This window comes from Sus scrofa, chromosome X (genome assembly GCF_054392235.1).
Source record: "Sus scrofa isolate SSC_HxYL_T2T_F1_AM1 chromosome X, Sscrofa_HxYL_maternal_Yorkshire_Landrace_v2.0, whole genome shotgun sequence".
Lineage (NCBI taxonomy): Eukaryota > Metazoa > Chordata > Mammalia > Artiodactyla > Suidae > Sus > Sus scrofa.
This window is the reverse complement of record NC_139401.1, coordinates 76,950,001-77,075,330: the sequence shown is the minus strand read 5'-3', so window position 1 is coordinate 77,075,330 and position 125,330 is coordinate 76,950,001. Positions and strand designations below refer to the sequence as shown.

Sequence of the window (125,330 nt, the reverse complement as noted above, 5' to 3'; positions counted from 1 at the left end):
ATCATAATCAATTGGGATTTATTCCAGGGATACAAGATTCTTCAATATCCACAAATCAGTGTGATACACCACATAAACAAACTGAAGAATAAAAACCATATGATCCTCTCAATAGATGCAGAAAAAGCCTTTGACAAAATACAACACAAATTTCTGATAAAAACACTTCAGAAAGTGGGCATAGAGGGAACCTACCTCAACATAATAAAGGCCATATATGAAAAACCCACAGCAAACATATTCTTGATGTGGAAAACCTGAAAGAATTCCCACTGAGATCAGGAATAAGACATGGATGTCCACTCTCGCCACTATTATTCAATATAGATCTGGACGACCTAGCCATAGAAATCAGAGATGTAAAAGAGATAAAAGGAATAAAAATTGGAAAGGAAGAAGTAAAAATATCACTATTTGCAGATGACATGATACTATACCTAGAGAATCCTAAAGACTCTACCAGAAAACAGAGCACATCCATGAATTTGGCAACATTGCAGGATACAAAATTAATACACAGAAATCGATGGCATTTCTATACACCAACAATGAAAGAGCAGAAAGAGAAATTAGGGAAGCAATCCCTTTTACCATCACAGCCAAAAGAATGAAATGCCTAGGAGTAAACCTACCTAAAGAGACAAAAGGTCAGTATTCTGAAAGCTATAAGACACTGATGAAAGAAATCAAAGATGACACAAATAAATAGAAAGCTATACCATGCTCTTTCATTGGAAGAGTCAATATTATCAAAATGACTATACTACCCAAGGCAATCTATAGATTCAATGCAATCCTTATCAAATCACCAAGATCATTTTTCACAGAACTAGGACAAAATATTTTAAAGTTTCTTTGGAAACGCAAAAGGCCCAGAATAGCCAAAGACATCCTGAAAAAGAAAAATGGAACTGGTGGAATCAGGCTCCCTGACTTCAGACTACACTACAAAGCAACAATCATCAAAACCATATGGTACTGGCACAAAGACAGAAATATAGATCAGTGGAACAGGATAGAAAGCCCACAATTAAACCCACACACCTACAGCCAACTCATCTATGACAAAGGAGGCAAGAATATACAATGGAGAAAAGACAGCTTGTTCAATAAATGGTGTTGGGAAAACTGGAAAGCCACATGTAAAAGATTGAAATTAGAACACTCCCTAACACCATACACAAAAATAAACCTCAAAATGGATTAAAGACACTAATATAATACCAGATACTATAAACCTCTTAGAAGAAAACATTGGCCAAATACTCTCTGACATAAATAACAGCAACATCTTCTCAGATCCACCTCTTAGAGTAATAACAGTAAAAACAAAAATAAACAAATGGGACCTAATCAAACTTAAAAGTTTCTACCCATCAAAGGAAACCCTAACCAAAATGAAAAGATAACACTCAGAATGGGAGAAAATATTTGCCAATGAATCGACTGACAAGGGATTAATCTCCAAAATTTATAAACACCTAATACCACTCAATAGCAAAACAACAAACAACCCCATCGAAAAATGGGCAGAAGATCTAAACAGACAGTTCTCCAAAGAAGACATATGGATGGCCAAAAATCTCATGAAAAGATGATGAATATCACTCATTATTGGAGAAATGCAAATCATAACCACTATAAGGTACCACTTTACACCAGCCAGAATGGCCATCATCCAAAAGTCTACAAACAAGAAGTGCTGGAGAGGGTGTGGAGAAAAGGAACCCTATTACACCATTGGTGGTATTGCAAAGTGGTGCGATCCCTGTGGAAAATAGTGTCCTCAGAAAACTAAACATAGAACTCTCATTTGATCCAGCAATCCCACTCCTGGGCATCTATCCAGAGAAAACCATGACTTACACAGACACATGTACTCCAATGTTCATTGCAGCACTCTTTGCAATAGCCAAAACATGGAAACAATCTAAATGTCCATTGACAGAGGAGTGGATAAAGAATATGGGGTACATATACACAATGGAATATTAGCCATTAGAAGGAACAAAATACCTTCATTCTTAGCAACACGGATGGACCTACAAATTATCATGCTAAGTGAAGTTAGCCATACAGCGAGACACCAACATCAAATGCTATCACTGACATGTGGATTCTGAAAAAAGGACACTATGAACTTTGCAGTACAGATTTCCAAAGGAGACAGTTTGGGTCATGGGGGGATATGCTGGGGGTGTGGGATGGAAATCCTATAAAATTGGATTGTGATGATCATTGTACAACTATAAATGTAATAAATTCATTGAGTAATAAAAATAAAATAATATAAAATAAAAAGTGGGAGGGAGTTCCTATTGTAGCTCAGTGGCAACCAACCTGACTAGTGCCCATGAAGATGTGAATTTGATCCCTGGCCTTGTTCAGTGGGTTAAGTGTCTGATGTTGCTGTGAGATGCAGTATATGTCACAAATGCAGCTTGGATTCTTCATTGCTGTGGCTGTGGCATAGGCCAGAAGCTGCAGCTCCGATTCAACCCCTGGCCTGGGAACTTCCATATGCCCTGAATGCAGCTCTAAAAAACAAACAACAACAAGTGACAACATGTGTGGACCTTGAGCGTATTATGATAAATGAAGTAAGTCAGTGAAAAACACATACATATGATACCACTTTTATGTAGAATAAAAAAATGTAACTCAAATTCACTAGAATGATGGTTGCCAGGGGCTAGAGCTTGTGCAAAATGCAGATGTATTTTCAAACACTAGAAACTTCCAGTTAAAAAATGAATACATTCTGTAGATCTAATATTCAGCATGGTGACTATAGTTAATAATACTGCATTATATACTTGAAGGTTGTTAAGAGATGTTGTTAAATGTTCGCATTACCAAAAATATGTAATTATGTGAGATGATATATATATATATATATGTATATATATATATATATATATATATATGAGCCTGCTAACTTCACTTAGCATGATAATTTGTAGGTCCATCCGTGTTGCTAAGAATGAAGGTATTTTGTTCCTTAATATATATATATATATTATATATATATATATATATATAAGGTATTTTGTTCCATTATATATATATATATATTAACTAGTAACTATCATTTTGTAAACCTTAAACTTACACAGTCTTATATGCCAATTATATCTCAATAAACATGGGCTTGGGGAAGGAGAGGAGAGGACAGTTCCTGTGGCAAACTTTAATAAGACCACTTAAAAAGGATGCTGGTCATCTTTTTTTTGGGGGGGGGGTTTCCTTTGCTGTGCCAAAGCTTGCCAGTTAGATTAGGTCCCATTGGTTTATTTTTGCTTTTGTTTCTCTTGCTTTTGGAGACTGACCTGAGAAAACATTTGTAAGGTTGATGTCAGAAAATATTTTCTCTATGTTCTCTTCTAGGAATTTGATGGTGTCTTGTCTTACATTTAAGTCTTTTTTTTTTTTTTGTCTTTTGTCTTTTTAGGTCCATACCTGTGGCATATAGAGGTTCCCAGGCTAGGGGTCCGAGGGGAGCAACAGCTTCCATTCTATGCCACTGCCACAGAAACGCAGGTACTGAGCCATGTCTGTGACCTACACCACAGCTCATGGCAACACCAGATCCTTAACCCACTGAGTGAGGCCAGGGATCGAACCTGTGACCTCATGGTTATTAGGTGGGTTCGTTAACTACTGAGCCATGATGGGACCTCTTCATTTAAGTCTTTAAGCCATTTTGAATTTCTTTTTGTGCATGGTGTTAGGGTGTGTTTCAGTTTCATTGATTTACATGCAGCTATCCAGTTTTGCCAGCACCACTTGCTGAAAAGACTTTTTTTCCCATTTTGAATTGCATCCTTTGTCGAAGAAGAATTGACCATAGGTGTCTGGGCTTATTTTTGGGTTCTTTATTCTGTTCCATTGGTCTGTATGCCTGTTTTGGTACCAGTACCACACTGCCTTGATGACTGTGGCTTTGGAATTAATGCCTGAAGTCTGGGAGAGTTATGCCTCCTGCTTGGTTTTTGTTCCTCAGGATTGCTTTGGCAATTCTAGGTCTTTGTGGTTCCACATAAATTTTTGGATTGTTTGTTGTAGTTCTGTGAAAAATGTCATGGGTAATTTGATAGAGATTGCTTTGAATCTATCTATAGATTGCTTTGTGTATTATGGCCATTTTAATGGTGTTAATTTTTCCAGCTTAGGAGCATGGAATATCTTTCCATTTCTTTGAATCCTCTTTAATTTCTTTGATTAATTTTACAGTCCTCAAGGTATGTCTTCACTTCTTTGATCAGGTTTACTCTCAGGTATTTGATTTTTTGGGAAGCAATTTTATTTATTTATTTATTTACTGCTTTTTAGGGCCACTCACGTGGCATATGGAGGTTCCCAGACTAGATGTTGAATCACAGTGTAGCTGCCAGCCTGCACCAGATCCACAAAAAAGCCAGATCTGAGTTGTGTCTGTGACTTACACCACAGCTCACAGCAATGCTGGATCCTTAACCCACTGAGTGAGGCCAGGGATTGACCCACAGCCTCATGGTTCCTAGTCAGATTTGTTTCTGCTGATCCACAGTGGGAACTCCTTTTTTTTTTTTTTTTTGGAGGGGGTGCAATTTTAAAAGGTATTGTATTTTTGTATTACTTTTCTAATATTTCATTGTTAGTACAGAGAAATGTGACTGATTTCTGAATGTTAATCTTAAATCCTGCTAATATTCGCTGAATTTGTTGATCAGTTCAAATAGTTTTTGGGTTGAGTCCTTAAGGTTTTCTGTATGTAGTATCATGTCATCTGTATACAGTGACAATTTTACCTCTTCTCTTCCAATTTGGATACATTGTATTTCTTTTGTTTGTCCAATTGCTGTGGCTGGTACTGCCAATAGCATGTTGAATAAAAGTGGTGAGAATGGGCATCCTTGTCTAACAAAATACATTTGAAGAGGGTCACAACATTCAATTTTTATTTTTAAAAAATTTTATTATAATTGGTTTACAATGTTCTGCCAAATTCTGCTGTACAGCAAAATGATCCATATATATATATATTCTTTTTCTTACATTATCCTCTATCTTTATCCATCACAAGTGATTGTTTATACTTCCGTGTGCTATAGAGCAGGATCCCTTTGCCCATCCACTCCAAATGCAACAGTTTACATCTACTATCCCCAGACTACCAATCCATGCCCCCATACCCAAGGCAAACACATGTCTGTCCTCCACGTTCATGACCTGTTCGTGTTTTGTAGATAGAACATTGCGCCATATTTTAGACTCCACATATAAGTGATGTAATATGGTGTCTGTCTTTCTCTTTCTGACTTACTTCACTCAGTATGAGAGTATCTGTGTCCATCCATATTGCTACAAATAGCATTACATTGTCCTTTTTATGGATGAGTAGTATTCCATTATATATATGTGCTACGTCTTCCTAATCCATTCATACGCTGATGGGCATTTAGGTTGTTGCCATGTCTTGGCTATTGTGAATAGGGCTGCTATGTATATACTGATGTATGTATCTGTTTCAATGAAAATTTTGTCCTGATATATGCCCAGGAGCAGGATTGCTGGGCTATACAGTATTTTTATATTTAGTTCTCTGAGGTATTTCCATACTGTTTTCTATAATGGTTGTACCAATTTACATTCCCACCAACAGTATTAGAGGGTTCCCTTTTCTCCACACCCCCTCCAGCATTTGTTGTTTGTTGACTTTTTAATGATGGCCACACTAACTGGTATGAGGTGGTACCTCATTGCAGTTTTTATTTGCATTTCTCTAATAATTGGTGATGTTGACCATTTTTTCATGTGCCTGCTGGCCATCTGGATGTCTTCTTTGTTGAAATATCTATTTAGGTCCTCTGCCCATTTTTCAATTGGGTTGTTTGTTTTTTTGTTGTTTAGTTGTTTGTATATTTTGGGGATTAAACCTTTGTGGGTTGAGTCATTTGCAAAAAATTCCTCCCATCCTATAGGTTGTCTTTTCATTTTTAAAAATGGTTTCCTTCGCTATGCAGAGGCTTTTGATGACTGCAGCTTTGTGGTAGTGTCTGAAGTCAGGGAGCATGATTCCTCTAGTTCTGATTTTTATTTTCAGTATTGTTTTAGCTATTTGAGGTCTTTTATGTTTCCCTACAAATTTTAAAATATTTTGTTCTAGTTCTGTAAAGAATGTCATTGGTAATTTGATAGGGATTGCCTTGAATCTGTCGATTGCCTTAGGTAGTATTGTCATTTTGTCAATATTGATCCTTCCAATCCAAGAGCATGGTATATTTTCCCATCTATTTGTGTCTTCTTTGATTTCTTTCTTCAATGTCTTATAGTTTTCATGTCTTTTGTCTCTTTAGGTAGGTTTATTCCGAGGTATCTTATTCTTTTTGTTGCAATAGTAAATGAGATGGTTTCCCTAATTTCTCTTTCTAATCTTACATTGCTAGTATATAGAAATGCAATTGATTTCTGTGTATTAAATTTGTATCCTAAAACTTTACCAAATTCATTGATGAGCTCTAATACTTTAACACATCTAGTTTGTTGTTTTGATGATTAATATGGCAATTCATATATTAAATTACAGAAGGGTTGGCTTTATCATTAGCATTTTGGTTTGAAGCTTCATAAAAACCATGTTAAAGAGAAAATAACCAGGAATGGTAAAATATTCCATCAAAAGCAAACAAAAGAATGAGATATTAAAATATTTATACAATTAATGACACAATGAAATATAAGTTATTTGTTTTATGGTCAGGTTAAATGTTTCATCATGTAAAACAGACAATATTTCAATATGTGAAGGTATGAAATAGTTACTGAAATGGACTGAAAAGAGGCTGACCTTTTAATAACCACTTAGAACTCTGAAATTGAATACAAGTAAGATGTGTTCTCTGAATTGATTGGGGTTTCATGGTCAATCAGTTTTGAAAATAGGTTTCTCTGCACATATTGCTTAATCGAACATTTAATGACCTTGCCTGTGATTGCCAAGATTCATTGTGCAGTTTAAAACTGTGCACAGGGTAGTTGATACATCTGCGTATGAAATGGATTAGAGACCACAGCAGCATAAAAATCTTAGGGCTACTGTGACCCCTGGTGGAGGTAGAGAAGAATGCCATCAAATCTCCCAAATAAAGGAGTTTAGGTATAAGCCATATATCAAAAAGTACATAATACTGGAAAGAGTCCTCACAGATGTGTAATTGGGTTTTGCAAGAGCTAGTAAAAACACATTTTAGAAGTGGTTCAGTTGAGATCTAAATGTTTTAGGCATCCCAATACAAGAGTTTTCTAACAGGGGGCATTCCAAAAATCAAAAGTTTCATGAGACTCAATCATGCTACTTCAGAGCATCTCAATGAAGGAGCAACAGATCTCTCATTCTTTGGTTAATATCTGAAAATTCTAGGAAGATCAAGTTTTGAGAAATGACCTTAGGACAAAGTGGCATAACAAACTGAAAGAAGGCAATAATTATTCTCTCTCATAGTTTCCTATAAATACCAGTGAGGCCATGACAGACATTAGCCAGTTTCTCATAAAACTAAGTTAGTTTGCCAAAAAAGGGCAGGTAGGTTCACTTTGGCCTAGTTCATGGATCTATGCACTGACAACTGCAGAACATGTGAAAAGACACCACTAGAAAAGTGGTTTTATTTGAAGTGTTCTTAATGTAATACAGCTGTGGAGATTTAGACAAATTGACAAAATATTTAAAGGAGACATTCGTATCTGAAGACTTTATTTGTGATAGAGATATTCTTTGTCCATTAATGATACTTGGTCAATTGGATAACCATTAATAAAAAACATGAATATTTTATTTATTTATTTATTTATTTATTTATTTTTTATTTTCCCACTGTACAGCAAGGGGGTCAGGTTATCCTTACATGTACACATTGCAATTACAATTTTTCCCCCACCCTTTCTTCTGTTGCAACATGAGTATCTAGACATAGTTCTCAATGCTATTCAGCGGGATCTCCTTGTAAATCTATTCTAGATTGTGTCTGATAAGCCCAAGCTCCCGATCCCTCCCACTCCCTCCCCCTCCCATCAGGCAGCCACAAGTCTCTTCTCCAAGTCCATGATTTTCTTTTCTGAGGAGATGTTCATTTGTGCTGGATATTAGATTCCAGTTATAAGTGATATCATATGGTATTTGTCTTTGTCTTTCTGGCTCATTTCACTCAGGATGAGAGTCTCTAGTTCCATCCATGTTGCTGCAAATGGCATTATGTCATCCTTTTTTATGGCTGAGTAGTATTCCATTGTGTATATATACCACCTCTTCCGAATCCAATCATCTGTCGATGGACATTTGGATTGTTTCCATGTCCTGGCTATTGTGAATAGTGCTGCAATGAACATGCGGGTGCAAGTGTCTCTTTTAAGTAGAGCTTTGTCCGGATAGATGCCCAAGAGTGGGATTGCAGGGTCATATGGAAGTTCTATGTATAGATTTCTAAGGTATCTCCAAACTGTTCTCCATAGTGGCTGTACCAGTTTACATTCCCACCAACAGTGCAGGAGGGTTCCCTTTTCTCCACACCCCCTCCAGCACCTGTTATTTGTGGATTTATTAATGATGGCCATTCTGACTGGTGTGAGGTGATATCTCATGGTAGTTTTGATTTGCATTTCTCTTATAATCGGCGATGTTGAGCCTTTTTTCATGTGTTTGTTGGCCATCTGTATATCTTCTTTGGAGAAATGTCTATTCAGGTCTTTTGCCCATTTTTCCATTGATTGATTGGTTTTTTTGCTGTTGAGTTGTATAAGTTGCTTATATATTCTAGAGATTAAGCCCTTGTCAGTTGCATCATTTGAAACTATTTTCTCCCATTCTGTAAGTTGTCTTTTTGTTTTCTTTTGGGTTTCCTTTGCTGTGCAAAAGCTTTTCAGTTTGATGAGGTCCCATGGGTTTATTTTTGCTCTAGTTTCTATTGCTTTGGGAGACTGACCTGAGAAAATATTCATGATGTTGATGTCAGAGAGTGTTTTGCCTATGTTTTCTTCTAGGAGTTTGATTGTGTCCTGTCGTATATTTAAGTCTTTCAGCCATTTTGAGTTTATTTTTGTGCATGGTGTGTGGGTGTGTTCTAATTTCATTGCTTTGCATGCAGCTGTCCATGTTTCCCAGCAATGCTTGCTGAATAGACTTTCCTTTTCCCATTTTATGTTCTTGCCTCCCTTGTCAAAGATTAATGGACCATAGGTGTCAGGGTTTATTTCCGGATTCTCTATTCTGTTCCATTGGTCTGTCCGTCTGTTTTGATACCAGTACCACACTGTTTTGATGACTGTGGCTTTGTAGTATTTCTTGAAGTCTGGGAGAGTTATGCCTCCTGCTTGGTTTTTGTTTCTCAGGATTGCTTTGGCGATTCTGGGTCTTTTGTTGTTCCATATAAATGTTTGGATTGTTTGTTCTAGTTCTGTGAAAAATGTCCTGGGTAATTTGATAGGGATTGCATTGAATCTGTAGATTGCTTTGGGTAGTATGGCCATTTTTACAATATTGATTTTCCCAATCCAGGAACATGGAATATCTTTCCATTTCTTTACATCTTCTTTGATTTCTTTGATTAAGGTTTTATAGTTCTCGGCATATAGGTCCTTTACCTCTTTGGTCAGGTGTATTCCAAGGTATTTGATTTTGTGAGGTGCAATTTGAAAAGGTATCGTATTTTTGTATTCCTTTTCTAATGTTTCATTGCTGGTATACAGAAATGCAACTGACTTCTGAATGTTAATCTTATATCCTGCTACTTTGCTGAATTTATTAATCAGTTCAAGGAGTTTTGGGGTTGAGTCCTTAGGGTTTTCTAGGTATAGAATCATGTCATCTGCATACAGTGACAGTTTGATCTCTTCTCTTCCTATATGGATGCCTTTTATTTCTTTCGTTTGTCTAATTGCTGTGGCTAAGACTTCCAAAACTATGTTGAAGAGCAGTGGTGAGAGTGGGCATCCCTGTCTTGTTCCAGATTTGAGTGAGAAGGCTTTCAGTTTTTCCCCATTGAGGATTATATTTGCTGTGGGTTTATCATAAATGGCTTTGATTATATTCAGGAATGTTCCCTCTATACCGACTTTGGCGAGGGTCTTGATCATGAATGGATGTTGGACTTTGTCAAATGCTTTTTCTGCATCTATTGAGATGATCATATGATTTTTGACTTTTTTTTAAAAACATGAATCTTTACTTCTCTTTTGCATGTATAGAAAATTCAATTATAAGGGATTGAACATAAGAGAATATAATTATGACCTTGCAGGTAGGTTGTGAACAGGTAGATATGTTTACCAATATTTGTTTCAATATATATTATCTGTGTTATTTTGGGGACTGTTTCTATTGGTTGATTTCTCTCCTCATTATGGGTTGTTTTCCTGCTTCTTTGCGTGTCCGGTACTTCTTGATTTGATGCCAGAAATTGTGAATTTTACATTGCTGGATGCTGAAGTTTTTTCTTTTAAAAGCTTTATTCTCTGACACAACTAACATGTTTGGAAGCAGTTTGAACACTTGAAGTTTTGGTTTTAAGAGATTTTAAGTGATACCAGAGCTACAAAAATATTTTGATCTAAGACTAATTTGTCCTGTCTTTGTGGGCAATATACATCTGAATACTGTATCTGATATCCCACTCATTAAGAGATTGGGTCACTTAGGTATACAACAGTACTCAAAGAAACACTGTAAATCAACTATGTTTTAATAATAATAAAAGGAAGAGATTTTGCTGACTTTGGCTTTTTGGAATGTGAACTCTTTACATCCCTGTTTGAGCTCCAAGATTTTTCTGCCTAAACCTTTCTGATTGTCTGATGGTAGTTTCTTCACATACATGATCAGAACCCAGTGGAAGACTAGAAAGGGGAGGTCTTTGCACATCTCCAGAGGTCTCACTCTGTGCAGACTTTTCCTCTCTAGTGCTTTATAACACTTTGCCTTCCTCAAATCCTCAGCTCTGTCTCCTCTACTAAGTGAAAATACCAGACTCTTTTTGGATTCTTGCTTCCTACATTACCTCTTGGAACCTCCTTTCTCAGAGTAAGCTAGGGTGATTATAGGGTTTACAATTTTTTTTTCCTACTCTCAAGGATCCTGTGAGGCTTTGAGGTCCAGTGTTTAAAAATCACTGTTTCATATATTTTGTCTGTTTTTCTCCCAGTTTTATTGAGAAACAATTGCCATATATCATTTTATTAGGTGTATATCATGACAGTTTGATTTACATATATTGTTAATTGATTACGACAATAGATTCAGCTAACATCCATTTTCTCATACAGATACAATAAAAAAAAAGAAATAAAAAAGAAAAAATTTCCTTGTAATGAGAATTTATATGACTTACTTATTTAACAACTTTCTCATGTATCATGCAGTAGCATTAGCTAGTCATCATGTTGTATATTAAATATCTAATATCTATTTATCTTGTAGTTAAAAGTTTGTATCTTTTGAATTCCTCTCTCTAAAAAAATTCACCCTTTTCTCACTCTCCACCTCTGTCAATCACAGTATGATTTCAAATATCATAGGATACCACTTATATGTGGAATCTAATGATACAAAAGAACTTATTTATGAAACAGTAACAAACTCACAGATTTCAAAACCAATCTTATGGTTACCATAAGGGAAACAATGATGGGGAGGGAGGAATTAGGAGTCTACAAATAACATATACACACTACTGTATAAAACAGATAATTAACAAGAACAGGGATATAGCACAGGGAAATCTACTTAATAGTTTGTAATAATCTATATGGGAAAATAATGTGTGTATATATATATTATATATCTAATGTGTGTATATATATGTATCTGATTTAATTTGTAGTACACCTGAAACTAATATAGCTTTGTAAGTCAACTATATCCTAATAAAATTAATTTAAAAAGAAACAAATTATAAAAAAGAACTATCATATCATCCAGCAATTCCACTCTTGGGAACATATCTGAAGAAAATGGAAACACTAATATGAAAAGATAATTTCAGGTGTACAACAAAATACATCAGTTATACAAACACATATATCCATTCCTTTTCAGATTCTTTTCCCATAAAGGTCATTATGCAGTATGGAATTCATTACCCTGTGCTGTGCAGGAGGTCCTTGTTAACTATCTACTTTACATGGAGTAGAGGTAGTTTTTTCTTTTCCTTTGGATATATTAACAGAGGTGAAATTGCTGGATCATATACAGCAGCTCTAATTTTCAGAGTAGCATTATTTACAATAGCGGGATATGAAAGCAACCTAAATAGCCAACAACAAGTGAATGGATAAAACAGAGTATCCATCCACAAAAAAGAATGAAGTTTTGTCATTCTCAAAAACATGGATGGATCTGGAGGCTATTATGCTTATGGCGAATAGAAAAAGACAGATACTGCATATTATCAGTTATATGGGGACTCTAAAAAATGAAATGAATGAGTATAATGAAACTGAAACAGACACATGGACATAGAGAACAAACTAGTTTTTACCACTAGAAAGATGGCAGAGGAGAGGGGCAAGAAAAGGGTATGAGATTAAGAGGTACAAATAACTATGGATAAAATAGATGTTACAAGGATATATTATGCAGCACAGGGAGTATATCCAACATTTTATAATAAATGTTAAATAGAGTATAAACCATAAACATTTTGAATCACTATGTTTTACACCTGAAACTAATATAATATTGTAAATCCTATCGATTATCCTGAATGAGTATCCTATCCTGGTGATGATTTATTTTCATTTAAAAATTAAAAAAAAATGATTCTTATTTTAATCATCAGAATCTAAAATATTTATTCACGTGAGATTGCACATGAAAATTTTATCTTTCTTTTCATTTACCAGAATATCAGTATTCTGAGCCCAAAGCCTGAAAACCCAAAGCCTAAAATAAAGATAATTCTCCCAGGTAACAAATGTGATCTTTTGAAGGCCTGATGAACCAGTCTTCCCCAGGCCTCAACTATATGGCATATTGCAACTTTGTCCTTCTTCATGTTATGGAATTTTCTAGAAATTCTATAAATGAAATTTTCCTTATTTTGCTAACAGTATAGTTTTGAGAATTAAATTAGATTGTACACATAAAAACACCCTTTGAATTAACCATAAATAGTAATAAAAACATAAAGAATTGTGAAAAAATCACAACTCTGATCTTTTCTTCTTTGGGTTGTTTTTTTCAGATTTCACATTTAAGTGAGATCACTTACATCTTTCTTTGCCTGACTTATTTCACTTAGCATAATATCTGCCAGGTCCACCAATGATGTTGTAAATGGAAGAAATTCCATGACTTTATGTCTAAAAAATATTCCACTGTGAGATATATGTACGGAATATGGTATACCACAACTTCTTTATCCATTCATCCATAAATGAACATTTCAGATGTTTCCTACCATGGCTATAGCAAATAATGCTGCTCTGAACATGGGGAAGCATATATCTTTTTTCCTCATTCTGTAGCTTTTATTTTACTCATCTTTTTTAAAAATAAAGCTTATTGGAGTATGGTTGACTTACAAAGCTGTTTAATTTTCAGGACAACAAAATACATCAGTTATACAAACACATATATCCATTCCTTTTCAGATTCTTTTCCCATAAAGGTCATTACGCAGTATGGAATTCATTACCCTGTGCTGTGCAGGAGGTCCTTGTTAACTATCTACTTTACATGGAGTAGAGGTAGTTTTTTCTTTTCCTTTGGATATATTAACAGAGGTGAAATTACTGGATCGTATACAGTAGCTCTTTTGTTTTTTAATTATAATTTCCCCAATAAATTTTTTTTTCTACTGTACAGTATGGTGACCCAGTTACACATATATGTATACATTCTTTTTTCTCACATTATCATGCTCCAGCATAAGTAACTAGACATAGTTCCCAGTGCTACATAGCAGGATTTCATTGCTAATCAATTCCAAAGGCAATAGATTGCATCTATTAACCACAAGCTCCCAATCCACCACACTCCCTCTACCTCCCCCTTGGCAACCAAAAGAATATTCTCCAAGTTCAGGATTGTCTTTTCTGTGGAAAGATTCCTTTGTGCCATATATTAGATTCCAGATATAAGTGATATTATATACTATATGTCTTTCTCTTTCTGACTTACTTAACTCAGGCTGAGAGTCTCTAGTTCCATCCATGTTGCTGCAGATGACATTATTTTGTTCTTTTTTATGGCTGAGTAAGTAGTATTCCATTGGGTATATATACTACATCTTCCTAATCCAATCCTCTGTCAATGGACATTTGGGTTGTTTCCATGTTTTGGCTACTGTGAAGAGTGCTGCAATGAACATGTGGGTGCATATGTCCTTTTCAAGGAAAGTTTTGTCTGGATATATGCCCAAGAGTGGGATTGCTGTGTCACATGGTAATTCTATGTAGAGTTTTCTAAGATACCTCCATACTCTTCTCCATAGTGGTTGTACCAGCTTACATTCCCACCAACAGTGCAAGAGGGTTACCTTTTCTCCACACCCTCTCCAGCATTTTTTATTTGTGGACTTATTAATGACAGCCATTCTGACTGGTGTGAGGTGGTAACTCATGGTAGTTTTGCTTTGCATTTCTCTAATTATCACTGATATTGAGCATTTTTTCATGTGCTGTTGGCCATCTGTGTATCTTCCTTGGAGAACAGTCTATTCAGGTCTTTTGCCCATTTTTTCCACTGGGTTGTTGGCTATTTTGCTGTTGAGTTGTATAAGTTGTTTGTATATTTTGGAGATTAGGCCCGTATCAGTTGAATCATTTGAAACTATTTTCTTCCATTCTGTAATCTGTCTTTTGTTTTCTTTTTGGTTTCCTTTGCCATGCAAAAGCTTGTCAGTTTGATGAGGTCCCATTCATTTTTTTTTTTTTTGCTTTTATTTCTGTTGTTTTTGGAGACTGATCACAGAAAACATTTGTAGGTTTGATGTAAGAGAATGTATATAGACACAAAAATTCTCAACAAAATTTTGGCCAACCAAATCCAGCAACATATAAAAAGATTATACATTACGTCCAGGTGGGATTCATCCCAGGTTCTCAAGGATGGTTCAACATATGCAAATCAATAAACTTCATACACCACATCAAGGAAAGAAAATCAAAAACCACATGATCATCTCAATAGATGTAGAAAAAGCATTTGACAAAGTCCAACATCCATTCATGATCAAAACTCTTACCAAAGTGGGTATAGAGAGAATGTACCTTAACATAATCAAAGCCATTTATGACAAAGCCACAGCAAATATAATACTCAATGGAGAAAAGCTGAAAGCCTTCCCACAAAAATCTGGAAGAAGACAAGGATGCCCACTCTCACCACTCTTATTTAACATAGTACTGGAAGTCCTAGCCACAGAAATAAGACAAACAAAAGAAATAAAAGTCATCCAAATAGGAAGAGAAGAGAGACAAGATGGCAGAAGAGTAGGGGGACACGCTTGCCCCCTCCCACAAACACAACAACAACAACAAAACACATCTATAGGTGAAACAACTTGCACAGAACAGCAATAATCTCTGGCAGAAGAACCTAAACTCCAATAATGGTAAGACATAACTGAGTAAAACAAGAGAAAAGAGGAGAGTTGAGAGAAGGGGAATCTGGACTTGAAAGGCACTCCTGAAAGGGAACTGTGGAGGAGAAAGGGATCCCACACCCTGGAAACTCACCTACTCAATGGAAAGATCAACTGAATCAGAGGGATCTCTAGATGCAGAGAAGAGTGCAGTGATAAGTCTGAGATGTGAAGAGCAGAGAACTGAACAGATCATCCAAACTACTGGAACAGTCACCAAAAATGGAGATGCTTGGGTGGGGGCTGGGCACTGAGACCTCGGCTCTGGAGGTTAGTCCCTGGGAACGGGCTGGGGTGGGCGGTGTTGAGACTCCTTGGGAAACTAGAAACTGGTCAGTCGGGTTCACAGGGAAGAGACTACCCTGGGGGTCTAGGAAGTGGTCTATCAGATTGGTGGGGCAGAGACTGCCTGGGAGTCTAGAAAGCGGAGCATGGCGGGTGGAGGGAGCAATACGCTAAGGACTGGGGAGCGGAAAGCCACTTCAGAGGGAACCTGGTAGAAGAGACAAGGGGCCAGACATTTTTCAAAAGAAGACACATGGATGGCTAGTAGGCACATAAAACAATCCTCAACATCTAATTATAAAAGAAATGCAAATCACAACTATAATGAGGTACCATTTCACACCAGTCAGAATGGCCATCATTAACAATTCAATAACAAAAAAAAAAATGCTGGTAAGGATGTGAAGAAAAGGGTACATTCCTTCACTATTGGTGGGAGTGTAAATTGGTACAACCATTATGGAAAACAGTATGGAGGAGCCTCAGAAAACTAAATATAGAACTATCATTTTATGATCTAGAAATCTCACCCCTGGGGGACAAAATTTAATTCAAAAGGATATATATACCCTTGTGTTCATTGCAGCACTATTCACAATAGCCAAGACATGGAAGCAACCTAAATGTCCATCAATATATGAATAGATTAAGAACCTGTGGTACATATATACAATGGAATACTGTTCAGCCATTAGAAAGGACACATTTTGCCATTTGCCACAATATGTATGGAACTAAAGATTCTCATACTAAGTGAGGTAAGTCAGAAAAAGAAAGACAAATACCATATGATATCACTTCTATGTAGAATCTAACATATGACACAAATGATCTTATCTACAAAACAGAAACAGATTACAGACATGGAGAGCAGAGTTGTGATTGCCAGGGGGCAGAGGAGAAGGAATGGGATGGATGGGGAATTGGGGGTTGATAGATGCAAACCATTACATTTAGAATGGATAACAAATGGGGTCCTACTGTACAGCACAGGAACTGTGTACATTCCCTGGTATTAGAACATGAGAAGATAGCTTAAAAAAAAGAATGTGAGGGGATGGGTCACTTTTGCTCTACAGCAGAAATTAAAGAAGCATTGTAAATCAACTATAGTTTAATAAGAGTTTTTTTTAAAAATTGGCAGACTTGGAGTTCCCATCGTGGTGCAGTGGTTAACGAATCCGACTAGGAACCATAAGGTTGCGGGTTCGGTCCCTGCCCTTGGTCAGTGGGTTAATGATCCGGCGTTGCCGTGAGCTGTGGTGTAGGTTGCAGACGCGGTTCGGATCCTGCGTTGCTGTGGCTCGCAGCTCCGATTCGACCCCTAGCCTGGGAACCTCCATATGCCGCTAGAGCGGCCCAAAGAAATAGCAAAAAGACAAAAAAAAAAAAAAATGGCAGACTTAAATAGACATTTCTCCAAAGACATACAAATGACCAGTAGGCACATGAAAAAATGCTCAATACCACTAATTCTTAGAGAAATGCAAATCAAAACTGCAATGAGATATCACATCAGAGTGGTCAGAATTACCATCATTAAAAGTCCACAAATAAATGCTGGAGAGGGTGTGTAGAAAGAGGGAAGCTCTTTCACTGTTGGTGGGAATGTAAATTGGTACAACCACTATGTAAAACAGTATGTAGGTTCCTCAGAAAATTAATTATAGAACTACCATATGATCAAGCAATCCCATTCCTGGGCATATTTCCAGATAAAACCTTCATTCAAAAAGATACATATACCACTTAATTCATTGCAGCACTATTAAAAGTAGCCAAGACATGGAAACATCTTACATGTCCATCAAGATAAATTGATTAAGATGTGGAATAGTACTCAGCCATAAAAAAGAAAAAAAGCAATGTCATTTGCAGTAACACAGGTACAACTAGAGATTCTCATACTAAGTGAAGTACGTCAGAAAGAGAAAGACAAATACAATATGATATTACTTATATGTGGAATCTAAAATATGGTGTAAATGAATCTATCTACAAAACAGAAACAGACTCAGGTACATAAAGAGACTTATGGTTGCCATGGTGAGGGGGAGGAGGTAGCATAGAGAGGGAGTTTGAGGTTGGTAGATAAAAATTATTACATTTAGAATTGTTAAGCAATGAGGTCCTACTGTACATCGCAGGGAATGATATCAAATCCCTTGAGATAGAATATGTTGAGAAAAAATGTATATTTATGTATGATTGGGTTATTATGCTCTACAGTAGAAATTGACACAACACTGCAAATAACCGATACTCTAATAAAGATAAATAAATTAGAGAAAAAATTGTGATTGTCTATAAAATAGAGACCACAAATTCTGACATGTATGTGGAGATAAGGGAACTCATATGCAATGTTGGTAAGTTCGTAAAATGATACTGCCTGGCAAACAATATGGAAGATGCTGAAAAAATAAAAAAAATAGAACTACTGGAATTTGAAGGTGTCTTGTCTTATATTTAAGTCTTTAAGACATTTTGAGTTTATTTTGGTGCATGGTATGAGGGTGTGTTCTAGTTTCCTTGATATACATGCAGATGTCCAAGTTTCTCAGCAATACTTGTTGAAAAGACTTTTTCCCATTTTATGTTCTTGCCTCTTTTGTCAAAAATTAATTGACCATAGGTGCCTGGGTTTATTTCTGAGTTCTCTATTCTGTTCCAAAGTTCTGTATGTCTGTTTTGGTACCAGTACCACACTGTCTTGATGACGGTGGCTTTAGAATATTGCCTGAGGTCTGGGAGAGTTATGCCTTCTGCTTGGTTTTTGTTCCTCAGAATTGCTTTGGTGATTCTGGGTCTTTTGTGGTTCCATATAAATTTTTGGATTGTTTGTTCTCATTCTGTGAAAAATGTCATGGCAAATTTGATAGGAATTGCACTGAATCTGTAGATTTCTTTGGGTAGTACGGTGATTTTTACAATATTAATTTTTCCCACCCAGGAGCATGGAATATCTGTCCACTTCTTTACATCTTCTTTAATTTGCTTGATGAATGTATTATAGTTCTCAGCATATAAGTCCTTTACCTCCTTGGTTAAGTGTATTCCCAGGTATTTGATTTTTTGGGGTGTAATTTTAAAAGGTATTGTATTTTGTATTCATTTTCTGTTTCATTGTTAGTACACAGAAATGCGACTGATTTCTGAATGTTAATTTATAGCCTGCTACTTTGCTGAATTTATTAATCAGTTCAAGGAGTTTTTGGGTTGAGTCCTTAGGGTTTTCTATATATAGTATGATGTCATCTGTATACAGTGACAGTGTTACCTCTTCTCTTCCTATTTGAGTATTTCTTTTGTTTATTTATTTTATGTTATTTTCCCAATATGTTATTTTTTTCCACTGTACAGCATGGTGACCCAGTTACACATACATATATACATTTTTTTTTCTCACATTATCATGCTCCATCATAAATGACTAGACATAGTTCCCAGTGCTACACAGCAGGATCTCCTTGCTAATCCATTCCAAAGGCAATAATCTGCATCTATTAACCCCAAGCTCCCAATCCATCCCACTCCCTCCCCCTCCAATTTGGTAAACACAAGTCAATTCTCCATGTCCATGATTTTCTTTTCTGTAGAAAGTTTCATTTGTGCCATATATTAGATTCCAGATATAAGTGCTATCATATGGTATTTTTCTTTCTCCTTCTGACTAGTTTTGATTTTTAAAAATTTTATTATTTTTCCAGTGTGTGTATATATATATATATATATATATATATATATATATATATATATGTGTGTGTGTGTGTGTGTGTGTGTGTGTATTCACACACCACATTTTCCTTATCCATTCACTTACTGATGGACACTTAGATTATTTCCATATCTCCTCTTGTTTCATCTTAAATGATCTTGTCTTACCTGGGGAGAATGGCACCTGCTTCAAAACTTGGATGTGGTCTTACTGCTTTCTTTTTGATTGGGTTCCATCTTGCTCACTGAATCTTGCTTACACATTTTTTCTTTTCATTGCTGTCTTAGTTATTTATGAGTATGCGGCCTTTCCCTTCAAGAAGGAAATTCTCCTGCTACATGGTCAATTTTTCCAGTTTCTTCTCCAGTGCTGGGAGAAGCGTGCTCTGCTTTCCTCTGAAATAAAGCATTTCATGTGATTTGTGTCCAGGAAATTATTGTCCCTGACACTTGAGTTCATCTGACCTGACTATCTCATCACTGTTTCTGCAAGTGGATTCTCACAATTGGGATTTCTAGAGGCCTGCCCTATTTCTTTTTCTCCCTGATGTAGACACACTCTCTTCAGAACTTTGGTGACACAAGCATTAGATAAACTCCAAAACATTTAATCTGTCATTGAAGATTTTTGGCCTTGTAAGGGAGAGATCTCAGCCACAGCTCAAAATGATTTATCTCTGGTTATGAAGAGCATAAAATCTTTGAAGACTGAAAAAGATTCACCCACCTGGGCACATCACAGTGAGAGGAATCTATTTATGTTGGCACTAGGAACCATGGCCAAAAGTATTAAGCTCTTAATTCTTTTGAATGATTGTGGATCCATCTCACACATGCGAAAGTTTTGCAATGCACTGATGAGCCCACTCTCTTAGTTCCGTGTCTAATCTCACCAGGAGTTTCTCACCCAGGTATTCCAAAATGTCAGTGTTTGAAATTTCAACAGTGATCTCAAATCCAGAGAGACAACACTTAGCTGGGGAATTGATTGGAAGCTTTGAACAAGAAGTTCAGGTTGCTTAGAAATGAAACTTCCAAATACTCTTTTTCTCATTATTGCCTCTGCTGGGAAAAGTTTATTTGTTTAATTAATTTATTTATTTTCTTGCTTTATTATTTAATTTTTTCTGCTGTACAGCATGGGGACCAAGTTCCCCTTACATGTATACATTTTTCCCCCCACCCTTTGTTCTGTTGCAATGTAAGTATCAAGACATAGTTCTCAATGCTACTCGGCGGGATCTCCTTGTAAATCCATACCAAGTTGTATCCAATAACCCCAAGCTCTCGATCCCTCACACTTCCTCCCACTCCCCCTGGGTAGCCACAAGTCTATTCTCCAAGTCCATGATTTTCTTTTCTGTGGAAAGGTTCATTTGTGCTGGATATTAGATTCCAGTTATAAGTGATATCATATGGTATTTGTCTTTGTCTTTCTGGCTCATTTCACTCAGTATGAGAGTCTCTAGTTCCATCCATGTTGCTGCAAATGGCATTATGTCATTCTTTTTTATGGCTGAGTAGTATTCCATTGTGTATACATAACACTTCTTCCTAATCCAATCCTCTGTCAATGGACAACTGGGTTGTTTCCATGTCTTGGCTATTGTGAATAATGCTGCAATGAACATGAGGGTGCATGTGTTTCTTTTAAGTAGAGATTTGTCCAGATATATGCCAATGAGTGGGATTGTGGGGTCATATGGAAGTTCTATGTATAGCTTTCTAAGGTATCTCCAAACTGTTCTCCATAGTGGCTCTACCAGTTTACATTCCCACCAACAGTGCAGGAGGGTTCCCTTTTCTCCACAACCCTTCCAGCACTTGTTATTTGTGGACTTGATAATGATGGCCATTCTGACTGGTGTGAGGTGGAATCTCATGGTAGTTTTGACTTGCATGTCTCTTATAATCAGCGATGTTGAGCATTTTTTCATGTGCTTGCTGGCCATCTGTATATCTTTCTTGAAGAACAGTCTATTCATGTCTTTTGCCCATTTTTCCATTGGTTGATTGGCTATTTGCTGTTGGGTTGTATAAGTTGTTTATATATTCTAGAGATTAAGCCCTTGTCCGTTGCATCATTTGAAACTATTTTTACCCATTCTGTCAGTTGTCTTTTTGCTGTGGAAAAGCTTATCAGTTTGATTAGGTCCCATTGGTTTATTTTTGCTTTTATTTCTGTTGCTTTGGGAGAATGACCTGAGAAAACATTCATGAGGTTGATGTCAGAGAGTGTTTTGCCTATGTTTTCTTCTAGGAGTTTGATGGTGTCCTGTTGTATATTTAAGTCTTTCAGCCATTGTGAGTTTATTTTTGTGCATGGTGTGTGGGTGTGTTCTAATTTCATTGCTTTGCATGCAGCTGTCCATGTTTCCCAGCAATGCTTGCCGAATAGACTTTTCTTTTTCCCATTTTAAGTTCTTGCCTCCCTTGTCAAAGATTAATGGACCATAGGTGTCAGGGTTTATTCCCGGATTCTCTATTCTGTTCCATTGGTCTGTCCATCTGTTTTGATACCAGTACCACACTGTTTTGATGACTGTGGCTTTGTAGTATTTCTTGAAGTCTGGGAGAGTTATGCCTCCTGCTTGGTTTTTGTTTGTTGGAATTGCTTTAGTGATTCTGGGTTTTTTGTGGTTCCATATAAATATTTGGATTGTTTGTTCTAGTTCTGTGAAAAATGACCTGGGTAATTTGATAGGGATTGCATTGGATCTGTAGATTGCTTTGGGGAGTATGGCCATTTTTACAATATTGATTTTTCCAATCCAGGAACATGGAATATCTTTCCATGTCTTTGCATCTTCTTTAATTTCTTTGATTAAAGTTTTATAGTTCTCAGCATATAAGTCCTTTACCTCCTTGGTCAGGTGTATTCCGAGGTATTTGATTTTTTGAGGTGCAATTTTAAAAGGTCTTGTCTTTCTGTATTCCTTTTCTAATTTTTCATTGTTAGTAGACAGAATTGCAACTGATTTCTTTTTTTTTTTTGTCTTTTTTTTTTTGTTGTTCTTGTTGTTGTTGTTGTTGTTGCTATTTCTTGGGCTGCTCCTACGGCATATGGAGGTTCCCAGGCTAGGGGTTGAATCGGAACTGCAGCCACCGGCCTACACCAGAGCCACAGCAACGCGGGATCCGAGCCGTGTCTGCACCTACACCACAGCTCACGGCAACGCCGGATCGTTAACCCACTGAGCAAGGGCAGGGACCGAACCCGCAACCTCATGGTTCCTAGTCGGATTCGTTAACCACTGTGCCATGACAGGAACTCCGTGACTGATTTCTGAATGTTAATCTTATATCCTGCCACTTTGCTGAATTTATTAATCAGTTCAAGTAGCTTTTGGGTTGAGTCCTTAGGTTTTTCTATGTATAGTATCATGTCATCTGCATACAGTGACAGTTTTATCTCTTCTCTTCCTATATGGATGCCTTTTATTTCTTTTGTTTGTCTATTTGCTGTGGCAAGGACTTCCAAAACTATGTTGAATAGCAGTGCTGAGAGAGGGCATCCCTGTCTTATTCCAGATTTGAGTGAGAAGGCTTTCAGTTTTTCCCCATGGAGTATTATATTTGCTGTGGGTTTATCATAAACGGCTTTGATTATGTTCAGGAATGTTCCCTCTATACCCAGTTCGCCAAACTGGGGGGTCTTGATCATGAATGGATGTTGGACTTTGTCAAATGCTTTTTCTGCGTCTATTGAGATGACCATATGATTTTTGACTTTTCTTTTGTTAATGTGGTGTATGTTGTTGATTGATTTGCGTATGTTGAACCATTCTTGTGAACCTGGGATGAACCCGACCTGGTCATGTTGTATGATCTTTTTGATATGTTGTTGGATTCGGTTGGCTAAGATTTTGTTGAGAATTTTTGCATGTATATTCATCAAAGATATTGGCCGATAGTTTTCTTTTTTGGTGGTATCTCTGTCTGGTTTTGGAATGAGGGTGATGGTGGCCTCATAGAATGTCTTTGGGAGTGTTCCTTCTTCTTCAACCTTTTGAGTTTCAGGAGGATGGGCACCAATTCCTCTTTATATGTTTGATAAAATTCACCTGTGAAGCCATCTGGTCCTGGACTTTTATTTGTAGGAAGTGTTTTTATGATATCTTCAGTTTCATTTCTGGTGATTGGTCTGTTCAGTTGGTATGTTTCTACTTAATTCAGTTTTGGCAGGCTGTAAGATTCTAGAAAACTGTCCATTTCTTCCAGATTGTCAAACTTGTTGGCATATAGTTGTTCATAGTATTCTCTTATGTTTTTTTGTATTTCTGCTGTGTCCTTTGTGATTTCTCCTTTTTCATTTCTAATTTTGTTTATTTGGGTTCTTTCTCTCCTCTTCTTAGTGAGTGTAGACAGGGGTTTGTCAATTTTGTTTACCTTTTCAAAGAACCAGCTCTTAGTTTTATTAATTTTCTCTATTGTTTTTGGAATCTCTATTTTATTGATTTCTTCTTTGATCTTTATAATTTCCTTCCTTCTGCTGACTTTAGGTCTTTTTTGTTCTTTTTCTAGTTCGTTTAGGTGGAGGTTAAGTTGTCAATTTGGGATCTTTCTTCTTTTTTGAGGAAAGCCTCTATTGCTATGAATTTCCCTCTGAGCACTGCTTTTTGCAGAATCCCATAGATTTTGAGAGGTTGTGTCTTCATTATCCTTTTTCTCAAGGTATTTTTTAATTTCCTTCTTGGTTTCCTCATTGACCCATTGGTTCAATGTTGTTTAGTCTCCATGTAGCAGCTTTTTTCTCATTTCTTTTCCCATGGTTGATTTCTAGTTTAATGCCATCATGGTCAGAGAAGATCCTTGAAATAATTTCTATGCTCCTAAATTTGTTGAGGTTAGCTTTGTGTCCCAATATGTGGTCGATTCTTGAGAAGGTTCCATGAGCATTTGAGAAGAATGTGTATTCTGATTTTTTTGGATGTAGTATTCTGAAGATGTCAATTAAGTCTAACTTTTCTATTGTTTCCTTTAGGCTCTCTGTTGATTTATTGGTTTGCTGTCTAGAGGATCTGTCCTTTGGTGTGGGTGGGGTATTAAAGTCTCCTACTTTGATTGTAGTCCCTTCAATTTCTCCGTTTATGTCTGTTAGTATTTGTTGGAGGTATCTGGGTGTTCCTATATTTAGGGCATATATATTGACGATTGTAATATCCTATTCTTGAATGGATCCTTTAACCATTAAATAGTGTCCTTCTTTTATGGCCTTCACTTTAAAGTCTATTTTTTCTGATATGAGTATTGCAACTCCTGATTTCCTGTCATGTCTATTGGCATGAAATGTTTTTTCCCACCCTTTCACTTTCAATCTATATGTATCCTTTGTCCTAAGGTGTGTTTTTTGTAGGTAGCAGACTGAAGGTTTTTGCCTTTTTATCCACTCAGACACTCTGTGTCTTTTGGTTGGAGCATTCAGTCCATTGACATTTAAGGTGATAGTTGATAGATGATTATTTATTGCCATTTTAAACTTCATGTTCCAGTTGATTCTATGGTTCTCCATTCTTCCTTTAATTTTTTGGTTGGGTGGTCTCTGGTTATTATCTGCTTGAGTGTTGTTTTTTTTTTCCATTTTTTTTGCAAATGCAATGTTTGGTTTTGGCTTGTGGTTGCCCTGTTTTTTAAGTATGCTAACCCCTTCCTATAATTGTGTGTTTTGGCCTGATGGTCCTGTAGGTTCAAACACTTCATTACTATACTGAAATTAAGAAGAGAAACAAGCAAACAAAAAATGAGTCTATTAATTTCCTTACTTCCCTTGCCCACATTTTATGATTTTGATGTCTCTTTTTTTTCTTTTTAATTTTATTTTGTTTGAAACTTGTTCATTATTAAATCCGTATGCTGGCTTATTTGAGTGACTGCTCTCTGACTGTGGTTTCCTCAATCATCCTTTCTTTTTGGTTTAGAGAAGCCCTTTCAATATTTCTTTTAGCCTGGGTTTTGTATTGCTGTATTCTTTTAGTTTTTGTTTGTTGGAAAAAATTTTTATGTCCCCTTCTATTTTAAATGATACTCTTGCTAGATAGAGTATTCTAGGTTGCATATTTTTTCCTTTTAGCACTTTAAATATCTCTTGCCATTCCCTCCTGGCCTGTAGTGTTTCTGTAGAGAAATAAGCTGATAATGTTATGGGGGTTCCCTTGTAGGTAACATTCTGTTTTTCTCTTGCTGCCTTTAGGATCCTCTCTTTATCACTAACTTTTGCCATTGTTATTATGATGTGTCTTGGTGTGGGTCTGTTTGGGTTCAGTTTGTTTGAGGCCCTCTGTGCCTCCTGTATCTTGAACTCAGTATCCTTTAGATTTGGGAAGTTTCCAGTGATAATTTCTTCAAATATATTTTCCATCCCCTTATCTTTTTCTGCTCCTTCTGGAATTCCTATTATGCGTAGTTTGGCCTGTGTTATATTATCCCATAGGTCTCTTATATTGCTTTCCTGTTTTTAGATTTAGTTTTCTGTCTGCTGACCTGATTGGGTGATTTCCACTATTCTATCTTCCATATCACTGATTCGTTCTTCTGCATTATTCATTCTGGTTTTTACTGCCCTTCGTTCAGTTTGTATCTCTGCAAATGAATGTTCTAGTTTTTCTTGGCTCCTCCTTATATTTTCTAGTTCCTTTCTGAGGGTATCTGCATTACTGTTCCTATCTTCTCTTCATTCCTTCAGTATTTTCACTATTTCCCTTTTGAACTCAAAGTCTGTCAGGCTGCAGAATTCTTTTTCATTATTGACTGCTTTAGGTGAGTTCTCCTGTTGGTTTAATTGGGGGTGGTTTCTGAGCTTCTTCATCTTGCTTGTTGTTTTCTTTCCCTTGGTGGAGTTGTACTGTCCTTGGCCAGGCAAGGTTTGCGTTGGCACTGCTGTGGAATGTTTCCTGAGGGTTGGCTTTGTTGGTCAGTCTTCTTTGAGGCAGTGTGGCTTTTCTAGAGGGTGTGTGGGGCTGACAGAGTCTCTCTGAAGCAAGGAGGTCTTTCTGAGGGCAGACAGGACTGGGAGGTCCACACTGTGGTGGAAGAAGATTTCACTCGACCAGGCACAGCTTGCTCTTGTGTTTTTGTGCTGTGGGGCTCTTGCAGGGGGCTGGTGGTGCTGGTTCCATCGGAGTGCAGCACCCCCCATGGGCTTGAGCAGCTAGCTTGGCCACTGAGAACCCAATGGGCTCTTCCCCAGGGCAGCCGGACTCAGATGGACTGCCTGAAAATGGAGGCAGATTTTTCATGGCTCGGCTGCACTTTTTCTAGCTTTTCTGGGCTGTGGGGGCTTTTGCAGAGGTCTGGCAGTGCTGGACAGCTGTTATTCGGGAGTGAAGCACCCCCCAAGGGCTGCAGTGGCTACCTGGGCCGCTGAGAACCCATGGGGTTCTTCCCTAGGCCAGCCCGACTCAGAAGGACTGCCTAAGAATATAGGCAGATTTTTCACGGCCCAGCCAAGCTTTTTCTAGCTTTTCTAGGCTGCAGGCCTTTTACCAGGGGCTGGTGGTGTTTTTGGTGCTGTTCCACAGGGGTTTACCCCCTCCAGGGGGCAAGCAGGCCAGGGCAGGGAAAGCCCCTGCGGTGGTAGGCTTCGGGCAATTGTTGAGACCAGCCCTCTGGGATGGCAGTCAGCCTCAGGTCCAGCATGTGTGTGAGGGGTAATGCCCTGGGAAGCACAGCTTTCTGATAGCTGGTGGGCCAGTGAGCTCGCTGTGGGGTGGGGAGTATTCTATGGTGGTCCACTCCTTCTTCTCTCCCCTCCCCAACACTGGCACCTTGTCTCTCCTGCAAATCCAGCTCTTCTTCCAGGTTCCCTATGATGTGCCTTTCCACTTCCCAGCTCTTAGCGTCTTGCTCCCTCCCCCGTGATGCTCTGCTTTCTAGTCTCCCAGGCAGTCTCTGCCCTTTCAAACCTGACAGACTGGTTCCTAGACGCCCCCAAAGACTGCCCCCCTCCAATCAGTCTCCGCACCCCAGCCTGTTCCATTCCCAGGGACTAACCTCCAGAGCCGAGGTCTCAGTGCCCAGCCCCCGCCCAATCGTCTCAATTTTTGGTAGTTCAGATGATCTGTTTGGTTCTTGCTCTGCTTTTCAGACTCTGCACTCTTCTCTGCATCTGGAGATCCCTCTGATTTGGTTGATCTTTCCGTCGAGTAGGTGACTTTCCAGGGTGTGGGATCCCTTTCTCCTCCACAGTTCCCTTTCGGGAGAGCCTATCCAGCCCCGATTCCCCTTCTCTCACTCTTTTTCTCTTGTTTTACCCAGTTATGTCACGAGATTCTTGCCATTATTGGAGTTTAGGTTCTTCTGCCAGCGATTGATTGCTGATTTGTGTGAGTCATTTAAACTGTAGATATGTTTTTTGTTGTTGTTGTTGTGTTTGTGGGAGTGGGCAAGCATGTCCCCCTACTCTTCCACCATCTTGCCTCCCCTTATTGTGTTCTTTTTTATGGCTGAGTAAATAGTATTCTTTTGTGTATATATACTACATCTTCCTAATCCAATCATCTCTCAATGGACATTTGGGTAGTTTCCATGTCTTGGCTATTGTGAATAGTGCTGCAATAAACATGCAAGTGCATGTGTCCTTTTCAAGGAAAGTTTTGTCTGGATATATGCCCAAGAGTGGGATTGCTGGGTCATATGGTAGTTCTATATTTATTTTTCTGAGGTACCTCCATACTGTTCTCCATAGTGATTGTACAAATTTACATTCCTAACATTATTGGAGGGTTCCCTTTTCTCTACACCCCCTTCAGCATTTGTTATTTGTGGACTTATTAATGATGGCTATTCTGACTGGTGTGAGATGGTACCTCATAGCAGTTTTGGTGAATGTTTGATAGAATCCAGCTCTAAAGCCATTGGGTTATGGACTTTTGTTTTTTGGAAGTTTTTAAATCACATTTTTTGTTTAAGGGCTTGTGATTTGTCTATTTCTATTTTCTATTTCTTCCTGGTTTGGTCTTTGTAGATTGAAACTTTTTAAGGATCTGTTCATTTCTTCTAGATTGTCCATTATATTGACATATAATTTCTTATTGTGATCTCTTAGATTCTTTGTATTTCTTTGTGTCACTTGTAACTTCTGCTTTTTCATTTCTAATTTTATAGATTTGAACCCTCTCCTTTTTTTCTTGATGAGTCTGATAAAGTTTCATCAAATTTGTTGATCTCTGCAAAGAATGAAAATTTGCTATCATTGATCTTCTCTATTTTTTCTTTATATTTCACTTTTTTTCTACTCTGATTTGTATTATTTCTTTCCTTCTACTAATTTGGGCTTTGTTCTTATTTCTCGTGACATTTTTGGTATAAGGTTATTTGAGATATTTCTTCTTTCATGAGATAAGATTTTATTGCTATAGTCTTCTCTCTCAGAACCACTTTTTCTGTGTCCAATAAGATATGGATTGTCATATCTTAGTTGTCATTTGTCCCTAAGTATCTTTTGATTACATATTTTATTTCTTTAGCGATTCATAGGTTATTTAGTTGCATATGGTTTAGCTTCTAGGAGTTTGTTTTTTCTATTTTTTATTTTTTTTCCCATTGGTTGGTTTCTAGTTTCATAGAACTCTGATCAGGGAAAATGCTTGAAACAATTTCAGTTTTTTAAAATTTACCAAGCCTTGATCTCTTGAACAATATATGATCTATCCTGGAGAATGATCCATGTGTACTTGAGAAAAATGCATATTCTGCTGCTTTGTGATGGAAGGCTATGCAAATATCCGTTAAATCTATCTGGTCTAATGTGTTATTTAAAGTCTGTGCTTCCTTGCTAATTTTCTTTCTGGATGATCTGTCCATTGATGTAAGTGGGGTATTAAAATCCCCCACTATTATTGTGTTTCTGTCAATTTCTCCTTTTATTGTTGTTAGCAGTTGCCTTATATACTATGGTGCTCCTATGTTGGGCACATAGACCTTTAAATTATTAAACCTTCTTCATGAATTGATCATTTATTATTAAGCCGTGTCTTTCTTTGTCTTTAGTGACTTTCTTCACTTAAAAGTCTGTTTTTTTATGATATGAGTACTGCTACTCCTGTTTTTCTTTCATATCTATTTGCATGCAATGCCTTCTTCTATCACCCCACTTTCAGTCTGTATGTGTCCTTAGGGCTGAAGTGCATCTTTTCTAAACAGCATTTATATGAGTCATGCTTTTGTATCCATCTGACCAGTCTATGTCTTTTGGTTGGCACATTTAATCCATTTACATTCAAAGTAATTATGGATATATATGTATTTATTGCCATTTTCTTAATTATTTTGGACTGGTATTTTGGGTCTTTCCCTTCCCTGCCTCTTTTGTTGCCCTCTCTTGTGATTTGCTGACAATATTTAGTGTTCTGTTTGAATTACTTTTTCTTTTTTATGTGTAAGTCCATTATAGTTTTTGGTTTATGGTCCCCATTAGATTTTTATACAACTATTTTTATGTGTACAGAATTATTTCTGGTTGTAGGTCTCTTAATTTCAAATATTTTCAATGTTGTCTATTTGTCCTCTCCTCTTCTCAAGCTTGCTAGTTTTGATATCATAAATTGTCAATGGGTGATTTTCCCACTTTTATATTTTCTTTCCCTTTACCAGTGAGCTTTTTCATTATTAATATTCTTATTTTTAATTGTTGCTTTCCCTTTTCTACTTAGAAATTTTCCTTTAGTAGTTGTTGTAGAGCTGATTTGGAGGTGCTAAATTCTCTTAGCTTTTGCTTAACTGATGTGCTTTTGATTTCTGCATCAAATCTGAATGAGAGCCTTGTTGTGTAGATTATTTTTGATTCTAGTTTCCTTCCCTTTCTCTTAAATATATCTTACCATTCACTCCCTTCTATCTTTCAGAGTTCCTGCTAAAAATTAGCTGTTATTCTTATGAGGGTTCCCTTGTATATGATTTGTTGCTTTTCCCTTGTGGCTTTTAATATTTTTTCTTTGAATTTAACTTTTGTCATTTTGTTTAGCATGTTTATCACTTTGTTTTGCCTTGGGTTTATCCTGTATAGGCTTCTCTGTTCTTCCTCAACTTGAGTCAGTGTTTCCTTTCTCATATTATGTATTTTTTTTGGCTTTAATCACTTCAAATATTGTCTTGGCCCTTTCTCTCTCTTCTCCTTCTGGAATCCTATGATGTGAATATTGGTACATTTCAGAGAGGTCTCAAACTCTCCTCTGTTTTTTCTTTTTCTTTTCCCTGTGTCAATGATTTCCACTACTGTCTTCCACCTTACTTATTCATTCTTCTACATCAACTATCCTTATATTGATTCCTTCTAATGTATTTTTCATTTCATATATTGTAGTATTCATTTTAGATTGCTTGTTCTTTAAATCCTCCAGCTATTTGTTCAACATTTCTTGTAACTTCTAGATTTGGGTCTCCATTCTTTTTCTGATATCTTGAATAATCTTTGCTGTTATAACTCTGAATTATTTTCAAGGAAGATTGCTTATCTCCATTTCATTTTTTTTTCATTTGTGTTTGTCTTGTTAGTGTGTGTCTGAAAGCTATTTTTTTAGTCTTCTCATATTGTTTAACTATGTTTATATTCCCCTTGACAGCAGGTATGTAGACGTACCTGTTGGTGCCCAGCCCAGGAGTTCTCAGGGGTTGTAATGGCTCTTGTGTACCCAAAACATGTTATGGGAGCAGAGATATCAGGTTACCTCTTCTGGAGTTGGTGACTGCTAAGGATGGTGTCTGTGAGGGAGGTGACATTGATTTCCAGTTCACAGGGGTGACTTTGTAGTAGAGGGGATAGCATTGTCTCCTATAACCCCTCCCACTACCAGTCAGCTCTCAGAAACATTTCCTGTAGCTCTTGGTTCTCTTTGTCATAGATCAGGTGCTGCTAGTGTGAACTCTGCAGGAACATTTGGCAGAGCCACTGAGCTTGTGCTTTTCCTGATTTACAGATCCTGTGGTGAACAGGTGCTGGGAACCCTCCATAGGCTCTTTTGGAGCCATTGCCAATAGCACAAGTTCTGGCAGATCCATTCAGCAGAGACACAGATCTTGTGTTCCTCCTGGCTGTACAGTTTTTAGCTTTCATTCAGAATGGACTTTGATGGCAGCTCTTCTGGCATGGGTTGGGCACCACTAGATGGAGACCACTGGCAGGAGCTGGGAGCTCATGTTGATCCCCCGGTTACTCCACCTGCTCCAAGTACTCTGTAGCCCTTAGGGTAGGGCCATTTCCTAGCTGTAACTATGGAGTTTCAGAGGCTGAATGGGTCCAAGAGTAGAAGCTGACAGTGTCCTTCAGCCTGAGAGTGTGCTTGGGAAATAAAGCTGTCATGGTGGAGTCTGCTCCTTCCTTCCAGAAATCCCAAACAATGGCTCCTAACTTCTAAGCCTGAGTTGTCTTTGCTTATGCCCTCAATGGTGGTAGTCCTATACTCTAGTCCCTCCAGGCTGTTTACATGCAACCAACACTGTTTTTTTCCCCACATAGCCAGCCTAAGCTCTCCCTTTGAGTCTGATCTCTAAAGCCAGAGTTTTAGTTCCCAACACCCACTGGCACCTGTATAGTGTTGCCCCTAGCAATAACCATTTGTGGAAGATTGTTTCCATTTTAATTGTTTCACACCAGTTGTGTAGAGTTACCCCTCTGTCTTGGCTGATCTTCTCACTGGTGGGGGACTTTCCCAGGGTGCAGAAGCATTTCCTTTTCCAACTTCTTCCTAGGGGTGCAGATCCCTTCTCACTTCCTTTTGCTTCCTTTCCTTCTTTCTTTTTTTATTGTCTGGTTTTGTTAAAATTTTTCTTGCTCTTTCATAATACTGTGGTCTTTCGTCAGTTTTTAGGAAGTGTTCTGTGCAAGTAGTTACACATGTAGATAGATGTATTTTCAATGTATTTGTGGGAGTAGGTGAGCCTAACATCACACTACTCTGCCATCATTTTTGTCTCTTTGAGAATGACTTTTGACACTAATGCATATTACTTTTAAAAGGAAGTAGAAATGTATAAGAAAAGAAAGAAAGTTTAATTTTCTAACTAAAGTTAGAAATTTATTTTCTGAGATGAAGGCTTAGCTAATGGTATTGAACAGCAGAATGTATAATGCAGAAGAATGAAGTGACTTGGAAGAATAAATGAATTCACTCAATCAGAATAGCGGACAGAAAGTCAAATTAAAAAAAAGAAATCAATATAATTATATTGGGTAATATAAAGCCTGAAAACATATTCTTAATAGGGATCCCAGAAGGTGATGGATGAGAAAAGGGGATTGAAAATGTGTAGGAAATAATTATGGGTGAAAAGCTCCCGAATCAAAGAAACAGGTATTCAGATACTGGAGGCACAGAGGGTCACCAAAAAGATGAACACAAACAGACCTATAACCAAGACATATTATAACAAAATAACAAATGTTAAATATAAGTAGAGGATTCTAAATACAGCAAGAGAAAAAGAGTTAAATGCAAGGGAACTCCCTTAAACATATCAGTTGATTTCTCTACAGAAATGTCACAGGCCAGAATGGAGTGGAAAGATAACACACAAAGTCCTAAAAGGGAAAAATTTGCAACCTAGAATAAACTACACAGGAAGATTTTTTTTTTTTTTGATGGAATGAACTTATTTTACTTTTTTTACATTTTATTTTTATTTTTCCATTATTGTTTATTTACAGAGTTCTGTCAATTTCTACTCTACAGCAAAGTGATATATATATATATATATATATATATATATATATATATATATATGTATTTTTTTCATATTATCCTCCATAATGTTCCATCCAAAGTAAGTGATGGGATACAGTTCATTGCTTATTCACTCCAAACGCAATAGATTGCATCTATTAACTGCAAATTCCCAGTCCATCCCACTCCCTCCCCCTCCATCTTGGCAACAACAAGCCTGTTCTCCACGTCCATGATTTTATTTTCTGTGGAAAGGTTCATTTGTGCCATATATTAGATTCCAGATGTAAATGATATCATGTGGTATTTGTCTCTTTCTGTCTTACTTCACTCAGTATGAGAGCCTCTAGTTCCATCCATGTTGCTGCAAATGCCATTATTATTTTCTTTTTTTATGACTGAGTACTATTCCATTGTGTATATATACAACATCTTATGAGTCCATTCATCTATCAATGGACATTTATGTTGTTTCCTTTTCTTGGCTATTGTGAATAGTGCTTCAATGAACATGCTGGTTCATATATCTTTTTCAAGGAAAGATTTGTCCGGATATATGCCCAAGAGTGGGATTGCTGAGTCATATGGTAGTTCTATGTATAGCTATCTAAGGTATCTCCATACTGTTCTTCATAATGGTTGTACCAATTCACATTCCCATCAAGAGTGTAGGAGGGTACCCATTTCTCCACACCCTCTCCAGCATTTGTTATTTGTGGACTTTATTTTGATGGCCATTCTGAGTGTTGTGAGGTGGCACCTCAGTAATTTTGATTTTCATTTCTCTAATTATTATTGAGGTTGAGCATTTTTTCGTGTGCTTGTTGGCCATCTGCACATCATTTTGGAGAAATGTCTATTCATGTCTTTGGCCAGTTTTTCCATTTGGTTGTTTTTTTTTTTCTTCTGTTGAGTTGTGTAACAAGTTGTTTGTATATTTTAGAGATTATGCCCTTGCCAGTTGAATCATTCAAAATTATTTTTCTCCCATTCTTTAGGTTGCCTTTTTTTTTTAAGGTTTCCATTGCTATGCGAAAACTTGTCAGTTTGATTAGGTCTCATGGTTTTATACTTGCTTTTATTTATGTTGCCTTGGGAGTCTGGCCTAAGAAAACATTTGTACAGTTGACGTGAGATAAAGTTTTGCCTATGTTCTCTTCTAGGAGTTTTATGGTGTCTTGTCTTACATTTAAGTCTTTCAGCCATTTTGAGTTTATTTTTGTGCATGGTGTGAGGGTGTGTTCTAGTTTCATTGATTTACATGTGGCTGTCTAGTTTTCCCAGCACCACTTGCTTGAAAAGACTTTTTTTCCCATTTTGTATTCTTCCCTCCTTTGTCAAAGAAGAATTGACCATAGGTGTCTGGGTTTATTTCTGGGTGCTCTAATCTGTTCCATTGGTCTCTATGTCTGTTTTGGTACCAGTACCACACTGTCTTGAAGGCTACAGCTTTGTAACATTGCCTAAAGTCTGGGAGAGTTATGCCTCCTGCTTGGTTTTTGTTCCTCAGGATTGCTTTGGCAATTCTGGGTCTTTTGCATTTCCATATAGATTTTTGGATTGTTTCTTGTAGATCTGTGAAAAATGTCATGAGTCATTTGTTAGGGATTGCATTGAATCTGTAGATTCTTTTGGGTAGTATGGCCATTTTTACAATATTAATTTTTCCCACCTAGGAGCATGGAATATCTTTCCAATTCTTTGAATCTTCTTTAATTTCCTTGATTAATGTTTTATATTTCTCAGAATATAAATCTTTCACCTCCTTGGTCAGGTTTATTCCCAGGTATTTATTTTTTGGAGTGTGATTTTAAAAGGTTTTTTAGCTTTATATTCCTTTTCCAAAATTTAAGTTTTAGTATACAGAATTCCAAGTGATTTCTGATGGTTAATCTTATATCCTCCTACTTTGCTGAATTTGTTGATCAGTTTGAGTAGTTTTTGTGTGGAGTCCTTAGGTTTTTCTATATATAGTATCATGTCATCTGCACAGAGTGGCAGTTTTACCTATTTTCTTCCAATTTGGATACTTTTTGTTTCTTTTGTTTGTCTGATTGCTGTGGCTAGGACTTCCAATACTATGTTAAATAACAATGGTGAGAGTGGGCATCCATGTCTTGTTCCAGATTTTATTAGGAAGACTTTCAGCTTTTCTCCATAGAGTATTATATTTGAGGTGTGTTTGCCATAAATGCCTTGATTATGTTAAGGTATGCTCCATCTATACCCACTTTGGTAAGTGTTGTGAGACATGTTTTTATAATATTTTCTTAGCCTCTTTGCTGAAAACTCCATCTTGTCCTGCTTTACTTTATCCCATATTCCTGCTAGGAAAAACGGTCAGAGTGCTGGTAAATGACTTAAGCTTAAGAACAAAGACCTAAAGGCATAAGTTATTCATAGGGTCAGCTGAATGAGGACATAATACATTGGTCTAGGCACACCGGACTTGTGCAGATTGGCACACCATTTGCACAAGCATGATATGTCCTCTAAGGAATAAGAGAAAGAGGAACCTCATGGCCAAGTGGTTTATGAGCAGTCGTTAGCAGAATATGCATTAGCAAAGAGAACCAAAGTGCAAACCTAGGCACACTGGGTTGCTGCAAATAGACATGCCATTTGCAGAAGCACAGTGAGGATTCTCTGAAATGCTATGCAGAGATGGCTAACTCAAATGCTAATGATTGTTATGTGCCTAAAGGTCAGAGTAAAAGCTTAACCTTCTACTAGCTAAGTGACTTTTAAAATAATAAAAGAACTTATAAAATAAGAAACAAACCCTATATCCTCCACCCATAGCCCCTTCCTCACTTGACATAATCCTAAAGAGCACAATAAAAGCAGTGTGGTTTCTCGAGGTGGTGCTCATGGTCCCTGAGAACTTGAGTCCCCTGGTTCCCACCTTTACTTAAGATAAATGTCTCTTTGTCTTGTTTTATATTAACTTTTTTCCTTATGTTTCACATTACCTGTTCTTCAGCCTCATCCTGCTGAGCTGGTCTCAGCAGGTAAGAGTTTTGATCATGAATGGATGAATTTTGTCAAATGCTTTTTTGCATCCATTGACATAATTATGTGGTTTTTTACTTTTATTTTGTTAATGTGGTGTATGACTCTGAATGGTTAGTGTATGTTGAACCCTCCTTGTGAACCTGGGATGAATCAAACTTGGTCAGTTTCTATGATCTTTTTAATATATTTTTATAGTTTTTAAATATAAGGAGAAATAAAGGATTTCTTAGACAAGCAAAACTAAAAAATACAGCAATAGTAAACCTAACCTAAAAGAAATATTTAAAGTTCTTTTCTAAATAGAAAAGAAGTAAGAAGATATAAGATAGATGAAATCACAGTTGGAAAGCAATCACATAAACAACACATGTACAGTTCCAAAAGAAAAACAAAAACCCATTTGTGAAAGCAATGATAAACAGAAGGAACATGAAAAAGACAAAGATGATGATGAAAACATTTTATGATGCCAATCATAGAATGTTGGAAAGCAGAGTAAGAAAATCTACACTCTTGGAGTTCCCGTCGTGGCGCAGTGGTTAACGAATCCGACTAGGAACCATGAGGTTGCGGGTTCGGTCCCTGCCCTTGCTCAGTGGGTTAACGATCTGGCGTTGCCGTGAGCTGTGGTGTAGGTTGCAGACGCGGCTCGGATCCCGCGTTGCTGTGGCTCTGGCGTAGGCCGGTGGCTACAGCTCCGGTTCAATCCCTAGCCTGGGAACCTCCATATGCCGTGGGAGCGGCCCAAGAAATAGCAACAACAACAACAACAACAACAAAAGACAAAAAAAAGACAAAAAAAAAAAAAGAAAATCTACACTCTTTTTTAGATGTGTTTGAGTCTATATGACTATATTCTAAAGGATGCAGATATAGGAAGCATTTAACATATTTTCAAAATGCCAAACATATCAAAAACAAAAAATGATTCATCAAATCCCAAAAGACATGGACACAGGCATAAAATAAAAAGAATGTATCCTACCACATAAAGAAAAATAATGTAACAAAGAAGAAACACAGAATCAACTGGAAAACTTGGTTTTAAAATAGCAAGAGATACATAGGTATCAATAATTACCTTAAAAATCAAAGTACTGAATGGTTCAGTACAAAGATGTAGAGTTGCAGACTGTATAATAAAACCAGAGCTTAGTTTTTAAGCTAATATGCTGCCTAGAAGAGTCCTCTTTGCAAAGGACACACACAGATTGAATGTGAGTGCATGGGTAAAGATACTTCTTGCAAAGAAAGAAGGGTTTCAATACTCATACCTGACAAAATAGACTTTAAAACAAATGCCAAAAGAAAGATAAAGAAGAACATTATTTCATGATAAAAGGATCAATTCAGCAAGGGGATATTGCACTTGTAAACGTATATGCACATAATATAGGAGCAGCCAAATACATAAAACAAATACTAACATACCTAACAGGAGAAATTGATGGGATAAAATAACAATAGGGGACTTTAACAGCCCATTCACATCAGTAGACAGATATAGACAGAAACTCAAGACAGCAACAGAGATCCTAAATGACCCAATAGTACAGTTAGACTTAATTGATATTTTCAGACATTACTTCCCAAAATATACAATTTACATTCTTTTCAAGTATACATTCTTTAGGATTGACCACATACTGGGGCACAAATCTAACCACAACAATTTAAAAAATAAGTAAATCATTTTAAGCATCCTCTCTGACCACAATGATATGAAATTAGACAACCAAGGGGGAAAAATGAGAAAAACCTGGCTGCATGGAGACTAGACAACATGCTACTAAAAAGCCAATGGGTTGGCAAGAAAATATAAAATGAAATTTATAAACACCTTGAAACAACAATGAAAACAAAACCTTACAAAATCTATGGGATCCCAGAAAAACACTTCTTAGTGGGAATTTCATAATGCTGGAGGCCTCCCTCAGAAAAAAAAAATTGTAAATAAACAAACTACCTTATCACCTAAAAGAATAAGATAAAGAAGAACATAAAACCTAAATACACAAGAAGGAAGTAAATAATAAATATCAGAGATCAAGTTAATAAAATAGTGATTCAAACAACAAAAGAATCAATAAAACCAGGATCTGGTTCTTTGATATTGTAAACAAAATCAACAAATGTATGGTCAGGCTTACGAGGAAGAAAAAAGGAGAGAGAGAGAGAGCCCAAATAAACAAAATAAGAAAAGAAAAAGGAAAAATCTCAGTGGATACTGCAGAAATACAATAAAAGCAAAAAAAAATATTATAGACAATTGTATGCTAACAAATTTGAAAACCTAGAATAAATGGACAAATCTAGAAATATAAAGTTCACCAAAACCGAGTCAAGAAGAAATAGATAATTTGAACAGGCAGAATATTAGAAATAAAATTGTATATGTAATAAAAAATACTCCCTACAAACAAAAGTTCAGTACCAGAGGGCTTCAGAGGTGAATTCTTCCAAACATACAAAGAAGAACTTATACTGATTCTTCTTAAACTCGTCCAAAAAATTGAAAAAGAAGGCATATTCCCAAAGATATTCTATGAATCCACCATCACTGTAATACCAAAACCAAAGATACTAACAACAAAGAAATTTATAGGCCAATATCTTTGATGAATATAGTGCAAAAATTCTCAAAAAAATTAACAAACTAAATCCAAAAACTCATTAAAAAGATCACAAACCAAATGGGATTCATCCTAAGGTTAAAAGAAAAGGTCAACACACACACAAAAATGTAATAAAACAAAGTAAATAAAAGAAAAATCTAAACCCACAGGATCTTATCAATAGATGCAGAAAAGGCATGTGACAAAAATTCAACATCCATTCATGATTAAAAGGCTTAACAAAATGGTTATAGAGGGAACATATCTTAACATAATAAGAGCCATTTATGACAAAATTTTGTTCAATATAATACTCAATGGAGAAAAGCTGAAAGCCTTCCCACTATAAGCTGGAACAAGACCAGGATGCCCCCTCCCACCCCTTTTATTCAACATAGTATTAGAAATCCTAGCCACAGCAATGAAACAAAACCAGAAATAAAATATATCAAAATTGGAAGGGAAGATGTAGAACTGTCACTATGTGCAGATGACATGACACTATATGTAGAAAAGCCTAAGGATTCCACACAAAAACTACTTGAGCTGACCAATGGATTAAGCAAAGTAGCAGGCTACAAGCTTAACATTCAGAAATCTGTTGCACTTCTGTATACTAAAAATGAAATATTAGAAAGTTAATATAGAAAAAACAATACTTTTTAAAATTGCATCAAAACCTTTAGGAATAAATCTGACCAAGGAATGTGAAATACTTACATGCTGAGAAGTCTAAAACTTTAATAAAGGAAGCTAAAGAGGCTCCAAAGAAATGGAAAATTATCCCATGCTTCTCGATTGAAAGAGTTATTACTTTTAAAATGGCCATACTACCCAAAGCAATCTCCATGTTTAATGTGATCACTATCAAACTACCCATGACCTTTTTCACAGAGCTAGAACAAATAATCAAAAAATTATATAGAACCATAAAATGCACAGAATTGCCAAAGCAATTCTTAGGGGAAAAAACAGTAGGTGGCATAACTCCCAGGCTTCAGACAATATTAGAAAGCTACAGTAATCAAAACAGTGCAGTATTGGTACCAAAATGACATTCAGATAAATGGAACAGAATGGAGAACCCAGACACCTATCTATGGTCAATTCAACTTTGACAAAGGAGGCAAAAATATAAATATAAATGACAGTCTGTTTAGCAAGTGGTGCTGGGAAAACTGAACAGCTGCACATAAATTAATTAAATAGGACACACCCTCACACCTTACTTAAAAATAAACTCAAAATAGCTTAGAGCGTAAACATAAGACATGACACCTTAAAACTCCTAGAACAGAACATGGGGAAAACATCCTTTGAAATAAACTGTACCACCTGTTTTCTTAGGACAGTCTCCCAAGGCAGTAGAAATGAAAACAAAAATAAAGTTTTACATAGCAAAGAAAATCATAAAAACAAAAAGACAAGCTACAGAATACTAGAAAATATTTGAAAATGATGCAACCAAGGTCTTTATTTCCAAAATATACATACAACTCATAAACAAAAAAGCAAGCAAGCAAACAAATTGAAAAATGGGCCAAACACCTAAATAGACATTTCTCCAAAGAAGAATTAGGGATGGGCACTAGACACAGGAAAAGATGCTCCACATCACTGATTATTAGGAAATACAAATCAAAATTACAGTTAAGTACCACCTCACACTGGCCATAGTTTTAAAGTCTACAAATAACAAAAGCTGGAAAGAGTGTGGAGAAAAGGGAAATCTTCTACACTGTTGGTGGGGATGTAAATGGTACAACCACTATGGAAAACACTATGGAGATTCCTCAAAAAACTAAAAATAGAATTACCATTACCAGATATACCACTCCGTGGTATATATCTAGACAGAAATATAATTCAAAATGATACATTCACCCCTATGTTCAGAGCAAAATTATTTACAATAGTCAAGACATAGAAATCATCTACATGTCCATTGACAGAAGAATGGATTAAGATGTGGTGGACTACTACTCAGCCACTAGAAAAGAAGGAAATAATATGATTTGCAACAATGTGGATGCAACTGGAGATTATCATAAGTAAATTATGTCAGAAATAGAAGGACAAATACCTTATATAAGAAATCTAACATATGGTACAAATTAACCTGTCTACAAAACATAAACAGATTTATAGACATAGAGGACAGACTTGTGGTTGCCAAAGGGGGAGTTGGAATGGAGTGGAATGTATTGGAAGGTTGGGGTCAGTAGATGCAAATTCTTACATTCAGAATGGATAGAAAATAAGGTCCTACTTTATAGTACAGAGAATGAATATCCAATCTCTTGGGTGGACCATGGTGGAAAATAATATTAAAAAATAATGTAATTATATATATGACTGAGTCACTTTGCTATATAGCAGAAATTGGTGCAACATTATAAATCAACTATACTTTAATTAAAAAAATTAAAAACCTGCATTGCAAAGGAAGCAATCAACAGAATGAAAAGGCAACATAAGTAATAGGAAGAAATATTTCCATACCATAATTCTGATAAGAAGGTTTTTTCCACAACTCAATAAGAAAAAATAGCAATAAAATAATTAGAAAATTGGCAATGATCCTAATAAACATTTTTTTTTCAAAAGAAGATACACATAAGAAAAAAGGGTTCATAAAAAAGATTTTCAACATCACTAATCATCAGGGAAGGAAGATCAAAACCACAATGAGTTGTCACCTCACACCTCTCAGAATGGCTATTATAAAAATAAAAGAGATAATGTGTTGTTGAGGCTGTGGAGAAAAGGGAACACTTGTAAAATGTTGATGAAAATGTCATATGGTACAGATATTATGGAATATAATAGAGGTTCTTTAAAAAATTTAAGATAGAACTACCACACGATCCAACAATCCCACTTCTAGTTATATGTCTAGGGGAAATAAAATCATTCTTTTGAAGAATTATATGTACTTTTATATTTTTTGCACCATTATTTACAATAGCCAAGATATGTAATCAACATGTGTCTATCAATGTATGAATAAATAAAGAATATATAAGTATATAAGCAAATATTATTCTGCAATGTTAAGTATGAGATCTTGCTATTTGTGATAATCTGGATGAAACTATAGGATATTATGTTCAGTGATATTAGCCCATCAGAGGAAGACACTTACTGTATCATCTCACTTACAAGTGGACCCAAAAAATTCAAACTTTTCTTGTCTTTCTTTATATATATATATTTTTTCTACTGCACAGCATGATGACCCAGTTACACATACATGTGTACATTCTTTTTTCTCACGTTACATGTTCAAACATGATTGACTAGACAGAGTTCCCAGTGCTACACAGCAGGATCCTATTGCTAATCCATCCTGAAGGCAACATTCTGCATCTATTTACCCCAAGCTCCCAGGCTCTCCCACTCCCTCCTATTCCCCCTTGACAACCACAAGTCTATTCTCCAAGTCCATGATTTTCTTTTCTGTAGAAAGTTTCCTTTGTGCCATATATTAGATTCCAGATATAAGTGAAACTTTTAGAATCAGAAAGTTCAATGGTGGTTGCCAGAGTCTATTGGGTGGGGGAAAGGAGACATTGGTCAGAGCTAACAAGTTTTAGCTGTAAGATATACAAGTTCTGATGATCTAATGTGCAGCATGATGACTATTGTTAATATTACTGTATTGTATACTTTGTTTGCAAAGGGGGTAGATCTTAAAGCATTTTCACTAAAAACATGTATGTGACATGATAGAGATGAATGTGATAATTAATGTAATTGTAATTATTTCACTATATATATGTGAAACTCATCATTTTGTAAATGTAAATATATACAATCTTGTCCATTACATCTCATTGAAATTGGGGGAAAAAGATGCTGAAGTGAATGGACCTGCAGGAATAGCTATACTATGTAAAGCCAGAAGATACAGCAAAGTATAATATTCCACATGGGGAAACAGAGAACATCCCATTCACCATGGCCATGGGTAATCCACCATGAAAGAGGCACTGGCATCACTAAAGAATTTAGTATGCACGTGTGGCCATAAAAACAAAAATAAATTTAAAAAAATAAAGAAGAAACAAATTGAGATGAACAGCAGAATAACTGAAATGAAAAATTCACTAGATGGAATCAATAGTAGAATATAGGAGGCAGAAGAATGAATAAACAAGTTGGAAGATAGACTGGTGGAAATCACTGACGTGGAAAGAATAAAGAAAAAAAGAATGAAAAGAATTGAAGACAGTCTAAGAGAACTTTGGGACAACATTAAATGCACCAACATTCACATTATAGGGATGTTAGAATGAGAAGAGAGGAAGAAAGAGTTGGAGGAAATATGTGAAGAGATAGTAGCTGAACAAATCTGTAATGTGGGAAAGCATTCACTCACTGAATTCCAAGAATAACCAGTGGAGAAACCATATAAAATCAACCAATGGAGAAACACCCAAAAACTAATATTAATCAAACTGTCCAAAATTAAAGGCAAAGAGAAAATGTTGAAAGGATATAGGAAAAAGCAACAAATAACATACAAGGGAACCCCAATAAGGTTATCAGTTGATTTTTCAGTGGAAACTGCAGTCCAGAAGGGAGTGGCATACTTAAAGTGATGAAGGGGGAAAAAAAAAACTACAACCAAAAACACTCTACCAACCAAGGCTCTCATTCAGGCTTGACAGAGAAATCAAAAGCTTTACAAACAAGTAAAAGCTAAGAAAATTCAGTACTACCAAAGCAACTTTTCAAAAAAGGCTAAAGGAACTTCTCTAAGGGAAAAGAAGAAGTGACAACCTCAAACAAGATAAAGGCAAACATAGTAAAAGTAGGAAATCATCCGCACATAATTATGATATCAAAACCAGCAATCATGAGAAGAGGAGAGTACAAATGCAGGATATTGGAACCAGAAACGTAAAACAAACTTGTATATATATAGACTCCTATATTGAAATGCGGGGAGCCGAGAAAATGCAGGGACTCAAAAAAGGACCTTGCCTGATGGCAGAAAAACCTGAAGGCAGGTTCCTAACCAAGAAAAGGAGCTCACCTGAACAGTACAAGCCAAAGGTGGGCTTCTGGTCAAGATAAAAGCTCACCTGAATGGTGCATGCCGAAGGTGGGCCTCTGGTCAGGATAAAAGCCTGCCTGCACGGTACAAGCCAAGGGCAGGCCTCAGGTTACATAGCTCTCATTTTGATGTTGATGGGGAAGAATTGGGGCTTTCCTGGGAAAACAATTTCCGTGTTTGTGCCAGAGAACATGGATTGTTTCTCGGGTGACCTAGTCTTTCCTGTTGTTTTATTTGTTATTCGGTTTTCCTCAGTCTTTCCTGATTATTTACTTATTATTCTTATTTCCCATTCTTATTTTCCTGTGGTGATTTGTGATTTAACAAAATTACAACAATAATATAATAAGAATTTCATCCTGAAGGACTTTCCCCTATTTAAATCCAACTTAGTTAATACATAGTGTTTATCTACTAACTAGCTACAGTAAACGTTAGAGTTAGGATTTTAATGATGTTCATAGAAGTTAGACATATATTATTCTTGATCAAAAGAAACCCAGCTGTGAGTTTTGTCCTTGATTTTAGAAGCTTCTAAGCGGTAGCTAATTAAGTTGATTTATATTTTCTTATACTGTCTTCCTGCCATAACGCTTAAAGATATACATTGGTCTAAAAACAAGATTTGTAAATGCAAAATTCTTGTGTCCATGACCTCTTCAACTTGTGGAGACTTGATGGTCATGGGATGATTTGTACCGAGTCTCCTCCTTTCCACATGATGTATTGTACCTAATTGCCCTTAAATTGTACTCACTAAATGTAGTTAAAACAAAGATCTTAGAACATGATGTATAGCTGCTGTACCGTGTAAAAGTTAACCAATGTATCTTTAACACTATGATGTAATCTATAGTTAGAAACCGTCTATATAATCTACCACTTAATGCCAATAAAATTTGAGCAGTCCAGCGCCCTGAAAGAAGGGACAAAGAGGCTGTCTCCATATGTACATTCGCCGATGCCATGTCCCTCTCCTATCAGGAAAAAAGTGTACACTCCCTGGCCGCCAGAGCTGGCCTCTGGCATTGAAAGGTTATAGTAACTGCAAACCTAAAAATACAATAGACATATATACAAAGAAGACAGCAAGATGGACACAAAAGACATGAAAAGATGCTCAACAATGCTGATTATTAGAGAAATGCAAATCAAAACTACTATGAGCTATCACCTCATACCAGTCAGAATGGCCATCATCAACATGTTTACAAACCATAAATGCTGGATAGGGTGCAGAGAAAAGGGAATCTCCCCTATACTGCTGGTGAGATGTAAATTGGTACAACCTCTATGGAAAACAGTGTGGAGGCTCTTCAAAATATTAAAAAATAGAATTACCATATAATCCTGAAATCCCACACTTGGGCCTCCATCCAGAGAAAACCATAATTCTAAATGGCACATGCACCCCTAAGTTCATATTAGCACTATTCACAATCGCCAACATAAATAACACACCTAAAAGTCCTTTGACAGAGGAAAGGATAAAGAAGATGTGGCAAATACATACAATGGAATAGTACTCAGCCATAAAAATAATGAAATAACACCATTTGCATTAACATGGATTGACTTAGAAATTGTGATTCTAAATAAGTTAGAAAAAGATAAACGTCATATGATATCACTAAAGTATACAAATGATCTTCTTTGAAGAAGAGAAACAGACTCACAAGACATTGAAAATAAACCTATGGTTACCAAAGAGGACATGTTGGGGGAGGGATGGATTGGGAGTTTGTATTGACATATGGATACTGAGGTATATGGAATAATTGGCCAATAGGGAAATGCTGTATATCACAGGAAACTCTAACCAATATGGTATGATAATCTATATGGGAAAATAATCTGAAAAAAGAATGTCTGTGAGTCTATTTCAGGTTTGTAAATAAGTTTGTTTCATTTTTTTAAAGATTCCATATACAAGTGATTTCATACAATATTTGTCTTTCTCTGACATATCACTTAGTATGATAATCTCTTTAATGCTGTAAATGGCATATATATATAGCACAAAGATTACATATATAGATATGATACACAATACAGATTAAAAAGAATATTCATCTTCCTTAATAGATTCTTAAAATCACTAAGGCCACTTTAACTGAGTCTTGATTTTGCCCTTATACCAGGTCATATTTGTGTTGAGCAGAAAAGAGGCTAAAATAGAGTCAACCCATCTTCCATTGATAAACCCTAAGTTGAGTAGAAATCTTTTTTTATTGTCTGCTGTTGTTTTTCACTTTGATTAGTTTTCCCATAGAAATAGAACAAGACATAATAAGCAATGTGCTTAATAAATATAGAAATAAACATATTGTCTAAGAAAAATGAAGTATATGCATTAAATCATAAACTTCTGTATGATATTTTGTCTTCAATAGGAAAAATACATATGCCCAGAAACCAAGGGATATACTCAAGAGTGGCCTCATTTACCATCACTTCCATGACTTACTGGGGGGCCTATTCTTGTTGTATTCACTCTGGTCACTGCACATTCATAGGTCCTGATCCCAAAAGATGGGCATATTCTTGCCAGGGAATATTTCAACAGTATCCATTGAAATACACATTATGGATGCTACCAGGGAACTTTGGATGAAATTGTTATGCCTAGATGCCAACTGTTATGAAGAAGAATTACTATCTTGACAAAGGTAATTTAACCTGATGAGCAGGAGGAGGTAGAACTACTTTTAACTCTAAGAGAACGAATGAATATCTGTGGAAGCCTCATGATCCACTTGGGAATCTCTGGATACTCCTTTGCCCAATTTTATTTGTGAATAGAATTTGAGGAGGGTATGGGTATGATACTAGAGGCTTATTGCCTTCAGGAATTAAGTTTGGGGTTATACTGTTATGTTAGGCAACAAAACCTCTCTGTAATAGCTGAGGATGAGTGTAATTTAGAATGAATAGTGTAGGAGGCCCACAAATTGTGGCACTAAGACACATCACACTGATGGAGGCTATAGTTTTTCCATTATCTCTTCTGTTTTATTTTATTTTTATAACAGTTTCAAAAAATAATTATAATTAATTTACTATGTTGTGTTAGTTTGAAGTGTACAGCACTTGATTATTTCCTTCTTATTAGAAGATATATGGTTCCCTGTGCTATAGAATTGGTTCTTGTTTGTTATTTATTTTCTACATAGTGGTGTGTATATGTTAATACCAAACTCCTAATTTATCTCTCCCTCTACCCTTGGTATCCACTTTGGTAACCATAAGTTTTTTTTTTTTTGTCTGTGAGTCTATTTCAGGTTTGTAAATAAGTTCATTTGTTTAATTTTTTAAAGATTCCATATACAAGTGATTTCATAAAATATTTGTCTTTCTCTGGTTTACATCACTTAGTATGATAATCTCTTTAATGCTGTAAATGGCATTAGTTCATTATTTTTTATGGCTAATATTCCATCATGTATAAATATTACATCTCCTTTATCTGGCTAATATTCCATCATGTATAAATATTACATCTCCTTTATCCACTAATCTGTCAGTGGGACATTTAGGTGGATTCCATGTCTTGACTATTGTAAATAATGCTGCTATGAATATTGAGGTGCATGTAATTTTTTGAATTAGAGTTTAGAGTTTTCTCTGGATATATGCTTAGGAGTGGGATTGCATGATAACATGGTAACTCTAGTTTCAGTTTTTTGAGGAATCCCTATACAGTTCTCCATAGTGGCTGTACCAATTTACATTCTCATTAACAGTGTAGGAAGGTTCCCCCTTTCTTTGCACCCTTTCTAGCATTTATTATTTGTAGAATGTTTGGTGATGGCCATTCTAATTGGTGTGAGGTGATAACTTATTTTAGTTTTGATTTGCATTTCTCTAATAATTAGTGATGCTGAACATTTTTCATGTGCCTATTAGCTATCTGTATGTCTTCTTTGTATATAAAATACATTATCGTTTCTCTTTTAAATTTTCCTGAGGAGAAGCAGTCCAGGGGAAATTTTGGCTATTGAATATGGATGGAGAAGTGGATCTTTATAGTGAGAGTCATGGGAATTTGTTGCTGAGATATCACTTGAAGAGAGATCAAGATGTGAGGCATGTAATCACCTGATGCTTTCTAGCTGCTGCAAATTTGAGATCCACCAATGTGCAAGCTGGGGTCAAACTCTCAGTAGTAATTGAGCACCATGTTGGTACTAAGGCCAGGATATTCCTGCTCAATGCAGAGGTCCATGCTCCACATTGGCCTGTTTGTGGCTTTCTTTGAGGTACAGAGGAAGGTGAGGCTCTTCCTATTCAGGTCTCCTTTCTTTCCTTTCTACTTTTACAGGAGTCAGAACTACATGTAGTCTGAAGATTCTCCCCAGCTATTTCTCTTCCCTTTTTCCTTTACGCCTCATCAGTATTTTTCTTAGTAATTCTTTTATACTTCTAATTACATTTTAGCTTTTGAATCCTGGAGGATACCTGGGACTTCAGGTGGAGAAAGCCAGAGTGACATTTAAGGTGGAGGGTGAGCAGAGTAGTTGCCATTTATTGACAATTTTAAAAGTATTTTATCAACCAGCATGGCTCTCTCCTTGCATATTATATGAAGAGCAGTATTGGGTCTAAACTTCATTCCTGTCCCTCATATATTTTTTTCCAAACAATATTCCTCCTTTATGAGTTATTATTACTTTATTTGGCATCCTTTCAGTGTTTCTTGATATTCATTCATTCACATATATTTATATATATTCATTCTCTCTCCCTCTTTTAGAAAAATACTATAGTTCATACGAAATATACTCTCCTCTGTACCTTGATATTTTTCACTTAAATTTATACTGGACATCTTTCCATCTTACTGCATAGAGCACTTCCTTATTCTTTTTCACATTCACATGATTTTTCACTGTGGAGAAGTAGTATTATATATTCAACCAACTGATTATTTACAGATGATTGGGCTGTTTCAAAACTTTGTATTTACAATGTTTCAATTAAAAACCTTTTATTCATCATTTAAGTCATGTGTAAGGCTATCAAACATGCTAAAATGATACTTCATTAAAAATTGTATCTGGAATACAGTAATTTTTAGAGTAAATGGAAGTCCATATTACAATAAAAAGGCAGAAAGCAGACTGGGTGATGCAAAAGAGGTGGCCAAATTTATATCTATCTATAATTCTATCTAGTTTGAATTGAGTATTTGTGTCCTCTCAAAATTTATATGTTAAAATCCTAATGCCCAATATTATGGTATTAGGGTGTGAGCCTAATACCTCAAAAGTAGGACCTTTGAGAGGTGCTTTTGGAGGATAGTGCCCCCATGGATGGGATTAGTACTTTTATAAAAATACCTCACAGAACTCCCTAGTCTACTTCCACTATGTTAGGACACAGTGAGCGAGGCCATCTATGAACAAGAAGGTGGGCTCTCACCATACACTGTATCTTCTTGTGCCTTTATCTTGGACTCTCCAGTTTCCAAAAGTGTGAGAAATAAATTTCAGTTGTTGACAAGCTACCCAGTTTTGATATTTTTGTTGTAGCAGCCTGAACTGGCTAAGAGCCTCTATCTCTATGTATGGATGTATGAATGTACATATGTATGTATGTATGTATCATCTATCTATCTATCTTCTTTCTTTCTACATTCCATTCCTCTCTCAAGAAAGAATACAACAAGCATATTTATGGAAATTTATAAAATGATTGATACATTTATACTATTCTTCTAGGGATACTTTCAGTTTATCATTAAATAAAGTAATAAACTAAATAAAAATGTCTAAAGTTTATGGTTGCATTTGGAACTCTGTATATATATGTGGGAAGTGGGTATTACTACCCACATATAGCCCCATATTTCTTTTAATAATGGGAACGATATGGTTCCATAAATTCTCTGTTTATTTTTGTAAAAAAGAAATTTAACAGAAAATGATAAAAGAATCCCAAAGGATATTGCTGAGTTTAACCTAAACATAAAATGACTTTCAAAGTGAAGTGGTGTAAAATCCTGCTGTATTTTGGTTTGAGCAGTTCAGGCTTTTAGTAAATAAAGCACACACCTCTATAAATCACCTTTATAAGTTACATGTAAAAAATAAGTTCATGGTACTCACGGAAGACTTGTTTTTATTTATTACAGTTCCACAGTACAAATGCTCATTTGAGAGTAGCTAGTGTTAACTGTGGTAAGGCCATTCTGTGGAATGAAGTGATCAGTTGTTCTCTAAAGCAGCTTGCGAATCCACTTTGCTTCAGGCTGAGGAATAAAGTAGAAAAAATTAAAATACAAAGTAAAAATGTATTTTCCTACTAATTATTGGGAGTTACAGCTGTGTAAAGACCACCATGAAACACAGAATGACATAGGCAGAAGGGAACTTGGATATTATTTTTATTTTTTATTAAAAAGGGAGCCCCCTGGACTCCATCTCAGATGTACCAAGTAAAAGCCTGAGATGGAGTCAACAATGTGCATGTTCAAACACCAATGTCCAGTGAAAGACGGAGTATTGAATCGTAGTCCAACTACAAGCATTTGTGTAGAAACTAAGTCCTAGGCAATGTTACATTAGGAATCTAAGATTTCATAACTATTTTAATGTACTAGAACTTCAAAAATTGATGCTGTAAAAATATAAAATACATTTAAAATATAGATAATATCTCCAAATTCTACCACACTAATATAAATATTTTCACATTTGCATATTTCTTTCTACTCATTGTCCACAAAAATGCATATTTTTGCTTAGCTGTAGTTACACCCAACTTCTTTCTCTTAGCATTATGGTATAAACTTTTCCCTCTAATTCTCAAATTTTCATAATGAGTATTTCAACTAATGCGTGCTATTCTTGCTTTATATTTTACTAAACTACCCTCATAATTTTATACATTAGGCTTAATTTCAAGGTTTTTTTCTTATAGACAATATTACAATCTTCTTTATGCCTAGACATTTTTCCTTCTGCTGATTTTTTACTGCAATATATTCCTATTAATGGGATTACTGAGTCAGAAAGTATTGTCCCATATGTGACTCTTCTTACATAATCAATATAGATCCAGAGGAAGTTTTATGCTGTCCCGCCTTTGTCATCAGAAGTGAATTAATGTAGCACTGTTCCTGAATCATCAACAGATTTCAGTAACATATATATAATCTCTATGTAAGATATCTTGCATACATAATACATATAAAATTTTTATTTATTTATATAATTTAGATACATATTTTTACTGCATTATTAGATGAGAAATTATCTCATAAGGTTGCTTTGATTACTAACCATGGTTAATATTTTTTCATGATTTTGTTTCTAATATTTATTTCTCCTGTATAAATTATTTGTTCCTAATTATTATAGGATCTTGATTTTATTCTTAGAAATGCGTGCCTTAAAACTAACACAGTTGATTCACCATTCAGCATTCTTTTCTACATCATGATGCTTCCCCAGTAATTGGGATGAAGTATTAACTGGATCTAGTCTTAAATACAGGTGGAACAACTTCTGTTTATATATTGTGATTTGAGAGAGGCACTAGAAATGCCATTTTATAAAGCATTCCACATTACCTTAAATCCAAACATTTGAAATGCATTCATTTATATTTTATATTTAAGATCTCTAAAAACCTAGATTAAACTATATTTAATACCAGAAGGATAACTGCTATGGACTCAATGTTTATGTCCCCTTAAAAATTCATATTTCAAAGCTCTAATCCCAAATATGATTATATTTGGAAGTAGGACCTTAAGGAGATTTTTTGGTTTAGGTGATGTAGTAAGGGTGGATCCCCAATGATGAGATTGGTGCCCTTATAGGGAAATGAAGAGAGCAGAGCTCTCTTTGCCATGTGAGGATACAGCAAGAAGGTGACATCTATAAGCCAGGAATACGTTCTTCACCAAAACCCAACCATATTTGCCTCCTGATCAAGGACTTCTAGCCTCCACGCCTGTGAGAAGTAAGTGTTGTTTAAGCCACCCAGTTTATAATATTTTCTATAATAGCCTGAATTAGGACAGTAATAAAAACAAAACTTGTAATACCTCAATAGGGAATTAACTTGACAATTCAAGGAATAGTAGTTTTTTCTATACAGAAAACAGTTTTGGGAACGTTCAGTAAATTGAACATTGCATAAGGAAGCAGATAGTGGAATTAGAGTTTATTCTTGACAGTCAGAGGTCAGCAAAAAGACATCTAAACTAAGGGTGAATGAGGGGAATGGGGGTAGACTAGTTGCATGCTTAGAGCACAGCAAAGCAACAGTATACCAAACAGTTATATAACTGGCAAAAATAAATCTTTTGAAGCTATCTGAGTTTTTAAAAAATCAAAGAAGACATCATGGAACAAATCAGTGCTTTGTTCATCTTTCTTCAATTTAGTTTATAGTTGAATATTTTTTTAAAAAAATTATAGTGGTATCATAGTTTTCTACTGCTGTTTTAATGCCTGTAAGACTTTTAATATGCTTACTATACCATTTGCCAACACTCTGTCCCTCCCATCATCTACTTTGTCTGGCTTCTGGTCTGGAAATTTTGTTTCATCCCTCAGTAATGTCATCTTTTAATGTAATATTCTTACAATCACAATGCAATTTCATTGCCTGGCTCTACTGTCAACTAGTTGGACATTTTGGATAGAAACTTCCCACACTCTCTCTACCTTTCAAAATCTTTCTTATCTTTCATGACCCAGATCAAATATCACTTTTGTTGACTGAGAAAATTTATTCATGAACTGGGCACACTAAAAATTCATACTACTTAGTGCTATATGGATTCTTAGAAGTGTCCAGCAATTCTTTCATTCATTTCTTGCTAATTCTCTAATAAATGATGTTAATTTACTTATAAAATAAATATTGGGGGCCAGCCACTCCCTTTGGCATATTAGTAAATAAAACAAAGTTTTGTTCTTGCAAATTCATGGAATAAAGTAGATAAGATGAGAATTAGCATTCAGGAATGTGTATTGTTGCAACTTTAAATAGTGTGGTTAGATTAACCTCATTGAAAAATTGGCATTTGAACAAATATTTGAAAGAGAGAATTAGCCACATGGAAGTCTGAGGAAATAGCATTCTAGGTAAATAAATGGACAAGTGCAAAAGACCTAGATAATATTCCTGGTATGTTTGGAAGGATGCCAATGTGGCTTCATCAGATTAATGAAAAAGAAAAAAAATGAGATCAGAGAGAATAAATAGCAAGCCAGATTAACTAATACTTATTGGCAATTGTAAGCATTTTGACATTCATTCTGTGTGAAATGGTGAAGTATTAGAGTTGTTGTTATTGTTTGTTGTTGTTTTCAAGTTTGTTTCTCTTAGGTTTAATTTAACGTTGGTAATTCTAAACATATATTTAAATCAACTTTATTGATTAAATTCATGTTCACTTAACTGTATCTATTTTAATTGTACAACTTACTAAATTATGAAAGATATATATATATATATATATATATATATATATATATATATATATATATATATTATGAAGACCTAAGATTCTAGTTTTCAAGAATAAGGTAGGTAAGGAAAAATATAAAGGTGGAATGGAATGTTTATATGATATTTTGAATGTTTCTATTCTCAGGGAGGACTAGTTTTTTTTCTTTTTTCTTTTTAAGGCTGCACCTTTGGCATATGGAAGTTCCAGGGCTGGGGTTGAATCAGAACTGCAGCTGAGGCTTACAGCCACAGCAACACCAGATTTGAGCCACATCTATGACCTAAGCTGCAGCTTGTGGCAATGCTCCATGAATATGCATAACACAATATCAGATGCTATACTTGTTATTCTATATACTTCATTTTCCTATAAAGAATGTCTTTTTAATGTCCTATTTTATACTTGAGGAAAATAATGTTCCAAGTGATTAAGAAAATTGCCCCCAAAGTGTCCTGCTACTAAGCAGTAGAGTAAGGATTCAAATCAAAGCTCTCTGACTCCCAAACTGTAGGTAATAGTCATTAAATTATCCAACATGCATGGCACTTCCTACTTTAAAACAACTTTAGATATTTGGGGGGAGCTTAAGAAATCTCCTTTTTTACACATTTCAGTGGGAGATAACCTCATTTATCAAAATGCTCAGAGTTTTGGAGTTGATGGCCATTTATTATTTAATGAGGAGTAGTTTGGGGGATTTTTTAGCTCTTGTTCAAAACTACCTTATGGAGAAGATAATTTTCACCAATATATAAAGGCAAAAATAAAATAAATTACTGATATATTTGACTATATAAAATATAACTTTTTGCACAGTGAAATAAACAATAAAAAATCAATAGACATATGAGAGTTGTGGGCAATCCAACAAAGGCAGATGAAGAATTAATTTCCGAATACATAAAGATTATTTCATAAATTGATAAAATAGCTATAAATAACTTAGAAAAATGAACAGAGGATACAAGGAAAAATTATGAAATGATTAAATTCAAGAGAACATAAATCATTCAAATGTTCAAAATCAATAGTAGTCAGTGAAATGCAAATTAAATTATCAATGAAGTATTTTTCTACTCATTAGAGTGGCAAAAGGAAGAAATGCAACATTTATTGCTCAATGGGATGCAGAGAAGTATATATTATTTTATTTCCTTTAAAGAGCAAAAAAATCTCAATCTCTCTCCTGTTCTGTGCACCACTCCTCACATTCACCTATCCCCTCACCCCATGTGGTGTGTGTGTGTGTGTGTGTGTGTGTGTGTGTGTGTGTGTCTGTTTATTTTTGTTTGAAGATTTGGCATTATAAACAGAATCTTGGAAAAAGTATGGGATGACACATAGTAGCTTGTTGATAAGTATTACCTAGGGAAGAGATTAGGAGGTAGCAATGGATGAAAGTAGATAAGTAGAGTGAGGAGAAAGCAAAATTAAATGATTGAAGTAAAACAAATCTAGAAAGTATAATACCCCACCATGTAAAATTATGTTTGTGTTTTCATAAATACACAGGAAATAAAAATAAAATAAAAATAATAGTATTAGATATATGTCTAATGACTTATAAGGATGCCTGGGATAACATAAACTGATAAAGTTATTAAGTACTGCATATGCATGATTTTATTTCATTCAAAACAATTTATCTATATATCAGGTTAGATGTGCTTGCAAGTAGGAGAGAATGATATAAATTTAAAAGTGACAACTAGTTGCAAACATTGGTTACAAAAGGATGCAAGTGTAAGGAAAGTTGAGTGGAGGAATGAGCATAAGGATTTAAATTATTTTCTTTACATATTTTGTATTTTTTCAGGTATAATAAGTTTGTGTTGCTTTTGTTACTAAAATATATATATATAAAGAAAAAAGTTAATAATACAGAAAGAAAATCTATAAGGAAATATTGGATTTATTTATTTATTTATTTGGCTGCATCCTCAGCATATGGAATTTCCCAGGCCAGGGATCAAACCTGTGCCACAACAGTGACCTGAGAGAAAGCTGGATCCTTAACACGCTGTGCCACAAGGGAACCCCAGGAAACATTGTCTTTAAATGACATTAAACAAGATGAACTTAACTGATCTATACAGAGCATTCCATGCAAAAGTAATGAAATACATATGATTCTCAAATGCACATGGAACACTTCCAAGGACAACTCACGTTAGGCCACAAAACAAGTCTTAATAAGTCTAAGAAGAATGGATTCATATCAAACATCTTTTCCAACCATGGTGACATGAAACTAAAAATAAATTACAAGAAACCTGGAAAATTCACAGATATGTGCAGATTAAACAACATGCTACTGAACAAGAAATGTTTCAAAGAAGAAATGAAAAAAGAAATAAAAATATACCTTGAGACAAGTAAAAATGGAATAACAACTTACCAAAACATATGGAATTCAGTAAAAGCAGTTCTAAGGAGAAAGTTAATAATGATAAATGCCTGCCTCAAGAAAAAATAAAACTTAAATAAACACCAACTCTGCACTGCAAGGAACAAGAAAAACAAGAACAAACTAAGCTCGAAGTTAAAATATTGGTAGTAATAACAAAGATCAGAAAAGAAATAAATGAAATAGAAATAAAAAGAACAGAAGAAATCAGTGAAACTATGTTGCCACAGCTCAAGGCAACACCAAATTCTTATCCCACTGAACAAGGCCAATTATCAAATCCACATCCTCATGGATTCTAGTCAGGTTTGCAACCTGCTGAGCTATAACAGGAACTCCAGAAAAGACAAATCTTTGCTAAACTCACTAAGAAGACAAGAGAGAGGATTCAAATAAATAAAATTAGAAAGAAAGAGGAGATGTTAACAACAGATACAATAGAAATGCAGGCAATCATAAATCTATAAATAATTACACAACAAATTGTACAACTTAGAAAAAATAGAGAACCCCCAAAACACATGACATACCAAGACTGAATCATGAAGAAATAGAATATCTGAACAGACAGTAAGCAAATTAAATCAGTAATAACAAAACCCTCAACAAATTTCAGGATTAGGTGGCTTCCCTGTTGACTTCAACCAAGTATTTAAAGAATAATTAATACCAATCCTCTCTAACTCTTCCCCCCCAAAAAAATAGAGGATGTAACACTGCCAAATTTATTTTATGAGGCCAGCATTACTTTGATATCAAAAAATCACATGATAATACCCAAGAAAAGTGACCAATATCCCTGAAGAACCTATATGAAAAATCTTCAATAAAATATTAGCAAACTGAATTCAACAATACATTTAAAGGACTGTATACCATGATCAAGTGTGATTTATCACTGGGATGGATGGATGGTTCAACATCTCCAAATCAATCAATATGATATATCACATTCACAAAATAAAAGATTAAAAACATGATCATTTCAAGAGATGCAGAAAAATCACTTGCAAAATTCAATAATTATTTATAACAAAAGCTCTCAATAAAATGATATATAAGGAATGTACATCAACATAATAAAAGCCATATATGAGAAACCCACAGCTAACATATTTTTGAATGATATAAAACTGAAAGGAATTCCTATGAGATCAGGGGAAAAAAGGTTGCTCACTCTCACCATTTTATTCAACATGGTATCAGATATCCTCGCCAGAGAAGTTATGAAAGAAAAGGAAAAGTCATTGGAATCAGAAAAGAAGTGAAACTGTCATTATCTGGAGATGACTTGATATTTTATATGGAAAACCTTAAAGAAAATGGTGACAACTAAAAAATAGTTTCAGTAAAGCTGCAGGATATAAAATACATATGCAAAAAACTGTTGTATTTTTTTCTACACTAATAATAAACTAATGGAAAGATAAGAAAATTCCATTTACAGTTGCAATAAAAAATATAGTACCTAGAAATAAAATTAACCAGGGAGTTGAAAGACTTGCTCACTGTAAACCATAAGACATTGACAACAGGAACTGAAAAAAAAAATAGAGAGCTATTTCATGCTCATGGATTTAAAGAATTAATTTTGTTGAAATAAATTTACTTTCCAAAGGAATCTGAAGATTCATGCACACTTTATCAAAATTCCAGTGATTTTTTAACTGAACAAAATTAAAAATCCTAAACTTTGTATAGACCATTTTAGACCCCAAATAAGAAGAACAGTTATGAGAGAGAAGAACAAAGCTGGATGCACCATGCTCCTTGATTTAAAACTATATTACTAAAATACAGCAATCAAAAGAGTGTGGTTTTTGACTACATGGATTACAGATGGAGTACTACATGGATTACTACATGGCAGAGTAGAACTATTTGAGGTCACCTCCTTTCATGAAAATAACAAATTCACAATTAAATGCTGCATAATCATTGACAAAAAAGGCTGGAACCTAGCAAAAAGACATTCACCTAAAGACAAAGAAGAAGCCACAATAAGATGGTAGAAGGGGAATATTTGTAATATAATCAAATCCCATAACCACTGGGTGAATCAATCACAAACTGGAAAATAATTATAAAACAGAGGTTTTCCCATATGAGTGAAAGTTCCAAAATTTATGACAGATTCCCCAGTCTGGATGCCTGGAATTGGGAGGAAGAGCCCCCTGAGCTTTTGGCATTGAAGGACAAAGAAGTTTGAGTTCAGGTGCTCCTCAGGGCTGGTAGAAACAGAGACTCTGCTCATGAAGGGCTCACAGAAGTTTTCACATGTGCTGAGTCCCAGGGAAAGGCAGGTTCTACATTAGACTCTGGGCCAGACTCACTTGCAAGTCTTGAAGGGTCTGCTGGGGAGGTAGGAGTTGGCTATGGCTCACTGTGGGGGAAGGAGGCAGGAGGAGCTGGCCCATGAATATCATCAGAGTGAGCTCCTCTAGAGGCTGCCATTTGGGAAAGTTACAGCCTCACCCAAAAGCCTGCAGACTTCAGTGCTGAGAAGCCCCTGGCCAAACTACCAACAAGGTGGGAACACGGACCCACCCATCATTAGAAAGGCTGCCTAAAGTCATACAAGTGATACCTCTAATCATACCACTAGACATGGCCCTGCCCACCACAGGGATGAGACCCAGTTCTATCCATGAGTGGACAGGCACAAGTGCCTCCTGCACAAGGCTATGAAACAACTTCACCCACCAGGGGGCAGACACTAGAAGCAAGAAGGACCACAGCCTGCAGCCTGCAGAAAGGAGACCGTAGACCAAAAAAAAAAAAAAAAAAAAAAAAAAATAGATAAAATGAAATGGCAGAGAAATGTATTACTGAAGAAGGTAAAAGACGAAATCCTAGAAGACCTAAGTGAAGTAGAGATAAGCAACCTATGTGAAAATAATTCAGAGATATGATATTATGGATGAACCAAGATAATAAAAAAATGAGGCACAGATCAAGAAATTACAAGAAAGAAATAACAAAGAAATAAGAGATTTAAAGGAAAAAACCCCAGAGATGAATGAAATGAAAAATACACTAGAAGGAATCAATAGTAGAAGAATGAATAAGTGACATGGAAGACAAATTTGTGGGAATCACTACTGTGGAACAGAATTTTAAAAAAGAATGAAAAGAAGGATGGTTTAATAGGCCTCTGGGACAACATTAAATGCATCAACATTCATGTTAGAAGGGTCCCAGAAGAAGAGTGAGAGAAAGGGTCAGAGAAAATATTTGAAGAGCTAATAATGAAAAACTTCTCTAACTTCAAAAGGGAAATCTTTACTAATATCCAGGAAGCACAGAAAGTCCCATAGAAGATAAACTCAGGGAGGAATCACCAAAACATATGTTAATCAAGTTCATCAAAATTAAAAATAAAATATTAAAGGCAACATGAAAAAGCAATAAACTACATGCCATGGAACCCACATAAGGTTATCAGCTAATATTTTTAGCAGAAACTCTGCATGCCACAAAGGACTTGTGTAATGTAGTTGAAGTAATGAAAGGGAAAAAAAAAAACTATAATCAAAAATACTTTACCCTGCAAGGCTCTTATTCAGATTCAATAAAAGTCAAAAAATTTACAGACAATCAAAGGCTAAGAGAATTCAGCACCACCAAAACAGCTTCACAACAACTGATAAAGACGTCTCCAGTTGGAAAAGAAAACACCACACCTAGAAACAAGAAAATTACTAATGGGAAATCTCACAGGTAAAGATAAACATATAGTAAAGACAGGAAATCAACTACAAATGACTTGATATCAAAACCAGAAATCACGAGGAGCATATGAATGCAGGATATTGGGAAAATATTTGAAATTAAGAGAGCAGCAACTAAACTTAAAACATATATATATATATACATACATACATTTCTATATCAAAGCCTCATGGGAACTGCAAACCTAAAATTCACAACAGATACAGAAATTTTGAAAAAGCAATCCAAGGGTGCAGGCAAGATGGTGGAAGAGTAAGAGGTCCTGATCACACTCTCCCACAAACACATTAAAAAAAACACATCTGCATGTAAAACAACTTGCACAGAACATCAGCTGAATGCTGGCAGAAGGACATAAACCTCCAAAAAGGGCAAGAAACTCTTGATATAACTGGGTAGAACAAAAAAAAAAAGAGAGAGAGGATGGGACTAGCATTCCCGAGAGGGAGCTGTGAAGGAGAAAAGGAACTCACACTCTGGCAAGCCACCTTACCAACAGAAAGATCAGCAGAGTTGGAGAAATCTCAAAGACAACAAGAAAAGCACAGCTTCAGGTCTGAGAATGGAAAAGCAGAGTGAGAGACTCACAGATCATCTGAACCACTGGCACAACAGACACCACAGCCTGAGATACTTGGGTGGTGGCTGGACACTGAGACTTAGGCTCCAGAGGTCAGTCCCTGGGAATGGGCTGGGATTGGCAGTTTGGAGACAGCCTAAGGGGCTAAAGAGCAGTGCACCATGAGTGGAGGGAGTGATACGCTAAGGGCTGAGGAGTGCTAGCCCGCTGTGGACTGGGTGTCTCCCGCAGCAAGAAGCTGCTTGCTAGCCCACAGCAGACTGTACCTGCAGGTGGCTGGAGCAAACCACCACAGTTATCCCTGACTCCAGAGGTGAGTGTGGCCCACTGGCACTTAGGGTATCTGAAAAAAAAATCACTTGTAGTCCCAATCACTTCAGAGGACATCACAGAGAAGGACACTACAACAGAATACAACCTGATGTTGCTCTTGCTCCCCCGGGAGCACACCAGCCCTGCAGCTGCCAATGCCAAACACACTGGGCAATGCCCAGACTCTTGATTACTGCCTCTTCCCAGGAACCTGCAACTAAGAGCACTTTGTGCAGCACATCTTGTGGGAGCTAAGCAGGTTGAGGTGCTTCTTGCATGATTTACAGGTGGCAGTGGCAAACAACTGCAGTTATCTCTGGCTGCAGAGGTGGCAGTGGCCCGACACCACTAGGGGTTGGTGAACAGGCACCCTTTGCAGCCCCAGTCACTTCAAGGGCATCACAGAGGAAGGCACTGTGACCGAGTACCACCTGTTGGTGCTCTTGCACCCTTGGAAACCAAACGGCCCTGCTCCTATCACTGCTGAATGTTCAGAGTCATACCCATACACCAGATCTCTGTCACTTCCCAGGACCCTGAAACTAGGAAAAGACTGTGCAGCACCCCCTATGTGGGCTAGGTGAAACAGATCACTTCATGCATGGTCTACAGGTAGTGGAGGCAAAACACTGCAGTTATCACTGATGCTAGAAATGGCCATGGCCTGCTCCCATTATGGGTCCCTGAATAGGCACCACCTGGGGTTCCAATAACCTCAGAGGAGGGCATTGCAATCAAACACAAGCTGTTGTTGTTCTCAATCCCCTGGGAACTCACATACCCTGCTCCTGCTACTGCCAAATACTCTGGTCACCTTGTAGATCCCACTAGAGGTCATTACCACTTCCAAGGCCCCTGAAACTAGGAGTAGCTTGTGCTTCTGTTGAGAGCCCAACAAAGAGGCACTGACTGCTGGCCCTACCCATTGCCTCCTCTCTGAAAACACACTGAGTATCCTGGGGATAGCAGCCTCCTTACACCAAAGAAACAGTAATGATTCAAACTCCCACACCAAAAATAAATAGTAACCCACTCCCAAAATACAAAGGGATATACTTGCATAGAAATAGCTTTACAAGACTACAGTTTGGCTTCCCCAAATTCACAGAAAAAGAAAAACACAAGCAAGATGAAGAAGCTCAGAAAACATTCCCACTTAAAGCAAGAGGATAATTCACCTTAAGCAGTCAAAAATGAAACAGAACTCTGCAGTTTCACAGACTGAGTTCAAAAGGGAGTAGTGAAAATACTGAAGGAATTAAGAGAAGATATGAACAGTAATGTAGATTCCCTCAGAAAGGAATAAGAAAACATAATGAGGAGCCAAGAAAAACTAGAAAATTAATTTGCAGTGATGCGAACTGAGCTAAGGGCAGTAAAAACCAGAATGAATAATGCAGAGGAATGAATTAGTGATGTGGATTATAGAATAATGGAAATCACCCAAAAAAGACAGTAGACAGAAAACCAAATGAAAAAAACATGAAAGCAATATAAGAGACCTACAGGATAATATAAAGCAGGACAATATACACAAAATTAGGAATTCCAGAAGGAGAGGAAAAATAAAAAGGAATTGAAAATATATTTGAATAAATTATGGCTGAAAACTGTCCAAATCTAAAGCATACTGATATCAAGATACAGGAAGCACAGAGGGCCCCAAACACTTTGAACCCACACAGGCCCACACCAAGGCATATTATGAAAAAAGTGGCAAAAGTTAAAAATAAAGAGAGGATTCTAAAGTAGCAAGAGAAAAGAAAAGCATTATAAGGGAATCCCCATTAGGCTATCAGCTGATTTCTCTACAGAAACACAACAGACCAGAAGGGAGTGGAAATATATATTTAAAGTGCTGAAAGGAAAAAATCTGCAACCTAGAATACTTTATCCAACCAGAATATGATTTAAAATAGAAGGAGGAATAAAGAATTTCTCCAACAAACAAAAGCTAAAAGAGTACAGCAATACAAAACCCATTCTAAAAGAAAAACTGAAAAGTCCTCTCTAAATTAAAAAAAAAAAAAAAAGAGAGGAAGAAATATGGTGGAGGAAACCACAATTGCAAAGCAGTCACTTAAATAAGCTAGCATACATATCTAAACATGAAGATATTTTTAAAAAGAGACATCAAAATCATACAATTTTGGCAAGGGAAGTAAAAAATATAGATTCTTTTTCTTTTTAATGATGTGTGTGAACCTATATGACTATCAGGCTAAAGAAAGCAGATACAGGAAGGGACTAACATCCTTAAAACAGGGCAATCACAAATCAAAATCAAACACTACATTCACGAAAAATGAAAAGTATTCAAGAATAAAATAAATGGAAACCATCCAACCAAGAAAAGAAATTAGAAACATAGAATCAACTGGAAAACAAGATTTAAAATAACAATAAATAAACAACTATCAATAATCACCTTAAATGTCAATGGACTAAATGCTTCAATCAAAAGACACAGAGTGTCTGAGTGGATAAAAAGGCAAAAACCTTCAATATGCTGCCTACAAGAAACTCACCTTAGGACAAAGGACACATATAGATTGAAAGTGAGGGGATGGTAAAAAATATTTCATGCCAATGGACAAAACAGGATAGCAGGAGGTGCAATACTCATATCAGACAAAATAGATTTTAAAATGAAGGCCATAAAGAAAGACGAAGAAGGACACTATTTAATGTTTAAAGGATCCATTCAAGAAGAGGATATTACAATCATCAATATATATGTCCCTAATATAGGAGCACCCAGATACCTCCAACAAATACTAACAGACATAAAAGGAGAAATTGATGGGATTACAATCATAGTAGGAGACTGTAATACCCCACTTGCAAAAATGGACAGATCCTCTAGACAGAAAACCAATAAGGCAAGAGAGATCCCAAAGGACACAATAGAAAAGTTAGATTTCATTGACATTTTCAGGACATTACATCCAAAAATATCAGAATACAAATTCTTCTCAAGTGTTCATGGAACATTCTCAAGAATGGATCACATATTGGGGCACAAAACTAATTTTAACAAATTTAAGAATATAGAAATTATATCAAGTATCTTCTCTGACCACGATGGCATGAAACTAGAAATCAAACACAGGAAGATAAATGAGAAAAAAACCTATTGCATGGAGACAAAATAACATGCTACTAAAAAACAAATGGGTCAATGAGGAAATCAATAAGGAAATTAAAAAATACCTGGAAACAAATGACAATGAAGAAACAACCACTCAAAATATATGGGATGCCACAAAAGCAGTGCTCAGAGGGAAGTTCATACCACTACAGGTCTTACTCAGGAAAAATCCACATGATCATCTCAAGTAGATGCAGAAAAAGCATTTGACAAAGTCCAACATCCATTTATGATAAAAATTTTCACCAAAGTGGGTATAGAGGGAATATTCATTAACATAATCAAAGCTATTTATGGCAAACCCACAGCAAATACAATACTCAATGGAGAAAAACTGAAGGCCTTCCCACTAAAATCTGGAACAAGGCAGGGATGCCCACTCTCATTAATGCTATTTAACATAGTTCTATAAGTCCTAGCCACAGCAATCAGACAAACAAAAGAAATAAAAGGCATCCAAATAGGAAGAGTATATGTAGATGATATGATACTATTTATAGAAAACCCTAAGGACTGAACCCAAAAACTACTTGAACTGATCAACAAATTCAGCAAAGTAGCAGGATATAAGATTAACATTCAGAAGTCAGTCGCATTTCTGTATACTGACAAGGAAATATTTGAAAAGGAATATGGAAATATAATGCCTTTTAAAATTGCACCCCTCAAAATCAAATACCTGGGAATACACCTCACCAAGGAGGCAAAGAACCTATATGCCAAGAAGTATAAAACAGTAATCAAGGAAATTAAGGAAGAGGTAAAGAAATGGAAAGATATTCCATGCTCCTGGGTTGGAACAATTAATATTGTAAAAATGGCCATACTACCCAAAACAATCTACAGATTCAATGCAATGCCTATCAAATTACCCATGACATGTTTCACAGAACTAGAACAAACAATCCAAAAATTTATATGGAATCACAAAAGACCCAGAATTGCCAAAGCAATCCTGAGGAACAAAAACTGGGCAGGAGACATCACTCTCCCAGACCTCAAGCAATATTCCAAAGCCACAGTCATCAAGACACTGTGGTACTGGTACCAAAACAGATGGACAGACCAATGGAACAGCATAAAAACCCAGAAATAAACCCTGACTCCTATGGTCAATCTTTTACAAAGGAGGCAAGAACATAAAATGGGAAAAAGTCTTTTCAGCAAGTGGTGCTGGGAATTCTAGACAGCCACATGTAAATCAATGAAATTTGAACACACTCTAACATCATGCACCAAAATAATCTCAAAATGGCTGAAAGACTTAAATATAAGACAAGATATCATCAAACTCCTGGAAGATAATATAGGAAAATAATTCTCTGACATCCACTTTACAAATGTTTTCTCAGGCCAGTTTCCCATAGCAACAGAAATAAAAGCAAAAACAAACCAATGGGACCTATTCAAACTGAAAGCTTTGGCACAGCATAGAAACCAAAAAGAAAAGAAAAAGACAACTGACAGAATGGGAGAAAATATTATCAAATGATGCAAATGACAAGAGCTTAATTCCGCATATTCATTGCAGCTCTATTCACAACAGCCAAGACACGGAAACAACCAAAATGTCCATCAATAGATGATTGGATTAGGAAGATGTGGTATGTATACACAATGGAATACTATTCAGTCATAAAAAAGAACAAAGTAATGTCATTTGCAGCAACATGGTTGGTACTAGAGGCTCTCATACTGAGTGAAGTAAGTCAGCAAGAGAAAGACAAATACCATATGATAGCACTTAAATCTGGAATCTAATATATGGCACAAAGGAACCTTTCTAAATAAAATAAATCATGGACTTGGAAAATAGACTTGTGGTTACCCGGGGGTAGGAGGAGGGATTGGGATGGACTGGGAGTTTGGGATTAATAGATGCACACTATTGCCTTCAGGATGCATTAATGATGAGATCCTGCTGTGTAGCACTGGGAACTATGTCTAGTCACTTATGATGGAACACCATAATGTGAGAAAAAAGAATGTATACATGTATGTGTAACTGAGTCACCATGCTGTACAGTAGAAAAAAATAAGAAAATAAAATAGAAAGCAATCCAAACACAACACTAAAACGAGGCATGAATTCACATGAGACGAGAACAAAGAGGAATGGAAGGACAAAACCTACAAAATACATATGAGTGAATTAAATGCTCTAACCAAAAGACATACCCTGGCTGAATAGATACCAAAACTAGAGCTCTATAAATGCTGTTTAAAAGAGGTCCACCTCAGATTTATGGACACATATAGAGTGAAAGTGAGAGGATGGAACGTATTCCAAGTAAATGGAAATCAAAATAAACCTGGAGTAGCAATACTCATATACACATATCAGATAAAATAGATTTTAACATAAATATGGTTACAACAGTCAAAGAAGGACACTACATAACGATCAAAGGATTTATCCAAGAAGAAGATGCAACAACTAGAAATATATTATGTACCCAACATATAAGCACAAAAATATATAAGGCAACTGCTAACATCTATAAAAGGAGAAATCAACAGTAGCACAATAATTGTGGGGGCATTTAAAACCTCACTTACATCAATGGCCAGATCATCTATACAGAAATTAAATAAGGAAACACAGGTATTAAATGATGCATTAGACTGGATCAACTTAATGGATTATTATAGAACATTCCATCAGAAAGTGACAGAAGACACTTTCTTCTCAAGTGCATATAGAACATTCTCCACAATAGATCATGGGCTGGGCCACAAATCAAGCCTTGGTAAATTTAAGAAAATTGATATCATTTACAGCATATTTCTGACTATAACGCTATAAGAAAAGAAATCAACTACAAGGAAAAAACCTACAAAATGCACAAAAAGTGGGTCTAAACGATGTGCTATTAAAGAACCAAAGGATGCCTGAAGAAATCAAAGAGGAAATGAAAAAAAAAATAGAGAGACAAATGGCAATGAAAACACAGTAATTCAAAACTTATGGGACACAGCAAAAACGAAATAAGACAGAATTATATAGGAATACAATAAGACCTCAGGAAACAAGAAAAATTTCAAATAAGCAACCTAAAACAACTAGAGAAAGAAGAACAAACAAAACACAAAATTAGTAGAGGGAAAGAAATCATAAAAATCAGAGCAAAAATAAGTAAGATAGAGAAAAAGGAAACAATAGAGAAGAAAAGATAGACTGCTGTGGCCTGGGTCACCTCAGAAGCATGGGTTTGATCTCCAGCTCAATGCAGTGGGTTAAGGATCCAGCATTGCTGAAGCTCTGGTGTAGGTTGCAGCAATGCATGGATTCAATTCCTGGCCCAGTAATTTCCATATGCCATGGAGGTGGCAAAAAAAGAAAGAGAAGGCTCAAATCAATAAAATTAGAGAAGGAAAAGGATAAATTACAACTGGCACCATAGAAATACAAATGGCCATAAAAGCCTACTACAAGGAACAAGAAGTCAATAAAAAGTACAACCTAGAAGAAATAGGCAAATTCTTAAAAAGGTACAACCTACAAAGCCTGAACCAGGAGGAAACAGAAAATATGAATAGAACAATCACAAGAACTGAAATGGAAACTGAGACTTAGAATAAACAAAAGTCCAGAACAGGATATTTTCACAGGTGAATTCTATCAAACATTTAGAGAATCCTTCTGAAACTATTCCCCAAAAATCAAAATGGAAACTCCCAAACTCATTCTATGAGGCCACCATTACCCTGATACAATAACTAGAAGAGGGTACCACAAAAAAAAGGAAATTACAGGCCAAATATACTAATGAACATAGATGTAAAATCTTCAACAAAATACTAGCAAATGGAATCCAACAAATCATTAAAAGGATCATACACCATGATTGAGTGGGTTTGTCCAAAGAATACAAGGATATTTCAACATCCGGAGGTCAATTTTTGTGATACACCACATTAACACACTTAAGAATAAAAATCATATGGTCATTTCAATAGACACAGAAAAAGCTTTTGACAAAATTTGACACCCATTTATGACAAAAAAACTCTCCAGGAAATTGGCATAAAGGGAAACTACCTCAACATAATAAAGGCCATACATGACACACCCACAGCTAAGGTAATACTCAGTGGTAAAAAGATAAATGCATCTCCTCTAAGATCAGGAAAAAGAAAAGGATATCCACTCTTGCCACTGTTATTCAGCATAGTTCTGGAAGTCTTAGTCATGGTAATCAGAAAAGAAAAATAAATAGAAAGAAACCAAATTGAAAAAAGAAAATTAAAATGGTCACTCTTTGCAGATAACATGATACTATACATAGAAAAACCTAAAAATGCTACAGAAAACTGTTAGAATTCATCAGTGAATTTAGCAAAGTTGTAGGATAAAAAATTAATTCACAGAAATCTCATATTCTCAAACTAACAATGAAAGTCAGAAAGAGAAATTTAAGGAAACAATCTCATTTACCATCACATCAAAAATAATAAAATACCTAGGAATAAACCTAAGGAGGCAAAAGGCCTGTACTCTGAAAACTATAACATGTTGATGAAAGAAATTGAAGATGACACAAATAGAAAGATATAACATGTTCTTGAGTTGGAAAAATCAGTGTTGTAAAATGTCTATACTAATCAAGGCAATCTACAGATTCAATGAAATCCCTATCAAATTCTCAATGACTTTTTTGATACAACTAGAAAAAAATTCTAAAATTTGTATGGAAACACAAAAAATCTCAAATATTCAAAGCAATCTTGGAGAGAAAAAAAGGAAGTGAACAAATAAGGATCCCTTATTTCATATTATACTACAAAGATACAGTCATCAAAACAATATAGCACTGGCACAAAAACAGAAGTGTAGCTCAATGGAGCAGGACAGAAATCCCAGAGACAAACCTGCAAGCCTATGGTAAGCTAATCTATGACAAAAGAGGCAAGAATATATGATGGGGAAAAAACAATCTCTTCAATTAATGGTGCAGGGAAAATTGTACAGCTACATGTACAAGAATGAAAATAGAACATTCTCTAACAGTATACATAAAATAAACTAAATATGGGTTAAAGACATAAATGTAAGACCAAATACTATAAAACTCCTTGAGAAGAACATAGGCAGAACTTTTTTGACTTTAATTCCAACACTATATTTTTTAAAATTATTATTATTTTTTAATAGTTATTTCCCCAATATTATTTTTTCTACTGTACAGCACGGTGACCCAGTTACACATACATGTACACATTCTATTTTTGCACATTATCATGCTACATCATAAGTGACTAGACATAGTTCCCAGTGCTTTAAAGGCACAAATGAACCTTTCCACAGAAAAAAAAAATCATGGATTTGCAGAGCAATATCTTTTTTGATCCACCTCCTAGAGCAATGAAAATAAAAACAAACAAATTGGACCTAATTAAACTTAAAAACTTTTTGCACAGCAAAGGTAACCATAAAAAATCCAAAAATATACACCGAGAAAATATTCAAAACAAAGTGACCAAAAGGGATTAATCTTAAAAATATGCAAATAGCACATGTCTCAATATCAATAAAACAAAAAGACCAATCAAAAAATGGGCAAAAGATCTAAATAGGACTATCTCCAAAGAGAGACATAGAGCCAAAAAGCACATAAGATGATGCTCAATATCACTACTTATTTGATAAATGCAGATCAAAAATAAAACAAAGTATCACCTCACACCAGTCTGAATGGCCATCATCAAAAAGTCTACAAACAGTAACTTCTAGAGAGGTTGTGAAGAAAATGGAGCCCTCCTACACTGTTGGTGGAAATATATTTTAGTGCAACCACTATGGAGATCAGTATGCAGGTTCCTGAAAAAACTGAAAACAGAACTACCATGTGATCCAGCGATCCCGCTCTTAGGGTTATATCTGGAGAAAAACATAATTTGAAAAGACACATGCACTATTCTAATATATTTGAATATATATATACTTTTTCAAATGGAAGCGACCATGTCAAATAGACATGGAAACAATCTAGATTTCTATCAACAGAGGAATGGACAAAGATGAAAATAATTTGAAAAAGAATGACTATGTATGGATATGTATAGCTGCTTCATTTTGCTGTACACCTGAAATTAACACATTGTAAATCACTAGATTCTAATAAAATTTATGTAAAAATTCCTAAAAAATAGATGTGGTACATGAATACAATGGAATATTATTTAGCCATAGAAAGAAGGAAATAATGCCTTTTTGCAGCAGCATGGGTGCACCTAGAGATTGTCATAATAAGTGAAGTAAGTCAGACAAAGATAAATATCATGATATCAAACATATGTGGAATCTAAAAAAATGAAACAAATGAACTTATTTACAGAAGGAAAACATACTCAGACTTTGAAGTTGATCTTAAGATTGCAAAGAGGAAACATGGGGAGAAAGGACAAATTGGGAATTTGTGATGGACATATACATACTACTACATATAGAATAGATAACATGATCTACTATAGAGCACAGGGAATTCTGGTCAATATTCTGTAATAACCTAGATGGGAAAAGAATTTGAAAAAGAGTGGATATATATACATGTATGGCTGATTCACCTTGTTGTACATTGAAACTAACATAACATTGTAAATCAACTATACTCTAAAAAATTGTTTTTTTCTTTTTATGGCTGCATCCATGGCATATGGAAGTTCTTGGGCCAGAGATTAAATCTGAGTAACAACTGCAATCTGAGCTGCAACTGCAGCAATAACAGATCCTTTAACCCACTGCAGCAGGTTGGAGATCGAATCTGCACCTGCACAGTGACTTGAACCACTGCAGTCAGATTCTTAACCCACTGTGCCACAGCAGGAACTCACAATAATTTTTTAAAAGAAATTTCTTCATAGAAAAGGAACCATTAACAAAATGAAAAGACAATACACACTACCGTATAAAATAAAAGATTAAGGATAAGCTACTGTTTAGCACAGGAAAATCTACTCAATAATTTGTAATAACATATATGGGAAAAAAGAATGGATATATTCATATGTATGATAGATTCACTTTGCTATACATCTGAATCTAATAAAACATTGTAAATCAACTATACTCCAATAAGATTAAATTAAAAATAAATAAATGTATGGAATGGATGAAAATACCTGCTAAGGGCTTAATGTTCAAAATATATAAATAATTCATATGACTCAATAGCAAAATAAACAATACAATTAATATATGTGTAGAGGATCTGAATAGACACTATTTTTTTCCAAAGAAGACATACTAATGATCGACAGGGACATGAATGGGTGCTCAACATCACTAATTATCAGGGAATTACAATTCCAAACCACAATGAGATATCACCTCACATCTGTTAGGATGGCTATTATAAAAAAAGGAAGGAAGGAAGTGTTGGTGAGGATGTGTTAGGAATGTAAATTTGTAGTCACTAGGGGAAACAGTATGGGTTTTTTTTTTTTAATTAAAATAGAACTTCCCTATGACCCACCAATCCCACTTCTGAGTATTTATAAGAAGAAAATTAAAACACTAACTCAAAAAGATATATGCACCCTCTTGTTCATTGCAAAATTATTTTCAATATCCAAAACATGGAAACAAGATAAGTATCCATCAATGGATGGATAAAATTAAAATCGTGGAATAAATATTCAACAATTTTAATGGCATATTAATCCTATAATGGAATATTATTTAATCCATAAAATAAGGGAATCTTGCTGTTTGCAGCAACATGGATGGAACTTGAGGGAATTAGCCTCAGTGAAATAAATCAGATAGAAAAAGATAAATACTGTATGATCTCACTTATATGCAGACAATATTTTAAACCCTAAAACAAAACAAAACAAAAAAACTGAATAAGAGAGAATTTATTGGCTGTTTTCAGATGTGAGGAGGGTGGAAGTGGACAAGAATGAGTGAAAGGGGTAAAAAGTACAAACTTCCAGCTATAAAACAAACAAATCATGTAGATATAATGCACATCATAGTGACTGTGGTTAATAATACTGCATGCATATTTTATGAAGCATTCCAAGAGAAGGGTAGAGTTAAACAAAGTCTTGGCAAGAAAATTATCTTGGTGTGTATGAGAAACAAAAAGAATGTGAGTTTGGCTAGACCATAAAATGGAAAATTGGTTCAAGATGATGATGGAAAATAGGTAGGGGCTGGATGATGTAGCATTGAAAGCCAGAGTAAGAAGCCTGAGTTTATTCGGAATGTAATGAGAAACAAACCATTAGACTCTTTTAAGCATTGGAGAGTAGAGGTAGTAAGACTGGTTAGGAACTTTTGCAGTATTACAGCAAAGATGATGATGATATTGATGATGACTGGAACAATTTAGGTAGTAGTGATTGAGATGGAAAGAAGTGGACTGATTCAGGATATATTTTGGAGGCAAGGTAGACAAATTTTACTGATTGATTACATGTGGGGAAGGAGGAAAAGAGCAAAATCATAGACAATATACATATTTTTAAAAATAAAATTTGTGGATGGTAGTGCCCTTTACTAAGATGGAGAATAGTTGGAAGGAAGAGGTTTTGGAACTGGTTAAGAATATTATTGAGCTTTTTAAAGTTTGAGATGCCTAGTAGATTCACAAGGTCAAGAGCAAAATTTCAAGTAGGTGATTAGACATAAGAATGTGGAACTCATTAGAAAGAATAAAGCTGTATATGTTCATTTTGGAGTATATATATATATATATATATATATATATATATATATATATATACACACACACACACTATATATAACAGTGTGTTATATATAAACAAATTTTTAAAATAAATAATAAACAATATTTATTAAATAAACAAATAAACAATATTTAAAACTATTGAATTGGATGAATTCCCAAGGGAGAATTTTAGATAGATAAATCCAGGACCAAGTCTTAGATCATTCCAACATCTAAGGTGAAAAAGTGTAAGCTATAATCAAAATAGTTAAAATCTACCAGTAAGTAGAAAGAAAAGCTGGATCACATAGAGTCAGTAAAGCGTTTTTAGAAAGAGGAAGAGGTTGGTTTAAATGATGCTGTATTGTAGAATAACATGAGGAGAGGAGATGGACCAGTATTTGTGGATACAAGAAAGTATTTGGCATTATTTTTTTCTTTTTTATGGCTGAGTAATATTCCATTCCGTATATATACCATATCTTCCTAATCCAATCTTCTACTGATGGACTTTTGTGTTGTTTCCATGTCTTGACTATTGTGAATAGTGCTGCAATGAACATGTGGGTGCATGTGTCTTTTTAAAGGAAAGTTTTGTCTGGATATATGCCCAAGAGTGGTATTGCTGGGTCATATGGTAGTTCTGTGACTGGAATCTAATATACAGCACAAGTGAACCTTTCCACAGAAAAGAAAATCATAGACTTGGAGAATAGACTTGTGATTGCCAAGGGTGAGGGGGAGGGAGTGGGATGGATTAGGAATTTGGGGTTAATAGATGCAGATTATTCCCTTTGGAATGGATTAGCAAGGAGATCCTGCTGTGTATCACTGGGAACTATGTCTAGTCACTTATGATGGAGCATGATAATGTGAGAAAAAAGAATGTATATATGTATGTGTAACTGGGTCACCATGCTGTAAAGCAGAAAAAAAAATGTATTGGGGAAATAAAAAAATTAAAAATAAAAAAAGTTTTCAGTAATCTAGAAAAGAGCAGTTTTAATGAAGTGGTAGGGATGGAAGAGCCTAACTAGATGGTACTTATGCATATGGAACTTCATTGAAGAGACTTCATGTGAATACACGCAAACCCAGAATATACCCTGAAGTTATTTTTTACAATTAAAATTAATCCAACTTGATTTCTTATATTTTACTTATTTTTCATAATATATGATTTGGGGGAAGAATTCAGCTTATTTTTACCTTTTATCATTATTTTTTCTTTTTATTATTAATTTTTCTTTTTATGGCTGCACCAGCAGCATATAGAAGTTCCAGGCTAGGGGACAAATTGGAGCTGCAGCTGCTGGCCTATACCACAGCCACAGCAATACCGGATTTGAGCTGTACATTTGACCCATACTGCAGCTTGTGACAATGGATCCTTAACTCACTGAGCAAGGCCAGGGATCAAGCCCACATCCTCATGGATACTATTTTGGGTTCTTAACCCACTGAGGCACAATGGGAACTCCAATAATTCAGCTTTGTGGGGGTCCATTTTTCTCATTTACGTTAAAAATTACCTTCCAATATATTTTCATTTCTTATAAATCTTGTTTCTTTAGTGGCTAATATGTTATTGACTCAACCTCTAAGACTGACCCCTAAATAAGGGAGTAATTAATCAGCTTTGAATCTCAAAGCTGACATTTGAAGAAAAGAGAAAAATGGACTTAAAATTAAGACTTTTTGAGAGACATAAAAGGAATTAAAAATAAAAGGAATTTATAAATCCCTCTCACCAAGTGGAAAATATGTGAAGAACAATACTTAAAGTTTTATTATAAACTAATGATCAAAAAAACTTGGAATACAAGATAAATGGAGAGCCCCACCAACGTAGAAAAGGAAATAGAAGCCCTTCGATAGGTGAAGAACAAGAATAGGAGAAGGAGGAAGTGGAGAAAGGATTGGAGAAAATAAAATATAAAGCTTAAGGTCAAGACCCAATCATATCTACAGATGTTCTCAATTTATCAGGACAGAGAGCACTGGACCTACTATGTTGATAACAGACAACTAACACTGTGTGAAAGCAGAGGAAACACAGACCGATGCCCATAAATCATGCGAATTGAAGTACAACAATGGGAAAGGGAGACCTTCCATTTAAAGTGAGATGTTTAAGATTCCCTTTACTGCCAGGTTTTGGAGGAAGAGTGATTGAAGGGGAGATCTTGTGGAAGATAAAACTTTAAATTTACAGGGTATTTACCTCCAAAGAAATTGAATTAACCTTGAAGAGACTGCTATAAACTAAAGAAAATCTAGTTACTTCCAGCAAGTTAATTTTTCCCAGATTATCAGTAAGAAAAACAGCTCCTAAAGTAGTTTAGTTAAGATATAGATTGAATAATCTTTTTTGCATATCTGAATCTTAGTCTGTTCTGTTTCTACCCTGCTATATCCGAATTTTGCTTGAGTTTTTACTATATTCAGCAACTTCCTAGGAAATGTCTTTAAATCACACCTAAATCTACACTTTAGAAATTTTAGTCAATTTTCATTTTTGTTCTTTCTTTTTAGGGCCACACCCATGGCAAGGGGTTGAAATGGAGCTGTATCCACTGGCCTACACTACAGCCACAGCAATGCCAGATCCGAGCTCTGTCTGTTACCTACACCACAGCTAATGGCAGTGCTCATAGCTTGACCCACTAAGCAAGGCCAGAGATCAAACCTGCATCCTCATGGACACTAGTCAGATTCATTTCCACTGAGCCATGATGGGAACTCCATTTCTGATCTTTCTTAAGTATAGAAGAGTTAACCACTTGTGTAATATGAGCCTCTGTTCCAGTCTAAATATTATTCTTTTTTGTTTTAGCTGTGCCTGTAACATGCGGAAATTCCTGGGCCAAGGATCAAACCCAACCACAGAAGTGGCTTGAACCTCTGCAGTGACGATGCCACATCCTTAACCCATTGTGCTACCAGGGAACTCCTAAATTTTATTCTTAATATTTTCACATTTTTTTTGGAATTTTTTTCAGTAGTTTAGAAGTACTGTTCATCTTCCTCATGAGTTCCAAACTTGTCATTATTCAAGTAAAAGAGAACTATTTTTTAGAGAAAATATAAATACAAACTTTTAAAATTTCTTTCATTTTAATCCAATATTCTTTAAAAATAAAATGTGAGTAAACATACCAAAGGAGCATATCTTGGTTTTGGATGTGGAGGAGGCATCTGGCACTGACAGAGACGTCTGACCCTAGGTGATGGAAGTAAAGGCTCACAAGGAGGTAGTGGTGGTCTTTCTCTTGATGGAGGAACTCTACCTGTACTTATTTTTTTTCCTTTTTCTTTGAAAGTAGTCCTTCTGGATGGCATTTTGAATACTTTCTTTGGTTCCAGTGTTTCCTTCTTTGAATCTGTAGATGTGGCATCTGATTCATCAACTCTCTTTTTAGGCCCAAGTTTATGTAGTGATTCTTCAGATTCAGCATCTGAACTTTTAAACATTGGAGGGTTCTTTAGGTCTTTCTTGGAAGATACATCAGATTCAACATCACTAGACTCTATACCCTTCTTGGCATCTTTCTTTGAATCTTGCCTAACCTTCTTTGAACCTTTCCTGCTCTTCTTTGACTCCCAATCAGACTCTGTTTCAGTAGATTCTTCAGACTTCACTGCAGATTTACTTTTGTCACCTTTCTTTGAATCTTTCTTATCCTTCTTTGATTCCTTTTTACCTTTTTTTGGATCTGCTTCAGATTCAGAATCAGCATCAGTAGACATGACATCCTTCTTAGCATCCTTTTTCTTGTCATCTTTCTTGGAATCTTTCTTACCTTTCTTTGAATCTTTCTTTGCATCCTTTGAGTCTACAGATTCTGCATCAGTAGACTCTGTGGCCTTCTTGGCATCCTTTTTCTTGTCATCTTTCTTGGAATCTTTCTTACCTTTCTTTGAATCTTTGTTTGCTTCCTTTGCGTCTACAGACTCTGCATCAGTAGACTCTGTGGCCTTCTTGGCATCCTTTTTCTTGTCATCTTTCTTTGAATCTTTCTTACCTTTCTTTGAATCTTTCTTTGCATCCTTTGAGTCTACAGATTCTGCATCAGTAGATGTCTCATCCTTCTTGGCATCTTTTTTCTTGTCATCTTTCTTTGAATCTTTCTTACTTTTCTTTGAATCTTTCTTTGCATCCTTTGACTCCCCAGATTCTGCATCAGTAGACTCTGCATCCTTCTTTGCATCCTTCTTGTCTTTCTTTGTATTTTTCTTATCTTTCTTTGCATCTTTTGAATCTACAGATTCAGCATCAGAGCTCTTCTTTGCATCTTTTTTTGTTTCCTTCTTTGGAGGCTTCTTTGAATTATTCTGTGAGTAATTCCTTAACCATATATCAAATTCCATGGATTCAGCACAAGACTCCTCTAAATACATCTTTAAATCCTTATTTGAATTATTTTTTGAGCAAGTCTCTGATTTGTCATCAGAATTGTTCTTTGAACTCTTAGAATACTTCTTTGCACATATGGATTCAATATTCATATCCCTGGAAAACTTTGAATTTCTCTTATCTTTTTTCTGATCTGTTATTGAGATGGACTTTGATTCTTTGGAATCTGGGTTTATTTCTGATTTGGACTTTGATTTCTTAGATAGTTCACTTTCATGTGATGATTTTAATGGAATTTTATCTGTTTTATTTCTTCTTTTAGGTTTCTCACAATTTAATATTTTATTTGATTCTAGAGTTGTTCCATGTGGGCTTATATCTTTCTTGAAAACTTTCTTTGAAGTTGTTCCTTTTTTTCCATTGGATTTTTTAGCTTCTGACATTTTAGGATGGGTTATAGGAGTATAAGGATGTCTGAATGAAACTTGTCTACTGATAGTTAAGTAAATAGATGGCCTTTGAAGTTTTTTTCTTAAAGAATGCCTTATCCATATATGAGGTGGCTTCTGAACTTCCTTTAAATTTCTTTTGTTATGTCTCTGAAAAGATCAGTTAAAATAATAAGCTCTTTTGAATAAGTTATATCTTTTTAAATAGAAATAAAAATTGTATGGCTTTTCAATAACTATTTTTTTTTCTTTTTCAACATTCTGTGGGCATTTGTGTGTGTATGTGAGACAACTTCACTTTGGAAATAAAAGGAATTTAAGAGAAACCTTAGAATTTCCTCAGTGATTCATATTAGGATCAGAGTAGAACCACAATAATCCAAGACATTTCATGTCCTATCTTCACAACAGAGAGTAGGTTCCTTTGGATTCCTATATGGGAGAGGTCTTTTGGAACATTTTTATTCCCTTTTGCCTCAAGTTAGGTAAAAAATAAGCTAATGCCCTTGAAGTTTGTCATGATAATTCTTGTGATAGGCTGCAATTCTGTAGGCTTCAAACCTAGTCTGTTTCCTAAGTCCTCCTTTTAAGGTCTCTGTTCAAATTGAGAGCCTTAGATACCTGCTGTGATGTACTGCCAAAAACAGAGATGTAAAATATGACACATGTTTTATCCATATTGATTTTTTTTTTACTCCTACCCAAACTCTTGCCAAATTTGGTTGTTGCAGTGGCCACATAGATAAATTTTACATTTACTTCATATGTTCCTTCTCTATCCAGTAGGGTTATCACCAGTCAGTGAAATGGTTATATGGAATTAAAGAAGACCATGAAGAGAAGTGTGAAACTTGGATATCTACAGATGTAATAGATGACTCTTGAATAAATGCATTTATTTTAACTCTGCTTTGGGTGATGTTTTAAAAACATATTTTGGTATCACTATGGGTGACTTCTGTAGGCTAGTTTTTACCTTTTCTAGTTGATAGAATAACTTCACTTTATAAAAGTAGTAGAAAACTGGCATCTCCAAGTATCCAGTATTTGAATGCCAAATTAAAGAAAATGGAGAGACATCAAATCTCAATATCACCTCCTGTTCTCAGATTCAAATTTTAGATGTATCTGCAGTTGGTAAACATTTCCTGAGGGATCCCACCATTTACAGCATTAGATCCTCCAGCTTGCCTAACATATGAGCTATATAGTCCCTTTGAAATGGGATAAAGTTTAATATGAAGCAGTTGGGGGCAATCTACTCTACATGGAATTATAAATTTAAAAATATCTGCCACCAAAAGTAGAAAATTCTAGATTACATATATTTTATTTATATTTATATATTTTTAATCATCTTAGATTTAGTTTAACAATAACCTTTTCAGTACTTACAGGAACTGTGATTTGTAATCCTGAAGTTCTTGATCTCCTTTTTCTACCTGGCTGAGGTGGATTGGGGAATGTTAAAGTGAAGTATTGTTGATTCCATAATTTTTTGCTTGATTCACTGACTGAAATGAGAGAGAATAATAAAGCATTTCCTCTACCTGATTGTTTCCTTTCTCATATTAGGGAAGTGTTCAGCTATATTCTCTTCAAATATTTTCTCAGACACTTTCTCTCTTTTTCTGGAACTTTTGTGATGTGGTGTAGGTGAATTTCAGCTCAATATATTAAAGTGATCTGTCCTAAAATTGTAGCTGTTCAACACATAAACTGTCCATTTTCATCTTTCTGACTATATTTTTTTATCCACTTTGAGATTTATAATTGTGTATTTTAAACACAATGAAATATTATACAATTAAGGTTGGCTTTTATAATAAGGAAAGACTAAACATTTCCTTTTAAAATAGCTAGGACAATCCCACATCAAGGCCAGAAATATTTTATATACCAATATACATACTTCTCTTAAATTTTAACAAAAATTTAGGTAGGGTATTTTAAACTTTACAAACATTGAATGGAAGAGACTAGTTATTTTCCCTAAAATTATTTTCAAATATGATCTAAATAATATTGAAATCCAAAGACTAAATTCTTACTTGGTACTGAATTATCATACGTTCTGATGTTTACTTCTTGTCTGTTAAAAATAAAATGCTTTAATTAAATTTGTAACAAGACTAATAATCAATATGCTTTCTACAGTAATGTTTTGATATATCTCAGGCATCTTCGGAGCTATATTATCTAATAATGTTTACCTATAATTCACATCACTCTTCCTTTCTCCTGAACAGAACTGTATAGATGAATAAGACTATATTTTCATCAGAAACTTGAACAAAAATAAACTATGGACCAAAGCTGAAATATAAACACTAATTTGAAAAAATCTAAAATATGTACATTATCATATTTAATTATATAGAATGGTAACTTAAACCAGTCTGTGCTGCAGTTCTCTATTGAAAACATCTAAAACCAATAATGAATCATATATTTTCTAAATTCACTAAATAAATTCTGAAGAAAACTCATAACTTTTTAATGTTCTTTGGACTTAAAGCACTAATGATGTGTGAGAGTAAGTATTGGTCTGTATTTTGAATTACTCCTACACACAGGTAAAAATTGGTCCATGATATTTTACATTTGTATAGTACCCATTTAATTTGGTAATAATTGTATTGTCTACTGAAGATACACATGGTATAGTTTATATTTTAACATTATTTCCTTATTAGTGAGCAGGAACAGTAGATTATGACAATTGCTAATTTTGAGATATACTTTTATACAGATATGACTGACCTAAGCCATGAAGTTTGTAAAAACAAACAAAAATAGATCAAAATGGTCAAGTGTATTTATATTTTAGTGAAATCTATTTTCATTTTCTAAGTACATCTTCGGTACCAACACAAAGCCTGGCCCATATTTATCATTGAAAAACTACTGACTAATTAGGAAAGATTTTGGAGACACTGACTAATAAAAATATCTGGTCCAGTGTTTCTCAAGTAGAGGTAAATAGCAGAGTTAATTTGAACACTTCAGAAATGTAAATATGTCTGAGAGCAACTCTTGACCCATGAAGCAGAATCTCTGTGTGTGACTCAAGTCTGTAATTAAAAACTATCCCAGTTTACTTGGACACTCAGTTCTGCTTAGGAATCACTGCTCTGAATGACCTTGAAAAAGGAAACTTCATAGATTTCTGTAATTGTCCAAGCTTGTGCTATTTGCTTTCACAGAAGGCAATTGATCAATTGTCTATTATTCTGTGTTAAAACCACATTCATTCTATAGAGCAGCTAGAAGATATGGCCTGAGCGTCTGGAAATTTAATAGTTTTGAAGTCTGACATGCTTCCTGGATCACTGATTTTACATTTTGGAGAAAATACTTTATATCTTCACTGATTTTGACTTCCTTCCTACAGTTTAAAGTAGTGTTTCTCAAACCTTCTTCTGAACAAAATTCTATATGTGTGATGTGTGTATAATTCATATTTTACTGTAATAATATACCTTATAAATCAATCATTAAGATGGAAATTTTGAAAGATGAACTAAAATATATAAATTTAAGTCCTAATATCTTATTACCACATTCCAATATCTTAAACAGGCACCTCAATTTGGAAAACATTAGAAAAGGCAATCAAGGAACAGTGAGAAATTGGAAAATTCAGCCAAATATCACAACACAACTGCGTTTTGTAGATGTGGCCTCAGTATCAGACTGTTGGAATTCAAACATAGTTAAACCTCTGAGAAATTTTCTTCATGTCTAAGCATTTTTATTTTTCTTTTTGGTCTTTTTAGGGCCTCACCCACAGCATACGGGAGTTCCCAGACTAGGGGTTTAATTGGAGCTGTAGCCACTGGCCTACGCAACAGCTATAGCAATAGCAATTCAGGATCATGAGCCACATCTGTGACCTGCACCAAAGCTCATGGCAACACTGGGTACTTAACCCACTGAGTGAGGCCAGGGACCAAACCTGCGTCTTGGATACTAGTCAGATTCATTTCTGCCGAGCCACAATGGGAATTCTGCTTTTTTTTCTTTAATGGTTGCACCTAGGGATTGAATCTGAGCTACAGCTGTGACCCACAATATAGCTGCAGTAATGCCAGATCCTTAACCCATTACACCAGGCTGAGGATCAAAGCAGCACCTCTGCAGTGACCTGAGCTTCTGAAGTCAGATTCTTAACCCACTGTGCCACAACTGGAACTCAGAAAACATTTTTTAATGTTACAAATGATTATGTGTATATTCCTTTGGTACATAGGTGATCTGAACCTTTATCTTTATATAAAGGGGAAAATTAATGATAGAAGCTAGAAGAGAATGCAATGATATATTTAAAGTTCTAAAAAAATGCCAATTTAGGATTTTTAGCACAGCAAACATATTTTTAAAAAATGAATATAAAATAAAGAAATTTTTAAAATAACAAAAACTATGAGAATTTCATTGCCAGCAGAAATAGCTAAAATAAGTACAAATAAGAATGTTTCAGGTATATGCAAATACATATGCATACCAAAGTAAATGGAATGATTGGGCAATGGGGACCTGCTGTATACCACAAAGAACTCTACCAATACTCTTTGATAATCTATGTGGGAAAAGAATCTGAAAGAGAATTTATGTGTGCACATGTATAACTGAATCACTTTATTGTACAGCAGAAATTATCATAACACTGTAAACAACTTAACTTCAATGAAACTTTAAAAAATAAAAAAAATTGAATGCTTCAGGTAGAAGGAAATGACCTAAGATGATGCACACCTAAATAAGATACAATTAAGAATGTAAAATATTTATGTGAAGAACATAAATATCATGTATTTACAAATAATAATGATAATCTACTGAGTTTAAAATAAAATAAAAAATTTTAAATATAAAATTTATTACAGTAATAGTGTATAAAGATGGGTGGAATATGTGAATTTAAAGTGTTATAAGAAAGAAGCTTGCATTTTTCTGAGGAGTGTGAAAAATACTAATTTTTTATAAAACATAAATAATTCAAAATAATTCAAAATGTTAGATTTAAATCCGAATAAAAATTAATTACATTAAAAGCTAATGACCAAGAAGAATAAGTCATAGAGATTTTCTCTATAACACAGTGCCTATAGTAAAAAATACTGCATTGTACACCTAAAAATTTGTTAAGAGGGTAGATCTCGGAGTTCCCATCATGGCTCAGCAGTCAATGAACCCAACTAGTATCCATGAGGATGTCCCTAGCCTTGTTCAGTTGGTTAAGGATCCAGCATTGCCTTGAGCTGTGGTGTAGGTCGCAGATGTGGCTCAGATTTGACCCCTGTCCTGGGAACGTTTCATATGCTGAGGGTGTGGCCCTAAAAAGACAAAAAAAAAAAAAAAAAAGAGGGTAGATCTCATGTTGTGTTCTTACCTCAAAAAAGTATGTGGACTAAGTACACTATTTTAAAAATGAAATTATCACAGTGAATTACAAGAGATAACACTTAAAATATGACATATAATGACAAAATTTTTTTTTAATGGAAAAGGGATGGAGTTCCCATTGTGGCGCAGTGGGTTAAAAATCTGAATGCAGCAGCTCAGGTTGCTGTGGTGGTGCATGTTTGACCCTTGGTTCAGCAAAATGGGTTAAAGGATCCAGCATTGCCATAGCTGTGGGGTAGGTCACAGCTGTAGCTCTTATTCAATCCCTGGCCCATGAACTTCCATATTCTGTAGGTGTGGCCACAAAAAAAAGAGAGAAATGATAAAAATGGAGAAGGAATACTCTGTGTACACTAATGGATAATAATATAATGGAGCTAAACTAATGTCAACTAACTTTAAGGTAAATAATAAATAGGGACTTTTTATAGTGATAAAATTTCAATCAATAGGAAGATGTAATAATTCTAAATTTGTATATATCCACTGGCATGGCTCTAAAATATGTAAATCTGAAGTTTATAAAGAAAAAGTCACAATATGCAATCTCACGATTATAGTTGGAGACTTTAGAATAGCTATTAGTAACTAATAGACCAAGAAGACAAAAATATGTCAACAGGGATACAGAATAATTGAATAACGTGATTAACAAAACTTGACATAAGGACGCTACATCAAACAACACCATATTCATTTTTTTTTAAGTTCACATGGAGCATTTAACAGAAGGGACTATAGACTATGTTGTAAACAAGTCCCAAAGTCTTAAAGTACTGAAAACATGTGGCATATTTTGCTGACCACAGTTGAATAAATCTAGAAATTAATAACAAAAACTAAAAAATACCTAGACACTTTGAAATTAAGAATACAATCTTTGAGTTAAAGAATAAAATACAGGAGTTCCTGTTATGGCTCAGTGGTTAACAAATCTGACTAGGAACCATGAGGTTGTAGGTTCAATCCCTGGCCTTGCTCAGTGGGTTAGGGATCCAGCATTGCCATGAGATGTGGTGTAGGTTGCAGATGCGGCTCAGACCCCTGCATTGCTGTGGCTGTGGCATAGGCCGGTGGCTACAGCTCCGATTCGACCCCTAGCCTTAGAACCTCCATATGCTGCAGGAGTGGCCCAAGAAATGGAAAAGAGACACACAAAAAAGAATATAATGAAACTAGAAAATATTTTGAACACTATTTTGAATAGCATAAAAAATAAAATTTTAGGAGTTCCCGTCGTGGCGCAGTGGTTAACGAATTCGACTAGGAACCATGAGGTTGCGGGTTCGGTCCCTGCCCCTTGCTCAGTGGGTTAACGATCCGGCGTTGCCGTGAGCTGTGGTGTAGGTTGCAGACGCGGCTCGGATCCCGTGTTGCTGTGGCTCTGGCGTAGGCTGGTGGCTACAGCTCCAATTCAACCCCTAGCCTGGGAACCTCCAGATGCCGCGGGAGCGGCCCAAGAAATAGCAACAACAACAAAAAGACAAAAGACAAAAAAAAATAAAATAAAATTTTAAAATATTTATGGGATTTAATAACCTATTTAAATATTTAAAACTTTGTACATTAGAAAAGAAAAGCTGAGAAATCAATGACTTAATTATTCATTTCAGGAAACAAGAAATACAACATCAAATTGAAGCCAGCATATTTAAGACGCAAAATGCTAAAGATACAAATAGTAAGGAATGAAAGAAAGAAAAAGTTTATGCTAATATTTTGAAAATTAAGTTGAAGTAAGCAAATTCCTCAAAAAATAACAATTATGAATTCTAAAATTAGGGGCAATAGAAAATATGAATTATTGTATGGATACAAAAGACATCTATTTGATAATTAAAAACTTACCGACATAGAGAATTCCAGGTGTGGGTGTCTTCATTGATTAATTTTCCCAAACACCTAAGGAAAAGACAATAACAATATTCAAAAACTCTTCCAAAGAATAGAAAAAGAGCAAAACATCAATTTGTTCAATGAAAAGAGCATAACTTTGATACCAAATCTGACAAGATCATTAATGGAAAACAAAATTAATCTCATAACATATATGTTTAAATCCTTAAACATTTAATCTAATTCAATACATAAAAGTACATTATATGACAATCGAGTGGAGTTTATTTCAGATTAGTTTAATATTTGAAATATACCACATTAACACATTACAGTAAAGAAGGGAAAGATTTATTTATTTTATTTTTGTCTTTTTGCCATTTCTTGGGCGGCTCCAGTGGCATATGGAGGTTCCCAGGCTAGGGGTCGAATCGGAGCTGTAGCCACCGGCCTATGCCACAGCCACAGCAATGCAAGATCCGAGCTGCGTCTGCAACCTACACCACAGCTCACGGCAATGCCGGATTGTTAACCCACTGAGCAAGGCCAGGGATCGAACCTGCAACCTCATGGTTCCTAGTCGGATTCGTTAACCACTGCGCCACGACGGGAACTCCAAAAGATTTAAATATGAATGTAAAATCTAGCACACTCATGGTTAAAAAAATAATTAGCAAAGAAGGGATAGGAGGAAATTTCCTTAGCCTGCTAAAGAATCTCTAAAGAAAACTAGAACAGATGTAATAATAAATGGAGAAGCTTTAGAAATATTCCCCCTGAGCTCAGGAGTAATAAAAAGGATGTCTGCTAATACAACATGAATGTAACGTTTTACTAGAGGTCCTAGCTAGTTCAGTAAGGCAAGAAAAAAATAAATTAAAAGTCAGAGTTCCCATTGTGGCTTAGCAGGTAAAGAACCTACACAGTGTCCCGTGAGGATGCTGGTATGATCCCTGGCCTCACTCAGTGGGTTAAGGATCCAGCATTGTGCAAGCTGTGGTGTAGTTTGCAGATGTGGCTTGGATACCATGTTGCTGTGACTATGATGTAGGCCGGTAGCTGAAGCTCCGACTTGACCCCTAGACTGGAACTTCCATATGCTGCAAGTGCAGCCTAAAAAGAAGAACAAACAAATCAAAACAAAATGTAAAAGTCTAAGAATAGAAAAAAAGATAAAACACTCAATACTTACAGGCACCATGTTTACATAGAAAATCCAGGAGTTCCCGTCATGGCTCAGCAGAGGTGAATCTAACTAGGATCCATGAGGATGCAGGTTCGATCCCTAGCCTTGCTTGGTATGTTGGGGATCCAGCGTTGCCATGAGCTGTGGTGTAGTTCACAGGTGTGGCTCAGATCTTTCATTGCTGTGGCTGAGGCGTAGTCCAGGGGCTACAGCTCCAATTCAACCCCTAGCCTGTGAACCTCCATATGCTGCAGTTTCAGCCCTAAAAAGACAAAAAAAAAATCTATAATATCTATAGGCACACAATTATAAATAATAAAAGAATTTAGTAAAACTGCTAGATACAAAGACTAAATGTGAAAATAAATTTTATTTATATGCAAAACAATTTAAAATAATTTAATATCATTTATTCAATAACATAAATACCAGTTAGAAATAAATCTAAAAAAAAATGTGCAATGCCTCTACACTGGAGTGTACAAATCGATATTAAGATAAATTAAAGAAAACATAGTAAATGGAGGTATATACCATGCTTAGGGTTTGGAAGATTCAATAATTTGTGTAGCAAATTTTAACAAATTGATACACTGATTCAATGTCATACCAATATAATTTGTTTTGACTTTTTGTGATAACTGACTGTATAATTCCAATTTTACATGGAAATAAAAGAGCCAAGTATATACAAGACAATTTGAAAAAAAAACAATTAATGTGAAAGAAATACATTACTGGTATTTTCAATAAATGATACTAGTCAATTTCATACCTTCAAGGGAAAACATGTGATTCTATCTCACATTAAACACTCAAGTCAATCCTGGATGTATCGCACATTTAGGGTGAAAGGTAAAACAATACAGTTTCCAGGAGATAACCTAAGTGAATATATCAATGCTGGAGTGAATATTTCTTAGCACACACAATCTGTAATCATAATGGAATAGAATGTACCATTCTTCCCTTTTCCAATAATGGCAATGTTAAAAAAAATAGAATACAATACAAGAAAAGATACATTGCTTCTTTGAACATCATAATGAGGGCTTTTAAGAGAAATGGTATAGTGATGAAAATAGTAATAACAATAATAATGAATATGCTTACTATGTTTTCATAGTGTTTTGCTATTTCAAAGGTACTTTCAAATATACTATATCATTTAATAATATTAAATGATAAATTTAATAAATAAATTTTTTATTTGCCTGATTTGTTCTGAAGTGAAATCTTGCTCTAAAAATTCCCTATTCATTCTCAATTAATGTATCCCTTGCATCAAATCTAATTTTTTATAATATGACTTCCCTCTTGTCTTATTTATTTTGTTCCATTTTATTTCATTCATTACCCTTGAAACTATGTTCTCTGGTAACTGAATTAGTCAATCATTCAAATTTGAATAATAAAATTTTAATGTGATTCAGTAATTTATTCATTTAGCTAATCAATACTGAGCACTCTGAAAGGCTGATAAATTATTCCTTAAAATATTTGTATCAGAATCCCTGGAATCTGTGAATGTTGCCTTATTTGGAAAAAGAGACTTGGCATATGTGATTAAATTAAGAACTTGGGATCAGAAAATTATTTTTTAAAAAACCCTCATTTTGGACTTTTGCTCTCCAAAACTGAACTATAAGATAATAAACTTAGGTCATTTATTATAATTTGTGCATTGGCATTTGGAAATGAATACACAGGGCAACAAGTTAGGAGGATTTAACAATTATCTAGATGTGAGATCAAAATTGTTTAGAGTTGGTGGTGCAAAATTGGTTATTAGAAGTGACCAAATTCTAGATATATTTTAAAGGTGCTCTCTATGGGATTTGCTGATATACTGGACCTTAGCAGCTAGAGAAAGGGTACAGTCAAGGATGACACCAAAAAGTGTTGGCGTGTATGTGTTTGTGTGTGTTTGCTTGAGTGACCCAATGAATAGTGGTGCCAATTTCTGAGATGGAGACCACTTATGGATGAGCGTGTTTAGAATGAAGAAAGAACTTTGTTTTCAGATTGAGTTTGAGATATTAGGCATTCAAGTGGAGAAGTCAATAAGGTAGTTGTATGTGAGTCTGTAAATTAGAGAAAAGTTCTGCATGGATTAGGATACAAATTTGGAATTCATGATCATATGGGTGGGATATAAAATGATGGTACTGATGATATTGTATATTAAATGGTTATAGATAAGAAAGAGAAGATGTCCAAGAACTGAGTTTTGGAGCTTTCCAACATTTAAAAAAGATGAGAAGAGAAAAAACAGCAATAAAGTTTGAAAAGGAATAACTTGTATGGTAGAAAGGAAAACAGGAGAGGATATTGACACAGTACTAAGAACAATTAAAGAGGATCAAATCTATCAAATATTGCTAGTGGATGTAAAAATGTGAAAGTCATTCTTTCCATGGAATGGTAAGAAAAAAAGTCTAGGATTGGAGATAACTAATATAATTTCTTCAAAGAGTTTTGCTACGTTATGGTGATAAAAAATGGACAGTATGTGTGGTCAAGGGAATTTTTTTTCTTTTTGGCCATGCCCACAGCATGTGGAAGTTCCTAAGCCAGGGCTGGAACCCACACCACATCAGTGACCAAAGCTGCTTCAGTGACAATGCCAGACCCTTAACCACAGAGGAACTCCGGGGAAATATTTTTTAATGATAGGGAAAAAAATCCTTTTTTTTCATACACTGATAGAAATGAGCCTACCAAGAATTAAGAAAAAAAATGATAGAGCGATGTCAGAAACATGACTGAATAAGACATCCCTCATCATATCACCCCTCCAAACAATAGCAATTTATTTATACACAGACAAAAGGGCCTTCAAGGAATTCGTGGGATTGAGCACAATATTTCAAGGGACATAGGGGGTGTCTTGTTCAGCTTTGTTTAACTTGGCCTTGGTCCCAGCTGTGGATTCCTCAGTAGCCCATGAACTAGCCTCAGCTCCTCTCAATCATGGTACAGGATCCCCTGTTGAACATCATCTTAGATAATCACCCACACATGAGAAAACATTTGTGGAACTCCAGACTTCTAGTGGAGAAGTTCCAGCCCATAATGAGAGGAAAAAATATGAATTTGGGTGCTTGGTGAGGGTAAGAGCAATAGTTGACCTTACAAGCATCACCCCTTCCCTAAAGCAGCAATGTTCACTATCAAAACTGACTTTGTTGGCCTGTGACTTCTCCCATGGGGGAGAATGAGGTCATGTGAGTAAGCAGCCAGCTTCCTCAGCTGTGTGGAAGAGGCTCATTTCTCTCTCAATACATCCAGAGCACTGAGTCAGGAACAGCATGGATGAAAGGAAGAAGTGGCTTAGAGAGCAGCAGATATTACCCTCATAGGTCTTTAAAGGGATATATAAATCCCACTGAGTTGCAGAATATATCAAGAAGCCTACACACAAGCTGCTGGGGGTAACTTGCTCATGAATCACCCACAGGCTCCCTCCATGTCCCACAATACTCCCATTCTGTGGCTGGCTTCTTAGGCATTCTTTTGATGGTGGTGAGAGTTAGCTTTCAAAGATGGCTAGTGAGCATGCAGAGAGCTGACTTGAATCTATGGCCAAGTAGGGACCATAAACTTGAGTATTAGTTATGTCCCTAACAAGTAAAAGAGAGACTGTCAGCACTTGGCCTGTGAAGTGTGCTGCCTACCTTAGGGGAAGGCGATACCTGGTGCATTGAAAGATTGAGAGAAGATATACTAGCTTAATAATTCTACCACAAAAGGGATCAAGAAGAATGGAGCAGGAATATTCATAGAAGATCTGAGAAAGTTCAGAATGTCCAGCAGGGCTAATGTAAATATTTCCTGAAATCAGTCAGTAAAGAATGGAGGAAGAAGTCACTGCTACTTCAGATGTAACACCAGTAATACAAGACCAAAAAAAAACCATGAAAAATCAGAGTTCCCATCATGGCTCAGCAGTTAACGAACCTGACTAGCATCCATGAGGACACAGGTTTGATCCCTGGCCTCGCTCAGTGGGTTAAGGATCTGGCGTTGTGGTGAGCTCTGGTGTAGGTCATAGATGTGGCTCAGATCCTGTGTTGCTGTGGCTGTGGTGTAGGCCAGCGGCTACAGCTCCAATTGGACCCCTAGCCTGGAAACCTCCATATGCCATGGGTGTAGCCCTAAAAAGACGAAAGGGAGCTGTTAAAAATCAAAAGTTCTTGGAAGTGGGATCTACCAAGCTCAAACACCCCATCCTTCCCACTTCCTTCCCGTCCCCTGGTCCCCTGGCAACCACAAGTGTGCTTTGGGTATCCCTGGTTTGTTTCTCTTTTGTTGATAGGGTCATGTGTGCCATATTTTAGTTTCCAAATATGAGTGATATCATATGGTATTTTTCTTTCTCTTTCTTTTTATTTATTTATTTATTTAATAGTTATTTCCCCTATACAATTTTTTTTCTACTATACAGCATGGTGACCCAGTTACCTATACATGTACACATTCTATTTTTTCATATTATCATGCTCCATCAAAAGTGACTAGACATAGTTCCCAGTGCTACACAGCAGGATCTCATTGCAATAGTCTGCATCTATTAACTCCAAATTCCCAGTCCATCCCACTCACTCACCCTCCCCCTTGGCAACCACAAGTCTATTCTCCAAGTCCATTTTTCTTTTTGGTGGAAAGGGTCATTTGTGCCATATATTAGATTCCAGATATGTGATATCATGTGGTATTTGTCTTTCTCTTTCTGACTTACTTTACTCAGTGTGAGAGTCTTTAGTTGCATCCATGTTGCTGGAAATGGCATTATTTTTTTCTTTCTTATGGCTAAGTAGTATTCCATTCCATTTATATGTACCACATCTTCATAATAAATTCATCTCTTGATGTTAATTTAGGTTGTTTCCACGTCTTGGCTATTGTGAATAGTGCTACAATGAATATAGGGGTGCATGTACCTTTTTGAATAAAAGTTTTTTGTGGACATATGCCAAGGGGGGGATTTCTAGATCATATTATAGTTCTACATTTAGTTTATTGAGGAAACTCCATGATGTTTTTCATAGTGCTTGTGTCAGTTTACATACCCATCAACAGTGAGGTGTTCCCTTTTCTCCACACCCCCTTCAGAATTATTTTGTTGTTGACTTCTTAATGGTGGCCATTCTGACTGGTATGAGGTGGTACCTCATTGTAGTTTTGATTTGCATTTATCTAATAATTAGTGATATTGATCATTTTTTCATGTGTCAGCTGGCCATCTTTATGTCTTCTTTAGAGAAATGTCTGTTTAGGTCTTCTTCAGTCCATATTTCGATTGGGTTCCTTGTTTTATTTGTTGTTGTTGTTGCATTGTATGAGCTGTTTGTATTTTTTGGAGATTAAGCCCTTGTTGGTTGTATCATTTGAAAAGATTTTCTCCCATTCTCTGAGTTGTCTTTCAACTTTTTTAATGGTTTCCTTTGCTGTGAAAAAGCTTTTTAGTTTAATAAGGTCCCACTGGTTTATTTTTGTTTCTATTGACCTTATTCTAGGAGGTGGATCAAATAAAATGTTGCTTTGATTTATGTCAAAGAGCATTCTACTTATGTTTTCCTCTAGGAGTTTTATAGTTTCTGGCCTTACATTTAGGTCTTTAATCCATTTTGAATTTATTTCTGTGTATGGGGTTAGAGAGTGTTCTAACTCCATTCTTTTACATGTAGCTGTCCAATTTTCACAGCATGACTTACTGAAGAAACTCTCTTTCTTGAACTGTATGTTCTTTCCACCTTCATCATAGACTAGTTGACCACAGGTGCTTGGGTTTCTTTCTGAAATTTCTATCCTGTTCCATTGATCTATATTTCTGTTTTTGTGCCATTATCATGCTGTTTTGATGACTGTAGCTTTATAGTATAGTCTGAATCCAGGAAGACAGATTCCTCCAATTCTGGTTTTTTTTTCCCAATGTTCCTTTGGCTATTCAGGGTCTTTTGTGTTACCATACAAATAATTGATTTTTTTTTTCTGGTGCTGCGAAGAATGTCCTTAGAAATTCGATAGGGGCTGCATTGAATCTATAGATTGCCTTGGGTATTGTGGTCATTTTGACCATATTGATTCTTCCAATCCAAGGGCATGATATAGCTTTCCATTTGTGTCATCTTTGATTTCTTTCATCAGTGTCTTATAGTTTTTATGTACAGGTCTTTTGTCTCTTTAGGTAGATTTATTCCTAGGTATTTTATTATTGTTGATACTATGGTAAATGGGATAGTTTTTAAAATTTCTCTTTCTGATCTTTCATCATTAGTATATAGAAATGCAATGGACTTCTTTGTACAAGTTTTATATCCTTAAATTTTATGAAATTCATTGATATACTCTAACAGTTTTCTGGAATTGTCTTTAGTATTATTTAGGTATAGTATAATGTCATCTGCAAACAGTGGTAATTTTACTTCTATTTCAATTTGAATTCTTTTTATTTATTTTTATTCTCTGAGTGCCATTGCTAGGACTTCCAAAATTAGGTTGAATAATAGTGATGAATGTGTACATTCTTGTCTTCTTCCCAATCTTAGAGAGAATGCATTCATTTTTTCACAATTGAGAATAATGTTAGCTCTAGATTTAGCATATATAGCTTTTATTATGTTGAAGTAGTTTCCATCTATGCCCACATTATGGAGAGTTTTTATCAGAAATTGGTGTTGAATTTTGTCAAAAGCTTTTTCTTTATCTATTGAGATCATGATGTGTTTTTATTTTTCAGGTTGTTGATGTGGTGTATCACTGACTTATTCGCTGATGCTGAAGAATCTTTGCATCCCTGGGATAAATCCCACTTGGTCATGGTGAATAATCCTTTTAATATCCTTTTGAATTCAGTTTGATAATGTATTGTTGAGGATTTTTGCATCTATGTTCATCAGTGATATTAGCCTATAATTTTCTTTCTTTTTTTAAAAAAAAATTCCTTGTCTGGTTTTTGTATAAGGGTGATGGGTGATGGTGGCCTCATATAATGAGCTTGGCAGTGTTCCTCTTCAAATTTTGGAAGAGTTTCAGAAGAATAGGTGTTAACTATTCTCTGAATGTTTGATAGAATTCTCCTCTGTTGCCATCAGGTCCTAGACTTTTGTTTTTTGGAAGTTTTTAGATCACATTTTCTATTTCAGTACCTGTGATTGTACTATTCAAATTTTACATTTCTTCCTGGTTAGTCTTGGTAAGGTGTGCCTTTGTAAGAATCTGTCCATTTAGTCTAGGTTGTCCATTTTATTGGCATATAGTTGCTTATAGTTGTCCCTTATGCTCCTTTCTATTTCTGTGGTGTCAGTTGTAACTTCTTTTTCATTACTAATTTTATTGATTCGAGCACCCTCCCCCTTTTTTGATGAATATGGCTAAAGGTTTATCAATTTTCTTGATCTTTTATGCACTTTTGGTTTAACTGATCTTCTCTAAGTTTTTCTGTGTCTCAATTTCATTTATTTATGCTCTCATCTTTCTGATTCTCTCCTTGAACTAATTTTGGGTTTGTGAGTTTTTCCTTCCCTAGGTTTTGTGTGTTTTTTCTTCCCTATTTGTCTTAGGTTTAATTTTTGGTTGTTTACTTTAGATTTTTCTTGTTTACTGAGATAAGATTGTATTGCTATAAATTTTTATCTCAGAACTGCTTTACTGTGTCCTACAGGTTTTGGATTATCATATCTTTGCTGTTGCATATTTTTTTAATTTCCTTTCATTTTTTCAATCATCCATTTGTTATTTAGTAGCATATTGCTTAACCTCAAGGATTTTTTGTTTTTTACTGTTTTTTCCTTGTAGTTGATTTCCAGTTTCATAGCATTGTTGTTGGAGAAAATGCCTAAAATAATCTCAATGTTTTAAAATTTTACCAAGGCTTTATCTGTGATCCAAGATGTGATCTACCCTAGAAAATATTCCATATGTATATGACAAGAATGTATACTCTGCTGCTTTGGGATAGAATGTTCTCTAAATATCAGTTAAGTATATGCAGTCTATGGTGTCATTTAAGGGCTGTGTTTCCTTGTTGATTTTCTGTCTAGATGATATATCCATTGATATAACTGAGGTGTTAAAGTCCCCCACAATTATTGGGTGGCTCTCAGTTTCTCCTTTTATGGCTGCCAGAAGTTACCTGATGTATGTGTCAGATCTGAAGTGGGTCTCTTATAGACAGCACATATATGGATCTTGTTTTTGTATTCATTCAGCCAGTCTGTGTGTTTTGGTTGGGGTATTTAATCCATTTACCTTTAATGTAATTATGGATAAATATGTATTTATTGCAATTTTCTTAATTGTTTTGGATTATTTGTGATCTTTTTCTTCTCTTTCTCTTTATTGTCTTGTGATTTGCTGACTCTCTCTAGTGTTGTCTTTGCCTGGTTTTGATTGTGTGTGTGTTCATTATAGTTTCTTGGTCTGTGGTTCCTAATGGATTTTGATATAACCACTTATATGTGTTCATAATTGTTTTTGTTTGTTGGTCTTTTAATTTAAATGCATTTTCCACGTTCTGTATTTGTCCTGTTCTATTCTTATGCCTGCTATTTTTGATATGATATTAGTCAATCTTTGATTTTCTACTTTCATATTATCTTTGCCTTTTCTGGTGAGTTTTCTCATTTGTAACTTTCTTATTTCTAATTGTGGCTTTTTTCTTCTGCCTGGAGAAGTTCCTTTCATAGTTGCTTTAAAGCTATTTGGAGGTGCTGAATTCTCTTAGCTTGTGCTTGTCTGAAAATCTTATGAACTGTCCATCAAATCTGAATGAGAACCTTGCTGTATATAATATTCTTGGTTCCAGGTGTCTCCTTATCATCAGCTTCAACATACTTCTGCATACTTCAACAATCCTTTCTATCTTACACAGTTCTCATTGAAAAATCAGCTGTTTTCCTTATTTGGGGTTCCCTTGCATGTTTGTTGCTTTTCCTTGTGGATTTTTTGGCTTTTAATATTTTTTCTTTGTATTTATTTTTTTGTCATTTTGATTAATGGGTGTCTCCCTGTGTTTCTCCTTGGGTTTATCCAGTATGGGCTCCTCTATACTTCTTCAATTTGAGTGAGGGTTTCCTTTCCATACTAGGGAAGTTTTCAGCTCTAATCTCTCCAAATATTTTCTAAGGCCTTTTCTCTCTCTCTTCTACATCTGGAACACCTATAATGTGAATATTGGTGTGGATAATGTTGCCTCAAATCTATCTTAGATTCTCTTCAGTTCTATTTATTCTTTTTTCTTTATTATTTTCTGTGACAGTGATTTTGATTACGTCTTCCACCACACAATTCTTATGCCTCTATTATCCTGTTATTGCATCATTCTAGTGTATTTTTCATTTCAGATATTGTGCTATTCATCTTGGTCTGCTTATTCTTTAAATTCTATATCCCTATGTTTAACATTTCTTATAACTTCTTTTTCTGTACATCCAGTCTTTTTCTGAAATTTTGGATCATCTTTACTATCATCACTCTGAATTCTTTTTCAGGTAGATTGCCTATCTACTCTTCGTTTAGTTGTTTTTGTTTGCTTTCTCATTTTTTGTCTGAAATATATTTATTTGTTATTTCATAAAGTCTAAATTTATGTTTATCATTCTATTGATAGGTAACATGCAACAACTGGTGCCCAGTCTTGGAGTTCTCAGGGGTGGTAGTGTTTCTCTTATACCCAAAGCACATGATGGGAGCAGTGGTATCACACTACCTCACCTGGGTCAGGGTGGCTGCTAAGAATGGGGTCCATGAGGGAGGTCCAGTGGTTCACAGTTCATGGTATGGCTTTTGTAGTGGGGGGATCATAGTGATTCCTGCAAAACCTTCTGCTACCAGGTAGCTCTCAGGACCATTTTCTATAGCTGGAAACTTCAGTAGCTTCTCCTGAAGTCTCTCCATTTGTCAGAGAGACTCTTGGGTCTTCTCTCTGTAGCTGCAGGGTTAGGTGCTTTTCCACAATCACTACCTTTCTTTGCCAACTCATGGGAGCATTCTCTGTAGCCCTAAGGGTGGGGACTACTTCCTATCTATTGATAAAATGCTCTCTCTGTAGCCACAGGATGTGCCCCATTCCCATGTTCCCTTCCCCCTGCCAGGCCACTGGCAAGAGTGCTCTCTGTAGCTGCAAAGGAGAATGTGTGCTGGTGGACTTTTCACTGGTCATTTGGACATCTGTGAAATGTTCATCACTTTAGCAATCCCCTGCCTTGACATTGGCAAGAGCCATGGATCTTGGGATATTCCCTCAATCACACTGTGCACTCCATGTTCTCTGTCTCCCTAAGGGATGATGTTGATCCTCAGCTGTTGCTAGGCAGCAACTGCTCCAGGGTTACTTCTGAAGCTGAAGCAGCTGGTTCCCTGTAGCCTGAGATCATATGCAGGAAATAAGGCTATAGTTGTGGATCTCACCACTTCCCTCCAGCACCCCCAAACAATGCTGCTTAGCCTCCAAGCCCTATCACGTTTCCCCAAATTACTCCCTCAAATGTGGTCGCTCTAGACTCCAGTCCCTTCAGTCTGTCTCCATGAAGCCAATCCCAGTTTTTTTGTTGTTGTTGTTTCATGTAGCCATCCCCAGCTCTCTCTGAGTCTGATCTCCAAAACTGGAATTACAGTTCCTGACCCCTGCCTATACCAGCATGTGGCTGGGAATTGCAGAGCAGTAGCACTGACAAATTTTGGAGGACATTTTCCATTTTAGCTGATTCACATTCCTCTATCCTGGCTGATCTTGCTGGTGGGGGAGATATTTCCAAGGTGCAGGAGGATTTTCTTTTCCAACTCCTTCCTAGGGGCTCAGGTTCTGTGTTGCTTCCTTTCTCATTTTCTCTCTCTCTTTTGTCCTACACAGTTTTGTGAAGTTTTTTCTCACCCTATCAAAATCATGATGTCTTTTGTCAAAATTCAGTAAAATTTCTGTAAAAATACTTCCACATATAGATGGATATTCAATGTATTTGTGGGAGTAGGTGAGCCTCACATCTTACTCCTACACCATCTTTTAGGTTCTTGTGCCTTGGGAAGACCCCACATTTTTGTGGAGATCAGTTTGGATGAAGAGGAATTTCAGATGCTCAGAGGAGAGTACAGAAACAAATTTATGGCAAGCAGAACAGAGAAAGCCATTCACAGATGGCCCATACCACTGCCCTGTGGTCCCCAGCCTGAAGTGCATATCCATTAGTAGTAGAAGGTGATGGGTGTTGAAATTCAGGCTTCAGAGGACAGACCTGTTGAGAAGACTAGGTTGATTACAGGGAGACAACACAAAGGGGCTGGAGTGTAGAAAAACTGCAAATAGGGATGTTTGTGGAAGGAACCTGGGCCCAAAATAGTGGTAAAGTCCCATTATTAAGGGGCATGTGAAGGGAGGGTCAGGGCCAAAAATAGCAGCCTATTTTCTCTGTGTTCTTTAAGATAATAGGGCCCCACTTTTGTGGGATCTGTGAGTGGGTCCACCTGACACCTTTGTGAGCTCTGGTGGTGTGCCATCAGCTGTTACTTCTGCACATCTCCTAGCAAGGGGAAAATGGCCAGCACATGCTGAGGGAAAAACAAGCAGGCATCTACTTAAAAAAATAGCTCTTGCAATGTAAATATTAAACACACACAAGCTATACAGAAAATTCCCACATAAAAATATCCCTCCAAGACCACAGTGGATAATCAATTCCTCTAAATTTATGGAATAAATGAAATGTAAGTAAAGTGAAAAGCAAAGAAACCAATCCCAGATTAAAGTATAAGAGAATTACCCAGAAAGAACAATGGAACAGACATTTTTATCCAATAGACACAGAGTTCACAAAGGAGATAAAGAAAACACTGAAGGAATTAAAGAAACCCTATTGATAGAAATGCATATTACTATATAAAGGAACTAAAAGCTATAAATACAAACCTAGAAAAACTAGAAATCTCATTTGCAGAGATGAAAGCTGAGCAAAAGGCACTAAATAGCAGAATGAATAATGAAGGAGAACGAGTCAGTTATCTGGAAGAGTGAATAACAAAAAACACCCAATCTGAAAAAACAGAAGGAAATGCATAAAAAAAGCAATATAAGCAGTTCCCATAATGGCTCAGCAGTAATGAACCTGACTAGTATCCACAATGATGAGGGTTTGATCCCTGGCCTTGCTCAGTGGGTTAAGGATCTGGCATTGCCATGAGCTCTGGTGTAGGTTGCAGATTTGGCTCAGATCTGGCATTGTTGTGGCTGTGGTGTAGACCAACATATTCAGCTCTGATTTAATTCCTAGCCTGGTAACTTCCATATGCCATGGGTGCAGCCCTAAAAAGTCTAAAAAAAGCAATACAAGATACTTATAGGATACTATAAAGTATGTCAATCTACACATAATAGAGATTACAAGAGAATAAAGAGAAAGGGGATAAAAAAGTATTTGAAGAAATTATGGCTGAAAACTTCCCAAATATAAAGAAGGAAACAGATATTCAGGTAGAGGAAGAAGAAATATTCCCAAAGAAGATGAACCAAAAGAGAGCCACATCAACTTATAATAAAAATGACAAAAGTAAAAAATAAGGAGAGGATTCTAACAACATCACAAGAAAAGAGGTAATTACAAGAGAACCTCCATAAGGCTAGCAGAAGATTTCTCTACAGATTTGCAGGCCAGAAGGGGGTTGCAAAATATACTCTACCCTACCCAGTAAGATTATCATTTGGAATGGAGAGATAAAGGATTTCTCAAGCAAGTAAAACTAAAAAAATAAAGCAATTCTGAACCAATCCTAAAAGGAATATTGAAAGTTCTTCTCTAAATAGGAAAGAAACAAGAGTCTACAGGAAAGTGAAAATCACAATTGGAAGATAAGTCACTTAAATAAGCCAGCATATAGTTAAAAAAATCATTTTTGGTAGTAGTATTATGGCTATAATAAGGAATAAAATGTAAACAAGAAGATAAAAAAGAAGACATAAAAATCATGAAATGTGGGGAGAAGAGAAAGACGAGTAGATTGTCGTTAGATTTTTCCTTTTCAGAATGTACATGCATATCAGTTTGAAGCAGGTAGAGGGAGGAAGGAGTTAACATACCTGAAAAACAGGGCAACCACATATCAATACAAACAAGATATTCAAAAAAAAAAAAAAAAAAAACCAAGAAGTGGATAAGGCATAAAATAAAGGAAATCACAGAATACAAAAAGAAAGAAAGGAACAAAGGAGAAACATGGAATCAACGGGAAAACAAGGTTCAAAAGGCTATAAATACATATCTATCAATAACTATGTTAAATGCCAATGGACTAAATGATCCAATCAAGACCATAGAGTGGCAGATTGGTTTTTTTTTTAAATCCCTCAATATGCTGCTTATAAGAGACTTACTTTATTGTAAAGGGCACATGTAGAATGAAAATAAAGGGATGGGAAAAAAACTATTTCATGCAAACAGAAATGATAAGAAAGCAGGAATCACAGTACTCATATCAGATAAAATAGACTTTAAAACAAAGCCCATAAAGATAAATAAGTGCACCATATAATGATGAGAGAATCAATACAAGAATTGATTTTACTCATCAACATATATGCACTCAATATAAGAACCCCCAATACAGAAAACAAATAGTAACAGACATAAAGGGAGAAATTGATGGGAATACAATTGACAGTAAGTGAATTTAACACCCCACTCATATCAATAGACAAACCTTTTATATAAAATATCAATAGGGCAGCAAAGATTCCAAACGAGACAATAAAACAATTAGACTTAATAAATATTCTCAGAACATCACATTCAAAAACCCCTAGAATATGCATTCTCTTCAAGTTCACATGGAACATTCTTGAGGACGAATCACCTAAGGGCACATAACAACCCCAAATTTAAGATAATAGAAATTATTTCAAGCACATTGTCTGACCACAATGGCAAGAAACTAGTAATCAACTATAGAAAAATAAATGAGAAAAAAATTACATGGATACTGAACAGCATGCTACCAAAAAAAAAAAAAATGGGTACAAGATGAAATCAGATAGAAAATTTAAAAAACATTCAAGAAAAATGACAATAAACACAGAGCTATATGAAATCTATAGGCTGCAACACAAGCAGTTTTAGAGGGAATTTTATAGTGATAAAGGCCTTCTTCACAAAATGAAGGAAAATTTCAAATAGTCAAACTAACCTACCACATTAAAGAATTAGAAAAAGATGAACAAACAAAACCTAAAGTCAATAGAAAGAAGAGAATAATAAAAGATCAGAGAAGAAATAAATAAAATAGAGATTAAAAAAGAAAAAACAGGAGTTCCTGTCATGGCTCAGAGGTTAATGAATCTGACTAGGAACCATGAGGTTGCGGGTTTGATCCCTGGCCTTGCTCAGTGGGTTAAGGATCTGGTGTTGCTACGAGCTGTGGTGTAGGTGGAAGACGCAGCTGGGATCCCATGTTGCTGTGGCTCTGGCGTAGGCCAGCAGCTATAGCTCTAATTAGACCCCTAACCTGGGAACCTCCATATGCTGCAGGCGAAGCTCTAGAAAAAGGCCAAAAAAAAAAAAAAAAAGAAAAAAGAAAAAACAATAAAACCCAGAGCTGCTTCTTTGAAAGGATAAAGAAACAATAAACCTCTGGCTAGGCACATGGAAAATAAAAGAAAGAGGACCCAAATAAAGAAAACAGGAAATACAAAAGTAGAAATAGCAACCAATATTGTATAAACACACAAAAATACACATAAGAGAATATACAAAGGTGAAATGCTGAAAGCCTTTGCACTCAAATTTGGAGAAAGGTAAGGATGCACATTCTCAGTACTTTTATTCAACATAATATTGGAAGTCCTAGCCACAGCAATCAGAAAAGGAAATAAAAGGTATCCAAATTGAAGGGAAGAGATAAATTTTTCATTGTATGCATATGAAATGATATAGAAAACCCTAAAGGCCCCACAAAAAAACTATTAGAACTGATACAAGAATTAAATGAGGTAGCAGGATACAAGGCTAATATAGAGAAATTGGTTATTTCTTTGCACCAAAAATTCAATATCAGGAAGCGAATGTGAAAACAACACCTTTTAAAATCATATTAAAAATAACTATGAATTAACCTGACCAGGAAGGTGAAAAACGTATAACTATAAAATATTAATCAAGGAAATTAAATAGGATTCAAAGAAATGCAAAGATATCACATGTTCTTAGACTGGAAGAATTAATATTGTTAAAATGGCTGTATTACCCAAACCAGTTGGATTTGATGAAATTCCTATATAATTACCCATGACATTTTTCATAAAACTGTAAAAAATATTCCTAATACTTATACAGAAACAGAAAAGACTCCAAATTGCCAATGCAATCTTGAATAAAGGAACAAAGCTGGAGGCATAACCCTCCCAGACTTAAGACAATACTACAAATCCAGTAATCAAAACAATGTTGTAGTGTCCTAAAAAGAGACATATGGGTCAATGGAGAAGAATAGGGAACCCAGAAATAAACGCATATACCTACAGTCAAACTTGGACCAGGGGCAAGAACATACACTGGGAAAAAGAGGCTCTTCAGCAGATGGTGTTGGGAAAGTTGGACAGCTGCATATAAATCAATGAAGTTAGAATACCCCATCACATCATACAAAGAAATAAATAAAAAGTCTTAAGGACTTAAATGTAGGATATTATACCATAGCACTCCTAGAAGAGGACATAAACAAAACATGCTTTGACATAAATTTTACCAATATTTTCTTAGGTCATTCTCATAAATGCAATGGAAATAAAAGCAAAAATAAACAAAAAGAACCAGAATATTCTAATATTGTAACATGATAATATGAACCACTACTTAATTAAAGTTAAGTATTTGTTAGTGTAAAATAGACTACTATATCAATAAGATATTTTTTGTAAGACTGATGGTAGCCATAAAGCTAAAACCTTCAGTAGATACACAAAAAATATAGAAAAGGAAATAAAAGCATATTACAATGGATAATGAATTCGCAAAGGAAGAAAGCAAGGAAAAAAGAAATAGGGGAATTATAAAATATCAAGGAGACAAATAATAAGATGATATTAATAAGTCTGTACCTTTCATTAATTACTCTAATTTTAAATGAATTAAAGGCTCAAAACAAAAGACATAGAGTGGCTGAATGTATACAAAACAAGATATAACTATATGATATTCACAAGAGACTCACTTAAGCTTTAGGAATACACATAGGCTCAAAATGAAGTGGTAGAAAAGTACATTCCATACAAGTGGAAATCAAGATATAACAGAGGAAACTATGTACATCAGACAAAATAGGTTTTAAGTCAAAAACTGTAATAAGAGAATAGAGAGGGGATTAAGATGGCAGAATAGAAGGACTGGAGCTCAACTTCTCTCCTAAAAACAACAAAATTACAACCAAATGCTGAGCAATCTTCAACCAAATGGGCTGGAAACCTTAAAAAAGATATCCTAGTCCAGAAGACAAAGAGGAGGCCACATCAAGAGGTAGGAGGGGTGTTTACAAGATATGAGCAACCTCATACCTCCTGGGTGGGAAGCCCCACAGACTGGAAAGTAACTGTATCACAGACACTCACCTACAGGAGGGAGAGTTCTGAGGCTCACATCAAGCCCACATGCCTGGGGATCTGGCACTGGGAGAACAAGCCCCCAGAGCATCTGGCATTGCAGGCCAGTGGAGTTTGAGTGCAAGAGCTCCAAGGGACTGGGGGAAACAAAGACCCCATTCTTAAAAGGCACACACAGGCTTTCACATGCACTGCATACCAGGGCAAAACAAAGGCTCCATAGGAATCTGGCTCAGACCTGACTGCAGTTCTTGGAGGACCTCCTGGGAAAACATGGGTGAATGTGGCTTTTTGTGGGGGAAGGGCATTGGAAGAAAAGCTCTTGGGAATATTCATCAGTATGGTTTCTCTGAAGGTGGCCATTTTGGGAAAGTATGGCCCCACCCATCAGTGCTGAGAAGCTGCATACCAAAAAACAATCCAGGTGGGATCACAGCCCCATCCATCAGTAAACAGGTTGCCTAGAGACCCCCCCCCAGGCACACAGCCACCTCTAATCTTACCCAGAGACAAAGCCCCACCCACGAGAGGGATAGAAATCATCTCCATTTAGCAGTGGACAGGCATCAATCAGTGCCTCCCATCAGGAAGTCTATAGCAAGCCCCTGTACAAACTTCAACCACAGGGGGGGCAGACACCAGAAGTAAGAAAGGCTAAAACTACTATCTGTAAAAAGGTCACCACACTGAAAACCTGTAAAAATGAAAAGACAGATAACTAACTCTGATAAGGGAGAAAGAAAAAAATCCCAGAAAAACAGCCTCCAGGAAAAATACTTTAAACCGTTGATGCTGAAGATGATGCAAAGCATGGAAATAAACTGGAGGCAAAGATGGATAACTTACAGGAAACATTAAGCAAAGAGATACAAGATATAAAACTTAAGCAAGAGTAGATGCAAAATACAATAACTGAAATTAAAAATTTATTAGAAGCAGCCAACAGTAGTATACACAGGGCAGAATAATGAATAAGCAAGGTGGAGAACAGATTAGTGGAAATTACTTCTGTGTAACAGAAAAGAGAAAAAAGATTGAAAAGAAATGAAGAGAGTCTCAGAGAACTCTGGAACAAGGTTAAATGCACAAGCATGCATATTATAGGGGTGCCAGAAGGAGAAGAGAGAGAGAAAGGGACAGAAAAAATATTCGAAGAGATAATAGCCAAAAACTTTCCTAACATGGGAATGGAACCACTCACTCAAATCCAGGAAGTGCAACAAGTACCATATAAAATAAACCCAAGGAAGAACACCCTGAGAAACATATTAATCAAACTAAACAAAATTAAAGACAAAGAGAAAATATTGAAAGAGGCTAGGGAAAAGAAACAAATAACATACAAGAGAATCCCAATAAGGTTATGGGCAGATTTTGCAAACGAAACTCTGCAGGCCAGAAGTGAGTGGCATTATATACTTTTTTTTTTTTTTTTTGTCTTTTTGCTATTTCTTGGGCCGCTTCCGTGGCATATGGAGGTTCCCAGGCTAGGGGTCTAATCGGACCTGTAGCCACCAGCCTACACCAGAGCCACCGCAATGCGGGATCCGAGCCGCATCTGCAACCTACACCACAGCTCACGGCAACGCCGGATCGTTAACCCACTGAGGAAGGGCAGGGACCGAACCCGCAACCTCATGGTTCCTAGTTGGATTCGTTAACCACTGCGCCACGACAGGAACTCCGCATTATATACTTAATGTGATGAAAGCAAAAAACCTCCAACAAAGATTATATTACCCAGCAAGACTCTCATTCAGATTTGAAGGAGAAGTCAAAAGCTTTAGAGATAAGCAAAAGCTAAGAGAATTCAGCAACAATAAAACAGCTTTACAAAAAATACTAAAGGAACTTCTCTTGGCAGAAAAGAAAAGGCCAAAACCAGGAAAAAAAATACCACAAATGACAAGGCTCAACATTAAAGTTATATATACAGTAAAGTTAGGAAATCATCCACACACAATTATGCCACCAAAATCGGAAATCATGAGAAGAGGATGGTACAGATGCAGGACACTGGAGATGAACTTGCAATTAAGAGCACAACAACTTAAAAAAATCTCGTGTAAATATAGACTCATATCAATACTTCGGAGTAACTGCAAACCAAAAATCTACAAGTGATACACAAATAAGAAAAATCAACTCAATTACAACACTAAAGATAGTCATCAAACCCTAAGAGGAGGGAACAAGAGAAGGGAAGAAAAAAGAGCAACAAAACAAATCCAAAGCAATTAGTAAAATGGCAATAAGAACATACATATCAATAATTACCTCAAAAGTTGATGGGCTGAATACCCAACTAAAAGACATAGACTGGCTGAATGGATACAAAAACAAGAACCATATATATGCTGTCTTCAAGAGACCCACCTTACTTCTAGGAACACATACAAATTGAAAGTGAGAGGATGGAAGAAAATATTCCATGCAACCAGAAATCAAAAAATGCTGGAATAGCAATACTCATAGCAGGAAAAAAAGACTTTAAAATGAAGAATATTTTAAGAGACAAGGAAGGACACTACATAATGATCAAAGGATCAATCCAAGAAGATAAAAAAATTTTAAATATCTATGCACCCAGCATAGGTTTGCCACAATATATTAGGCAACTGAAAACAACCTGAAAAGGACAAATTTACAATAATAATATAATAGTGGTGGACCTTAACACCCCACTTACAGCAATGGACTGATCATCCAGCCAGAAAATCAATAAGGAAACACAGGTTCTGAATGAAGCATCAGACCAGATAGACCTAATAGATATTTTTAGGGCATTCCATCCAAAAGCAACAGAATACACATTCTTCTCAAGTGCATATGGAACATTCTCTAAGATTGATCACATCCTGGACTACAAATTTAGCTTCAGTAAGTTTAAGAAAATTGAAGTCATATCAAGCATCTTTTCCAAACATAATGGTATACAACTAGAAATCAACAACAAGAAAAAAATCTGCAAAAAACACAAACACGTGGAGACTAAACAACAACTGAAGAAATCAAAGAGGAAATTAAAAAACATCTAGAAGCAAATGACAACAAAGATATGACGCTCCAAAACCTATGGGATGCAGCAAAAGCAGTTCTGAGAGGAAATTTTATAGCAATACAAGCCCACCTCAGGAAAGAAGAAAAAGATCAAATAAGTGAACTAACTTTACATCTAAAGCAGCTCGAGAGAGAACAGACAAGACCTAAAGTTAGTAGAAGTAAAGAAATCATAAAGATCAGAGATGAAATCAATGATAAAGAAACAAAGAAAACCATAGAAAAGATCAACAAAATGAAAAGCTGTTTCTTTGAAAAGATCAACAAAGTTGATAAACCCTTAGCCAGACTTAGGAAGCAAAAAAGAGAGAGAACTCAAATCAATAAAATTAGAAATGAAAAAGGAGAAGTAACAACGGACATCACAGAAATACCAAGGACCATAAGAGACTACCAATAAAACGGAAAACCTAGAAGAAATAGACAAATTCTTCGAAAAGTACAATCTTCCAAGACTAACCCAAGATGAAAGAGAAAAGATGAATGGAACAAACACAAGAACTGAAATTGAAACTGTGATTAAAAAAACTTCCAACAGGAGTTCCTGTTGTGGCTCAGTGGCTAATGAATCCGACCAGGAACCATGAGGTTGCGAGTTTGATCCCTGCCCTTGCTCAGTGGGTGGATGATCCGGTGTTGCCATGAGCTGTGGTGTGGGTCGCAGATGCGGCTCAGATCCTGTGTTTCTGTGGCTCTGGCGTAGGCCGATGGCTACACCTCCGATTGGACCCCTAGCCTGGGAACCTCCATGTGCTGTGGGTATGGCCCTTGAAATGGCAAAAAGACGAAAAAAAAAAAAAAAAAAAAAACTTCCAACAAACAAAAGTCCAGGACCAGATGGCTTCACAGGCAAATTCTATCAAAAATTTAGAGAAGAGCTAACGCCTATCATTTTGAAACTATTCCAAAAAATTGCAGAGGAAAGGATCCTCCCAATCTCATTTTATGAGGCCACCATCACCCTGGTACCAAAACCAGAGAAAGATACCACAATAAAAGAAAATTACAGGCCAATTTCACTGATGAACATTGATGCAAAAATCATCCACAAAATACTAGTAAACCACATCCAACAATACATTAAAAGGATTGTACATCATGATCAAGTGGGACTTATTCCAGGGATGAAAGGATTCTTCAATATCCCCAAATCAATCAGTATGTTACACCACATTAACAAACCAAACAAAAAAAAACAATATGATCCTCTTAATAGACGCAGAAAAAGCCTTTGACAAAATCCAACACCAATTTCTGATAAAACCCTTCAGAAAGTGATCATAGAGTGAAACTACCTCAACATCATAAAGGCCATATATGACAAACCCCCAGCAAACATCATTCTCAGTGGTGAAAAGCTGAAAGCATTCCCACTCAGACCAGGAACAAAACAAGGATGTCTGCTCTTTCCACTACTATACAACATAGATTTGGAAGACCTAGCCACAGAAATCAGAGATGAAAAAGAAATAAAAGGAATCCAAATTGGAAAGGAAGAAGTAAAACTATCACTATTTGCAGATGACATGATACTATACCTAGAGAATCCTAAAGAATCTACCAGAAAACTGTTAGAGCTCATCCATGAATTTGGCAAAGTTGCAGGATACACAATTAATACACAGAAATCAACTGAATTTCTATATACTAACAATGAAAGATCAGAAAGAGAAATTAGGGAATCAATCCCTTTTACCATTACATCCAAAAGAATAAAATACTTAGGAATAAACCTACCTAAAGAGACAAAAGACCGGACAACTATAAGATCCTGATGAAAGAAATCAAAGATGACACAAACAGATGGAAAGACAACATACCATGCTCCTGGATTGGAAGAGTTAATGTTATTGGAAGGACTATACTACCCAAGGCAATCTACAGATTCAATGCAATCTCTATCAAATACCAAGGACTGTTTTCATAGAACTCAAACAGAATATTTTAAACTTTGTTTGGAAGCAGAAAATATCCAGAATAGCCAAAGACATCCTGAAAAAGAAAAGTGGAGCTAGAGGAATCAGGCTCCCTGACTTCAGACTATACTACAAAGCAACAATCATCAAAACCATATGGTACTGGCACAAAGACAGAAATATAGATCAGCAGAATAGGATAGAAAGCCCAGAATTAAATCCACACACCTACAGCCAACTAATCTATGACAAAGGAGGCAAGAATATACAATGGAGAAAAGACAGCCCCTTCAATAAGTGGTGCTGGGAAAAATGGATAGCCACATGGAAAATAATGAAATTAGAACACTCCCTAACATGATACGCAAAAATAAACCTCAAAATGGATTAAAGACCCTGATATAAGACCAGATACTCTAAACCTCTTAGAGGAAAACATTGGCCAAATACTCTCTGACATAAACGGTAGCAACATCTCAAATGCACCTCTTAGAGTAAGGACAGTAAAAACAAAAATAAACAAATGGGACCTAATCAAACTTCAAAGTTTCTGCCCAGCAAAGGAAACCCTAACCAAAATGAAAAGACAACACTCAGAATGGGAGAAAATATTTGCCAATGAATTGACTGACAAGGGATTAATCTCCAAAATTTATAAATACCTAATACTGCTCAATACCCAAACAGCAAACAACCCCATTGAAAAATGAGCAGAAGATCTAAACAGACAGTTCTCCAAAGAAGACATGTGGATGGCCAAAAATCTCATGAAAAGATGATGAATATCACTCATTATTGGAGAAATGCAAATCAAACCATTATGAGTTACCACCTTAGCCAGGCAGAATGGCCATCTTCAAGAAAGGTTACAAACAGTAAGTGCTGGAGAGGGTGTGGAGAAAAAGGAACCCTATTACACTGTTGGTGGTATTGCAAATTGGTGCAATCCCTGTGGAAAATAGTGTGGAGAGTCCTCAGAAAACTAAACATAGAACTCTCATTTGATCCAGCAATCCCACTCCTGGGCATCTATCCAGAGAAAACCATGACTTACAAAGACACATGTACTCCAATGTTCATTGCAGCATTCTTTGCAATAGCCAAAACATGGAAACAACCTAAATGTCCATTGACAGAGGAGTAGATGAAGAATATGGGGTATATATACACAATGGAATATTACTCAGCCATTAAAAGGAACAAAATAATGGCATACTTAGTAACATGGCTGGACCTAGAAATTATCATGCTAAGTGAAGTCAGTCAGACAATGAGCCACTAACATCAAATGCTATCACTGACATGTGGAATCTGAGAAAAGGACACAATAAACTTCTTTGCAGAACAGATACTGAGTCATAGACTGAAAAACTTATGATTCCAAAGGAGACAGTTCAGGTGGTGGGGGGATGCACTGAGGGTTTGGGATGGAAATGCTACAAAATTGGATTGTGATGGTTATCGTACAACTATAAATGTAATAAATTCATTGAGTAATATATATCAAAAAAGAAGATGTAGTACATACGCGCAATGGGATACTTCTCAGCCATAACAAAGAACACGATAATGCCATTTGCAGCATCATGGGTGGAACTAGAAACTTTTGTACTAAATGAAGTTAAGTCAGAAAGAGAAAGACAAATAACATATGATATTACTTATATCTGGGAATCTAATATATGGTGCAAATAAACCTTTCCACAGAAAAGGAAAAAACAGTGTAATAAAAGGAAAATAAATTCATTTTGGAATGATAAATTGATAAATTCAAGAGTATATAATGATGGTAAATATATATGCAGCAAAGACTATTGTACCTAAATATATTAATCAGATACTGAAAGGTCCTAAAGCAGAAATAGGCATCAATACAGTAATGGTAGGGCACCATAATACCCATTTGAAACAATAGATAGATCCTCCAGAAATATGTGTATGTATAACTCAATTACATTGTTGTACAGCAGAAGTTATCACAACATTGTATATCAACTATATGTCAATAAAACTGAAAAATGAAAATAAAAAATGAGAAGCCATTATGTTTGAAATATATTTTATATCAAAGGGGGCCTACCTGACATTTACATAATATTTCATCCATTAGCAGCAGAATCCATATTCCTTTAAAGAATACACCAATGATATATCACAGAACAAGTCTCAAAATTTTTCCAAACATTAAAATTATATAATGTATCTTTCCAACCACAGTCGTATTAAAATGATTATATTCTGTGATCAAAATACAGTGAATTTGATACTTCATATTAATAGAATGAAAGATAAAAGTCATGTAATTATCTTGATACAGAAAAAACTTTGATAAAATATGACATTTTCCATATATAAACAAACTCTCAACAAATTGGCTATAAAAGAAATGTATCTCAATGTAAAAAAGGCAATATATGAGACACACATTTTACATTATACTAAATGGTGAAATGTTGACAACTTTTCCTCTATGATCAGGAATGGGACGTTTTGGCCATTCTCACCACTACTATTTTATATAGTGCCAGAATTCCTATCCAGAGCAATTAGGCAAGAAAATAAATGAAAAGCATCCAAATCAGAAGTAAACTTATTTCTGTTTGCAGATATATGATCTTAGATAAATCTGAAGATTCTACCACTAACTTAGAAATAAGCAACAAATTCAGTGAAGTTGCAGGATAAAAAATATATAGAATTTAGTTGCATTTCTGCACACTAAAACCAAAATATCTGAAAAGTAAAGAAAATTTATTTACAATAGTTAAAAGAAACAAAATACTTATAAATATATTTAAATGAGGAATTTAAATATATGCACACTAAAAACAAAGGCTTTGATGAAAGAAAATATAGACGGCAAAAATAAATGTAAAGACATTCAAAGTTCATGAATAAGAATATTGTTAAAATCCCTATACTAGGAACCAAAAGCCATCTACAGTTTAAATGCAATCCCTATCCAAATTTCAATGATATTTTTCACAGAAATAGAAAAAATAATTCTAAAATTTGTGTGAAACCACAAAACTCTAAGGATAACCAAAGTATTCTTGATGGAGAAGAAGAATGCTGAAAACATCACACTTTTTAATTGCAAACTATGCTACAAACCTGTAGTAATCCAAACAGTATGGTACTAGTATAAAAACAGAATCATAGACCAATGGAACAGAATCAAATACCCAGAAATAAGCGCCTGCATATGTAGTCAACAAATTATTCATGAGAGCAGCAAGATAACAAAATGGGGAAAGATAGTCTCTTTGATAAATTGTTCTGGGAAAACTGGATATCCACATTTAAAAGAATAAAAGAGGAACAATTTCTTACACAAGTCGCAGAAATAAAGTTGGAATAGATTAATGACTTAAACAAAAAACAAACTGTTCAGCTCTTATAAGAAAATGGTGGGAAAGCTCTTTAATATTCTCTTTTATTTTGGATGTAACACAAAAAGCACAGGCAATATAAGCAAAAATAAACAAGTGTGACTACAACAAACACAAAAGTTTCTGCACAACAAGAGAAACAATAACTAAATGAAAAAAATACCTATGGAATGAGACAAAATATTTTCAATCCTTCTATCCAATAAAGTGCTAATCAAAATATATGAAACACCCATAAAACCCAACAGCAAAAATAAGCCAAACAATCCAAATTTTTTAAAATGTGCGAAGGAAGTGAATAGACACTTATTACAAAGTATGCTTGCAAATGGTCAATAGGTGTATGAAAAGATGCTCCATATGCCTAATCATCAGGGGAACACATATCAGAATCAGGTTGAGATATCACTTTGTACCTGTTAGAATGGCTTACCAAAATGAGAAGACAAAAATATTGGTGAGTTATGGAGAAACCTTTTGCACTCGTGGTACAGATGTAAATTGGTACAGACACTATGGAGAACAGGATGGAAGTTCTTCAAAATAATAATGAAATTACCATATGTTACAGCAAACCCACTTCTGGGTTATATAATTTAAATTTGGTATGAGAGTAGATCATATATGTTCTTACCATAAAAATAGTAATTTTGTGATGTGATGTCTGTGTTAACTAACCCTACTGTGGTAATCATTTTGCAATATACATGTGAAACAAATCATCTCATTGTAACATTAAACTTCTTATACAATATGTCATATCTCAGTAAAACATGGGAATAAAAATAAAAAATAGGATAAAGAAGAAAAGTTAATTATAGGAGCTACACCTTAAGTAGTGAAATTAATCCAGCACTCAGTGTTGTGATTTGACTTGTGTCCCCTATAAAGATACATTCAAGTCCTAAATTTTAGTAGCTTTGAGCTTGATCTTATTTGAAATAATGTCTTTGTAAGTGTAATAAATTTAAGATAAGGTCATTCTAGATTAGGGTAGACCCTAATACAATGATTTGTGACATTAAGAGAAGAGAAAAACTTGGCATTTAGCAGGAAGAGTGATGATGGTGGTAGAGATTAGAGTGATGCATCGACGAGCCAAAAAATGCAAATGATTTCCAGCAACTGATATAAACCAGGACAGGCAGGAAAAAGGTTCTCTTTAGAGCCTCCAGAAGGAGTCAAATCTGTTGACACCTTGATTTTGGAATTTTAACTTCCAGAAGTGTGAGACAATAAGCCACATAGTTTGTAGCAATTCCTTTTGGTTGTCCTGGGAAATTAACACACCTTAGGTGTGAGCAAGAAGAGGACATCTTCTTTTATAGGAGAAAAGGAAGAAAATACTGTTGTAAAGATGCATGTAGATTAATATATTCAGTTGTGATAGTGGTGAAAATTTTCCCTATTTGATTTTATCAGCTGAGAGTGGGTAGGATTAAGGTATTATAGATTTGAGAAGAGAAGAAAAGATGAGAAATATTCATCTTCAAGAGCAGGAGAGCTATGAACAGATAATGGAAGTTTAATATTATTGCCAGATAACAGCCCACTTGCACATTGTCATCATAAATTTAAATTGAAACTAGTTATCATGGTTACATGTCTTTCCTCAACCACATTTAGATGCAAAAAGTGAATGAGTAACCTAGAAATCAGTAGGTGAATATAGTAAGAAAGGTGGTAGAAGGGGATGTAATCTGATGACATGAGATTCAAAGATGGCTATTTTCAGGGAGTAGAGAAGAATGACTTCAAAATGCCACCAAGGAGCCAAACACCTCTGAGTCCAGTGGTATGGGGAATATGGGAAGGAGAATATTTCCCACTAGAAAGAGCCTCAGGAAAAGCAGTGTATCTGAGAGAGAGCCAGGTTTAAGTTAGAGCAAGAAAGTGGAGGTATCATTCAGAAAGGAAGCAGAGGAGGATATGGAGGGTTTTGCTGATGGCAATGTGTTTCAAAGAGATAATGTCCAGTGATAATACAATCCTGAGACCTTTGTGGTGTAAGAGGTAAAATCAGATATAAACAGCATTGAACTAGAAATACATTTATAAAAGCACTAGGGAGCTCAAATTTAATTTCCAGATCAAATAATTCTTTTTCTTTCTTTCAAACTGCATTGAATTTTATGACTCTAAAAGTAATATATAGTCATTGAAAAAAATCCAAGCATTATATAAATGTATCTTTAAAAAGGAAAAAAATCTTATAATTTTTTAGGATTTGAATGAGTCAAATGTTTTCTAAATTTTGTTTTCATTATTGAGGTTGTGTACCTTTTCATAATTTTACCGGTCTTTGACATTTCCTTTTGTATAAACTATCTGTTTGTATCCTCCAACTATGTCTGCGTTACTTTAATTGTACCTTACTCATTTTTACAAGCTTTTAAAATTAGATTGTATCATAAAAATTTTCCATTTTTTGTAGTTCAAACATGGTTGAATATTGGCAGTTTCATATGGTTCAACTTAATACACATGGCTATTAGCTGGTTCATATTAATACTCCCAAGTCAATATGCCCTACATCATTATACTACTCTTAGCAATATTATTTTAAAAGAGATTGTCTTTTAAAATAAAGACCAACACTGAAAGATGCAGTCACTAAATCCTGAAGAATAGTGTTAATTCTTATGACTAATATTTTATCATCCACTTAATGATGCCTTTAAAAAACCAACTCATACTTTCCTTAATTGGAAATAATAAAAACTCTCCCTTTTAATCATAACAAGTGAATGATATAATTTTCTTTAAATATAAAATTAGGTATATGAAAATACTATAATGAGGTCTTACTGTGCTTCATCCTACTTTACAAAAATGCCTAAACACACATTAATTACTTCTCGTCTCCTTAAAATAATGAGTTAACACACACACACACACACACACACACACACACAGATACAACAGTTAAAGTCACACAGCTATTTTGTGAAAGAGCCTGAGCTAGGTAACTCAAAGACAAACACCCAAGATATTGATGGAAATTGTATACTACTGTTTAAAATACAAATTTAAATATATAAATAATGTTACCATGAGAGAAACATTATTTCCATTAAAATATATGTAGTTAAATTTAGCATATTAATCATTAAAAACACTAAAAAAATTTGAAAGAGGTCTTACAATCTTGGAAGAGACATTTCCCCTGCCTATATGTTGCCAGGACTTTAGCACTGTAAGTCAAAACTGGTAATGTTGAGTGATGACATCACAAAGGGATTGTGATGAACAAGAAGTTAAAGGGAAAAGACAGAGCAATTATATTTTATGGTGCATAGGTTCTTCTGACGTCTATATTATAATTGTAACTATATTCACACACAATGTTTTGCAGCTTGAACAGAGACAATCAGTTTTCAATTGATTAAATATATTTGTTTAATGAACATCTAGTTGTTTGATATCAACTTATATTAAAACTATTTTTGATCATTCATGTGTACACAGAGATGTGTGTGTGTGTGTGTGTGTGTGTGTGTGTGTGTGTGTGTGTGTTAGAAAGAGCTATATTGGCTAAAAGGAAAATATAAGGATACAATCATTCCTGTATAAATAGGAAGGGAAATTATGTACATTTTCTTCACATTCAGTCTCCCCCCCAATCATGTGTGTGTTCACAGTGATTTCTCCTCAAAATAAGTTTAACTTGTTTTATACTTACATAAAACAAGCAAAGGTAAACTGTCAATTAAAATAATACAAATAAGTCTGAAAATGTTCTTTTTTCTTTCTGAACCCGAACACAACTGTTGTTATGTACAAAGTTATGTTAAAACAAATTAACAAATGATTCTTTGTAGGAATTTTGCAAATATGAACTTTTCATTATATGAACTCTAATGCAGTAGGTAAGGATATATACAGGGATAATTATCTTCTATGTCTTCTAGATAATTGATAATGAGCACCATTTTTGCCCCTGGAGGAGGACCAATTCCAATTTTAATTTTTTTACTGCTTTCTTTGTCATAGAATTTTTCTTTACCTTTGAAATTTTATACTTCTTATATAAAACTGACACATTTTATTCTAGAAGACATAAGGAAATATGATTCAAGAAACCAAGTTAGTTTCTACTTCAGTACTGTTATACAGTATATTTCAGAGCCCTTCCATTGGTCGAATAAGTTCACAAATACGTCAAATCATATTGCCTTCTGAAAGAAAGTAATGCAAAGCCATTCAATTTTTTAGTCAAAAATGGACCACGGTAGTATAAAAGATTAAAAGGTAAACCAACTATGTTTAAAGACTTGAAAAATGTTCCTACCTGAAGTCCAGTAATTGCACTCCTAAGAATGCATCATCAGTAACATTATTTCCAAGAAAATATATTCATTATATTTTTAATAAAATATTAAAATTTGGATGCACTTTTTCTTTTCCATTTATGGCTGCAACTGAAACATATGAAAGTCCCCAGGCTAGGGGTCCAATTTTAGCTGCAGCTTAGGCCTACTCGACAGCCATGACAACACCAGATCCAAGCCATATCTGTGACCTATATTTTTCTTGTGCAATGCTGGATCCTTTACTTGCTAAAAAAGTTCAGGAATTGAACCCAGATCATCACATACACAACATTGGCTCCTTAACCCAATGGGCTGGAATGGAAAATCCTAAAATTTGGAAAACCTTTAAGTGTTCAAGATTAGGGAGTAATTACAATACATCACTAGATTAAAATCTCATGAGGAGAGAAATCTTGTCTGTTTGCGTATCACTGTAACCCTAAAATTGCATGAGGAAAAAAAAACTCAAGAACATAAAACATTATGTATAGTTTGGCCTACTGAAAAAAACCAGGGCCAATTACCAGGATATCTTATGTTGAGGTGGGGCTACGAGCAGTACTTTGTGATCTCATACAACAAGTAAAAAGTGAAACAACAAAGCATATTCACAGGTAAATAGCTCCAGCAGAGGAATACTCAATGGCTCCTCTCCTAGTGGGACTGCTCCAATCCTGATTACCTTGCACTGTAGCTCAGAAACAGATATGTGGGCTTCTACTACAATAACTAAGGATCAGACCATGCCCATGGCAAGAGAGTGACAACAACAGAGCAAACAGAAGGCTTCACTCAATATCCAGTGCAGGTTCTGGTCACCACATTGGTCACACCATCTGTCAAGGGGATGATGGCCAGCATACACTGAGAACACATCCCTACCCACCAGAGGGAAAAAACAGGCCCACGCATCAGTGGGCTGGCAAAAGAAACTCCCAGAAGGAAGCTCACACAAGCCCCTGGATCAATATCACTCACCAAGTGGAAGGCACAAGGAGCAAGAAGAAGTGATTCTGCAGTCTGTGAAAAGGAGACCACAAACACAGAAAGAGAAATGAGATGAAAGAGAAATGTATTTTAGACAAATAACCAATATAAAAAACTAACAACTAAATAAAGAGGAAATAGGCAATCTACCTGAAAAAACAGCTCATGTAATGATAGTAAGGATGATCCAATATCTCAGAAAAAGAATGGAAGAGAGGAATGAAAGATTGCAAGAAATGTTTGACAGAAAGCTAGAAGATTTAAAGAACAAAAAAGCAGAGATGAACAATAAGTAATTTAAATAAGAAATACACTAAAAGGAATCAATAACAGAATAACTAAGGCAGAGAAATGTATAAGTGAGGTGGAAGGCAGTGCTGGAAATCACTGATGCCAAACAAAATAAAGAAAAAAAGAGTGAAAAGAAATGAAAATAGGAGTTCCCGTCATGGCTCAGTGGTTAACAAATCCGACTAGGAACCATGAGGTTGCGGGTTTGATCCCTGGCCTTGCTCAGTGGGTTAAGGATCTGGCATTGCTGTGAGCTGTGGTGTAGGTCACAAATGCAGCTTAGATCCCACATTGCTGTGGCTCTGGTGAAGTCTGGCAGCTACAGCTCTATTAGACCCCTAGACTGGGAATCTACATATGTTGCAGATGCAGCCCTAGAAAGACAAAATAAATAAATAAATAAATAAAGTTTAAAAAATGAAAATAGTCTAAGAGACATCTGGAATAATATTAAGTGCACCAACATTTGAATTATAGTGGCTGCAGAAGCAGAAAAGAGAGAGAAAGGGTCTGAAAAAATATTTGAAGAGATAGAGACAAAATTTTTACTAAAATGGAAAGGAAATACTCATGTCCAAGAAGCACAGAGTCCCATACAGGTTAATTCAATGAGGAACAGGTCAAAAACATAATAATAAAACTGACAAATATTAAAGGCAAAGAAAAAATAAAAGCAACATGAGAAAAGCAAAAAATAACATATGAGGGAATCACCATAAGGTTATCAGCTGATTTTTCAGCATAAATTCTGCACGCCAGAAGGGAGTGGCACACTATATTTAAAGCAATGAAAGGGAAAAAGCTACAAACAAGAATAGTCTATCCAGCAAGGCTCTTGTTATGATTTGACATTGAAAATAAATTCTTTACAGACAAGCAATAACTAAGAGAATTCATCACCACCACACTACGTTTACTACAAATGCTAAGCTAACTTCTGTAGGCAGAGAAGAAAATGCCAAAACTAGAAAGAAGAAAATCATGAACAGAAAACTCAATGGTAAAGGCAAGCATAAAATAAAGGTAGGAAACCATCCATAGATAATTATATCAAAAACATCAACCATGAGAAGAGGAGAATAAAAATTCAGGGTACTGAAAATGCATTTAAAATTAAGAGATCAGCAACATAAAACATGATAGATAGATAGATAGATTAGATAGATAGATAGATAGAGATAGATAGATAGATAGATAGATAGATAGATAGATAGACAGACAGACAGACAGAGAGACAGACAGAAAGAGACTACTGCACCAAAACTCATGGGAACCACAAACCAAAATACTGCAATAGAAATAAACACTCAAAAAAGAAAAAAGCAACCCAAACACAACACTAAGCAGTTATCGAATCACAAGAGTAGAGAACAAAAGAGAAAGGGAAGAAAAAAGAACTACAAAACAAATTTCAAAAAATTAACAAAATGATAGTAAGGAAATAATATCCAGAATTACCTTAAATGTAAGTGGATTAAATGCCCCAACAAAAAGACATAGACTGGCTGCATGGATATAAAAATAAAACCTGTATATATGCTCTCTACCAGAGACCCACACTCGAAATCTGAAGACATACACAGATTGAAATTGAGGGGATAGAAAATTTTATTGGGTGCAAATTGAAATAAAAATTCATATAAGACAAATGGTCTTTAAAACAAAGACTGTTACAAGAGACAAAGAAGGACACTACCTAGTGATCAGGGGATCAATCCAAGTAGAAGACATAACAATTGTAAATATGTGTGCACCCAACACAGGATCACCACAATATATAAGGCAACTACTAACAGCCATAAAAAGAGATATTGGCAGTAAAAACAAGAGATATTGGCAGTAAAAACAAGAGCAGTTGTGGACTTTAATATCCCACTTATATCAATGGGGTGTTGTTAAAGGCAATGCAGGCCTTTAACGACACATTAGACAAGATGGGCTTCATTGATATTTATTGAATAGTCTACCCCAAAGCAGCAGAATATACATTCTTCACTGCACATGGAACATTCTCCAGGATAGATCAACTCTTAGGCCACAAATCAAGACTCAGTAAATTTAGGAAAATTGAAATCATATGAAACATTTTTTTCCAGCCATAATAATATGAGCTAAGAAATCAATTATCAGAAAAAATGCAAAAAAAAGAAGCAATGTAGTACTAAACAGCCAATGAATCACTGAAGAAATCAAAGAGGAAATGAAAAAAAAAACCAAGAGATAAATGACAATGAAAATGCTATGTTCCAAAACCTATGGGATACAGCAAAAGCACTTCATTTCTTTTTTCTTTTTAAAAGAGCAGCACCTGCTGCATATGGAAGTTCCCAGGCTAGGGGTTGAATTGGAGCTGCAACTGCTGACCTATGCCACAACCACAGCAACTCGGCAAAAGCAGTTCTAAGAAAGAAGTTTACAGCAATAAAATCTTACTTCAGGAAATAAGAAAGAACTCAAATAAACAATGTAGCCTTTTCACCTAAAGAAACTAGATAAAGTGAAATAAACAAAACCAAAAACTTAGTAGAAGGAAAGACATCATAAATATCAGAGCAGAAATACATGAAATAGAGATAAAGAAACCAATAGAAAAGATCAATGAAACTAAAACCTTAGGTTCTTTGAAAAGAAAAAAAGAATACTGACAAAATTTCAGCTTGACTCATTAAGAAAAAAAAAGGAGAGAGTTTGAATCAATAAAATTAGAAAAGAAGTAAAACTGACACCACAGAAATACAAAGGATGATAAGAGACTACTACAAGCAACAATGCCAGTAAAATGAGCAACCTAATTTGTAAAAACTTCTAAGACTGAATAAGGAAAGAATAGAAAATATGACCAGACCAGTATTTAAATATGAACAGTTGAATTCTATCAAACATTCACAGAACAGTAAACACCTATCCTTCTGAAACTCTTCCAAAGAAATTGCAGAGGAAGAACCACCCCCAAGCTCTTTCTATGAAGCCACCGTCACACTTATACAAAAACCAAAGATGCCACAAAAAGAAAATCATTGACCAATGTCACTGATTAAAATAGATAGAAAAATTCTCAACAAAATACTAGCAAACCAAATTCTACATTATAAGAATCATACACTATGACCAAGTGTGATTAATCCCAGGGATGCCAAGATTCTTCATATCCACAAATCAATTAGTGTGATACACCAAATTAATAAGCTGAAGAATAAAAACCATAGGATAATCTCAATAGATGCAAGTAAAGCTTTTGGAAAAATTCTAAATCCATTTATGATTAAAACAAATCTCTAGAAGGGGTGCACAGAGGGAATTTACCTCAACATAATGAAGGGCATGTATGACAAACCAACAGCTAACATCATTCTCAATGGTGAAAAGCTGAAAGGATTTCTCCTAAGATCAGGGACAAGACATGGATGTCCACTAGCACCACTTTAATTCAATATAGTTTTGGAAGTCCTAGCATTGGCAATCAGAGAAGGAAAAGAAGTATAAGGAATCCAAATTGGAAAAGAAGTAAAACTCTCATTGTTTGCAGATCACATAATATTATACTTAGAAAATCTTCAAAAATGCTACTATAAAACTGCTAGAGGAGGAGTTCCCATTGTGGCACAGTGGTTAATGAATCTGACTAGGCACCATGAGCTTGCGGGTTCAATCCCTGGCCTTGCTCAGTGGGTTAAGGATACAGAATTGTGGTGAGCTGTGGTGTAGGTTGCAGACGTGGCTCGGATCCCACGTTGCTGTGGCTCTGGCTATAGCTCTGATTTGACCCCTAGCCTGGGAACCTCCATATGCCATGGGAATGGCCCAAGAAATGGCAAAAAGACAAAAAAAATGCTAGAGTTGATCAATGAATTTTGTAAATTTGCCAGATACAAAATTAACACACAATCTCTTGCATTCCTGTACACTAACAATGAAAAATCAGAAAGAGAAATTCAGGAAAAATCCTACTTGTGATCACATCTGAAAGAATAAGATACCTCAGAATAAACCTACCTAAGGAGGCAAAAAGAAAAAAAAACCTGTACTCTGAAAACTATAAGACACTGATTAAAAAAAATAAAATTTCAAAGGGAGTTCCTGTTGTGGTGCAGTGGAAATGAATCCATCTAGGAACCATGAGATTGCAGGTTTGATCCCAGGGCTTGCTCAGTGAGTTAAGGATCCAGCAATGGCATGACCTGTGGTGTAGGTCACAGACTCATCTTGGATCTGCCATTGCTGTGGCTGTGATGAAGGCTGGCAGCTGTTGCTCTGATTAGACCCCTAGCCTGGGAACCTCCAGAAGCCACACACACACACACACACACACACACACACACACACACACACACGAAAAAAAAAAAAACCCAAAAAACAAAGATGACACAAATAGATGGAAAGTTATTCCATGTTCTTTGATTGAAATAATCAATATTGTCCAAAGGACTATACTATCCAAGTCAATCTACAGATTCAATGCAATCCCTATCAAAATATCGATGGCATTTTTCACTGAACTAGAACAAAACAAGTTTAAATTTGTGTAGAAACACAAAAGTCCCTGAATAGCCAAACCAAGAACATATTGGGAGTAATAAGGAAAACTGACTTCAGATTATACTGCAAAGCTACAGTCATCAAAAAAAAAAAAAAAAAAAACCTGTATGGGGAGTTCCCGTCATGGCACAGTGGTTAACGAATCTGACTAGGAACCATGAGGTTGCGGGTTTGATCCCTGGCCTTGCTCAGTGGGTTAAGGATCTAGCTTTGCAGTGAGCTGTGGTGTAGGTTGCAGACGTGGCTCAGATCCCACGTTGCTGTAGCTCTGGCATAGGCTGGCAGTTACAGCTCCGATTAGACCCCTAGCCTGGGAACCTCCATATGCCACAGGAGTGGCTCTACAAAAGGCAAAAAGACACAAAAAAAACCCTGTATGGTACTGGCACAATAACAAATAGATCAGTGGAATAGGATAGAGAGCCCAGAGGTAAACCCATATACCCATGGCTAAGTAATTTATGACCAAGGAGGCAAGAACATACATGGAGAAAATACAATCTCTTCAATAACTAGTACTGGGAAAACTGGACAGCTAAATGTAAAAGAATGATATTAGATACTTTTCTAATACCATACACAAAAATAAACTAAAAATGAATTAAAGACCTAAACATAAGGCCAGATATTATAAAACTCTTAGTGGAAAACATAGATAGAACACTCTTTGTCATAAATTACAGCTATATTTTCTTGGATACACCTCAGAGTAATGTAAATAAAAGTGAAAATAAAGAATTCGGATCTATTTAAATGTAAAAGCTTTTGCACAGCAAATAAAATCATTAAGCATATGATAAGACAACACACAGAATGGGAGAAAATATTTACAAATGAAGCAACTAACCTGAGATTAATCTCCAAAATATACAAAGAGTTCATTCAGCTCAATATCAAAAAATAACAACCAAAAAAAAAAAAGCAGTTAAAAATGGGCCAAGGAGTTCCTGTTGTGGCAAAGTGGAAACAAATCTGACTAGTATCAATGATAATACTGGTTTTATCCCTGGCCTTGCTCAGTGGGCCAGGGATCTTGCATTTCTGTAAGCTGTGGTATGGGTTGCAGATGTTTCTTGGATCCCACGTTTCTGTGGCTCTGATGCAGTTCAGAAGCTGTAGCTCTGATTAAACCACTAGCCTGGGAACTTCCACATGCTGCAGGTGTGGCCCTTAAAAAAGCAGAAAAAGGGGGGGGGCAGAAAAATCTAAATACATATTTATCCAAAGAAGACAAAAGGTGGGGGAAAAGGACATGAAGAGATGTTTGACATCATTAATTATTAGAAAAATGTAAAGAAAAGTAAAATGAGGTATCACCTAATACCAATCAGAATGGCCATTATCAAAAAAGTCTGCAAACAATAAATGCTGGAGAAGGTGTGGAGAAAAGGGGACCCTTGTATGGGAATATAAATTGGTACAACCAGCCTGGAGAAAAATATGGAGATACCTTAAAAAAAAAAACCTAAAAATAGAACTACAATATGATCCAGCAATCCCACTCCTGGGCATATATTCAGAGAAAAACATTTTTCAAAAACATGTTGGATGCATAGATATTTATAAGTGTTACATCTTCTTGGGTTGATCTCTTTATGATTATGTAGATTTTTTTGTCTCTTGTAACAATCTTAAAGACTACTTTGTCTGATATGAGTATTGCTACTCCAGCTTTCCTTTGCTTTGATTTGCATGAAATAACATTTACCATCTCATTTTCAGTTTGTATGTGTCCCTATATCTGAAGTGCGCTTCTTATAGACACCATATATATGGATCTTTTTATTTCCATTCAATCAGTTTGTATTTTTTGATTGAATCATTTAATGCATTTACATTTAGGGAAATTATCAATATGTATGCTCTTATTGACTTTTTCTTAATTCTCCTGGATTTGATTTTGTGTTTTTTCTTTTTTTCCTCTTTTTTCTTCTTAAGATTTGGTAGCTATCTTTAATGTTGTATTTGGGTGGTTTTTCCTTTTTTTACTATGTGTTTCTACTGTAATATTTTTGATGTAGTGAAATATATACATATATATGTATATGTATGTGTGTGTGTGTATAAATCCATTGTTTTAAGTTGCTGATCTCTTAATTTCAAATTAATTTCTCATATCTTGCATTTGTTCCCTTTTCTTATCACGGTTTCTGGTTTTGATATCATACTGGTGTGTGGATGATTTACCACTTTTACCCTATGTTTGCCTTTATGGTTGATCTTTCCCATTTCTGAACTACTTGTTTCTAGCTATGGCCCTCCTTTATCTCCACATACAAAGGTTCCTTTAGCATTTGTTGTAAAGCAATTTTGATTGTGCCGAATTATGTTAATTTTTGCTTGTCTCTAAAGTTTTGATTTATCATTTGAATCTGAACAAGGGCTTTGCTTGTAAGTATATTCTTGGTTGTAGGTTTTTCCCTTTTATCTCTTTAAGTGTATAGTGCCATTCCCTTCTGCTCTGGAGGGTTTCTGCTGAAAACTCAGCTGATAAATTTATGGTAATTCCCTTGTATATTATTTGTTTATTTTCCCTTGTTACTTGTAATTTTTTTTGTCTTCAACTTTGTCAGTTTGATTAATATGTGTCTTAGAGAATTCTTCCTTGGGATTATCCTGAATGGATATGAGTTAGTGTTTCCTTTTCTATGTTAGTGAACGTTTGAGCTGTGCTCTCTTCAAATATTTTCTCAGACTCTTTCTCTCTCTCTTCTCCTTCTTGGACCCCAATAATGTGCATGTTGGTAATTTTAATGTTGTCCCAGAGGTCTTTTTGACTATCCTCATTTCTTATTTTTTCTCTTTATTCTGTTATAAGGCAGTTATTTCCACCACACTGTCTTCCTGCTCTTATTCATTCTTTTACCTCAGACATTCTGCTCTTGATACATTCTATCATATTTTTCATTTGTTATTATATTATTCATATCTGTTTGCTTATTACTTAAATCTTCTAGTTCTTTGTTAAACATTTCTAGTATATTTTCAGGATGTCTCCATTATTTTTCTGATATTTTGGATTAACTTTACTATCATTACTCTGAATTCTTTTTCAGATTGATTGCCTATCTCTTCATTTAGTTGCTCTTATGGGTTTTTATCTTGTTCCTTTTTTTGAAACATATTTCTCTGTCATATCATTTGTCTAACTTTGTGGTCCCCTTTCCACATACTACAGGATCATGGTTCCTCTTGCTTCAGATGTTTGCTCCCCAGCAGGTGATGTTGATCCAGGGGCTTGTGAAGACTTTCTGTTGGGAGTGACTGGTGTTTACCCACTGAAGGGTGGAGCTGGGCCTTGTGTGGTGGGCCAGGCTGTATAAAGGGGGCTATGAGCTCAGTACTACTTTAGACAGCCTGTCTGCTGATAGGTAGGGCTGTGTTCCTGTCCTGTTGGTGTTTTGGCTTGAAGCATTTCAGCACTGGAGGCTGCAGGCTCTTTGGTGGGTTCAAGTCTTGATGCAGAAATGGTGAACTCTGGGAGAGCTCATATCAGTCACTGTTCCCTGGGGCCTATGCACCCAGTGTCCTTTCCCACACTCTGAACCACACTTGACCTGCAACTCCCCAGGAAAACTTCCAAGATACAGGTAGGTCAAGACCAGGTTGCTATGGAATTACTGCTTTGTGCTGGGTCCTAGTGCAAGTAAATCCTTGTGTGTGCCCTCCAAGAATGGAATCTCTGTTTCCCCCAGCTCTGTGGAGGTCCTGCACTAAAGCTCTGCTGCTCTTCAAATCTATATGCTCTCATGGTTTCTCTTCCCAATGGCAGATCCTCATACTGTATTAGAGTGCTATTTTTACTTGGGAACATCCCTGCGTATCCTGCATGGTTTTAATATCTTTGGTGTAATGGCTGTATTTAGTATGGAAGACTGCCAACTCTTTCCTCAGTTTGTGCTTGCCATTATCCCCTTGATAGGAGATGTGGCTGGTATTGTGGTGACTGGAGCCTGCACTTCATATTGAGTGAGACCTCTATTTGCTCTGTGGTTGTCACTGAATTCTCAGAGGCAGGGTCTGCTTCCTGGTTTTTGTAGTAGAAGAACATAGATCTGTTTCTGAGCTGATCTGCTGTGTGAGGTATGCAGAACTGGAGCTCTCCTGCTTGGAAAGGAGCCACCAAGTATTCCTCCACTGGAGGTCTCCCTCTGTGAATGAGCTTTATTGTGTCACCTTTCACTTGTTGTGCAGGCTCACAAAGTACACATTATTGGCATTGTCCTTGTCTCTACCTCAACCATGGGAATGTTGGCAATTAGCGCTGGTGTCTCTCAAGTAATTTTTCACAAGGCCACCAGTGCAGATCCACTGAAGTCAGGTCCCAGGACTATAGAAGTCCTGCACCTGGACCCACTGTGTGAGATATGGAGATAGCCTAGTCTCTGGCCTGGCCCAACCTCCACCTGTATGTGCCTACAAAGTCCACAGCTAATAAAGCCAGACCTGTTTCAGCTCAGGATCACTCATTGTCCATTTGCGTGTTCTGCAAGCACTGAGTTTGCAAAGCCAGCCCCAGAGGGGTAAATCCTCAGTTTGAGCAGCCATGAAGAGAGATTTCTTCTCTTCTTCCTTAATCTCACAGGCCCTGGGGCTCAGCTGTGCCCAACTCTATAACTGGGCTAGCCACTGGAACCTGCTTCTAAAGTGGCCACTGAACATTGAGCCTGCTCTGGTAGGAGGAAGCAGGGACATAAGAGCCAGCCTTAGTGGGAGGTTCTGGG

At 35.6% G+C, this 125,330-nt stretch overlaps 1 protein-coding gene across 3 annotated transcripts; it reads right to left on the bottom strand.

Moving 5' to 3' along the window:
* Positions 1-50,073: 50,073 nt before the first annotated feature.
* CYLC1 (cylicin 1) lies at positions 50,074-113,697 on the bottom strand. Of its 3 annotated transcripts, XM_085007419.1 has the most exons (8): positions 113,624-113,688; positions 109,168-109,214; positions 84,359-84,412; positions 79,153-79,193; positions 78,497-78,615; positions 75,455-77,251; positions 55,834-55,892; positions 50,078-50,216 (listed from the first exon to the last, which is right to left on the bottom strand). In XM_085007419.1, exons 2-8 carry the CDS (start codon positions 109,188-109,190, stop codon positions 50,117-50,119), a joined length of 2,193 nt encoding a protein of 730 aa, XP_084863545.1. In that variant the 5' UTR covers positions 109,191-109,214; positions 113,624-113,688; the 3' UTR covers positions 50,078-50,116. The 3 variants fall into 3 exon arrangements, with proteins under 3 accessions (XP_084863542.1, XP_084863544.1, XP_084863545.1); XM_085007416.1 differs by lacking the exon at positions 55,834-55,892 and having other exon boundaries at positions 50,074-50,216; XM_085007418.1 differs by lacking the exons at positions 55,834-55,892; positions 109,168-109,214 and having other exon boundaries at positions 50,074-50,216; positions 113,624-113,697.
* Between the last annotated feature and the right edge of the window lie 11,633 nt (positions 113,698-125,330).

Excerpts from the sequence above, each read along its gene's own strand:
- CYLC1 (XM_085007419.1), bottom strand. The coding sequence starts at position 109,190 with ATGAAATATTATGTAAATGTCAG. Across the intron at positions 84,413-109,167 it reads AAATATTATGTAAATGTCAG|GTGTTTGGGAAAATTAATCA; the intron begins GTAGGCCCCCTT and ends TCTTTTCCTTAG. Across the intron at positions 50,217-55,833 it reads ACTGAATTCCATATGTTTTG|CCTGAAGCAAAGTGGATTCG; the intron begins GTAAGTTGTTAT and ends TTTATTCCTCAG.